The 144,179-nt window shown below is 39.8% G+C and overlaps 1 protein-coding gene across 1 annotated transcript; it reads left to right on the top strand.

The window, feature by feature from the left end:
* The first annotated feature begins 46,287 nt into the window (after positions 1-46,287).
* MARCHF11 (membrane associated ring-CH-type finger 11) lies at positions 46,288-143,963 on the top strand. Its single transcript, XM_074329058.2, has 4 exons — positions 46,288-47,105; positions 48,318-48,473; positions 120,136-120,328; positions 141,446-143,963. The coding sequence occupies exons 1-4, from the start codon at positions 46,575-46,577 to the stop codon at positions 141,766-141,768; spliced, it is 1,203 nt and encodes a 400-aa protein (XP_074185159.2). The 5' UTR covers positions 46,288-46,574; the 3' UTR covers positions 141,769-143,963.
* The last annotated feature ends 216 nt before the right edge of the window (positions 143,964-144,179 follow it).

Genomic DNA, 144,179 nt, shown 5'->3' with positions numbered 1-144,179 from the left:
CTTTTCATGGAGCTCTCCATTCCTTTGTGTAGAACTGAATTTCCATTTTCATTTAGTCTGAAAAACTTCTCTTAATATATCTTGTAGTGCTGTCTGTTGGTGACAAATTCTTCCAGCATTTGTTTGACTAAAATGTCTTTATTTTTCCTTCATTTTTGAAGGATAGTTTCACAAAATTTTAGATTTTTGTTTTTCCTTTTTTTTTTTTTTAAATTTTAGTTTTCCTTTCAGTACCGTGTTTCCCCGAAAATAAGACTTAGCCGGACCATCAGCTCTAATGTGTCTTTTGGAGCAAAAATTAATATAGGACCGGGCCTTATTTTAATATAAGACCAGGTCTTATAATATAATATAATATAATATAATATAATATAATATAACACTGGGTCTTATATTAATTCTCCAAAAAGCTATCATACTTTTAAAACATTTAAAGATTGAGATTTATCCCAATAAAAATTGCTGAAAATAAACTATTTACATTTTCTGTTGACTGACTTTTCTTCTGGGGCTGCATCATATTTTGCTGCTTTTTCAAAAAGCCTAGTAATTTTCTATCGTAGGCTGGATACTATAGATGCTATGTTGCTGAATAACTGGCTTTCACAGTCTTCCTTAATAGAATATTAAGTTTTGTTCCAGCAGATACAATAATTAATTTACTAAAGCTTGACTCATGTTTAAGCCGTTTAAGGGAAATTTTAGAGTAGGTTTTATTGTGGAACTAGATTAGCATGACTTTCTCTGGGTCTCTATTCAATGTCAGGGTTATTCAGTGAGATGTCTCTACTCTGTCTGGCCAGTACTCAAATGTCTCCCAGCCTCAGTGAGTCCTAGTAGCTGTTCAACTCAAATTTTTCCAGTAAGTTTCTTTTATTCAGTAGTTGTTTTTTTGTTTCATCATATGGATTTTGCCCCATGCATACACAGTTATGTATTGGACCAAAGACTAAGGCGAACTATATGCAGAATTCTGGGGTTTTGTTTTGTTCTTTTATGTTCTTTTTCTGCACAGCTCCCTTCTCTCTTTTCCTGCCTCACAATTTCCAGCCAGAGCTGTGGTATCTGCCTCTTCAGCCCAGTGAGTCCTTGGCATTTTGGGCTCCCTCCCCCTGCACTATTCTTTGCAGAACCTGCGGAAAGAAAGCTGGTGTAACCGTGATGCTCATCTTATGTCTCTGATTATCAGGAACCACAGATTTGTGTTGCCTGTTATCTTAAAATAATCAGTTTCTATATTTTGTCCAGTTTTATAGTTCTGTCTGGTGAGAAGTTTAATCTGGTACAAGTTACTTTGTGATGGCCACAAATAGAAGACCTCTAACGTATTTTGAAACACAACTTGTGAAGTTTTAGCTCAGCCATCTTGGCAAGTTTTAAAAATTCATTTGTCCTATGAATATTACATGAGGACAATCTTCTGGGTTTGTTTGTTTGTTTGTTTGTTTTGTATTTCAACAATATTGACTAGACTTTCCCAAGTCCTGGGAAATAAAATTTTCACAGTATAAACCTTGGATATCATCCCAAGAGCTGCCATTTCAAACCTAAAATGGCAAAAAGAAAGAAGTAGACAAAAACCTATAAGCAATTTTGTGCTCTGGACATTCCGGTGTGATCCTGATGATGTTTTAGAAAAGGCAGAGAGATTTATTTTTTAAGTTTGAAATGGTTGGCAAGTTTCAAAGAGCACTAGACTAAATATCAGAAGATATTGAGTTTCATCCTGGTTCTGTCACTTTCTAATCATGTCATCTTTGATAAAGGTGACAGTTTCCTCATCTGTGAAATTATATCTGGTTTATCTACCTTATGAGGTTAACATATAGTTTAGATAATTACATAGATCAGAAAGGACACCATACGCTGTAAAACACTTTATAAATATAAGGTGTGTTGCTCCTCACACACGATTTCTCTCTCTGTCTGCATACATACAAGGCAAATGAGAGGATACAGTGAGAAGGTGGCCATTTGCAAGTCAGGAAGAGAACCTTCACCAGGAACTGAATTGGTTGCCACCTTGCTCTGGGATTAATTAGCCTCCAGAACTGTAAAGAAAATTAATTTCTGTTATAAGCCACCCCTTCTTCTATAATGTCTTGTTATGGCAGCCCAAGCTGACTGATACAAGAACATATATGTTGTTGAGATAAAGAAGGAAAAGAAGAAAAAGGGAAAGAATGAAGAGAGGGACAGAGGGAAGGAAGAAGGGAAGAACGGAGGGAAAGAAGGCAGGTCCAATTAGGAGAGTGACACGGAAATCAGGGAAGATAGACTATTTCCAAAGTATGAAATGGTCTAAAATCTCTAAAGACCTACAAAGATCAAGTTCAATAAGACTAGAAATAATTTCAGAAGATCATTGGTGACCTTAGCAATTCAAATGGTGTGGCCAATATCCACATGATACTAGAATAAGGAATAAATAAGAATTGAGAAAATGAAAACAATATTGACAAGATTTTCGAGAAGGATGTTTGAAAAAGAAAGATAGGGTGGTATCTATAGAGCTGCAAGCAGAAGGAAAAGTTAATCTTTAGAATGGGAAAATTAAAAAAGTTTTATTGGCAGAGCATCAAGAGTCAGGAAAGTGGGAGGGTCTGAAGATACAGGAAAGAGGGAATTATTTATGGGGAAAGTCTCTGAGAAGGTGGGAAAGGGTAGGCTTAAGGAGAAAGATGACAATTTTGACTTGGAATAGCAAGGACACATCATTCTCAGACTCTGAAGAGATGAGGAGTGTGATAATACAAATAAGAAGAAAAATTGGGCAGCAGAAGCCAGAGAGCTGATGTTATGCTTTGCCCTAAAGTGGGAGAGAATTTCTTTGCAGAGAATGAAGGGGGTGGAGGTTGGCTTGGAAGCATGAGTGGCCACATTCTACGTCCTTGGACGTGCTCAAGCAGCTGCATCTTAGCGGACTGAAGAGTAGAATTAACCCAAGAATGTGACCCTGTTTAGTCATGCATCTCATTGCATCCAAGTGAATGATAGGCCATTGGAGTTGTTGCTATAATTAGGTTAAAGTACATGCCATGGGCCTTACCAAGGTTTCTATTGATCCCAGGAGATGTATGACTGCATCAGTAGAAAAAGTAAAAGATGAATTAATATGTTGAAAATAAGGAGGTTAAAATGAATTGTATCTCTAGGATTTCATATCTTGTGACTTGGTTCTATCAGCTCAGTACCTATGGAATGATAAGCAATTTTTTTAGATTAAAAATATGGATAATGATTTGAACATAATTTGTATTTGTCTAGGCAGCTGGTGCCTGTAGGCCATTTGCCTTGGAGAAAGCAGGATCCTGTCAATCTTGGTAGCACCCTTAGGAATGGCGGGCAATATGGTAGTCCTTAAGAGAGATCTTGGATAACTTGATCAACATATTAAAAAATGAACGTAAGAACTAGACATGATATTATTAACTATTGTTTTCTACTGGTTTATTAAATAGCAACAACCACCCACCTGGGCTTCTTTTTGCACCTGTTGTACTTATGTGGTTATTTATTACCATATAAGTAATCACACCAAAGCAACAAAAATCACTTTATTATTTTTTCTCGTTGTTGTGGGTGTTGACTGCACTTAGGTGGTGTTTGCTTGGGAGCTTTAATGATGTTTGGGGCTAGGGTCATCTTGTGGCTCACCTGCTCATGTGTCAAGAGGTTGATGCTGGCTATTGGCTGGGACCTCCTGGAGCTTTCGCCAGAAAGTAACCCCTGGCCTTTACATGGTCTTGCCACTTCCTCACAACATGGTGGCTGAGTTCCAGAACAAATGTCTCAAGAGGACCAGCTGGAATCTACACGGCCTTATATGTTTTAGCCGTGGGAAGTTCCATACCATCAATTCTGCTGTCATCACAGGCCTGCCAAGATTCAGGGGAAGGAACAAAGCTCCACTCCTCTGTGGGATGAATGTCAGCATCACATAGGAAGAAGAAATGTGGGATGGGACTCTTATTGTGGCCATCTTGGAAAATATAATCTGCATACTGCTTGAATGACAGTGTATCACTGCCTAGACTGACAGGCTTAAGGCAAACTTTTTGCATCCCTTCCAACCCTTCTGTCTCCTTTAGAGATTTTATCTTTGTGGGCCTACTAACGATGTCTGCTTGAGCCATAAATGGCACCTACATATGCCATCTGACAAGTGGAGGCTGGAATTATTTCTTGTCAGAGACTTCAAAAAAGTAGAATATAATTTTTAGAGCAGCTTTAGGTTCACAGCAAAATGAAGTGGAGGATGCAAAGATTTCTCATAAATCCCCGCTGCCCTCACACATGGATAGTCTCCCATCATTATCAACAATCCTGCACTAGAGTGGTACATTTGTTATAACTGATGAACCCGCATTGCTTTGACATGTCATTATCACACAAAGTTCATGGTTTACAGTAGGATTCACTCTTGGTGTTACAAATTCTATGGGTTTTGACAAATGTATGAGATGTATTCACCATTATAATATCATACAGAATAGTCTCACTGCATGAAAAATCTTGTACTCTGCTTATTTAGCCTTCTCTCCCCCCAACCCTTGGCAACCACTGACACTTTATTTTTTAATTAAAGTTTATTGGGGGACAATTGTTAGTAAAGTTACAGGGATTTCAGGTGTACAATTCTGTAATACATCATTTATATCTCATATTATGTGTTCACCACCCAGAGTCAGTTCTCCTTCTATCACCATATATTTGACCTCGTTTACCTTCTTCCAGAACCCCCACCCCCCTTACCCTCTGGCAACCACTAAACTATTGTCTATGTCTACGAGTTTTTGTTTCTTCATTTTTTTGTCTTGTTCTTTTGTTGTTTTCAGTTTTATATACCACCTATCAGTGAAATCATATGGTTCTCTACTTTTTCTGTCTGACTTATTTTGTTTAGCATTATAATCTCAAGATCCATCCATGTTGTCGCAAATGTTCCTATATCATCTTTTCTTACCGCCGAATAGTATTCCATTGTGTATATATACCACGACTTCTATATCCAATCATCTTTTGAAGGACATTTTGGTTGTTTCCATGTCTTGGCCACCGTAAATAAAGCTGCAATGAACATTGGAGCACACGTGTCTTTATGGATAAATGTTTTCAGATTTTTTGGGGGTAGATACCCAGGAGAGGGATTTCTGGGTCATATGGTAACTCTATTCTTAATTTTTTGAGGAACCTCCACACTGCCTTCCATAGTGGCTGCACCAATCTGCATTCCCACCAACAGTGTATGAAGGTTCCTTTTTCTCCACAGCCTCTCCAACACTTGTTACTATTTGTCTTGTTGATGATAGCCATTCTAACTGGTGTGAGGTGATATCTCATTGTGGTTTTTATTTGCATTTCTCTGATGATTAGTGATGTTGAGCATTTTTCATATGTCTATTGGCTATTTGTATGTCCTCTTTGGAGCAATGTCTATTCAGGTCCTCTGCCCATTTTCTAATTGGATTATTTGTTGTTTTTTTTGTTAAGTTGTATGAGTTCCTTATATATTTTGGATACTAGCCCTTTATTGGTGGCATTGTTTGCAAAAATCTTCTCCCATTCAGTCAGTTGCCTCTTTATTTTTTCCATTGTTTCTTTTGCTGTGCAGAAGGTTTTAAGTTTGATACAGTCCCATTGATTTATTTTAGCTTTTACTTCCCTTTTCTTTGGAGTCAAATTCATAAAATGCTCTTGGAACCCAAGGTCCATAAGTTTAGTACCTATGTTTTCTTTTATGCAGTTTATTGTTTCAGGTCTTATGTTTAGGTCTTTGATCAATTTTGAATTAATTTTGGTACATGGTGACAGATAGCAGTCTAGTTTCATTCTTTTGCACATGGCTTTTCAATTCTCCCAGCACCATTTATTGAAGAGTCTGTCTTTTCTCCATTGTATGTTTTTAGCTTCTTTGTAAAAAATTATCTGTCCATATTTATATGGGTTTATTTCTGGGTTCTCAATTCTATTCCATTGCTCTGTGTGTCTTTGTTTTTTTTTTTTTTTTTGGCCAATACCATACTGTTTTGATTATTGTTGCCCTGCGTTACAAGCTGAAGTCAGGGATGTGATACCTCCAGCATTGTTCTTTTTTTCTTAGGATTGCTTTGGCTATTTGGTGTCTTTTGTGGTTCCATACAAATCTGATGAGTTTTTTGTTCTATTTCTTTAAAAAATGCCTTTGGGATTTTTATGGGGATTGCATTGAATCTGTATATTGCTTTGGGTAATATGGCCATTTTAACTATGTTGATTCTTCCAATCCATGAACATGGAATGTCTTTCCATTTCCTTGTGTCTTCTTCAATTTCTTTTAAAAATGTCTTATGGTTTTCAATATATAGGTTTTTCACATCCTTGGTTAAGTTTATTCTTAGGTATATTATTCTTTGTGTTGCAATTGCAAAACAAATTTTTTCTTTTTAAATTTTTCTGAGATTTCATTGTTAGTGTATAGGAATGCAATGGACTTTTGTACTTTGATTTTGTAGCTGGCAACTTTACTGTATTTGTTTATTGTTTCTAATAGCTTTTTGGTGGAGTCTTTAGGGTTTTCTATATATAGCATCATGTTATCTGCAAAGAGTGACAATTTAATTTCTTCATTTCCAATTTTGATGCCTTTTATTTTTTTGTCTCACCTGATTGCTCTGGCAAGGACTTCCAACACTATGTTGAAAAGCAGAAGTGATAGGGGACAGCCCTGTCATGTTCCTGAACGTAGAGCAAAGGGCTTCAGTTTTTCACCATTAATTATGATATTAACTGAGTTTGTCATATATGGCCTTTATTAGGTTAAGATATATTTTCCTTCTACACCTATTTTGTTAAGTGTTTTAATCATAAACAGATGTTGTGTCTTGTCCAACGCTTTTTCTGCATCTATTGATATAATCATATGATTTTTGTCCTTTATTTTGTTTATGTGGTGTATCACATTGATGGATTTGTGTATGTTGAGCCACCATTCTTGTGCCTCTGGGATGCACCCCACTTGGTCGTGATGTATATAATCTTTTTAATGTATTGTTGTATTCGATTTGCTTGAATTTTGTTTATGATTTTTGCATCTGTATTCATCACAGATCTTGGTCTGTAATTTTCTTTTTTTATGCTATCCTTGCCAGGTTTTGGTATCAGGGTAATATTGGCCTCATAAAATGAGTTAGGGAGTATTGCACTGACACATTTTAACTAAAACACATTGGCTCTTCTTCCTGCCTCCAGTTTATATTATACATTATCATCAGAATTATAATTCCTTAAAAAATTCTATAAGGAGATTGACACAGGAACCCCTGAGATGGACTCATTACAGGCTGAGAGATTATCGAGGGGAAATGCATGAACTGTTTGGTATCAACTTCTGGGTTCTGGGTAGTGCTTTGGTAGTATGACACATGCTAGAAATCAACTATATGTTTATGCCCTGCACATAGTAGTGACAAAAGGGGTTACAGAAAGGTAAGTAAGGTGTTTCATCCTTTCACAGTTATATCTCCCATTTCATCCCATTACATTCTCTACGCATCCCTCACTACAGCCTTCTTCCTAGAATGGAACCTGAGAACGCAAGTTGCTGGGACTTTATACAAGTCCCTTCCTGGGTCTGTAATGTTCTCCCACCTTGTTGAAGTCCTCGAAGCTTCAACTGAATTGCCACCATTCCAGAAAGCTTTCCCAGATACCCCCATCCCTGCCACCCCCAGGGACTTGCAGCTTCCTTTGTACCATTTAGCACAACTCAGTTTGTACCAGATTACTAGACCGTGTCTATATCTCCCCCACCAGATATCAGTGACTGGAAGGCAGAAATACAGTGGTATGAGGTGATACTATGTCACTAAAGCAATGGGCTAAGTGAACATTATGTCTGGAGAAGGAGGCTATGGTGAAAGCTGCCCACCCTCTTCTAAACCAAGAGGAAACCAGATATTCCTTTTTTACTGACATCTACTCTGTGATTTTCCTCTTCAGTAGAGATTAAATCAGATGGAAGGCTGAGTCCAGGAAGCCTGAATGGGATATTTTTATCCCAACAAGTACATTTTCTGCTAAGAAGGAAGAGAGTACTGATTTTGTACTTGAAAAAAAAAAAGGATCCCGTTCAAATATAAATTAATTTCCTCTCCTCAGTGGTGGTTGCCATCATTCCTAAACTGATATGTCATCATTATAGTCATTTTGAGACTGGTGGGCCCAGGAGAAAGTGACTAAATTGACTATTTCAAAATGTGTGTATGTTTTTTTAAACATCATTTTAAACATGGACAAATAGTAGAAAGTTTAAATCCAAGACTATTTTTCTCAATAAGACTAATAGAAACTAAAATAAGGAGAATTATGTCACAAAATGTGTTTTTACTGACATGTATCGTCTTTGTTGCCATAAAGCTTATTTTTATTCCTATTTTAGTCTAATATCAAATGAGTCAATAAGGGCTAAAAATGATAGCACTCAGAACGACGACCATTCAGGGATAGTTGCAGTGAAATTAGTTCCAAGAGCAACAGCAAGTACATTTTAATTGTCCTTTTTTTCTGAAAAGTGAATAAATAGATTATATTTTAGAAAGGTTTGATATTTAATATAGCGTTTACTTATAGGTTTTGAGAGACTGTTTCTTTTATAAAATACGTTTTGTTCTTAGGAGTTTACTATTTCAACATTGTTTATTCTGCTCATTCAGTTAATCTTAGACTATGCTCTGTTATTAGTCTTGCAATGAATTGTAATGTTCATTTTGATATACAGAAAAAGAGCATGTTGTATGCAAACATTAATCCCTGAATAATCCTCTATTGAAAACCATCATGTTAGTGTATAAATCAGGGTTTTCGTGGCTTAGCTCAATGAAGGGAAAGCTCCGTGTCTGGGTCACAGCCAAATACACTTTAAGAGCCGTGAAGTACAAACACTGAATTTCCCTTTACTCAGATATAAACCTACTGCCTATTGTTAAGCAATCTTCATTGAATTGATGTTCTTCCTCTCAACTTATCTTACTTCATCATATTTATTAGGGAATCTTAGCACATCAAGAGCACATTTAGAAATAATTTCATGATTAACCTTAGGGCAAAAAAGTTAATGCAATATATATTGCCAAGTTTATGAACTACCTTTTTGATGGGCTTACAGCTATGTAGTGAAGACAATAGCCTTCAATTAAGTGAACAGTGATCTTGAGACCAGGATTTTCAGCGAGGAATAGTCAGCCAAATTATGGGCATTGAGAGGGAAACATGGATGAACATATTTCCAAGCATTTCTTAGTTCTATGCCTTATAGGGTAGTATTTGTGAAAAGCCTAAGCAAATTGGTCTGTTTGGAAAATCAAAACACATTTACAAGGTTTGGGAGAATTTTAACAAAAACTGATTTTTATTTTTACTTTTTAAAAATATTTCAAAATTTATTTTCAATTACAGTTGATATCCAATATGATTTATATTAGTTTCATGTGTACAGCATAGTGGTTAGACATTTATATAATTTACAAAGTGATTCTCCCCTGATTTGTCTAGTACCCACCTGACACTATACATAGTTTTTACAATATTATTGACTATATTCTTTATGCTGCAAGTTACATCCTCTTGACTACTTTGTAACTACCAATTTGTACTTCTTAATTCCTTCACCTTTTTCACCCTGCCCCCCAACTCCCCTTCCATCTGGCAACCAACCATCAGTTTGTTCTCTGTATCTATGAGTCTGTTTCTGTTTTGTTTATAACAAAAACTGATTTTTAGAATAGCATTTAACATACCATATAATTATATATTCATATTCAAAAGCTGATCTTTATTTAAGGTATAAACAGACGTACATAAGAAGTATAAATTATTAAACTTTCAACTGTCCTTACTCCTTTACATAAAGATGTCATTAAATAGAAATGCAATTTAAAAGAGACAGCTAAAACTCACATAATTGATATTTTTCGATGAAGTAGACAGACACTATTTTGGGGACAAGAGTTGACTAACATCTCAAACAAAGAAAGAAATGCTTGTGGTTCTTATGTTTAATTAAGGTATATTATAATACAATTAGTCTAGGATAGGGGGAGCCATCCTGAAAGGTAATGTGTCAAAGTACCTCTCTCTTTTCCTGGAGAGTTTGCAAAGGATCAGGAGGGTAGTTGTTCAGATGGGATACTTGCCAAGGGCATATTTCTGGAGCTCACGAATATTTGCACTAAGGCAGCATAATACTCTCCTGGTCACTGTGCTTAGAATAACCCAGGAGGTGGCCCATGGAAATCACTTAGCACAAGACCTGGCACAAAGCAAGTGCTCAAGACATTTAGCTATTATCATTATTATCCCGATAAAAATAATGGCATATGAGCTTTATCTTGTCAATCTCCTCCATAAGGTATGGATCCGTTAATGACGTTGATTTACTATAACTTTAGACTACTGTGAGCAAGAAAATAAAAGGTGTGACATGAATATTCTCCCTTGACTTTGCTCAGGGAAAATGAAATTCTGTTTAGCCATGTATTGAAATTAAAAACTTTCATTAAATCTGAGGTCATTTTATCCAGAAGAAATCCAAGGTGTCAAAACAAGAAATCCATTAGAGTCAGAATATTGACTTTATATCACACTTTCACTGATAAATTATCTCTATTGTTCTAGACAAAACGTTCTAAATGAATGTTCTAAAAATGCTACTCTCCCACAATAAAGACATTTGTGTCCATCAACCACTATTACTAAGAGCTGGATTTCAACATGGTAGAACTGAGCTAGGTGTTAATTTATTCACAAACAGTTATTGGGAACTTTCTTTTTTTCTAGATGATGAAGAGACTACAGAGTATAAGGAAGCCAGGTTCCTTTCTATCAGGCAGCTTACATTCCAGTGGGGAGTGGGAAGTTAAGGACACACAGTATACAAATAAATAATATACAATATATAATAAACAATGGCAAAACACAACTGAAAAAAATCCAAAAATCAAGTGAAGAAAGTAAACTCAGAGTGATGGTAGGGTTATGTGAGACTGGTGTGGAGTTGGTGACGGCCTTGGTGATGATGGTCAGTGATGACATTTGAGTCAAGACCTAAATGATGAGAAGGAGGTCAGTGACCATGTTAAGGTCTTTGGAAAGAACATTCCAGAGAGAAGGGTCAGTATGATAAACAATCTCCAAAGATCACTTCATTACTGCCTTCTCTTTTCATATGGTCATGCCACTCCTTTCACACTGGGGTGAAAGCACTTTTATTTACTTTTTTTCAGAAAGTGCGTAGAAAGTAAGAGCACTGTCTGACATGGCTTTCATGGGAGGGAAAGAGCAGGTTAACAGAGTACTTGTCAGACATTGGCAGAAGAATAAAGTTCTTTTCTGATTACACTCTCCCAGTTTAGCCCCTCAGTGACAAGTTCAAAAGCCCTAAGGGAGAAACAGGTTATGTTCGAGGATCTGAAAGAAGGTATCCGTGGCAGGAAAATGAGCAGAAAGCCAGGGGGAGACTGGCGTGACATGAGGTTGGAGAGAAGAAGTGGGCAAGAGGTTCCATCCTGTCTTACTCTATAGCCAGGGATGAAGTGTTTCAGAAAGTCAGACTTTTAGGCGGGAAAGCCACAGGATCTTATTTTTATTTTTTAAAACAACCTCTGGCTACTCTTTGGGAACTGGGTGGGACGGGGATAGGAGTGGAAGCGGGGAGACCCCTGAGGGAGACAGCCTGTTGGAGGAGACCAGGTGAGAGACCAGGTGAGAGACGGGAGATGTTGATGAGAACGCTGATGGACAGAGGGTCTCATCCTTTAAAGCTCTTTAATAACTGGGTGAGAGAAGTGACCGATATATTGAGTTTTGTTATTTGACAAATTAAAGACCATCTAGACAGTTAGGGATTAGGTCAGTGTCACCTCTCAGTGCTTTGGACTGACTGTATTAGGCTGGTGCAAAAGTGATTGCGGTTTTTGCAATTATTTTTAACCTTTTGAAACCGCAATTACTTTTGCACCAACCTAATATAGCAGTTCTCAGACCCCAATATGTGTTTGAATCACCTGGGAAGTGGTTCACGTGCCAATTCCCGAGTCTCTCCTTAGCTCTTCTGACTCAGCAGGAATGGGTGGGTCCGAGGGACCTGCACTGTTGAAAGCACCCACATTCTCATACAGGTGGTTCAGGGACTCTGAAAAACCATGACTCTTTACTCTGATACCTCAGGTCCCTGAGATTTCGGCGTTCTCAGATGTCTAGTTACTCTAAATTTCAGCACGTATTAAACATTGCTTTCTATTTCGTCATCTCATGTTTTTGTGTGTATGTGTGTGTGTGTGTTTTTTCTTTTAACCCTTGCGCTTTAAGCACTTTCAGGACTAGCTTTTTTCCCTCTGTTCTTCTTTCTCTCTTTTTGGTGTCCCTCCTTAAGGAACAGAACTTCAGATGCATATGTATTTTTTTAACTGTTTTGAAAGCAATACGGTGTTCCCAGCGTAAAAAGCATTTAAAAGACAGTGTATCAATTGCAAGCAGAACAATTCAGAGACACGGGCTTACTGATAGAAATAAGGGACTCGTTTTCTCTAGGAAGCAACAGAGACACAGTCTCTAACCTTTCCTTCCCATAACCAAAGACATTTTGGGAGAATGGACTTTCAAGGCAATAAATGGTAAATGAAAATATACAAATATCTTTATCGGGCATTTTCATCTAAAAAGTGAAAAACACCCCTCAGGTAGCAGACGTTTAATGCTGTGTTGGCGAACCTAATGTAGGCCGGCTTGCTTTTACCTACAACTAAATGGAATTTATTCCAGATGTCCGGATAACATTGATGTAGCAGGAAATGTATGATTCAATCATATGGGGCATAATAACTCAAATTGATACAGGCAAAGTTAGTAAATGTCCCAAACTGTCCCCGGCAAGATGAGGGAGACATTGTCTCCTTGCTACTGATGACGGCATGAAGTCATTCAAGTCCTCGATGGAGACAGAAGCAAAACCTAGGTGTTATGAGAAGCCTGTTATTCTCCCAAGTAAGCAGCTTCCTCCCCCATCAAAGGAAGTCCAAATGACACTCTAAAAACAAAATATTTCTCTAACAAAATTTGTATAGGAAAAACAAAAAATTAGTTCTATTTAATCAAAACAGTCAAAAGAGAGACATGGACCTCAGAAGTGAAACATGACTTTTTGTTCTTATGTAAGTTTAAAGAACCTGCTAGCCAATGTAGACACGTTATCAAAGAAAACTTATTTACCCCAAACAGAGGCCAGATCAACATAAAACAACTAACCAAAATATAGCATTCACTAGATCTGGAGAGCAGGTGGGATACCTGATGAAAACCATGTGAGCTAGCCAATCCATTGTTCTACACCACTGTACCTCAGACAGGGAGACGTGTGAACTACATGTCCCAAGCTGACAAGAATTCAATATTTAATATGCCTTGTGTAATTGCTTATTTGATTGTTACACACGGCATACAAGTGGGAAGCAAATTGGCATCCTGTCATTTGTTTCAATAAGCTGAGAAAACATTCATATCAAACAGAGCTGAAATAAGTTACCTTTCAGCTACAGGCCAAAAGCTGGATGGTTAATTGATACATGTCTGGAATATATTAGCAAGTTTTATGTAGGAAAAAATACTTCCCTAAATAATAAAGTAATCTTAATGTGACTGAATTCCATAATAGAACATGGCACTCTTTGATGTTGCATCTAAAGAGAGAGTACTAACTCCTCCCTTTCTTGAAGAAGACACTTCCTTTAGGCAAAAATGAATGTCTGTTAAAAAGTATTATAAATGTGAAAACATTGTTTTCTCTGGTGTTTTATGGACACATCAAAAAGTGAGACATCTGTTTTTTAAAAACCCAAAACTTCTTAAAAATTATTTATAAAAAAAATAGTTTGGTGCCACTATTTTTTAATAAATAATAAAAATAAAAATAGCCTAAAGTACAGTAAATTATTTCAGTGGCATGAAAATCCAAGATGACACAGAAAGGTTTGAGATAATTGATCTATTATCTCAAAGTAATGTCTCTACCAGAATCTACTTGATAGATTTTATGGAGTCCTAGAAAAATGTCCAATTTGGAAAAAGAAATTGACATGTCTGGACTACGTGTAGAAGTATTATGTCATTCACTTCTTTTCTCTGAAGAAAGTCCTTAGGACCCGAGTGGTTTCTATGGAAGTGTTATCAGATTGATCAAGCCATTGGAGCACAAGTTTTCAATTGAAAAAGGAATGTGTTCAGTCTTGTTAATTAATACAGGGGGCTCTAGATGACACAGGGGCAAGCCAGGCTCTGACCTCACAGAAGAGTCTTAAGAACACACTTCATTACCTTTGTATCTCTGGGAAGCCTGTAAATCAGCATGGAAGCTTCCAGGTGGAAACTCTAAACATGGTTATTTACATAATTTTCCTGAGGGGGTCATCACACTTGGTCCATACTTGTTTCCTTTAGTTTTCATGAGATTCCCATTAAATATTTACGTTTCTAAAAAGAATATCTCCATTTACCCTTTAGCTAAATGTCACAAAAAGGACTTGTGACAGGCAAAAGAAAGCAACTACCCGATGAGACTTTTTATTAGGTTGGTGCAAAAGTAATTGCGATTTTTGCAATTATTTTTAACCTTTGAACCGCAATTACTTTTGCATCAACCTAAAAAAAAGGTGCAACCGAGGTTTTGAAAAATAGTTGGTAACCACAAGATGGTCATGGGGGTTTGAAAATTAATTTGGGGAACGTACAGAGGGATAGTGGATGGGGGGAGGGGGGTTCACACAGTGTGAGGGATATAAATGATAAACGTCTAAGTTTTGCTTTGTCTTGTGCACCTGAAACTAATTAAAAATAAATAAATAAATTTAAAAAAAAAAAAAAAAAAAGGTGCAACCAAAATGCCCTCTTCTTGAGGTTCCAGGGTTTGAAGTGATATGTGCTACAGAATGATGCATGGAAATTTTTTGTCATCTAAAAAAGTTCAAGGAGATATCTGGCCAGGGACACCAATCTGTAAAAAGGAGAAACCACTCTTTAATTGTGTTTGTTTTTGTAGCTAAATAAGGTGATTGTCCTAGATATGTTCAAATTTACCATCTGGCTCTCATTCCATATTCTCTTGGTTTAAAAAATCACTAGATCCACGACTGCCTATTAAGGCTATTCTGATTAAGAAGAGATGGGAGGACAGATGGTAGAATTATGGAGTGGAGAAAGTGATAGGGGATAATGAACTACTTAAAATTAATACTATGCTAGCATAGAGGCTGATAAATTGTTGGGTGGGAGCTCTAAGTTGAATGTTACATCTAGAAAAATTCCTGTGCAAAAATCACCACTAACAGAGGATAAAAAAATTCTTGATAAAAATATTAAGTACATTAATGTGAAAAACCTAATTACATGTGGATCATTACTTTTATTATTGCTTGCTGGAGTTAGCACTTACTGAGAACTTATATATCAGGAATGTTAGTAATTTCTTACATACCCTCTGTCATTCACGCCTCAAACAACCCTAAGAATCAAATATTCCTACTACTTCATTTTTTCAGACCAAGAAACTGAGACTTTGAGAGTTCCGCAACTTGCCCAAGGTCAAGCAACTATTCAGTGGCTGAGGAAGAGACTCAAAGCCAGTCTGATGTTGAAGTTCTTACCCAAGCCACACCGCTTCCCGTAAGCTTGAATAATGGCTAATGAGCGCAGTTCGTATTTATCTGCTTTGCTCCTCCATTCACCTTCTTATTCCCAATGCCAGCCTTCTCCTTCCACTCTTCCCTTGATGCATGCCTTTAACTTGTCTGTGATTGAGGGAGTTTCTAAGTAATAATACATCCAATACGATATCTCATTGTAGGTGTCATCTCACCAATCCTTTACATTTTCTTTCCCTGCAGTACTTCCTCACTTGCTGTTCAAAACAGCACTGATCATTTTCTAGTCCGTCTCAGTTCTGCTAACATGCATGATTAACTTTGCCGTTCCCCTCAGGCTTTTCAGGACATTAATATTTGACTGACTTCACTCATCCATTGACAGTTCATGTTTTGAATTTATTTTTAGTTCTCAGATACAGTAGATTGTAATTTACCAAGTTAAATTTCAGTTACTCTGTAGTTTTCTCCTCAATTCAGTCCTCTGTCATTGTAGCAGCTTCCAATTTAGAATCAGATTTCATTACTGTGGCATTTTCACATTCTTCCAGATTGTCAATAAAGATGTTAAACCAGACCAGACCTTCAAAGCGACCCCTTTTGTATGCTCTTTCAGGAAACCCATCCAGGAATAGCTTAGAATGAATACAAACTGTGAAATCGGATTGCAAGAAGCTTCAAAACTTGTTATCAAGGGTCAAAATAGTGCCCCATGTGATAATCAAATGGAAAGTGGCTGGGGATTGCGGGACTAGAGCATGAAGTCAGAACTAGAAGACATAGAAAAGACGAAACAATTTTAGTTCTAGTTGCTAGAAATGGCATGAGGAACAAAATGTAGTGCACCTAGAATATTGTTACTAGGTTTAAAAAACAAATTATATTTTCCCTAATATTAAGAAATAGTTAATGTCATCTTACTTTCACAGCCGAGGTTTGTTTTTCATCCTTTAAAATCATGAGATCGGGAAGTGAACGTTATTCCCATTCAATGCGTAGCAGTGGTGAAGCACATGGAGACTGGACAAAGCCACGCTCTCTTGGGCATCAGACCAAGCTCCATTAATCTCCAAGGCCTAGCTTGACAGCTGTCTGAAATTTAGCAATGCAGCTAGTGACTTGTACATAACAAGCGCACAATAAGTATTTGGTTAGTAAAAGTCCTTTATAATGAAATCAGAAATGGTCATGAAAATTTAAGAGATGTGTTTCTATAACTAGACTATCCCACGAGCTTCTTCTCTCACCTCTCCTTTATGTCTGTGGGGCATTTGACTCCTATTTATTATGCCTGAACTGAAGACTTCCTGTCTTAATTTGCTTGGGCCGCCATAACAAAATACGACAGACTGTGTGGCTTAAACAATAGATATTTTCTCACGGTTATGGAGGCTGGAAGTCCAAAATCAAAGTGCTGTCAGGGTTGGTTTCTGGTGAGAGCTCTCTTCCTGGTTTGCTACCTTCTCTCCGTGTCCTCACAAGGCCTTTCCTTTGTACCTGTGTGGAGAGAGAGTTCTGGAGTCCCCTCCTCTTCTTATAAGGACACCAAGTCCTATCTGATTGGGCCCCATTCTTATGGCCTCATTTAACCTTAATTACCTCCGTAAAGGCCCTATTTCCAAATATAGTCACACTTTGGGGGCGGTGGGGAGGCGGGAGATGACACACAATTCAGACGCTGCCGGTGGCCTCCAGAGTTGAGAGATAATCCTGACATAGCTGTGTTCCATTTCTCCTTTACCTGCCTCTCACTATGCTCCAGTCACAATCCTACTCTTCAGGGCTAAGCCTCAGAGTATCTGTGTACTTACCGCTCTTTATTACCACATTGCAATGTCATTCTTTAGAAGACAATGAGTCAGTTCATAGTCTCCTGAACCTGGGGAGCCACCCCTTCCTGAGCTTGTGCTGCATGACACTGGTTACTTAAAAGACAGCCGTCCCTTGAGGAGAACTTTGCAGACCCCTTGGCTACAGTAGTGGCTTCTATAGTGTCCCCTTAAAATTCTTGTCCGTCCAGCAGAAATGGAGTTCTTGCAGATGTAATCAAGCTAAGATGAGGTCACACTGGATGAGGGAGGGCCCTAACCCCCGTGACTGGTGTCATTATAAAGAAAGGGAGACACATACACAGAGGGGAGAGAGCCTTGTGAAGACAGAGAGAGAAAGCAGAGTGATGCAGCTACAAGCCAAGGAATGCCAAGGATTGTGGCAGCCACCAGTGCAAAATTCATGATCGATTTCTTTCCTTCCATGGGTTCCTATCCAACTCAAAAGCAATATCCATGGAGGGCACTTCTGAGGTGTGTCATGAATCTGACCACTGCTTGCTGTTTCTATTCCTGTTGACCTCACCTAAGCCTTTGGCAGTTTTCATTGAAGCTATTGCGATAGTTTCTTCATTTGTCTCTCTGCTTTCACTCTTGACACCTTGTGATCCATTTTGAGCATAGTGACCCGTGCGATTTTTAAAAATTTAAATCTGATCTCATTGTTTCCCTTCTTAAAACCCTACAAAGACTTCTCATAGCAAGCAGGATAAAATCCAATCTCTTTTTCCTGTTCCATCTCCCACTTTCTATGATCTGGCCTCTGCCTACATTTCCAATTTCACTTTACGCTCTCCTTTTTCATCCACCACATTCCAGCCACATCTGCCTCCTTCTGTGCTTAGAACAGCTATTTCCTCTGCCTGTGATGTGATGTTCTTTCTCCCAGATCGTCACCAGTCTGCTTCTTACTGCCGTGTATACTTGATTAATTTAACTATTACCTTCTTGGAGAAACGGCCTCTGGCCACACAACTGAAAATGGTCTCCATCTATCACACCACTTCTCTACAGAGGATTGTCACCGTCTGATCTTTTTCTTGTGTATTGGTTTGCTTGTTTCCCCCCCTTTATTATAATGTAAGGCCCATGCGAGCAGGTACTATTTCTGCCTTGTTCACTACAGAAAACAAATGGTATAAACATGGCTTGACACAGAGTAGCTGCTCAGTACATATTTATTGAATGAATGAATAAATGTAGAGCTGAAGAAATCATCATCCTGATTGTATTCATAGAAATGTCCAAAAATCACCAAAGCCCAGGAAGCCTCCTTCCTTTCTTTTGCTGAGAAGTTCTCCTGTAGCTCTCAGCTTCCCCAATGGCCATGACATCATCCAATTTTGGAATATGCTTATTCTTTTATCACCCTGAATTTTTCAGTATCCAACCCTAATATAGGCAAGTTATCAGCATTGTCAAGTTATATTTTTTTGCCTGCCTCCAGAGCTACAAGATAATTAAAAATATGTAAATACACAATTAATAGTATGTGGTAGACTGTGCATTGGGCAAAAAACTTTCCTTGACTGCTCAATGATGCCTGAAATTCCTTTACCTAGGCAAAGCTTTTCATTCTAAGTCAGAGATAACGTTTAAAGATAAGAGACCTGAAAGGCTTGGTGAGCAAGCACGCATTTGGTCCCTGAGAGGGGGATGGGAAACCATCTATAAGGGCAAGAGTGGAAGGTCAATTTCCACCCATGGCTTCTTTCGCAATTTTTATTCTGGTGTAGAAGTGAAAATGTGGGTCGTGAGAGCTGTATAATTCTGAATTGTTGGCAAATAAACTTCAAATACCCCGTTATGCATCATAACTTCTTGCTAGTCACTTCCTTCCCTTGTTTTGGTCCAATTTCACTCTTTCCTTGCCCATAGATAGTCTTTTCTTCATTTTCTTCAGGTCTCGGTAGTCCCCTTCTCCACATAAATTTTCTTAGGCTGTTCCTTAGGGGTGAAAAATGTATTTCTCTTAGGCTTTCCTCAGCATAATCCCTCTCCTGCAAGTTTGTTTTCAAAATTATGTTTCATCAAATCTTTGAATCCAGTCCTCTAGTAAAATTCTCCCTGAGGGCCTGAGAGAGGGCTCAGGAGAAGAGAAATGAGACTGAAAGTCACGGATATCTCATCTGTGAAATCCACCTGCCTTCCAGCTCATGTTTCTGACTTGCCTATTTGGTCTGTTTTCTGTGGTGTCCTTCAAACAACAGTCCCTGTGGACAAAGGCTATCCTTTATGTTCTCAAAAGAACCTATAAATAACTAGAACACGAGTTTTGTGGTAATTTTCTAATATCATCTGAATTGCTTACCTTGCACATATTTTCGCAATGATAAATATCCACACTGTCCTAATTCAACATCTATTTTCAATGAGGGACACAGAGTTGATGTGAATTCAAGTGTTCAGAGCACAGAGCCAAAAGCCCAAGATACAGATCTAAGTGTAGTAGTTCCGCATTCTTACTCTCTACTTGAAATTGAAATTCAGGCCATATTTTATCTGAGAATCTCTACTTTATATGTAATAAAGGAAAAAAAGGCAAGGTGAGAGTTGTATTGGGACGCTAAAATAAAAATAGATGTTCGTAGAATAAAAGAAGATGAGGCACATAGATTCACTTTGTAAAAGACATTTGTACACAAATATAAAGTAATAATTATTTTACTGATAGTTGACTTTTTTCATCTTCAGACTAGATGATTGTTTTAATCTTTCAGAGAAAAATGATTTGAATTCCCTGATGAGTAGAAGAGCAGGGCAGGGAAGAGTAGCAAACGGTAACTTCGTTTTCTCTGCTCTATGATTGTGGTTGCAATTTGCTAAAGGAAATGGGTGAAAAATCTACTCATTTATTTTCTGAATATGTTCTGAAGATTATTTTATTATCTTTATTTCCTCAAGTTATAAATAAGCCAGTCAAGATTACATATGTCCAGTCTATGTCCTGTTCTCAGAAAAGTATTTACTCCTTAAACAATGTGTCAGTAATAACCCATGTTGTTAATTGAATGAACTGAAATTGTCTGATTTATATTGTCAAAAGTTACTGAATATTTGAATAGTTTAAAATCTTTGTTTTCTTTATCTTGGAAATTTATAACTAGGATCACAATCAGTACTTACATGTTACCAGCTTTCCTGGGGAGAGGGGAGGGAACCCCCGAAACCTGCTTGGTAGCATTTCCCAATTCTGGTGGTGTAAATAGTCCCACCACAGCTGACCTTGAGCTGTCAAATGTTAAGTCACTGAACATGAAGTTGAGAAGAGATGCACGTAACTGGTTCTTGCAGCTCAGCACCCTACTGCTTCATGGCCATTGACTAAAGCACCTTTAAGAATGCATTTCACTCTTCTAGGCTATTTTACATGAAATTACAGTACCCAAGAGCCAGTCTAAAAAAAAAGGAAGAACTCATAGGACAGATATGGTGTAGGCGGTACCTCATGGAACACAAACTAGGGCTGATTCCCTGGGCCTCGTCATGTGTGGGGACGATGGTAGCTCTGGGGGCCCCTGCAGTGGAGTTTGAGGGCCTTCCCTCTGAAGAGCTGCCACTTACTTGCTTTGGTAACAATGTCAAATTCTCTCATCTCAGTTCAAATTCCAAACTCCAAAGGGAGATCATCTGACGGGCCCAGCTGGAGTCCGTTGTCCAAAGCTAGGGCCATCCATGGTGTGACAATTAAGTTCACAAACTTGTTGCAACAATGTTGCTAACCTTTTTTGATATCAGAGGGATTAGTCATTATGAATTTGTACCAATTGGACAAACAGTTAACCAAGTTTACTGTTTGGAAGTGCTGAAAAGCCTGCATGAAAAAGTTAGACAAAAGTGACCTGAACTTTTTGCCAACTCATGGTCCAACTCTTTTTGCCAACTCTGGCATCACAACAATGCACCAGCTCACAGGGCACTGTCTATGATAGAGTTTTTAGCCAGTAAACAAATAACTGTATTGGAACACCCTCCCTACTCACCTGATCTGGCCCCCAATGACTTCTTTCTTTACCTGAAGATAAAGGAAATATTAAAAGGAAGACATTTTGTTGACATACAGGACACCAAGGGGAATAGGACGACAACTCTGATGGTCATTCTAGAAAAAGAGTTCCAAAACAGTTTTGAAGGGTGGACTAGGCACTGGCATTGGTGCATAGCTTTCCAAGGGGAGCACTTCAAAGGTGATTGTAGTGATATTCAGCAATGAGGTGTGTAGCACTTTTTCTAGGATGAGGTCGCGAACTTAATTGTCTGACCTCATATGTCCTTACTGGATGAAAACCCCTATTCCAAGTAACAATTTTGGCTTGAGCCTTTTTGGATCTCACAGGTAGTTTGACTTAGGACTTTACATCCTCGCAGGGACCACTGATAACGCCAAATTTCAGGGGTTTTTCCTATAATCAGCTCAAAGCCAAGGCTTGAGAGAGTGGATGGTCCTTATAATACCCCAAATTTGGAGGCGGATATTACTATCTTCTTTCCCCCCATATTAGGCTGTAACCCTTTGGAATCTCATCTTCATCTAGACAATTGCCCATGAGATTCTCACCTGAGGCCAACCTTGGACATTTTGTACTGTTCCCTGTATCAGAGCTGAGGCTGTGAAAACTAAAACTCCAGTGTGTGTGTTTTGGCAGAAAACTCCAGTGTAAAAGCTGGATCTAGTGCTTGTCTCACCTTAGTTCCTGGCCAGAGAATTCATTTCTTGTGTTTTATAGTTTATCCAAGAGTTCTAGTCATTTTCAGAAGCTGGAGTGGTCTAGCGATCCAACTTACAATATGGAAATCTTTTAAAGGAGTCAGTAGTTACAAATTTCCTAGTTTGATTAAGAAAAAAATGTTATAAAATATGCCTATATGATAAAGGAAAAAAAGAAATCCTGGGATCTGGGAGTAACACTAATACCTTGATATAATGAAAAGACAAGCATGGAAGCCAGACAGACTTGTATTTGAATCCCTGGTGTACCGACCACCAACTATCTGCATGGTTGGGCAAGTTACTAAATATCTTGAAAGCTAAGTTTCTTCTTCTGTAAATGGGGCAAAAATAACACTTATCCAGGTGGTTGAGAGGATAGAAGAGATAGTATATATTAGTCATTGTCCCTTCCTCTCTACTTCAGTTGTCAGGCTCCCTAAATCCTTTTACTCATGTTCTTTTTTTTTCTCTTTTTAATTCTTGACCTTCTTTTGTCTTTGCAATGGGCCTCTCAGTGACAGCTGGCCACACCTAGAAGCCAGATTAAATTTTAATTAAATTTATAAGTAAAAGCTCAGTCAGGGAGCAAGTCAAACCATATTCTCAGAAATAACTTAGAATCGCTTAAAAGAAGCCCTCCTTGCACATAAACAGACTACTTTCCATGTTCCGAGTACTCAACATATTCCCTCAGAGGTGTACGGTGGTGGCTACCATTAGTATTCTACAAACGGAACCATAGATAATGCCATCAGGACTCTCTTCTATGTTCTTTAAAACATGGAAGAAATAGACAAATCCAGTTTGCTCTTAGGTGACCACAGTAAGGCGAGTTCAAAACTTCAGAACAGAAATTAGATGTGTGATGATCAGAAATGGAAAACTGTTGGAATAGGGCGAGGAGACAGACAAGCTCTGGGTTTCAATTGGGTTTGTAATGAGCTATTGAGAACAATTTAAAAAACTTCCAGTGTGGACACAAAATGTGCATATTTAACTTCTATGACTTATGAGAGAGAGAGAGAGAGAGAGAGAGAGAGAATAGAATAGAACAGAACATGTGATGATTCTACCTCCCCTTCCACCAAAGAGCATATACTCCTAAGTGAGAATGAAATGGCAATGAATCTGATGTCGATCCCGGGGGCCTTTGCTTGAATGATCATCTCACATTACTAAACATATTTCTTGTTTTATTCATGCAAAGTGGCCCTTAAACGCAAGCCAGTAACTTAACTTGGTGTGGAACTGATGAAACTGCAGTCTGTGGTAATGTGAGAAGAGATCTGGTTGATTGGACTTGGGAGAGAAAGAATCTCTACTTTCCGTTGAGTGATGGTCAAGGGTAATTTTTTACACGTGATTTTTGCCAAATAGTCTGACTTTAGAATCTAACCCCAGTACAGTGCAACTCTACTATGATTAAAATTTGTAGTCTTCACACAATAGTCAATATGTTAACATTTAGATTAGTAAAAACGAACATGTTTTTATACACATCAGGAACTATAAAAGATTAAACATAATTTGGATGAAATTAACCAACAGCTGAAGCCATCTACCCTCAAAGTCATATGAAAACCCATTTTTCTTCCCAAATCCCAATCTAGGTGCAATAGTGTTTATCAAATATTGAGGAAATTAAGTTACAGCTACTATAAAATAAATGTTGATGCATCTAATTGTAGTAGCTCAGGGATAATATTCTAAAAGATATATAAAAAAGTGCAGAAAAAGAGATTCAGAATCAGAATGTTCCGAAAAAGAGAATCAGAAGTAAGCACTGTTCAGGGGGTAGAGCAGGAAATTTTATATTTCCTATCACCCAACGGATAAATATGCTTAGACTCGGTGAGCATGCAATGGCAGCAAAGAGAGCCGAATCATTCCACAGCTTATTTTATCCAGGTTGTGGGGGATTGGACACTCTGGCTACAGAAAATTATCCTCTTAGGAGGTCCTGATTGACAATAGTGGGGACCTTAGCACAAAAATCCTACAAAAATCAATGCAGATTATTGAGTATGGACTAAATGCCAAAGGTTCGACAGCAATTTGTTGTTTGGAAGATTATATTCCATAGAATTATAAAAGTTGCCGCTAACCATCTGTTTCAGTATCATGGCATCATGTTGTTGGTCAGCATTGTGAAAATGAACATCTTGTCTTTGATGAGCACCATTTAGGTTAATATGAACATATGAAACTCTAATGGTATTTTAATTCAACATTTGTTGTGGGTCCAGGATGTGAACAATGGTAGAAGATAGGGGGAGAAAGACTTGGAAACAAGAGTCCCATTTTCAGAGTGTTTACAGGTCAGCAAAGGAGACAAAGAACGCATGCAGATTGTTCCCATAGAAGGTGCAGTGGGCTTATTTATTTAAGACATTTATTGAACCCCTATTTTATGCCTGCCACTAGCCATAGAGCTGCAAATACAGGCATCAGGGCCAAAGTCGCGGCTTTCAAGGAGGTGATAAGATTGCAGGGGGCAGCGGGTAGAGACAGGACTGCAGAAAGTCACAACACACTGTTCTATAATAAGTGCTATCTATAATAGAGGGAAAATCCAGTGAATGCTGAGTCACAAGGAAGGAGGATCCCACTGTATCCTCCTTTGGGGGCATCAGGGAAGGCTACCCAAAAAGCTGACAACTGGGCTGAGTCTTTTAAGATTGAGCATAATTAGCCAACTAAGAAAGGGGTAATGTGATACAAGGATATAACAAAAAGGGAACAAAATAATAGAGCAAAATATCTCATTGAAAACAAATTAGAGACAGTATAGAGAATGATGTATGAGAAGGTCTGCAAACATATTTAATGTGCCAATGTACAGGGGACAACATAGCAAGATGTGAGATGCAAGGGTGAGCAGGGACCAGATCAGGAAGCCCTGTCTGCCAGATTGCGGAACTTGGACTTTATTCTCAAGGGGGACTTAATCATGTCACCACGATGAGCAAATGTTTATTATTAGAAAGATGAATTGGGCAGTGGAGTGGAGAATGGCTAGGAGAGAAGACAAGGTTGGAGATAGAGGTTAATTAGAAGGCTGCTGCAATAATCCAGGGGAGAAATGATGAAGGTGTGCCCATTAACTTTATGTATTGACTTGACTCGACTAAGGGATGCCCAGATAGCTGGCAAAACATTATTTCTGGGTGTGGGTATGAGAGTGTCTCTGGAAGAGATGAGCATTTGAATCAATGGACTGACTAAAGATTGCCCTCACCAGTGTGGGTGGGCATGTCATCCAGTAGCCTGAAGGCCCGACTAGAGCAAAAAGGCAGAGGAAGGACCGCTGCCTTCTCTTTTTGCTGGAACTGAGACATCCGTCTTCTTTTGCCCTCAGACATGAATGTTCCTGGTTTTGAGGCCTTCAGACTCAGACTGAATTACACCACTGGCTTTCCTGCTACTTCGGCTTGCAGATGGCAAATCATGGGACTTCTCAACTTTCATAACTTTGTGAGTCAATTCCTATAATAAATCTCATCTATCTATCTATCTATCTATCTATCTATCTATCTATCTATCTATCTATCTATCTATAACTATCATCTGTGTATCTAATCTTATTTATTCTGTTTGTTTTTTTTCTGGAGAACACTGACTAATAGAGAAGGTATGGCTAGGTTGTTTACATCAGAGATGCAGATGTGTTTGTGGATTGAGAAGCTGGAAGCTGACACAATTCAATGCTCACAGGTTCCATTTTCTCTATGAAGTAGGGGAAAGGCCAGATACTAAGTAAGGATGATAATGTAAAATATTAAGAGTAGGAGAGGAGAAGAAAAAAAGTGAAAGGCCAAAAACAAGATGAAAGTAATTCTGACTAATGGATAGGACAAGATTTTGTGAAGAAGGTTTCATTGGATTTGGTCCTAAATGTGGGCAAGATTTAGGAAAATGGAGAGAGAAGGGTAAGTTCCAGGAAGAGGACTGGAATGAACAGAAGCAAAAAACAGTGTGAAGAGTAAAGGTCATTTCAAGTTCCTAACTCACAACGCTGATGATGTTGGTTAGATAACAGGATACATGAAAGAAATGACACAGCTATGATTCAGAAATGTCCCATTTTTCTATGTGTCTCTGGAATCCAGCATGATTCCTGGCACAGCAATGAGTCCTCAATAAATACCGGGGGTGCCAAAAAATGCAGACACGTTTTAAGAGAGGTTATCTATGTATTACTTTTTGAAGTTGAATTAGGTAGCAATGTGTAGTATGACGTTCACGCAAAAGATGGCGTTCATCAAATGAATGCTAATGTCACCATGTGACAGGCAGGACAGTCAAAGAAAATGGAAGCACGGTTGTCATTCGAGGAGCGCAAGTCCATTTTGAAGTGGTATTTGAAATTCAAGAACGTTGTGGAAGCACAAGGACAATAGAGGCATGAGCATGCACAGAACCTCCAACACGCCTAACAATTGCACGCCTTCCTGATAAGTTTGAGGCACACGGTGCTGCGTGAAGAAATTGAAATGGCATGAGCAGCGACACAAGTGGACACTTTGGTCGATGTTGCTCAAGCAGTAGTTCACCATGATCAGAAGTGTCTGGACGCTGATGGTAACCACTTTGAGCACCTCTTGTCATTGCAGACGTCAAACGTGACTTGTGTTCATCGTCTGTTTTCAGTGTATATTATTACAATTTTAATACGGTTTTTTCTTTTCTTAAAATGTGCATACACTTTTTTTTGGCACCCTCTGTATGTGTTAGATGAGTGAGAGCAACTTCATTTGCTCTACAGCAAACACTGGGAAATACTGGATGTACAATCTTGATGGCAACAGTTGTTTGCCGCTGGGTGGCGTCTGCCTTGGGAGACACTTGGTGGTCAAAAACCTCTGTGGAATACTACAAGGAGAGTCCCCATTTTAGGGGTACCCATTGAGTGGGGGGAGTATTAAACTCCCTGAGAAGCCCTGAATAATGCTGAAAATAATGATAATGATAATAATTTTGTTTAATGCAGCATTTGCCAATGGGTAAGAAAACTTTCCCTTTAAAAAAACACCTGTATATACTTTGAAACTATGGAAGCAAAATGTAACTAGGCCCTCATGGTAGTCAGTGTTGCAGCCTTGCATGTAAATGCCTAAATCTGGGATCCTTGGTATATGATACATGGGGCTTTCTTTTTCCTTTTTTTTTTTTTTTCCAGAATGGCTATAACAATTTCCCTCTCAGTGACTTTGGCCTAGGCCTAGTGATTAGTTTGGCTAATAGGGCAACGGTAAATGTGACACACACATAGACTTCCAATTCCTGTGCATCAGGTCTTGCCTTCGACTTGCTGGGCTTAGAGTTCTGAGACCCCCATTTGAATAAGTGAGAGTTAGACAGCTGGAGAGGCCACATGGTGGAGAACTGAGGTGTCCCAGCCGAGGACCTGTTTTTAAGCATATGTGTAAGTATATCTGTAGGATAAAAGCCCTCAAGTGGAATTGATGAGGCCAGAGGTATACAGAATTAAAATTTTAAAAGATACTGACCACCTTCCTAGAGATTGTATCAAAATGATACCACCAGTAACAATATGGGATGTGCCTTTTTCTCCAAATTTTTGCCCACTCAGTGTGTCACATAATCTTGCCGGCGTGATAGGTCAGAAATGGTATCTTATTGTAATTTTAGTTCACAATTCTCTTAATTCGAGATACATTTCTTTTCATGAGAAGAAAATTATATTTCCTTTTCTGTAAATTACCTATTCATAACCTTTGCCCGTATGTATAAAATTAATGGTTTCCTCCTTATTGATAACTTATAATGAATCAATGACATTTATAGTAAGCATTATATATATTTATGAAATTAAGGACATTAAGCTTTTACATGAGTGTTGCCGATGTTTTTTTGCAGTGTGCTATCTGTCAGCTGCCTTTGAATTTTGTGGTAGAATTTTTTTAGTTGCTTAACCAATTTTATAAGCAATCTACCTAGACCAGAATCTACCTTTGAAGTTTCCTGTCTGGGATTTAGCATTATAAAGGATATATCATATTCTGGGAATTTAGATTTAATCTATATTTTAAAAATGTTTGCTAGGGGCCACGCATACCAACATGCTTTTTAGGCAAATCTGAAAATTCTAGCAGCAACCAGCTTGACAGTGAGTTGATCTTTAAAAAGATTCCTCACCTTAGATGACAGAGAACATTGCACCGATGGTATAGGAAGAGTCTACATTTAAAATTATTAATAGTATTTCCTATGAATAGTGTTTCCTATGGGGAAACATATGCTTTCATGTGCAATGAAATTTAAGAGTAGATGAATTCTGTGAGATAAAAGATCAATGAGGAAATGAAAATTTCAGTCTGATATGAATACACCTGAGAGGCAGGTAGAAATAATAACTGGATGAGATAGGAAAGATTGAAAACAGTGTAAAGATAAAATAAAATTACAGAAGTCAAATGTCATTGGAAGACGAATGGATACTGCAGAAAATGGAATTATTGAAATGAAACAGACCCACAGATATCTTAGCTACATAGGAAAGAGACAAAAATATAAAAACAAAAAGAAAAGAAAGGAAGAAAAGATGAGCCAAAGGAAACGGAGGAAGAAGGGCAGAAGAGAAGAGCTGCTGACCTTGAAGAAGGCACTAGAAGAAATGTAATTAACCAGATAATGAAGACGTTGTAGATTCAGAGCTCTTCATTGCAAGCTAACAAAAACAACTGTAGTTAATTGAACCAGAAGAGAAATTTACTTAAAAATAGTGGTTAGCTCACAATATCTCCAAGAAGGTCCCAGAGCTAGGCTTGGAGTCTAGGGAACCCATACTCACGCAGATGAGCAGGCAAACAGTGGGTATAGATGGCAGAAGTCCAAACAGCTGGGTCTGGAAAGCTCCTACTTCACCACTGTGCCTGGGACTCGGATGGACGTGCCCAGCTGCTGCCACCTTGCATTTTCCCATGACTTTTGTTTCAAAGTCAGCAGAAGTACATCTCAGTGCACATGCATGCATCTTTGTTTTTAATTTATTTATTTTTATTAAATTTATTGGGGTGACATTGGTTAGTAAAATCATATAGGTTTGAAGCATACAATTCTATAACACATCATCTGTATATTGATTGCATTGAGTGAAGCTCCTTCCATCACCATATATTTGACCCCCTTTTCCCTCTTCTACCTCCCCCGCCCCTTACCCTCTGGTAACCAGGAAACTATATCCTACATATGAGTGAAAGATAAGCATACATCTTATATGTACCTGTATCCCAGCCGTTAGGAAGGCAGTGAATGTGGTGCGTGGTTCCCATATTCTGGAGAGGCACACAGACTTTCCCAATTCCAACGGCAGATTCTTAAACATACAGAAAACCTAGTGACAGCTTCTAGCAAATAGAGTACAATAAAAGTGATGGGATATCACTTCCAAGATTAGGTTACAAAAGACCGACCCTCCTCTTGCTGAGCTCCCTCTGGCTCTTCTCAATTGCTCCTTTGATGAAGCTAGCTGCCAAGTTGAGCTGCCCACCTGTCAAGGAACTGAAGACACCTGAGGCCAACGGCCAGGGAGAAACTGAGGCCAACAGTTCAACATCCTGTGGAAGAACAGTGTCCTGCCAGCAACCACACGAGTGAGCTTAGAGGCAGATCCTTTCCCAGTTGAACCTTGAGATAGTTCAGTCCTGGCTGACACCTTGATTGCAGCCTCGGGCGGATGCTGAGGCAGAGCTCACCCAGGTGTGCCACATCCAGATTCCTGACCCAGAGAGATGGCGAGATGACATTTATTGGTGTTATAGCCCACTACATTTTAGAGAATTTCTTAAGCAACAATAGAAAACTGATTATAAAAAAAGCCAAAACCCAACATATCTCTTTATGTTTCTTAGGTCAAGAGTTAACCAAAAGTACAACTACTGATTATTTTGGGAAAAAGAGTAGCAATGAAAAAAAGTCACCTATCAAACATACAGATGAGCTTTTACTTCTGACCTCAAGGGTGTAGTCTGTAGACCAATGCCTGGGTGAGAACAACCAGAAAAGCTAGATACATTGAAACAAAGATTCTTTTGAAGGCTCCAAAAGCTGCTGAAGCAGCTTGGACTTGACTGGCCGAGCTCCTGGAGAGAAGTGAGCTTACTGGGTTAGATTTCTGCCAAGGCTGGGAATCGGGGGGCTAATAGCCCAGACAGAAAGAAGAAGGTGGAAGCTGGGAAATAAAGTACTTCCCGTCCTAGCCCTCCCCTTCCCCCTAAAGACCATTGGAAGGTGCAGTATACAGAGCTCCTCAGGGGCGGGCTCCAGGGAGGACCAAGGCCACTTGTCGGCTGCCTCAGGAGGGCGGTTCACGTGAGTCTCCCATCTCCCCTGGTCACGCTCCTGGTGCCTCACTCCTACTTCTGGGAATGGTAATTCCTAATGAAGTAATAGCTCATAAGCCCTCAGCCTGAGGCTTTGCTCAGTATTGAAACTAGATTCAAAATAAATAAATAGAAACTAAACTAAAACATTCTAAGACACCAGCAATAATTAATTAAGAAACATAATGGAAAAAAACACCCCATAAGTTTTATTAGGTTGTGTTTTCATTATCAGTTCAAAATAAATTTTAATTTCCATTGTGACTTCTCCTTTAGAACTATAGGTTAATATAATATATGTGAAGAGCTTAAAAGGTATATGGTAAACACTATATATATATGTGCTGGCTTTGACTATTGAAAAGCATAGAGATACATGTGTTCATATGAAGTTCTGATAATTAAGTTTGCAAACTTGTTGCAACGATGCTGCTAACCTTTTTTGATATCAGAGGGATTAGTCATTATGAATTTGTCCCAACTGGACAGTTAACCTAGTTTACTATTTGGAATTACTGAAAAGGCTGCGTGAAAAAGTTAGACAAAAATGACCTGAACTTTTCGCCAACAATTCATAGCTCCTGCATCAGGATAATGTACCAGCTCACACGGCACTGTCTGTGAGGGAGTTTTTAGCCAGTAAACAAATAACTGTATTGGAACACCCTCCCTACTCACCTGATCTGGCCCCCAATGACTTCTTTCTCTACACAAAGATAAAAGAAATATTGAAAAGAAGACATTTTGATGACATTCAGGACATCAAGGGTAATACAACGACAGCTCTGATGGCCATTCCAGAAAAAGAGTTCCAAAATTGCTTTGAAGGGTGGACTAGGGGCTGTCATCAGTGCATAGCTTTCCAAGGGGAGTACTTCGAAGGTGACCGTAGTGATATTCAGCAATGATGTATGTAGCATCTTTTCTAGGATGAGTTCTCAAACTTAATTGTCAGACCTCGCGTATCTATACACATTTAAACATACAGCATTGTAAGTAAAAGACAGCTTTTACAATATCTATCACAGACAAAATAATAACAGCTGGCATTGATGGAGTGTCCTATACGTGGTCTCTGTATGACAACACTATGTACTGTTATCCACATTTTGCATATGAGGAAACTACGGCACAGTGATGTGTCCAGGTCATACAGTTGGTAAGTGATGGAACCAAATTTTGAACATAGGCAAACTCTTACTGTATAAAGAGTTTTTGAATTCTGGTCCAGTTTTACGTAATGAGAGGCATAGTAATCACTTGCCCTTCTCAAACCCTTTTAATATAAAATCAGAAATATTTTAAGTAAATTTATGAGATATTAAAATGCCAGTGGGGGTGCCAAGTGCATAATAAAACAGAAAATTCTGGAACATATAAAGCAGTTGGTAATAGATTGATAGTAAATGCTAACAGAGATGAGAAACTATAATCTTACTACACTGTAACTTGAGCTCCACAAAAATTAGCAGGGCCGGGAAAGCACACTGGCCATGGTGGCTGGCCAGATACTGGAAAGGCAATAGCTGAGGAAGAGCTGTTTTGTCCCCAACTCCACCCCCAGGGAGAAGCTGCCTCTGGGATTGATTCCCACACCATTGGCGTAAAGTGGAAGTTCTGGGAATGGGCCCTGGGCTAGAGATGCAAGGTTCCTTAGGATCCAGGTTCCCAAGGCCAGCAGTGGGGATGGGGAGATCTCACATCCACAAACTTGGAAAGCCAGTCTAACTCTACCCATCTTTAGATAACTACATAGTTTGGGAGGAAGCCATGATCAAGAACCTATCTCAACAAGCACAGCTAGCAGCCACTGAGAAATTCAAAGTTCGAGGTGAAGCTATCTGAAAAACTCAAAAAAAAAAAAAAAAAAAAAAAATACAGACTCCTACTGCATTAGAGAAGAGTAGAGGGGAATTTAATGAAACAGATGTAGACATAAAGAACACAGAACTGGTCATGCCACAAGCAAATGTGTGGAGAGCAAAGGCCGTCAGAGCAGCAGTAGTAACATTGTAAATGCTATTATGGAATTAACAATGTAACCATCTGAAAATGAGGACTCTTTATTTTGGTGTTTCAAAAAAGTGACTGCAGTTTGGTTTTAAATTTGAAGTTTCTATCATTAATACAGTTATGGCTTCTGTTTCATACTGCTTGGCCCATCAATTCTACTTTAGAGATTTTTTTTCAAAGGAAATAATCAGTAAAACGTAAAGAAAAATTTCTGTATTGATTATTGATGTTTATACAAACATTGATAATAGCCATTGCCCTCCCCTTTGCCCATAAAAACAAAACAAAACAATATGCAAAACAAACAAAGAGCAAAGAAAATGGGCAATGACCTAAATGTCCTAAGAGAGCATGAACTAGTGGTCCATCCGTGTAATGCAAGCTGTCTCACCGTTAAAAGCATATTTCACAAGTATGTGAAAAAATGATCAAAATACTCTGTCAGGAGAGTAGCATCCCCTCAGTGGAGCTATAATGTTGGGAAGACTAAATGGCTTAGTTAATTAACGAAAGGCAATCTTACTAAATATGCACTCCTACAGCCTAGCTTGTGGAGAAGACTTCTTATTACGTTAATGGCATTTTTGGTCCTCAAGGCCCGTCCTCTTCCAGGCGTTGGTCAGTCTCTTCTCTGGCTTGCACTCCCATTGCCCCGGCTGAAACCCATCCTAAGGTTTCTTCCTGTTTGTCTTCTCCAGTGGCCAGGAGCTATAAAATTGGTACCTTCCTGTATACCCTCCAGGCATAGCAGGAGGGGTTGGGAACAGATTTCTACCCTTCTTGCCCCATCAGAGAGAAGTGAAAACAAAAAGGAAGTATTTGCACAACTAAGTTTCCCCTCCTAGCTGAGACACCTCTTTGACACCACCTCTGTGCAGTATTATTCCACCTCTGGCTCTTTTCCACCTCTCGCAACCCCCCTCCCACCAGGAGGACGTTACTGCCATGGAGAGAAAGCCCCTTTGCTACAAATGCACATTTGTTATTCCTGGGTGGTAAAATGAGGAATCACCATTTTCTTCTATTTTGTTTTCTGTATTTAACAAAATTTCAACAAATAGCAGGGGAGGAAGAAGAATTTCCCCTCTACACTTCTAAGTTCTCCAATGAGACCTCCTCTGTAATAAAAGAGACTAACAGGAGAAAAGCAGGCAGAAACTTAATAATGTGCACCTCCTGTATACGTGGGAGAGAACCAGGAAAACTAAGCCCTTGAAATGGCCCGCGATGTCACCTTAAATGCCATCTTCAGCTGAAGACAAAAGAAAGATGTTGGGGGTGGTGGGTGGTGGGGGGTGAAGGGTGGGGGGTGGGGTGGGAAGGCAAATAGGGAAAGGTGACCAGGGAAAAAAAGCACAGTGAACAAGGGTAAGGTTTTTATGCAGATTTAAATCCGTGCCTTCTCCATTGATAAGAATTTCTAGAGATTTTAGAGTTATTCTCCTCTTCCTTATAACAGAGAGGGAGACACCCTTTCAAATGGAGATTTCCCTTATAAATGTAAATATCCCTTTACAAAGAGTAACTTCTTAGTTTTCAGAGATTTTCCTGTATCTGCTGTTTGTGAAAAATAATCAGTTCAAGATAATCCTTATGCCAAAGAGGCATATTTTGAGGTAGTTTGTTGTGTTCTTCTTCATATACAAATGATAAAATTTGAAAATATACAATCAATGTCGTATTAAACATTTTCTTTCTGTCTAAGCGTTACTAACACGATCACTTTGACGACTGGGGATTTCTTCTACGTGTTTTTGGTGTTAAACCCACTTTATTAGGATAACATTTTGTTATACAAGTTGGATTTTTTCTTATCATCACTACCACCTCTCCTAGAAATACAGGTCTCACTCTCATTGCTATCATCAAAATATGTATTGTTGTTTAGCACATGGATTTCAGCATAAATGATATAAGCATGTCCCTTTATTTTAGAACTTAAGTTACTGGGAGTTTGTCATATTTCAAGTGTAATTTTTAGTTTCCATAAAGCTAATCTTAAAACCCAAATATCCTTTGAAATCAGGGGAACGTCTCTTCATTGAGTATTGAAAACTAAGCCGAAAGAAAGTAACTCTTACTATTTTGTTATGAGTTGCCCCTTGCTCATGCATTACTTTTAATCTGCTTTAAATTAGCGTTTCATTGTGAGCATATGTCCTTGTATTATGCATAGCTGGTCCAATTAGTCCTTGTGTCACTGTCCTTTTCTCCTAATTGTTTCTACTTCTTTCAAGATTAAAAAAAACAACAACTCTAATATTTAACTTCTCATTTTTTACTTCTGAAACTTTTTAAAAATAACATCCTTCTTTGTGTAGTTTATCATTTTCTTTCCAGGGTTGCTTTTAAAATTTTGACTCTCTCTGCTATACTCAGATCTTGGAAAGAGTTTTGCTGTTATTAGGGCAGGGCTTCTCTGTATTGGCACTACTGAAGTTTGGGGTAGATAAATTATTTTTTGTGGGGGGCTGCTCTGGGTATCATAGGATATTCAGCAGCATCCCTGGCCTCCTTCCAACTCCATGCCTGAAGCACCACCTCCAAAATGTTGTGACAATCACAAATGCCTCCAGACATGGACAAGTGTCTCCCAGAGATGGGGGTGTGGGGCGGGAGTGGGAAAAGTTGCGCCCTGTTGAGAACCACAGAGCTAGTGAAGTAGGAACATTTTTCTGTGAGTCCCCAAATGATGGCAATGATGTTGGATTTGTCAACAGTTTTTGGGCGTGGGTCGGGATCCTGTCTCGCGAAGCTGAAGGGTGGAAACCTGGACCAGAGAGTAGAGAGAGGCAAAACGTTGTAAAGGAAAATCGTTTATTAGAGGCAGGAAAAGAAGTTGCAGCTCCTGAGCGGGAGGGGGGACCCGAAACTGGGAAGCCCAGTGACTGAGGCAAAAGCTGTACTTTTATACCTTCCCTTCCCTGTTTGGGGAGGGGGCTGGAGCCTTCTAATAGAATTCATGTATCGGGTTTCTCCTATTTGCTCATCCTGAAGGGATTAACGAACCAATCCACTCCTATCTATCAGATCTGCTCCTTTGTTGGCCAGAAGGGATTTGAGATAATTTTTAACCTCAAGGTGCGGTCTCATATCTTTGTCCTGGAGTGAAGAAGACATTCCAGAACCTGGAGTTTCATGATACTGCTGCGTTTTGTTTATTTCACCAGGGGACCCCCCCCATCTTCCCACCCCCCACCCCCCTACCCCTCCGTCTACTTAACAACATGCTAACTAACGTGTCTCATGAGGGTGGGTTTTAGGCTTGTGTCACTGTTTTCAATCATGATTTATAAATGAATTACTCTCTAAAATATTAAAGTGAATAGGCTTTTTGCAGCAGGATATTTTTTTCAGACAGTACACAGATAAGAGACTAGAAGTGTCACACTTACTCCACTCAATGTCCCTTCTTCACTCTTGTTATTTTTCTCTCAGTCAGCGGCATCAAAAACAATTTTGAGAGTGTTGCTATGACACATCACGCTACCAATCTCAACAGGTCAGACATGTAACAGGGCAACCCTGCCACCCCCATCCTAACTCTCCCTGCTATTCAGGAGCAGAAATGTGAAAATGTAGATGAAACTCAAGTTTACCTCTGTTAAAAACAACAACAGGCCTCAAATGGAGTCATTATGCTAAGCCCCATGTCACCAAACTGAGACTTACAGTTCCTGCACTCCTAGAAATGGATTTTAACCCGTCAGTCAGGAATTGCCTGATCAGTACTAGTGAGGTCATCTGCCTGATAGGTCCCTGCCATCCCCTAAAGGAAAGTGACTTTGCAATAACCAACCCGCTTGTTTGCCTTGCATAACTTCCCTGGTCCTGCTTCCTCTGCCTGTAAAAGTCTTTCATTTCCTGCAGATCCTTGGAGCTCCTTCCACTCTGCTAGATTAGATGCTGCCCACTTTGAACCATTTTTTACACAAACTCTTAAAAAAAAAAAACTTAATATGGCTCAGTTTATCTTTCAACACTGCACTCCCACGTTCGTTGCAACGTTATTCATACTGGCCAAGATATGGAAACCACCTAAGTGTCCGTCAGAGGATGAATGGGTAAAGAAAATGTGGTCTATATATACACAATGAAATATTATTCAGCCTTAAAAAAGAAAGAAATCCTGCCATTTGCAACAACATGGATGAATCTTGAGCACACTACATATACTAAGTGAAAAAAGTCAGGGAGAGAAAGACAAATACTGTATGATCTCACTTACATATGGAATCTAAAAATGTTGAACTCAGAAGCAGAGGGTGGAAGATTAGTTTAAAAACTGAGATTTGTTTGTTTGAATTTGAACTGGTGAAGCTACACTGATGATCTTAGCCGCCTGTAGCAGCACAGGTTTCTTTTCTGGTCTCTGGAAAACAAAGAGGCAAACAAACACAGGAGGCATATAACTGAGTGATTTAGGGGAAAGGCGTGGGAGCTACACTATGTGGGTGCAAAGGCAGCCTCTGTCCCGTGCTAGTTGCCTGAACGGGCACAATTCATCTTCTCTGGCTTCACTTTCCTCATCAGTATAACCTGCTTCATAGCACTGTGGGGAGGATTAAATGAATTAACACTTTTGAAATGCTTGGAAGAAAGCCTGACGCAGTAAATGATCAATCGATTTTAGTTATCATTGGTTAAGTGCAAAAGAATGGTTCGTGTAGTTGAAGGCTCATCTATTTTTAACATAAATCTTTTTTAAAAGTGTTACAGCCACTTCATTTTTCTCTTGTTCGTTATATAAAACTTTTTGGAATGCCCATTATAGACTGACGCATGAGTATTAAGCACTGGGGACAAACTATAAATTTTACACGTATATAAATAATCTGGCCTCCAGGAACTTTGTGATCTGCTGGTGGAGAAAGACCAGAGATAAGAGGAGGGTGCTGGTGGCGCATGCTCACAAGGGCTCGGCGCAATAGACCAGGGGCAGCGCCTTGGTTTGCGGGTGGAGGGAGAGCAGAGGGCTGCCCAGAGGCCGGCGCGTGTGAATACTTTTTAAGTTGGTTATTGTTAAGTGGTAAATATTTGTAAATAACCATATTGAAAGGGAATCTTCTGAACACGTGTCTCATCATTCTTGAACTGTTCGTGGGACTCACGCCCTTCATTGTGAATGTCAGGGATGGCGCATGCGCTAGGCGAAAAGGCAAACATCCCCATCGGCTTGCTAAACTGCACAGAGAGCTGCTTGCTTTTGTTTTTTTGCTATCATTATTTGGGTTAGAAATTGTAACTTCCAGCCCAACTCTGCTTATCTACCACTTGCTCTCCAGTCTTAATTAGATAGCACATTTTGGGCCAGGTGTTCCATTAGGCCAGAATTTAAGAGAATTGTTCAATAAAATTTAAAGATCTGTCCTCCTCCCTGTGGGAACAGTGTATGCATGAGCTCAGGCAGCTGGCAGGAGGGGAAGCCTCTAGCGACCACCTCCTGCCCCACCGGAAACAAACAAACAAACAAAGATCTAACGTATTTCCAACATGAAGTAATTAAAATTTATTCAACTATTATTTTTCTGTAATTTTAAAATTCAAGAGTTACCACCTTAGTGCCTCTTCTTGATACGGCACGTTGTTTCAGGCAATGATCTGATCAGCTTCCTACGCGAACAAGATTGCTTTTATTTTGTTGTATTCCCTCCTTCCCTTTTCCCGTTTTTTTCTCCCTCTCTCCTTCCTTCTCTTCTTTCTTTATCCTTTTCTTTTTCTAGTCCTTTTCTTCTGTCCCTACTTCTCCCCTTCTTTTACCCAACAAGGAATTTGGGGTTTTCTATCCATCTTTCCCATTCCATTTAATATGTAAATAACATTATATTATAGAATAGATAAAAAAATGATGATCCAGATGAATTAAAGATTTATTTCCCCAGCAAACAATGCTTAATGATGTACGTTTATTAAGACATAACTAATCTGAGAAAACAATGCACAATAATTGATAATAATAGTAATAATAATAATAATAAAGAAAAGAAGAAGAAAGAAGGATGGGGAGGAGGAGGGAGGGGTGAAGAAGAAGGAGAGCGAGAGGGAGGAGGGGGAGGGAGGAGGGGGAGGGAGGAGGGGGAGGGAGGAAGGAGCAAGAGCTGTTTGCTCTTAAATGGACTCTCACTACTTAGATTTTTAAATTACTGGGTGGGCTTTCTTTGGGGGGAGGGCTAGACTATTAACTATTTCCTGAAGCTGCTTCTCTGCTTACATCTCCAAATGTATTACTTGTGATTTGCTGTGGAAAGGGAAATTACCAGGTAAGCATATGTATAAGGATTCTGTTTAACATCAAATAGAACAGAGCTAGTGGTCTGACCTGCCAGGAAGTGGAAACATTAGTAAATGGATGTTTATGCGAATGTGTTAGGTGGGCTGCAGTGGGCTATTGGAGGCTGATTTGCGTATTTCCTGGTTCTCAGGTAGTTTGGGGTTACATTTGATGGAATAGTGACTTCTTGGTAATTAAATGGTTTAAATTCTTCTTACAGTGGTATCTTTCCAACAGAAGATGTGTCCCGCTTGTGGTAGTTCAGTGTGTAGTAGGTTCACTTTTATCTTACTTACCACTGTCTTCATGTTTTATGAACGTGGATCATATCGTCTCTCACCCTTCCTTGTCGCTATATTCTTCATTCTTAAGTCTAATATCCACAGCAGTTTCTTTTATGTTCATGCTGTTGTTCGTAGCTGTCATGGAGTACTTCTGGCACACTTCTGTCTAGCCTTCAAAGCCCAGCTCAAATGACCCACTCTGAGAATTTTTTTTTAGAATGAATCATCTTTCTCATGCAGAATTGTTGGTATCTGTACTTCCTTTACACCTTTCGTCCGCATACTGTAACTCTTAACCTGTGTAACGTATTTATGTCTACATGCTCACCTTAGTTGGACTATGGCTTTTCTAAAGTCAGGTCCATCGATCTCTCAAAGTGCATTACCAAAAAATTGTCAGTTGATAATTGTTGATTGCACAAAAAGATGATGTTTTTATGGTTTGCACTCAATCCCTTTTTGATGATACTGATTGTGGGGTCCACCACCTACTCAGCCACTCACTCCCCCACAAATACACCAACTTCTTGGGCTCGTATTTATATCAAAGATTGTTTTCCTTTCAATGTATTAACTTATGTCCGCTTATTCCAAATGTCCTGCATTTGAAAAGCCTTGAACAGCTGCAACTTATAACTCTTGGTTTTGCATTTCAGTATCTTTTAGAGCGTAGTTTCATATTGTTGGCTCAGTTGAGAGGGGCTAAGTTGGGGAGTTCAGCTGGACAGAAGGAAGGAGCTGACAAGTACTGTAAATCATATGGGCTAGAAGTCAAATTCCAAGACGTGGGGAGCGTTGGCATTTATTTGCATCTGTCAAACAGTCATTCCTCTGGAAACGTTTCTCTTCCTTTGTGGTATTGCTCCTTACTCACCCAAACCATGTACTTTTGTTGACAGTACCTTCAGTGACTGGTCAGCAGCTCACAGTCCAGACTTTTCCTCCCATTTCTAAGGTCTGGAAAAGGGGTGGAATATGAAATTTGTGATCTGGTATAAACATGGAGCTGCCCCCTCTTGTTTGAACAGGTCTCTTCTAAGGCAGAGGGGAGCAGACCAGTGTTCCTAAGCTACACAGAAGCCCTTTGAAAGAAGTGGATACCCTCGGATTCTATGGGTAGAGCAACCAGGATTCAGGCCAGTAGCCTGCTGCAGCCACCCTCCAGCACAGCATACTTGTCTGTTTCTTGCTTTATATATCCATTCTTCTCAGAAGGGCGGTGAAACTGTCCAGGTGCCCAGGTGGGTGAGGTGAATATCCCGAGGGAGAGTGGGCAGGGAAAGGGAGAAGAGAAAGGAAACTTGGGCATTTCACTGTGCTTATTCATTTCTAACTGATCCTTAGGGGCTCTGATAAAGATGTCCATAGAAGAATTTGTCTCTGACTAGTGAGTTCTCTCTCTAGTAAACTAATTTTCTACTCTCCGTTCAAACATCATGAAAGCATAGCTATCTTGAGGTTGTTATTTACATGGCAGTTTATGAATAACCGTTTAAAAGTATGTATTAGTTCTTTTGAATGAAGATTTCAGTTAATGTTTACTTATTTAATCCACATTTACTGAGCTATGACTAATGTCAGCTATCATAGTATATGCTTCAGACAATAGGTTCATTAAACAGACTCAAACTCCAATCTAGCACAAGGGTTGAGGCGGGGGAGGGGGGGACCCAGATAAGTGCACAGCTAACCACAATGCAAAGCATAATATGATAAAGGTCAGAAAAATGGCATGTGAGTTTGGTAGAAAAATAGATGATTTTCAGCTGAAGGGAATCAGGGCTGGCTTTATTGGAGTTCCTTCTACAGCTTGGGTGGCCCTATCAGGTCATGCTGATTCAATGGCTTTCTAGATGGCAGTCAGGTCAAAGATATCGAATGGACACAGCAATTCAACATACTTGTATGTCTTCACCCTGTCAGGTAAAAAGCCGTTCAGCATTTGCAAGATTCAAGGCAAGAAAACTAAGGGAGAACATAATGCTTGGTTATTTTTGGTAATTTTTAAAAAATGCAATATGATCCTTTCCAAATCAAACATACTGTTAAGATATTTTATTGTTTTGAAGGTCCTCAAAGCATTTTGGGGGAGACTGAAGGAAGCACTTTTGGCAGAAATTAGGAAGCTAATTATCTCATAGTTTTGATGGTGTTTGTATGCAGTTTGGATACCCACGAGCTTTCGGAGGAGGTACCAATTCTTGGAGATATGTCAGGTCAAAGGAAGTTGGTGAGCATCAAGGAACCTAGTAAGGCTAGAGAGGGTTAGATTTGGAGGCCTCGAGTGCAAGAGCCAGCAGGGAGAGGGAACAATGGAGAGACACAAGAGGCAAAGAGAACGAATGAAGGAAAGAATGGTACCAAACTTACGGGTAGAATTCACAAACGCAGAATGCAGTGGAGTGTAAAATCAAAGCAGGAACGTGATGTATCATCAACGAGATTGGTCAGGTATGGAGACCATCCATCCCTACTGCATCACTTTCCCTTAAGACCAGTGGCATGAATTTTCAAATAGCTGATGTATTTGTGAGATTAAAGTCAACCAAGACTTTGACTTCACTTTTATATGGTAGCAAATGACTAATTAGGCAGCAATTACAAATTACTAAGAGAACAGAATACTTTTAATTTGGTTCAGCAATGACGAAAAATATTTTGCCTCACATGATGTGCATGAAAATGCTGTGACTGTCCTTCATTGTCTTGCAGACTGCATTCCCACCTGGGAACTATGGTTTAACCAGCTGCACAGCGCCTTAAACACAGAGGCTGGCTAATAATTACCAGCTTGATTGTCTGAATTATTCATGTATTTGTTCAATAAGTACTGGTTGAGTAACTAGTCTGACTTGCACTCTTCTACTGTGTTTCCCCAAAAATAAGACCTAGCCGGACAATCAGCTCTAATGTGTCTTTCGGAGCAAAATTAATATAAGACCCGGACTTATTTTACTGTAAGACCAGGTCTATAATATAATATATTATAATATAACATAATATAATACCGGGTGTAATATAATATAATACTGAGTATAATATAATATAATGTAATATAATATAATACCGGGTCTTATAATAATTTTTGCTCCAAAACACACATTAGAGCTGATTTTCTGGGGAAATACGGTAGGCACCGGGGACAGAGCAGTGAACAGTCTTTGATGGAGCCAGTGTTCCAGTGGAAGATGTTAGATGAGAAGCAGATAAAATATGCACAATATGTAAACATATGATGTTGATAGTAAAGCGATATGAAAAAGAGTAAAACTGGGCAAGGGTTAGAGTTACAATCAAAGTGGAAGATTCTATTTCAGACGGGAAGGTTAAGGAAAGTCTTTTGGTTGAGGTGTCCCTGGGCAGAGATCTGAAAGAAGTGAGGGAGTGAGCCATGATAACTGGAAGTGTGAAGAGGGAGTGCACTTGGAGAATTCTCATGGAGGTCAGCCTGGTAGGAATGAACAACAGGGAGGGGAGATAGGCTGGAGAGGAGGACATGGAGATGTCTTCACAGATGTATCCAGGAGCTAGACAGAAGACTTAAAGGGTGTGCTAAGATTTTTGATGTTGCATGAAGAGTGATGGGCAGCCATTGGTGGGTACAAAGCAGGAGGGTAACATGAGTGGACTTATATTTGAATAGGATCATTTCAGCTGTTGCAGGGGATGGATTCAAGAGTAAGAAGCACGGTCGCAGGAAGCTATTTTGATAGTCCTGGTACACCATGAGGGTGGTTTCAACTGGGATGCTAGGGGTGTAGGTGAAAAATAGTAATGAAATTTGATGTTTTGAAAGTACCTGAAAGAATTTTTTTGATACACAGCATATATAATATGAAAAATTAAAGTCAAGGATGACTCTAAGGATTTTAGTTTAAGCAACTGGATGAATGAACAACTGGTTTACTGGCATAATGAAGGCTGGGAAATGCGAGCAAGTTTGGGGGTCTGTTTGCCTTTGGACTGGGTTAGTTTGAAATAAGTCTTAGGTATCTAAGTATAGTAGTCAAGGAGATACTGTGTGATACATAAGTCTGGAGTTCAGTGGAGAGGTTAGAATAGGAGATATAATTTGTGGACTTGTCTGCATGTGGCATTGTGTTGTGTGGTGTTGACACCGCTTTAGTCCTGGTGTACAACAAAGCTACATACTGCATTGCGTACTCACAGTACAGATTGTTCTCCGCTGTTCTCTTTAAAAGTGCCCCTCCCACCCACACAACATAACCTGTTACTCTGTTACACAGAGTTCTTCATTTCTTTTCTCTCAGTTATTTGAGGACAACTAAGAATTCTGTGTATTGTACTCAGTGGCCACAAAGACAAATTAGTGCACTGTAAAGGTGTCAACTGAACAATTATGGAGCATCTGGAAGGGCTAAACTTAATAGAATTGGAAAGCAATTCTAAAGAGCTCCCTAGGCTAACTCTCCTTTTGTTTGGAGGACACATCAAGGTCACCATACCTAATCTAGCTTCAAGGTCATTCTGAAACCATTCTGACCTAGTGTACCCTAGATTGTTTTCTAGCTAACAACCCTGAGGTGACTGCAGGGGACACCTCCAGAATGTGGTCACTAGGAAAGACCAAGAATATCTATTAACATCATTAGAGAACTTTTGGGGACATACTTGCCTGAGCCCCTCCCACTTCTCACCTATCCTTGGACTCAACTCTAGAAAGTCCTGATGTTTAAGAGGTTTTGCACCTTCATAAAGAAAAGACCTCTTTTAGTGAAGGGTACATTTTACTGTGTGTGTATGTGGGGGGTGGGTCGGTAGGGGGGTAGACATGAGAATGGAGACTTTTCAAGCATTTGTTGTCATATTTTTCTCTCTCCTCATTTATACAGGTTGAAGTAGGTTGGATGTGCCTTTCAGCATTTGCTCAAATTGACAGAATTGCCTCTCATTCATTTTTTAGTTGGTGGAGGCACATCAGCTGTTGTATGGCTGTCAGTGGCTGTGGGCCCTGAGGTTCTTCCTCTGATGTCTGTATTTCTATCATTTCTTTCACTCGGGTGTCAGCAGCTGACTGTGGTTCATCTTTTCTGTGTCCCGCATTGTTCTCCATTTTTATGGCAGAGGATGAAGTCCAAGTTACAGAGGTGTTTTTCCTTCATCCATCGAAGACTCACTGAGTTAACTGAAGATCATGAACAAGTTCCCGGTTTTCAGGGAGAGATCAACGTTGGCGGTCACAGAAGTTGGGAAATAATGCTTTTATGGGGCTACTCACCATATCCAGGAAAGGTAATTTTTTTTTTTTTTATGCTGGAGCTATTTTTCAGAAACAATCAACTGAGAGGACACAGCTAGCATTGCGGCCATTTCCTCCTTTATCTATGTGACTTTGCTGTCTGAGTCATTCGGCATTGTTTATACAGAAGCCACAGCTTTCATGCTGTCCTTCAAATAATGTACTTTATCACACCTGGTAGAAACTTACTAGTTATAAATTGACTTAGGGGATTTAAAAAAAAAACAATTTAGACACCTTCTAATTCACGAACTTAGGACCAAGGTTTATGATTATCTTAAAACTGTAGCAATATAGAAATTGTGCAATGTCATTTTGACAGGTGAAGACTGTGAATGAAAGCCTATCTACAACCACATTTCTTCAATGTGATAAGTTCCTAGGACATTCAGGGATTATTATTTTAAAAATGTGCTTGCTGCCTGCCACTCTGCTACCAAAAATAAGCTAGTTTGAGGGGCCTAAGTGTTAAGAGGACATTCCTGGGAACCATTTCATCAGGGACCATTTGTGACAGCATACTTGCCTTTTCTTTTACTACTTTCTTTCTCTGCTTTTCTGTCAAAAGAGCTGGGGCATTTATTTTTTAACCAAATATCCTTCTTACTGCCAAAATGTATATTGGAAAAATTAATTTAAGCGGGTAGGTTATCTCAACTATTTCTGAATATCTATTAATGGGAGTCAGTGCCATCAAATATACTTTGTAGTGCAATACTGTTTTAGGAAGCATGAGAGAAGATTGGAAGAAAAAGTCATTCTGTGTTTGAGCTAGAAAATCTGGAGTCAGTGAGCTCCAAAGTTCTTTGTTAGTAGTCTTGTGACCTTGAACACGTTACTTTACCTGTCTTATTCTGGGTTTTCAGCTATGAAATTCAGCCAGACAAGACAGTCCAGTGTGAGTCTGTTGTGTCCTAAAAGGTGAAGTGCTACACTGGTGCAAATCACTACTGATTTGGACAGACACGTTGCAGTACAGCAACGCAATGCTGTCATTTTACACTGGGCTAATTTGGCATCCAGTGCGTGTGCACAGTCTTCTGTCTAGTTCCCTGACGGTAAGGTAGTTTATTTTCAGAAAAGGACTGCGGGGACTGTTGCCCTGGAAGATGAGTCCCAGACAGGTTTTGCAAAGTGGAGTTACGGAGAAACTGGCTCCACGGTGGGTATGACTGAGCTCGCAGGTTGCAGCCCCTTCTAAGGGAGAAGGAGAGGTGTCACTTGAGTCCTTTATACAGTTGGGATGAAAGTGACCACCCGCCACAGAACGTGGCACCAGGTTTCCCTAGGAGGAACCACTCCAGGAAATGATTCAAGGTATTTACAAATAAATCGGGATACTCACTGTAGGAGAGAGGGGCGCGAGTAGGCTAGATGGAGGACATAGGTTCCAGAGACTTCTGTTTTAGCGCTCTGGTGGCTCAGTGAGGGTGCTCTCGAGGGCAAGGGGTAGGAGCAATCGCTGGGCGGCGGCGGTTACCTTCCCCAGGATCCGCGCGCCCTTTCCCGCGCCCCCCGCTCTACCTGCTCCGGCGCGAACAGGGCACCAGCCTCACGCGCCCGCACTCCCACGAGGGTCTCGGGTACACCCATCTCCGCCCCACCCCGCGCAGCACCGCCTAACACCACTCGCCCACCCAGTAACGGTTCCTGGACCCGCAGCCTACGACCCCTCCCCCTGCCCGCTCACGGGAGCCGCAGTGCCGCGTGGTTTGCAAAGGGGTAATCCGCCCCGGAACCGACGTGAGACGCCCCGGGGCGGGGTCCGAGGAGGCGGTTGGGGGATCCCCCCGCCTCCGAATTCTGACCGGTGTTCTTCGCACCTCACGCGCGGTGCGCACCCGCACCCCCTACACCTCCCCTCCCCCAGAACACCCCCTTCGCTCTGCCGCTCCCCCTCCCCCCACCGCGCCGCTCTCACGCGCAGCCGAATTCCGCGCCGCCTCCGTCAGAGCCGAGCCGGCGACTCCGCGGAGCAGCAGCCTTTTCCGCCGCCGCTGCCGCCGGGCCCTCCGCGTCCCCTCCCCGTCCCGCCCCCAGCCCCTGGAGCCCCAGTGCTTCCCCCACCCTTTCCCTCCCTCCCACCCTCCTTCCCTCCCTGTCGCCTCCCTCCCTCCTCCCGCCCCCGCCGTTCTCCCTTCCGCGGCAGCCCCAGCCCGGCCGGACTGGCAGGAGGGCGGCGGCGGCACCACTATGAGCTTTGAGGGCGGCCACAGCGGCAGCCGGCGCCGCGGGGCGGAGAGCCGGGACGCCGAGCCGCCCCCGTCGCCTCCCCCGCCGCCGCTGCCGCCGCCGCCGCCGGGAGAGCCGACCTCGGTCCCCGGGACCCCGAGCTACCTGCCGCCGCCGCCCGCGTCCCCCGAGCGCCCCGCGGGGCCAGACGAGCTGCCGGTGGTCCCGCGGCGCAGGGGCGCGGACGAGCTGCCGCCGCCGCCCCTGCCGCCCGCCGACCAGGAGTTATCGGCGGCTGGTGACTCCCGGGAAGGTCCCAGGCGCCTTCCGGAGGCGGTGGTCGCCGAGGCAGCGGCTGGGAAGGGCGGCCCCGGGGTGCCTGAGGCCGGCGCGGGCGGGGAGGGTGAGCGGCGGGGCACCGGCGACCAGCCCGAGACGCGCTCGGTGTGCAGCAGCCGCAGTAGCAGCAGCAGCGGCGGCGACCAGCGCGCGGGGCACCAGCACCAGCACCACCAGCCCATCTGCAAGATCTGCTTCCAGGGCGCTGAGCAGGTACGGCCCGCAGGACGCAGGGCAGCTGGCAGTGGGCGCGGGTCCGAGACCGCCGGTTCGCGCGCGGCGGCCGACCTTTCAGCACCACGGACAGCGCGCGCCTCCTGCTTGCACCACCGTGTGGCTCGTCTGGTCCCGCCAAGTGAAAGGCGTCTGTCTGGTCTATGTTCGCCTTTCCCTTTCTGTGAAGGCAGATGAAAATGTCCCGCTGGCGAATACAGGCTTTAATTTGATCTGCACTTTTCCCCCTATGTGGTGTTGCAGCTACACATTCCTCAGGTGCTTTAATTATAATGCCACATATATAAATAGTATCTCTTTTATTTCCTAAATGGATTTTGGTTTCTACATAGAAACAGACCTATATCCTTTTTCTACACATGTATCCTGAGGCAGCTCATGTTAGAATACAAACTGGGGTGAGTCATGTCAAAACCAAAAGGGCAACATCTTCCCTTATTGCAAATTTGATCGCTTGATCTCAGTGATGTGAAATGCGTGTTACAGTTTTATGAGAGAAATAGGAATGTACTTTGGCCTTGTGAAAGAAAGGCTGTTTAGGCAACCATGTACTTTATATTTTGTAGAAACACAATTCTAAAATGTGAATTCCATTAGAGCTGCAAACAAACATATGTGAGTAGTCACGGAGACAGCAGGATAATATATCTCTCTATAAAATGTGTGGTCTGAGCAAACATTAGGTTTAATATTTTTAAAAGTAAGGAAATTGCATAAGAATATGCAGGCTTTCAAGAATGTAGTGCCCTTAGTCAATATTTATGATGCTACATTTAGAAAAAAATAAAAGCGTAATGCTATTGCAGGCTACTTTCTGGGATGCCATGCATTTCTTCTTTAGCAATGATTAAGAATAACTGCAGAGGAAATGCATCTGACCATCCACTTAAAAGGTATTAAAGAGATTTAATAGTACAGCTTTCCCCCAAGGGTATTGGGAGCTACATCTTGAAGACATTTTGTATGTTGGTAGAACATATATGTCATAACTCTAAGCAATGTCTTTGAAATAGTTTTAAAACTTTAGTTTCATTCCCATCAGAGGTATAAAAATTTAATTTCATTTTCTAGACTAGATTTTGATACTTGTATCCTTCTGGAAAATGGCTTTGAAAGAAAAGAAAGCAAGTGTTAGATTTTTAAAATAGAAACACAAACATAAATATTCATACTGAACTGTTTTCTTTTCAGGGGGAGCTGTTGAACCCCTGCCGATGTGATGGGTCAGTTCGGTATACACATCAACTCTGCCTGCTAAAGTGGATCAGTGAGAGGGGTTCCTGGACCTGCGAACTCTGCTGTTACAGATACCATGTCATAGCCATTAAAATGAAACAACCTTGCCAGGTAAACATTTGTGATTTTTTTTCCCTGAAATAATTTTACTAAACATAAGTGCACTTGAGTTTAGTTATTACTAGGGATATTTACATATGGTACTTAAAAATATTTCATGCAAATTATGGTAAAACCAAGATTTAGAATTTGTAAAGATGTGCTTTGAAAAATCTGTGACATTTTTATCTGAGAAACTCAAAAGACATTTATTCAAATGGTTTCCTGTATTAATTTGTTTGCTGGTGAAATTATACCCATCTTGTTTCTAAAAGGGCAAGTTGGTAAAATGTCTTATACTCCAGTTAAATCAACTTTATTAATTAGAAATGTTACATGATTTATTTTAGTAATATTTTGTTAATTTAAGCTTTGAAACCCTGGATGGGCTCTATTTATAGAAAACAGATGCAAGTAAGGCAAAACTTCACTAGGATGGAAACTTTGTTTGAACCTATTATTCAAAGAACAATTATGATAATCTAGTTCTAATCTGAACACTTTTTTCATTTAATCAGGCTTTCTTTTTCATAGGAGGATTTTTCAGTTAAATTTTGATTTCTTTCATTCTTTGCTATGGTCAGCTGTGTAGAGATGCAGAAGTATTCCTAACAATTACTCTCAATAATACTACTGAAATTGTATATATTCTTAAACTTATTGTGTATGATCACAGTACCTATAAACCTGCAAATGCCCTTGGAAAAATAGGCTGTTGGTTTTTTTGTCATGGTGCAACTAATTCAGTTCTTTGAAAAGATTAGTGTAATGTGAAATACTAAATACTAAGGAAGACATATTAAACTAAGGCAGAATAATGTGTAATTGACAAGATCTGGTAGTGACATGGGGCTAAAGTTAAGCAGACATAAAAAAGTAGGGATCAAAGCAGACAAAGGAGGTAATGGAAGGAAAAGGAAGAGGCAATTGAAGAGTTAGGAGGCAAGAAAGTCAAAAAATCTAGTGTTCCCTGTTTCCATTTAAATTACCAAAATTTGTTTGCATTGAGCAGTATAAAATAGGTGAAATTATGTTTTCAGAAGGAACCTGGAAACTGAATTGCTACTATGTCAATAATTTTTTTGTAGTTTTTAATTTGTACATCCTTCACATAATTTGCAATTAATTTGCATCTTTGATAGCCACCATTTAAGGCATGATTAATAGGCATGAAATGAAATTATGAATTTTCTCAAGCTGACCTAAGGCTTATAAATAATTTGGAAAGAATAATAACACTGTGAATGAGTGATGGTATCATGCTGAAGACAGGCATAAACCTGACACGCTTTCCCAGGACCTCTAATTGATTGAGCTACTTGGTTATCAACTTATGGATCCATCGTAGTTGTCTTGAAAAGCAGATGGAACCATGTCCAAAGACCAGGATATGAGGAATGCAGTTGAATCTGCAATAACTTTATGAATAGAAATACATGGCCGTGACAAATGGAGAGCTTTGAGGCTCCAGTGAAAAATCCCATGAGAAGTGCTATGGTCACGTGTTCAAGAGCTGAAAGAGAATGCTAAGTATTTCAAAAGCTTTAACTTATGAATACTATATATTAATTCATTTGGGATGATTACTTTTGAAACAAAATAGATGCAGATCCTTGATGTAATTTTAAAATAGAGAAGAGACAAAGGGCTGGGGAAAAATACAATTTACTATTTCTAATCCTATCACAAAATGAATGATTACCACTATGTTTTGCTTCGTTAAAAAAAAAAAAAAGTAATAATTATTTTAACAAAAGCTATTTCCCAAAGTATATATATATTATGACCAAAAAATCAAAACAACCAAAAACCATAAATTAACCCAGTATTAATAATACATTTAAAATTATTCCTTATGACATATGCAAATACCACCATGATCTGTAACCTGATCTATTTATTGCAATGAACTAGAAAATAATGTTTAGAAACAAAGTTGGGCCGGCCTGGTGGCTCAGGTGGTTGGAGCACCGAGCTCCTAACACCAAGATTGCCTGTTAGATTGGGCCAGTGAGCTGCGCCCTCTACAGCTAAGATTGTGAACAGCGGGTCTCCCTGGAGCTGGGCTGCAGTGAGGTGCTGTGAGCTACTGTCAGCGGCCGGCGACCCTTGTGAGTGGCCGGCAGCTGGCAGGAGCTGCTCTGAGCTGCCATGGGCAGCCGACTGAGGACTGGTGACTGACTGCCTCAGTCGGAGGGAGCGCAAGGCTCATAACACCAGCATGGGCCCAGGGAACTGCGTCCTACACAACTTAGACTGAGAAACAGCTTGAACCAGAGGGTGGGGGGAGGGGAGGAGGCAGAAGAAGGGGAAGGGGGGAAAAAAAAAGAAAGTTGATAGGAGTGTGATGATAGCCCAGATCACGCCAGAGAAAATAACTTACCAGGACTACATTATATGTATATAAAGCTCAGTTTTCTTTGTGTGTGTTTTCTTTATTTATTATTGTTTATTTCCCCCCACATATATATTTTTATTGAATTAAATTTATTGGGGTGACATTGGTTATTACATTATATAAGTTTCAAGCTCAGTACTTTCAATGAACAGAAATCAGTTATAAAGTTTCCAAAGTGTGGATTCTTATACCTAGGAGTAGTTTATTGTCAGATAAAGTTTGACTAATTGCCTGACATTTCTGTTCCAGATAACCCATAAACTGAGCTAGTTCCGATATTTGGTTTTATCGCTTGCTGGTTTGAGGCCAGTTAGATTTAGCATTTATCACATCCTTGCGTTATGGCATAGCAGAGATCCATGTCCTCATGGTGCAGGATCAACTCGGAAGCATATTATGGCTTCTCCTTCACTTGTCATATCCCTCTGTCTCAAGTATAGAGCCTGCCCATAGCGTTTAGCAGGTGGTTTCTTGGATGTAAAACAGAACAGAGAATAAATAATAACATTAAGGGAGAACATTTACTGAAGACTTACTCTGTGTCAGACACTGTTCTAAGTGTTTTACATATACTGATATTTAATCTTCATAACAAGCCTATGAGGTAGGGGATATTATCTCTGTTTTACACAAAGGGAAACTGAGGCACAGGAAAATTAAGTAACCTCTGCTGGGTACATATCTAGTAAAAGGCAAAGCCAGGACTCACACTTAGTCTGGCTCTGAGATCCATGGTCTTAGCCACTGTGCCCCATATTGGCAAGTGTTCTTCTCAGCTCCATCATAGCTGCCCTGACATTTTTAGGTCAAGGAGGAACTGGTTTCAGCCTGGGCTCTAAGATGGTCTAAAAAGGCTTTGACTATGTATCACTGTGACACAAACCATCTCCAATATGTAGTGGTTTAAACAATTATCATTTATTATCTCTTAAGGGCCTGGGTTGACTGAGGTTGACCAGGCGATTCTTCCCACGTGTGACCTCATATAGTCTGAAGCTATAATCATCCAGAGGTTTGACTGGATTGAATCATCCAACGTGGCTCACTCGTTTTACTTGTTCTTGGTGCTGGCTATTGGCTGGAAGTTCAGTTGGGGCTCTCAATTGGTGCCTCCGTTCTCTTTCTAGTGACTCGGACATCTCACAACACGATGGTTGCATTCCACGTAAGCGAAAGTTACACACAGATCTCTTTAAGGCCCAGCCTTGGAAGTGACATTTTCATGTCTGCTGCATTTGGTCCTCACCAAGTCCAAATTGGTCAGCAGGCCTTTACCATAATTTTTCTCCCGGGGCTCAGAAATCAAGAAGGTTAAAAAAATGTCTGGGAGGTCGACTGCGTCAGTGGTGCCTGATGCATACCCTCGAGTCCTTTCAGAAGTGATTGTCACTGTCATGTGCCTCCTGGTGCTCAGTGGGATATGGGGACAGAGAAGGGAAGGGCCAGTCAGCCAGGAAGCAAGTGTGTGTGTGTCTGAGGGAATTACAGGCAATGAGTCTGAAAACCTTAATTTTACTTGTTTTTCTCAATGTGATCAGAAATGTTTGAAAGTTTGGGTCTAAACTTCCCCATTTCGTTGTGACGCTCAACACCATGACCCAAAAGAAAACTGATGTATCCTCTCTAACGTCCTTAAACCTTAATTGCTGTATCATTAGCAGTAGGAGTTAATTAAGACATTTGAACTAATTTACACGCATTTTCCTCCTACCTACTTCTGGAATCTATTTTATTGATGAACATATTCAAGATGATGCATTAATGATATTTTAAGGGTAAAAGCCAGTTCTGTTTTGAATCTCATAGTATAGTATAAACCTTGTGAAATGTAAGAACATATACAATCAAATTTATTTTGAAGTGTTGGTGACATTATAAACCAATTAAGCTATATTCAGGTATGTGATTACTTTCAATATTTTGTGAAGAAATATAGATGCTTGAAGAGATAACATTTACTAGATAAAGTATTGTACTGGAAACTTCAAACTTGCTGTAAGAGACGGACTACTCTGCCTAAACATGGAAAAATATAATGTAAGTGGAGGGCAAGAGCTGTATTACCCTGGACAAGTTACTAAACTCTTTGTGCCTCAGGTAACTAATCTTTAAAAGATAATAATAGCACCTGCTTTATCCATTGTGTTGAGGATTAAATACATATATATATGTAAAGAGCTTAGAATAGTACCTGGCACATAGTAGGTGCCATTTTAGTGTTGGCTCTGATTATTATTACATATTCAAACAGATGGGGACCTTTAGTTGCTCAACGCAACAGAGCTCACCAGTCCCTGTTGTTTTCTTCAGTCTCTTGTGACCCAAGTAAAGTTAATGACGCCTCTTTTCATACCATTCTTTATCCCTGGATTTTTATTCCCTTTTTCTGGGAGATTCCCATCTCAGTTTCTGACCAAATTTGGTACCATAAATAATGAATGAGTCAGCATTTTAAAAGTCAGGTGTAATGAAAGTAGTGATCTCTGAACGTTACTCTCCAGATGCTCCTCCCCGTGGGTTGGAGATCACAACTGGAGTTAGGAGATGTTTTTGTAGGTGGCCACGTACAAGGCAGTGCTCTTCAGCTTCCTCAAGCTGCCATTGTTTGCTTGTCCTTTGTTTGGCAGGAGGTGGGGAAGCCCCAGAGATCCATGGGGGCAGTCACAAAGGGGCAGAGGCAGGTGGCCAAACATTGCTCATGAGCAGTGGCGTCCATCACGCTTCTCTCCTCCTCCTTCACTACTCAGAGCACCAGACGAAAGGACTGGAAAGGGACTTGCCTGGGATGGGATTGAGACTTGCATGTAGGCCATATACACTTTGCAGATATTAGGCCCTTGGCCAATTTTACAGCCTGTAACATTTTTATTAGGCTTCTTACTGCTTTTTCCTTTCAACACTTAGAATGTGCTGTCAGCAGCAGGTGCTCTCATAGCAGTAAGAATGACTGGAGAGTCTCTTAGGAAGGAGAATGGTTTGAGAGTATTTTTATTTTTATCCCTATTCTTAAAACCTTGGGTTTCATCATGACAGTTTTGAATTAGAGGGGAAGTTGGCACAAGGTAGGTTCATTTTGGCAAATGTTCTAAGGTGTATTTGTAAAGTCTTTATAGAACTTTAATTAACTTCTTGAGGACTCTGTAGTCATTATTTTCTTAAAAGGGGCTCTGCCACGAAAGGGGTATTTTCACCTTCAGAAGTGATGAAGTCATTCTCATCAGAACTGATGCACTAGGAGAAGCTGACAAATTATCATTGAAAATTGACTGATTTGAAAATGTATTAAGAGAACATCAGAGCATGTATGTTATCAGCATTGCATGCTGTCATCTGAAATACTTGAAGGCATTTGCATTTTATGGATTACATGTCTGCATTCATACAACCTGGTGACATGGTAAGCCACCAGTTTACTTTTTCTGTTGCTAACATTCTCTGTAGGTTTAATAGCAAATGACCAGCTGAAGGGAAGCTTTTCCTTACCTTGCCTGAATAACTGAGAAACAATGTTAGAATGTAGTATTTAAATACATATACTAGCATATTTTATAGATAATTAAAAATGTCAAAATAAAGAACACATACAAGGCAGTTTGCGCGCCTTTGAAATAATTTTTGTTTCATTTGCTTACTAATTCTCAAAACCCATGAATCTTCATTTTACTCACTAGAACAGACGAATGACTCTCTACTGAATAAAATATGTAAATTACACTCTACTACTCATAGCCATCTTATCTGATTTACTGTATGGGCCACGTGATTTTACAATTTATCTCAAAGAGAAATGGTTCTGAGATGGTTGTAAAAAGAGATGGAGGCCGTTTAGGGAATTGTGTGCTGGTGTTTGCTTTTACCCTTTCTGGAAAGAGGACTGGGGGCAAAGTTCCATGGATAATACCCTCCAGTACTTTCTTCTCCACATGTATCTGCTCTTCTACATTCTTCCAGCTCTTTTTAAGCGTACTTCCTTCTTGACACCTTTCTCTTTGCTCTTTTAAGTCTTCCCCACTCAGCTACCTGTAGAAGAAACAAAATCCCTTCCTGGGTGGATCTGGGCAGACCTATTGACCAAACAAATCAAGGGGGCAGATTGATTGACAGCCATTGAGTAGCGGAACCTTGTTATGGCTCCAAAATATATCTTCACTTGATAACATTTATCTTGTTACTTAAATTGGAGGTCAGCAAATCTTTTCTGTAGTTAGATAGTAAATACTGTAGGCTTTGAGGGTCCCATCCTGACTACTGTTCCGGCAGGAAAGCAGTCAGAGACACTGCACAGATAAATGGGTATGGTTGTAGTCCAGTAACACCTTACTGGTAGACCTGAAATTTAAATTAGACATAACCGTCATGTGTCAGGAAGTAGTATTCTTCTGTTGATTCCCTCCTCCCCTAACCATTTAAAATTTAAAAACTCATTGCTGACCCAAAAACAGGTGGTGAGCTGGATTTGGTGGTAGTTTACCAACCCCTGATTTAAAGAAATGGCATATTAACACGGACTTAGGTGTTTTCTGACCTGAGAAGATTAAATGGGTGAAGTGTTTTAAAATTTTTATGTTTCTTTGTAATTTTGAGTGAAATCATCATAAACTTTTATCATTTAGGAAATGGTGGTATTGTAGCTCCATAACAAAATACTGTTAACTTCTTAATATTAAATATTAAAACCATTGTTTCTTCTAAACAGTTTCTTGGTTGTATCAGACTGCAGTCCTAAATTTCCAGGAGTAGTTTTAGTTAAGGCAGAAGCAGAAGGCAGGGACATCTCAATAAGCCCTCGGTGTCCCTGGGACAGGCCACCATCTCTCATCTTAGTGAGTTTTGGAACACACTTAGATCCATCCTGAAAACAGGTTCTCCCAAGCTCTCTGCTGCCCTTCAGGTGTGCTTTCCCCTTTCCAGTGTATCGCAGTGATATTGTTTTAGTTTTCTTGGGGTTTCCGGGTTTGTCTTCTAGGAGGATAAGCATAGTAGTGGTGAGTGGGACAAATTTTAGAATAAATTATGTAACACAGATCAGTATAGCTTGAGATTCACTGTCATGGTCACTTTGTAGGCATCCAGGGAACATGTGTGGTATGAATGAATGAATGAATGAATGAATGAACGAACGAGTATTTTAGTACGGTAGACAGAATCATGGGGGTCATGTGCATATTTCTGCAGTGAGAAAATGACTTAAGGAAATCAGGCTGCGTTCATTGCTCATACATTAGCCATCTCCTGGCGGTCAACTTTCAACTTGCTCTTAAATTGATCTTCTAATAATCCTATTCTGATTCTGCCTGGGCCAATATATCCAATTCTTAGGCCATAGGAAAAAGCCTTAAGAGTGGGATCTATTTTTAAAAATCTAGAATAAAAAGTTTTCCAGTGAGAGATATCTACTCGTTTCAAAAAATAAAATGTCATGAAAAATGACTCTGCATGTGAAATTACCCATGTGTGACTCACTTGCTTTCTTGAGGTTGTCACTGGTTGAAGGATTTCATCTAGTGTTTGTTCAGAGTATTCAAATAATTCGTTGGACATTTTACTGTATGATCATAGGCATAGATGAGCTGCTAAGAATGTCTACTGGGTATAATGTTTTTTCTTTTTTTTTTGGTGTGAAATCTGCCACCTGGCTGAAAACAAGGTGACGTGGGTTTTTTTTTCTTTTTTGATGCGTGCTGTGTCCCGTTGTAACATAACTTCAATAATGATTTTCCACTTGTGAATACAATACTCAAGCACAGGGAGATGGAGCAAGAGAACAGACCATTTCCTCCTTGCTCCTTTCCTGCTCTGCCTGGTGTGTGGCTTTGCTGTGATGTGGCTGATGTTTGCTAAAGAGATTGCGACAAAGGAAACTCGGCTTCCTTCTATTTTCGGACCTTCTAAGGGTAGAGTGGGACGACTCTGAGAGCAAAGCGGGAGTGCTTCCGACCCTTCTGCGCGGCAGGGCGTGGACTGATGAGGAGATAATCGTCTGCAATTACAAGTAAATGGATGGCAGACAGTGAGGACTCAGCCAAGAAAAACTGCGTGTGGCCTGTGCTTTCCGTATCCTTGGATATTTGACAGAGTCTTCCCTGTGAGCATAACTCATCATTCAACAGCTGTTCTGGGTGATTTAGCCAAACGAAGCCCCACATACGTAGAGGTGGACAAGAAGCAGTCGCATGGGAAGGTGTGAGAAAACCTGGAAGCATTACTTTCTGGACAAAGTCAGAGAGAACTTACTGAGGAGATGTTTCTTATTCCATCCTTCCTTTAGGTGTGGTGCACTCTGAAAACGACCGCCTCACAACCTGATCTCGCCAGTTTTCATCTCTTTGAAATAGTTCATTTTGACTGCTGACACCTGGGCAGTGTGTCCTTATTGGAGCAATAGATTTCAATTCCTTAATAGGCCTTTTAGTTTTGTTTCTCATTTTGGTATGCTAATTATGTGCAACTGGTCAAGGCCTAATTTGGGCATAGGGGGCCCTCCCCATATGCATCTAACTCTTATTTCAGGAACCTCCTGGGCGCTCCTTTGTTATATATATGGATTTGCAGTTGTGCCATGACTCTGAGTTACAGAATAGTTCAAATAAACCAGGAACTATTTCAGGAAATTTACACGCCTTGGTTTGTTCAGCCTGTATTAAAAAAAAGTTGTTAAGAAGGTTAATATCTCTCACAAATATCAGGGGATTTCACTTATATTCTTGTGGAAAAATACTCCAGAAACCACAGGAAATGCTTTTGCTCTTTTCTCTCCCCTTCACTCCCTCCCCTGCATTAACTTCTTTTCTATGTTACATTTGTAGAATTTTAATATAAATATGTATGTAAGTGGCCAATGCATTAACTTAAAGGAAAAAAAAATAAAGAAAATAAAAAGCTTATGGTAGAGTAGAAAAGAGCACAGGATTTGCCAGGCATATATTGAGCATTTAGTAAATCTTTGTTTTATCCTCCTTTGTTCTCATTCTTCCTTTTCTTGACAACATCTCACCCTTACTGTTTTAGTGGGGGCAAGTAGATGGGAGCTTTCCAGGGGAACCTCCAGTCCTTTGGAGAAAGACACAATACATAGGAGTGACAGCCCTTGCCCACATTCTGTTCTCTAGGATCCAGCATGACCAAGCTCAAACCTGGAAGTTGGAAGAAAAACTTGAATGCAATACCACCTTTCAGTCCCTCCCAAACTGTCTTTATCTTTCATGGCAGACTCTCTGTCGTAGTGCCATGGCTTCTATTAAAGTCATTTGCAGATCTAGATAAGACTTTTCAGCAGTTTGAGAAGTAGTAGTAAGACGTGGAAAAATGCCAAGCCAACAAGTTTAGAACTAACTGTACCCAAATTTATTGGATAGTTTTGGGTGATGCATGGTTCTTAGACTCTGTGGGAAAGACACTGACATTGCTCAAACAGGGTGCTTGATAGGACACGTAAGGATAGGTGGTGAATCTCCTTACTTCCTGTCTGCCCCTTCTCTCTGGTCTGCACCCTACTAAGACTGAAGGTAATATCTGTTACAGAAAAGAAAATATGACATAGAAATATGTGACTTTCATTTTGGACACGATTAAGCTCTCCTACAGTAAACTTTAGGGAAAATAAATACCAACCATTCCTTGAATTGCCTGTGGGGAAAATTTCAATGCCAAGTAATGAGAACTGCATGGAGATGATTAATAGAACAGGGCATAGCGATAAATTAATGTGCTTATTTTTGGTCTAGAAGATGATTTTACTCATGGCAAGAGGTAGCCTCAAAATGTCTCATCTTTGTTTTTTCTGCTATGAATTATATAATCAATACTTTCTTACTGGTTATTTTTTTAAAAATTCATTCAACAAATTAACCACTATCCTGTAGCAGACACTGTTCCAGAGTTTGTTAGAATAGATAACACCTCTGCTTCTAAATTTTAATTTTTCATGGTGAGGGACAGATCACATGTAAGCAAATAAATTTAAAAAACAACAACCCGAGTAATTATAGATTATGTTAATAACTCTAGTGGAAAAACACTGGGTGATTAAAAAAGGACATGCTAGAATGAACCATGTGCTACTGGATTAGAGTTGGAAACAAGTATAAACTCATGTTTTGCTTACTATAGATACAAATGGTTACATATAGAAATGTTTATAGATATGTGCTTTGCATGGGTTAGTATACACAGAACCATTTCCTGGCCCTGTCTGTTGAGATGTCTTTATAGTGTCACCCCTGTAATACTAAGCTCACCTAGCACCAGATCTTGATTTCCAGTACTATTCCCCAATAAAAGGAACCAGTCCAAGACAAGATGCTATTCTTATACAAGATGAGACTGCAGTATCTTGTAGCTGGAAAGTAAAGAAGTGCTCAGAAAACACAAGGATGGAGGCATAGCATGGATGTTAGCAATATGCAGACCACGGTCCAAATTTCAGCTCAGCCATATACTAAGTAAGCTAGGTGGCCAACAGTGATGCCACATGTGTTAATTCCTTAATGTAGTTTGGAAGGTTAAATCAAGTAACATTTTCAAAGTTCTTGGCATGGGATTGTTTTGTGTGTTTTTTGTGGGTGTGTTTTTAAAATCATCCCAGTTTTTGTTTTTTGTTTTTTAAACTTTTATTTATTTAAGTGTGTGTTTCCAGGACTGATTAGCTCGAAGTCAAGTAGTTGTTTCAATCTAGTTGTGGAGGGTGCAGCTCACAGTGGCCCATGTGGGGATCGAACCGGCCACGTTGTTGTTCAGAGCACCGCGCTCTAACCAACTGAGCTAACCAGCCACCCTGATGGTGTTTAATTAATACCTGACTCCTAACCTTGTTAGAACAAGAGTTGTACCATATACAGTTCTGCCAGATTTTGCAATTGTTGTTTATTGATTTATTTATTCATCCATTTAATAATACAGAAAGTATTTATTAATTGCTCACTAGGTGCCAGACACTGTTCTAGAGACTGGGGATGAACACAACAGTGAACAAAAGAAATAAAATCCCAATAAATAAATATACTGGAAAAAAAAAAGAAATAAAATTCTTGCCCTCGGGGGGCATACATTCCAGAGAGAAAGGCTGACAATATACAAGTGACTATTTCAAGTATAGTAATCCCCCCTTCTCTGCATTTTCGCTTTTCACTGTTTCAGTTGACCTATGGTCAACCATGGTCTGAAAATATTAAATGGAAAATTCCAGAAATAAAAATTTCATGAGTTTAAATTCTGAGTAGGGTGATGAAATCTCCTCCAGCCGTCCAGCTCCATCCGCCCAGGACATGAATCATCCCTTCGTCCAGGGTCCCACGCTGCGTATGCAACCACTCAGTCACTTAGTGGCCATCTTGGTTATTAGATAGGCTATGAGAGAGAGCGAGCGGGACAGCACAGTCACATAATTTTTATTACAGTATATTGTTATAATTGTTATATTTTACTGTTAGTTGTAATCTCTTGCTGTGCCTAATTTATAAACTAAACTTTATCATAGGTATGTATGTATAGGAAAACACATTGTGTGTGTGTGTGTATATATATATGGTGTGGTACTATGCACATTTTAGTCACCCACTGTGGAGTCATGGAATGTATCCCCTGCAGATAAGGAGGGACTACTGTAAAAGAATTAGGAAATTAATTTGTGGTAAGTGCTAAGGAAAAAATATTGGGCAAAGGAGGAGGACAGGAAATGTTGAGAGGGGTGGTTAAATTTTTAGATAGGGTGGTTAGGAAAGGCTGCCAATCCATTATCTTTGACTTTGACAGAAATCTTCCGTAGATGGCTTTCTAGAAATAAGGCATGCTAGTGAATGTTTGCCATAATTAATTTTCCTACTGAGGTTTTGTTCATTCCATTCTGAGGTTTAGTTTTCCATGAGTGAACTGGAGAGGTCAGTATTTACAGCCTATAGTTTTATAACTTGCATCAATATATTAAAAACCTTTAGAGTGGACCAATTTCCTTGATCTATATGTATATGTATATCCTGGATATTATGGGGAATATTCAAGACATTGGTTTTAAGAGCAAGAAAAAAAGTACAATCAGACAGATATTAAGAGAAAAAGAATAGTGAAAAATGTATTTTAGATTCTAAGGATCACAGATGGTCAATTTGCTCTTTCTGAGTTACTTAAAATATTTATGATGCCACATTCACTGTTCAATCTACAGAGTTATCAAAGGGTTAGGATCTTAAATAAAAGCCATATATGAGAAATTTGGCCAATTTGGATTATAATTATATATTGATTCTATAAACACAGTGATACTAACACAAGTAAAAAACTAACATTGGGCTTGTTTTTTTCATGGATAAGTACATTTTTTTTTTTTTTCTGTTGAAAAACACGTTTTCTGAGATGGATTGTTTTGAAGCGAAGCTCTGTCATCTTATGGAATGTCATCTTGGCTTTTTGGAGAATGAATGTTTGAAGCTGTAATTTTCAAGGTAATATAATTGGGAGACATTGAAGTGGCTTGTACATGACGTGGCCACTATGAAAGTCTTATAATGACACAAAGAAGGGAAATGACTTTGTGTGTTGTTCATGGAGTTACAGAAATTGATATTTGGGCTTCCAAAATCCATTTGAAGTAAATGCCTTCCATGAATCAGTGCAACTGGATGCTGGGCAGCCCATCTTTTTTGAATCGCCATCATTGACAGAGAATATGAATATAAAATAGTTTTGAAGGGTGAAGACTCTTTCCTCCTCTTCAGGAAACTTTCAATAATACGGAGACATTTTGCTTGAGCTTATGGTACTTAGCCAATGAAAATGGGATAATCAGTTCTCAAAATTTGATGGGAAATTTCATCTGTAACTTAAAACCCTTAGCTTTCAAAGGCCATAAGCATACGTGGGTTATTAAGAATCTTTTCATTTAGGAGAAAAGTGATGGTCATGGGGAGTGAGATGTTATATTGATGAACACATGCCAGAAGGAAGGTAGATTATTCTTAGAGTAAGTGTCCTCCCTGCAGCCCTTGTGATGGGTTTCCTGTGTTTGCCTGATTGCCTCAGTAGCAGACTCAGTTAGATTAACTGTCAGAAGTTTAAAACCTTTCCAAAGTAGTAGCAGCAGCTCTTGAGCAAGCATCCCAGGGTTGGCATCTCTTTCCCCATTAGATGTCAGAAGAGCTTCGCTATGCAACTCTGCCCTCTAGTGTTTTCTGTTAACTAGAGTCCTGTTGAAATTTGACCAGTGGTATACAGAATTCCACTATTTTGAGATAGGTCTACATATTTTTTCCATTTTGTTTGAAAATAAATTTGGCCCAGGTTCCATTTACTTAAAAGGCTTTGACATCTGTTATTGTTCACCTAATTTGTTTCAAACAGGGTGCTTGTTTTTCTATCTGATTAATTTTTTGATTAAATCACACATTTTCTGTTTCTTTATTGCACTAAATAGTTTAAGAAAATAAAGCATGTGAATGCAAGTAGAATGTTAAATCCATTTAAAGTTATTTTAGGGAGTGCATTCAAATTTTGATTGCCCATTGACTATCTGGTCCAACAAGTTTTAAATAGAAGATAATTATAACATCGATTTCTGCTAAAATATTTCTGCCAAAATATTTATAATATATTGATGATCAAGTATTTTAGATGTTTTTGTCAAACAAAAAAAAATCCCTTATTTGAAGTCATGTACCTAAAACTGTACTATTGAGCAAATATTAGGACAGTTTTATTATTTGAAAGAGAAAGTGATTGCATTTTGGCTTCTTTTGTTTGGCTTTAGTTTTTTCAAAGAGGGCCCTTCATTTTGCTTAGGACACCATTTTTAAAGAGAATTGGATGGGAAGCAGTTTTCACAATGTCATACTTGTGAACTGTGTTTGAAAATGAGGTTTTTAATTACTACTGATTGTTTTACTAATGGCAAGCCATCCTGCTTGAGGGAGAAAATTGAAGTTCTTAGTTAACCACTAGAGGAACCTAAATTAAGTAGTTCCTAAATTAAGTATTGAGGCACCGGACATCTCATGGGTGTGTCGTTGGTGGGAGGAATTATGGAGAACAATCAGTCCAGCTGGTTGTGAATCCACAGGAAAAGCCTTGGAAAGAACTGGGAATAGCAAAGAAATAGAGGAAGCAGCAAGGAGAGGTAAATACAATTTTTCTAAATGGACAATGCAATTTTATTTCAGAGGGTCAAGGCATTTCAAGAACACTAATAGTAGGTGTTAAATTATTTGTCTGCAAGCACATGCATACCCTTTCCAGATCAATGAGGCCACCATTAGCTTGGTTTGATGCACAGAAAATACGACCCATTAGTGAAAATAAACATTGTGTAAGTAACTCAGAGAGCTTGGTTTCTCTCACTGTCCCTACTGTCTTGGCTGAGCAACTCATTTATTAAGAAGTACAGGATAGCATGACAAAAAGTACAAGGAATGGCGCTGTCTCAGGGAAAACCATGGCAACTTTATGGTTTTCAGGGCTCATAGGTGGGACTGCGGCCTATAGGAACACGGAGCTTTTCTTAAGTGATGACGTGGCTGTAACGTGCATTAAACATATTTGACATAGGGGTAAAGTGATGGAGTTTAGGTGAGTAGATAAATATATAAAACAAATACACTGCCTTTTACGTACAAATGTACACATAGTACTTTGGCCTTATCAAAAATTGAAATGTATTTCTAGGCCAACGTAGATTTCAGGGAATAGTATTTAAAAGCTAAACATAAATAGCATGGTTAATTTATAAGTTGAGTATCTTGGTAGTGTATGTTTTAGTTTGGGCAGCTAGAAAAATATTCTTCATCAGATATTGATGCAGTAAGAAAAGTGACCTATGTTACTTGGTAAGTTACTTTTTCTCTCAGCAGCAAACCATAGGGTACTAAATGATATAAACACATAGTAAAGTAAAATTATTTTACATGGAAATAACATGTTTTCAGCAGTTAAAGCTTTAGCAAAATGCAGAGCATATTTTTATGGCAATACTGCAGCAAAGGATTGATATAAAACTGGGACAGCACAACGTTTCATTGAGAGTAAGGAGAGAAATACTGACATTCATAGTGTATCTGCATTGCACGTTCTGTATTAAAATATATTCATTTAAGCATTTCCTGCAGCTCCACAGTGTCATAAGGTTAATATTCCCAGAAAGAGCTAAGAGAATGTTGGCTGTTGTTGAGGGCAGTTTCAGTTTATACTCTGAAGACAAGGCTCTTACCTCAAGTAAGGTGCTAACTATATGAGTATATGGTGACAAATGTATGATATGAAAAGTAATACAGGGTTCCTTAACAATTGTGAGTCTGAATGTGGCCAGCATTTTAGAAGTAAGAGAGTCATTTCTCATATGGAATAAGAGTCTGAAAATGCAATTTCTTCTAGTTGTCTGATCAAAACCAAGCAATGCCTGCAAAGTGACTTTACAGTGATTAAACTATACAATTATCTTTTAAGTAACTACTAAATCCATTCAGAACTCAGCAGAAAGAATATATTGCTTTATATACTTACAGATATTTGTGGGTTAAAAGTAACTTGATTGCATAGCAAATAGCAGTGGAAAGTGATGTATTAATAAATTAGATAAGCGCTTACTTTAAGCAAATTCCAACATGTCATTTCCAGGACTGAAAATATTAAGTATGGTCGAGAATGATCTGAAGTAGAAGAGTATGTTTGGGCATCTCCCACGTACACACTTTCTCAGGCTGACCATGGCTGAACCTTTGATGAGCTTGGTAAATCAGCACATTTGTCCTAAAGTTGGTGTCACACTGCAGTGACTACTTGTAGAGATTCTTACTGATGATAATAATACCTGCCACTTATTGAGCTCTTCTGTGCCAGGCATCTTGCAAAATGCTTGAGAGGCACTGCCTCATTTAAGTCTCAAAAATGCTGTGAGAATGAGCAGTCAAGAAAAATGTGTCTTATTTTGAGGTGCTTCAGTTTCAGTTGTACCAACATTTAACAGGATTCATCAAACTCTCTGGAATCCAGAAAAGTTTAAATCAGGTTGGGAAAATGGAAAAACAACTTCCAATTAGTTAGGGAGCCTGAATGCTAGTTTATGAGTCACCACACATCATTGTGGGTTTTTGGGTAAATCTGATAATTTACTAAACTTTTTAACTACACAAGTAATTCAGGAAAAACACACTGTTAAAATATGTTAAAATTTCAATGATTCCGATAATATAGAAACCAGTAGAGTAAAAATGGAAAATCCTTCCTTATATTTACCTCCCGGGCCCCACCTCAATCCATTACCCCAACCCAGGTCATCACTGTTAAATGACTGGTCCGTAGCCTTCTCAGACTTTCTGAAGATGCATTTACATGCATATATGTATGTGTCTGTGTATTTATAATATTCTTTCCTTCATTACCTACCTCGTTCTAAAGTTTCTTTTGCTCGACAGTATGTCAGTACATACGTCTCTCTATTATTCTTTTAACCCCGGTGCATTATACTCCTCAGAATGAATCCAACTATTTATAAACAGTTTTCCTGTTGAGAGACATTTAGGTAATTTACAGTTTTTCACTGTTAAACAAATTCTGCAGTGAACTGAATACATACGTTGGGTTGAGTCAGATGTGGAAATGTTGGGTTATAGAGTATGTGCCATTAAGCTTTTGATAACTTCCAAATATTCCGCTGTCAGCACTGTACTAGTCTGACAAATGTGTGCTAATATCAGCATGTAGAGCAGTGGCCATTTCCTCTGTTCTCACCAATACCGGAAAGCATCAGTTACTCATAGCAAAGTAAATTATTAATGGTTGATAAATACGACACCTCATTATTTTAATTTATATTTCCTTAATTACTAGTGATGTTGAACATTGCTTTCCATGTTTACTGACTACTGGCATTTGCACACATGTACACGTGTGTGAATTATATGGTTGTATCCTTTGCCTGTTTTTAATTTAAGAAATTTATACTCACATCGTTATAAACTTTTTTTTCTTACTTGTTGGCCAACTTAAGCTGTCATTTTCTGTTACATAGCTTACAATCTAATTGGGACATTGACACTAACAAATTATTATGCAATTATTTTTTAAACATATGAGGATTATCTTCGTGTTACTGATTTCTAGCATAATACCCTTGTGATTAGAAAACATACTTAGTATGAATTCATTCTTTCAATAATACCTGTCACTTGAATTTTGGCCAAATTTGTAGTTAATTTCTGTAAATGTGTGATGTGTACTTGAAAAGAATGTGTTTTCTCCAGTTGCTGAATGCAGTTTCTCAGGTTTCACTGGATTGTCCAGTATGGCAAACTCCACCCCTTACAGAATTTTTGAGTGATGCTCACAGATTTGCTGGACGTGTAGCCACATAAAGCGCTTTGCATGCTTTTCCCAACCATCGCAGATAGGATTTGGTTTAGATGCCAGGGGTGGATGTCCAAAATATCTAAAGCTCAGAAAAGATAGGAATTTCTTTCTTTCTTGCATAAGTGTCAGGTGAGGTGCTCACGGGCGGTGCAGGTTCCCCATGTGTCGGAGTCCAGGCTCCTCCTCTCTTACCATCCTGATATATGTGACCTCCAGCCCCAGTTCATCTTATGTCCCAAATGTCTGCTTTCATCGCAGACATTACATCCACATTCCAGGAGGAAGGAAAAGTAAGGGAAAGCACACCCCTCTCTAGATGTCTAGAAATTTCTGGAGGCTGTTTCCCAGAAATTGTGTATATAATACTTCAGACTACATTCCATGGGCTTCAACTTAGTCATAGGGTAACATCTAGCTGCAAGGCAAGCTAGGGAGTGTGTGGTATTTACACATACTCCCTAGCCAGTGACCAGCTGAGTTTGGGGAGTTTTTAATAAGAAAGGGATGAGTAGGTATCGAACAACAATTTGTAGTCTCTGCCATAACCAATTCTATCAATATATACGAGGTGTGATCAAACAATATGGTGAATGTTTAAATAAAAAAAATTTATTACAGTAAAAGACACATTGCCATTATTCCCCTCAGAAACCCACTCCCCCCATCCCCCCCTGCCCCCGCTTCAAACACACTTATCCCATCGTTCTTGCCACTTTCTGAAGCAGTTCTGGAAGTCCTGTTTCATGAGTGTCCTTAGTTGCGCTGTCGTGGCTGCCTCGATGTCCTGAATCAGTTTGACTTTGGGGAAGAGGCAGAAGTCGCACGGTGCAAGATCCAGTGAATAAGGTGGATGGGGACACACTGTAATGTTTTTATTTGACAGAAATTGCCATGTACCAGAAGCGATATGTGACACGGAGTGTTGTCATGATGGAGGATGATTTATGGCACACTTTGAAACACACATTCTTTCAACCATAGCTCACACCTGACTGACTGCACCGAACAAGTTGAAACGTCACACACTGTTACTAAAGTTTGACGTACTGCTTCTCGTATTGAAGATCCCTGCCTTTCCTTTGGATGGCACTCAGTAGCAGCATTCACCGTATTTATTGATCACAATGGAAAGGCTCTGTGACACACATCACTTCTGGTACGGCAATTTCTGTCAAATGAAAACATTACGGTGTGTCCTCATCCACCTTCTTCACCGGATCTGGCACCGTGCAATTCTGGCTCTTCCCCAAAGTCAAAATTATCACGATAGGTCAATATTTTGAATCAATTCAGGACATGGAGGCAGCCATGACAGTGCATTTAAAGACATTCATGAAAGAGGACGTCCAGAACTGCTTCAGAAAGTGGCAAGAATGTTGGGATAAGTGTGTTTGAAGTGAGGGGGAGTACTTTGAGGGGATTAATGGCAATGTGTCTGTTACTATAATATACATATTTTATTTAAACAGTTGCTGTATTTTCTGATCACACCTCATATCCATCAATTAATACTCAATTTATTGAATACAGGTGTTTTAAAGTGTAAAGAATACTGCACTTAACTTGGTGTGCAGTCTGTGCTAAACTACTTAGAATTACACCTTTTCTACATCCTAAAACACTGTGAGCGTGCTGTACACCCTTCTTAAGATTCTCTTAAGACTCCCAATTATCTACAGCATTGCATTCATTCTCCCAAGCACAGAACTCAAGGAAGGTCTTACGTGAGCCAGCCTCATTGGAGATTACCAAATGTGTGCCCACTACCTGTGCATTTTATATCCTGTTATCCTGCTGAAGAGTTAGTCATGTTTTCCCACTACAAACCATGAGTCAAGTCTTAGTTCCTGTGTCAGTAACACTCCTTTCTCATCTAGGAATTCCCTTTCTTTATAAGCAAGAGAAATCTCTTGCTTTCCAAGTCGAATCCAAAAGCCACGTGTCCACTAAGACATCTGATCACTCCAACCTGTGCATAATCTTCTCCCTCGGGGAACTGCCATGCATTTTATCTTTTCTGTGCTTCTGCAATTGTGCACACATTTTTGTCCCTCCATTACACCGTGAGGGACTCAAGGGCGGGACTGGTGCCTGAGTTATTTTTCCATCTGCAGTGCTTGGCCATGTGTATAACATTGGACAATACATCAGTAAAGGAAGTTTAATAAAATGAATGATTGTAAAATGTGTGCATTTAGTGCCATCATTTATTTTATACAAATCTAAATGATCAGACTACCTTAACGTAGTTTATTCTCTATGTGGTCCAAATGACATTGTTGGTGCGTGATCATAGTAATAAGCCGAAAGATGCATGTAGCTCTCAGATAGCATTAACTAGCTGCAGGTGGTGAGAGAAAACATGATACCACTTACTGGCATATCTTAATATTTTAACAGACTTATTCTTAGCCAACAAGAAGAAGCAGAATTTAGACACAATGCCAGTTCCTACAATTGGATTCATCAGGGGGCACTTTATTTCATAAACTTTGGGAAGGAGTGATGAAATATCTTGGACTCCATTTGTGTCTCTGACTGAGGGTAAGAAATGAATGTCAGATTTTGCTGTGAAAGCTTTGTGTAGGTAATGTTATTCCTTGGTCTTATTCCTGTCTTGTCTCGCTCAGGATTTCTTTGCACAATACTGGATCCTGCCAAAATTGGGCTTAGTTTCTCTAAGATGAATTAATAAACAGGGCTTAATAGAGCTGTGAGGCAGATCTTGATAACACTGTTATTACTCTTCTGCCATACATATACTCAGAACACATGTTTTAACTGTATTTTTGCATGTTGGTCCAGAAACTTGGAACAAATCTCATGTTTGGACAGAAACTGAAGTTCTTTGTTAGACAGCTGGGTAGACAGGTAGAAACTGGTGTATATCACACCCATTGTAAGTATACCAATCACTGTGTATTCATCTTGGTAGACGCACAAAAATGCATTTGGTAGACGTCATTTAATCATAATAGAACTGTGAGTGAAATATAGAGAAAAATGTAAAGCTCAACTAAAAACTTTCATGATTAATGACGGAGATACTAGAAATACAACTATGAATGTCAGGATCAACATGAGTGCCTGCTATTACTATATAACTTGGAAATTGTTCTGGAAGTGCTAGCTAATGCATTTAGGAAAGAGAACAAAAAAATAAGCATATGTACCATTTCCCTATGCTGGCATCAACAGAGAATATTACTCTTTGCGTTCACCCCAAATGACAACAAGAAAAAAGGCAAAACCAAAAAAGTCACTTTTATTTTATTCACATTTCTTTGGTTAGTGATGAGATTGGGTATTTTTTTATATGTTTATTGGCAATGTTAAGAGTGCAATATGAAATGTTTATTTGTGGCAGTAACTAGTGGCATGGAAGGAAGAATTCTGATTGACATCACCTTTCAGTAGCTCCCATCACACACACATAACCTTAGGGCAAAGATGCAAGACTACAAGCTGCCAGGTTTTTGTCCTTCTAGAAGACAAAATAATGAATCAGTCTCAAAAAGTTGGATGTGGCAGGGGAGTGATTATGGAAAAAGTACTTGGGGTCTATAAACCGATACTGCGTTTTGGAGTGTGGATCTAGGGCTGTGTATCTGAATGTAGAATCTTCGACTCCTTGACTTGGCAATCACACCTCAAGAGGTTTGCTCTAAGGATATAATTATACAAGTCTGAAATGATATATGTACGTGGATATTGATTTCAGCCTTGTTTGTGATCGAGGAATATTGGAAAAGACCTAAATGCTCATCCATAAGGGCTGGTGAATGGTTATGTAAATTATGTCACCTCAGTCCAGGGGAGTATTATGAAGCCAGTGACATGTATTGATTTGGAAAGATTTTCGCAACCTATAGTTGAGGACCAAAAACAGGTTACAGAACACATGTGTGTTCTAATTCCACTTAGTAGTTAAATAGACAGATAGATTCATATCTATATATCTAAACATCTATAAATATAGAGAGATAGCTAGAGAAAAGCATTTGCTAAAATATTGACATTAATAATTCAAATCTACTGGGCAAATAGATACATGCAAACACAAAGCCATTGGGAGTAATGGAAGATATTTACAATGAACTCTTAGGGTCACAGGGTTTCAGAGAGGGGGAAGGTCAGTCAGCGGAGCAAGAGAGATCAGAGAGGGTCTCATGCAGTGGGAAGCACTTAGGTTGATTCGTTTACCTGAGTTTGAATGGTGGAGAGGCAGGAACCGCTTTCCAGGTAGGGATAAAGCATTCATCCACAATATTTGTATGAAGCAATGAGGCAGGCACCGAAAATCATATATAAATTATAGCCTTCAGACTCAAGGAGCTTATGGTCCACTGGAGAATAAAAACATAAATTGCAACCCACTGTGGAAAATATATCTATAAAGAAGGTCCTGGGGCACTGTGAGAGTACTGAAAATGGGTTCCCTCCTAAGCCTTGGGTGTGTGAACAGGGGTAGAGGACAGCGGGCTGCATGGGGGAGGTTTCTAGGAGAGGTAAGTGGGAATTGAAACTCAGAGGATGAGTTAGCTACATGGAGGGTAAATAACACTAGAAACAAACATGAATGTTTACCTCAGACTTGACCGTTACACTGATACAAAAGGCCATCTCCAAATCACTGACAGGTAACGTGTTAAACCTGTTTGGAAATAGCAATAGATTTTTACTTACAGAGACAATGTGGGCTCCTCAGGCTTGCCCATGGAGGCCATTTAGCCAGGATGCCCTGTAGCACCACATACTGCGTTTCTTGAGTGAATTAATTTCTGGATCTGGGGAGGGGGCAAACCCGTTTGTCCTCATCTTCACTCTCTCCAGCTTTGCGACTGGCTTCCAGGGCCTGGGAAATCGGAACTGTCCCAGTCTGTACTGGTTCTGAGCAGTGCAGCCTTCTTCTGTCAGTAAACTGCAGCCAGAATTGTTTCTTACCGCTTCCTATTGACCCTGAAGCAGACACGTGACCTTCCTAAAGTCTAAGAATGATATAATTTATTTCTAATAGTGTACCTTTTTATCGAGGAATGCCTCTTAGGGAATGAAGTACATAAATCTCAGGTGTATGGCTTGATGAATTTTTACACGCATCTATCTGTATAACCACTGTTCAGACCATCCCCAGCAGGGTCCCCATGGATGAACCAATCAAAACTTGTCCTGTCGTGGCTGTGTCCTACTTTAACAGCAGTCAGCTCAAATGTGGCATCTACCATGATAGCAAATGAAAGGGAGTTCTTTAAAAAGTTCCTTTCTTTGAGAAAATGGATCTGAGAACTATTGAGATACTTTCCAGTATTTCCAGTCTGGTAAACGTGAAAGCAGTTAGCTCAGCATCTTCTCTGTGTCTGTTTCTGTCTGTCAATCTCTGTTTCTGTCTTTGTAACATTTTTTTAGCACAGGATAACAGCTAAGCTAGAATTTCCGGTTTTCCCCTTGATAACTACCATCCTACAAAGTACTAGAAAAGAAGGCAAGAGTTGTACTGCTTAAGAAATGTGGCTGCTACATACAGCCTGCATTTCTGCTTCTGCGCTAGCTGGACTGCTTTCTAATTACGTTATAGGAGAAAGCTAACAAGAGATTATTGATTATTCTCTAGTTTAGCTATTGTGCCACACACTTAAAAACTTGCAAACGACCTACTCCAGTTTCCTGCTTCTTTTAACTTGTTAAACCAGAACTTTGAATTAGTTTCAGGTCTTTAGTTGTTAGGCCCACAGATACCTTAGATATCATATATATACTCCAGGCCTCGAGGTCACAGAGCTGGTGGACTGAGCCTGACGTCCTGGTCCCTGAGTCCAGGGGTCTTTTACTATTCTCCAAGTGAAGGTGAACTGGAGAGAGTTTTGCAGTTTTGAGTGGAGGTCTTCCTCTCTCAGCATGAATATTTTTAAAACTATTTCAGCCTTCTGAAGAGGAAAAATAAAGAATGCTTTTAGAAAATTAAAGCTTTGCTTAACTGTACTTGTTTTGCCTCTTTGTGATTTTAACTGAGTAGCAGACATCAACTTCCACCAATTCGGATATTTGGTATAATATACAGAAGTCTCCTGAGAGAGGTTATAGGGACCCTGCCTGCCCCTTTAATAAAATAAAAACAAATTGGGTCTTGACATTGAGACAAGGAGGTTATCAAGATCACCGGCTCGTGGCTGAAGCTGTTGACCTTATGTCCCAATTCTTTTGATTATTTACAAAATCAAGCAGTGTTTTGCTGTTCTTGAAAATTACGAGTTTTGTATTCAAATGTCTACTAACTGAATGCAATTGGATGAGACACCCTGTTTATGAAATTTGGGAGAATATTAATTGAATTAGACATAAGGGATTTGAAATACTTCCACACAAAACCCTGCAGTGCATAAAAAGGGTAAAATTTTGTCAAATTAATATACTTAGACAAACATGGACAAAACTTATCCAGAAATGAAAGGAAATTTACTCCCAGGGCACCCATCTGAGGGTCATGTATTACATGAATATTGATATATGGAGATAGTGATTCTGTAAAAAAAGTACCACCCATGACATTCATGAGGAAGAAAAACATCTTTATGCATTTCGTTGGATAAAAGCATTTACTGCAATGAGGAAAAAAAGACATGGTTTATATCTTTTCCAAAATACAGTTATTAGGAACAACAAACTGACCTGTTCATCACATATATCATTTTATATGGAGCAAAATATGTTTGGTCCCGTATTCCAAAACCACTTTTTTCTTCCATAGAGAACTGTATTAGTCAGCTCGGACTGCTATAACAAAATAACATAGACTGGGTGGCTTCACCAGCAGAAATTTATTTCTCACAGTTCTGAAGGCTGGGAAGTGCAAGTTTAAGCGCTGGTTGTTTCGGTTCCTGGTGTGGCTCTCTCTGGCTTGTAGAGTGCTGCCTTCTTTCTGTGTCCTCCCCTTTTGGACTCTCTCCTTATCAGACCACAGTTCTATCAGATCAGGGCCCCACCGTTACGACTTCATTTAACCTGAATTACCTTCTAAGTATACTATTTCCAGATACAGTCACATTGGGGATTAGGGCTTGAACATACGGATTTTGTAAGGGATGCAATTCAGTCCGTAGCAAAAACTTACTTCTGGAGGTAAGTGGATAACTACAACATGAGAGCATTTTGGGTATTGATTTTATTTCAAGTCTGTGAAGGACACTGAGATTTAGTTTACAAATTCCGTCCAACTGTCTTGGTGAAGCGTGGGCCCTTCCACATTGCCTCGACATGACGGAAAAGTCTAGAAAAGCTTGTGTTGCCCCCAAATGTATAGGCCTTTCCCCATTAAATTTACTTCTTTGTCTTTAAATATTTTTCCAGAGGGCCTGTAGATGATTTAAGAGCTGTTGGTAACATTAACAGGAATGAATGGATCAGTTCATCCTAGAGAAAAGTGAGTGGAGGTCATAGTAGGGGTCAGGAAGGGGAGTGAGTTTTAAGGCTCAGTGAAGGGAGCTGGCAGAGAGGGAGGCCTGTCCTTAGGGTCTGGTGGCAGACACCTAGCACCAGGGTACATGGGGACAAGACAGAGGCCCTATTTGGAATTCGAGGGTCTAGAAACAACAAAACATAACTGCCTCTTACTTATTCTAGCCCTACAAAATGCTCGCAATAAAAGTAATTAATTTGTTTAGTTTTTCCAGTTAGTGGTCTTTGACATTTTGATAAACTTATTTTAGAATAGTTTTATATGAGAAGATTTTGCCTAGTGGTTGTCCCACGAGCTCCGGGTACTGTCTCTGTTTCTCATTTCTGTCAGCTGTCACTCTTCATTTTGCCTTTTTTTCTGTTGTGTGCACACGGCGTTAAAATCAAGATTAAGATCGAAAAAAATTCAGTCGGCTACCCCCATGTTTCCACTTCATTTAAATGTTTGCCTAATAGCCTAAAAATGCAAGATAACGAACTGAAAATCATTTTGTAATCACAGTGTTTGGCGCTGCTAAGTGATGTGCTTACACGGGCACCATGAATTCCTCACTCTGCTATTAAATTATAATTTCATTGGATGTGAAGCTACGTGACTCGTATCTGAGCGTTCCGCTGTGGGCTTGATAAACAGATTGCAATTTGTTGCTTGGATTAAGAATCAGAATGCACACTTTAAAAGCCAACCCCCCCCAAATCAAACGGGCTGATGGAAAAACAAGAGGTAAGATTAGGGGATAAAGTGGAGAGGCGGTCACTGAGCACACGTTGAATATTTAGTGCTGGAGAACGGAGGACATAGAGAATAAGAGTGTGTAGAGCAGTGCTTTAGAAAGTGGTCTGTGATGGAGAGGGCAGTGAGGACCTGCTGATTATCGTACATCGAGGTGAGTAACACACTGGGAGCGTACGTATGACATGTTCTGGGCATTGTGGAGCAATTTGATAAATCCCATTGTGAAGGGCGTTAAGTCACCGTAATAAACATTTAGAGAGTATTTAAGAACATGTCCTCTACTTTTTTATTTATTAAACTCATTTTACAGTGTTTATTCTGACTTCCTCTGAGAAAGAATAAACATATTCTTCTTGTTTTTCCATGCACAAAGTGCTTTCATATGCATTAGTCAATAATCCCTGAAGAAAATTCTGATGTTAGTTTTATCATTAGTCCCATTTTACAGATGGGTACACTGAGACTTAGGGAGGCTAAGCAGATCACTCTGGATCGCTTGGTCAGAGATAAAGAACCAGAAGTTTCTGTTTGTTTCCATTCAAGTCAGTTGGTTTCAGTTAACGTGGAGGGAATCCACTGCTAACTGGGGGGAATCCTGCACGTGGATCTCCAGACTGCAGTTCTTATGCTTGAATCCACTGCAGTCCATTTAAGTAAAACTACTTCTGAAGGCCTGCCAGTATTTTGAGGAGATGTCATGCGGGGCAGCCTGCGGGGTCTCAGCTCCTGCTCCCCACACAAGAACGCAGGATATGGTGAGGCCAAAAAGGAACACCCATGGAGCCATAGGTAGGGGAGTCATACCACTATAGTCTAACTGGAGGCTGGATTCACATGACTTGCGACCTGCTGTCCGCTTTTCTGCCAACCGACCGACCCCCTTGCTAACTGCAATCCGCGCTTGCTAGCTCAGCCACCATCTTCTTGCTAGCTCCCACTTGCTGCTAGCGTAGCCACGGCAGTTATATTAGTGGCCAATGGCTCACTGGTTACAGCTGACGGCCAACTAGCCACAGTTGATGGCCATTTACTGCCTGAGCCAGCACCTTTCTATGTGAGGCCGAGAGCCTGGAAACTGCTCTCTGGGGCTCTGTCCCCACAAGAGATTTCATGTCTAAGCTAAGTTTCTTTTTGGGGGGCTCACCAAACTTAGGTCTGAGGATCATGACTGCACCTCCCACTCCACACCCATACTCCCCTAGATCTAGACAAAATTCTCTCCAATACTTGCCTCCCTCGCTTTGACCTTGCTCTGTTTTGCAATTAGTCTCTCTGGTTTAGGCAAAAAGACTGAATCATAGTTGAGGGAAAATGCCTGTGTTCCATGGAACACTAATTATGTAGGGCTTGCCTTTTGCTTAGGACAGTTAGTTCTCTTCCACGGACACTTGTTGAACAGCCTATCAGATTAGCTGCTTGAGAGATCACTGGAACTCTGCAGACACAGGGCTAGGCAAGTTCATCTTGGCTGGGGACTTTTACCATTCGGTGGCATGGTGAGCCAGCTCCTGGGAGAAGGGAGGAGCCACAGGCCCAATGGGGTGGACCAGGGCAGTCAAATGGCCTTGGCCCAGGGGGCCAGACACACAGTGTTAGAGGGACAGGGAGTGACTGGGAAATAGGAGCAGAGACATATCTCCCATCAGCTGTCCTCTCCCACCCCAGTGGACCTCCCCGGCTCCAACACATTCATGGTGGCCTCTTACCCTCCACCTCCCTGTGCTATTTTAGGAGTCAGAATAGAGACAGAACACAGTAGCTAAGTGATCAGCTGGAAGAGCTTCCCATAGAATGAAGAGCCAAGGACAGGCAAGGAAATGAAGGAACAGAGAAAGGAGGAGGCAGGAGGTACGAGCTCAGGGTATTTTGCCCCTTGTAATGTCTGATACGATGTGCTTTTATACCTTAAAAGGTAAAATGCACTAGTGCAAACAGGGCTGCCCCCTCGAGTGGAGCTAAGAGAAGAGAGGAAGGCAATGGAAGTGAGTGATAGTGGCCCTGAGTGGCCAGAATGCGCACACACTGGGCTCCATGGAAGTGCGAGTAGCCACAACTTGTAGGCAGTTTGCATGAGTGCTCAGGGCAAAACCAGGCTGCCTTGCAGTCCTCTGGAATATATATACTCTGTTACCTGATTGCCTTATGAGCCATCTACTTGGCTTAAGACACTGTTGGGCTTGGAAGAGGGGTTTGAAATCTGTGCCTATGGTCCTGGAGTGGAATTACTTTCAATGTTATTTTAACAAGGAGAGTGAGCTTGAGTGGAGAAGACAGTGACATAGGCACCAGAAAGTCATGTTATGATTGTAAGTTCTTGGATGCTTTTGCCTCTTAAAATCTCACCTTAGACATGGTTTTTCTTTGGAAAACAGAGTACAGTTTAATAGTTTTCACCCAATTTTAACTACTTGATAACTGTTTTGGTTTTAGAAACCAACTGCTCCAGTGAGGTTTTAGTTGTTTTGGCCTGAGTTGATACTGTGTGACTAAGATAGAATCTGCTGTTTTTCCGTTTAGAAATGATCACAAGCCTGCCTTCTAGATTTTTGGCAGTGAGTTATGTGGAATCATGGGGTGGCTCTGTTTTGACTTTTGAAATCTTTGTATTAAAGTGATTTGCCAGGAAAACGGGAAAGAAATCCCTAAAAATCAAGCAACATCCTGATTGACGGCTGAAGGCCTTGAGGGGGTCCTTGTGCCATGAGGTAATGAACGTGGAATACTTGGATAATGGAAAGTAATTTTCACGGTATAGATATTTTTGGAGGCAACGCCGCTCTTTTTGCTCAAGGTCAGAATATATTGTTCTCTCGTTTCTTGGCTCCTGAGTTTCAGTTCACATTTTCAAGTTGAACGGAAAGTAGATTTTATTGGTTTTTAAAAATGTCAGTTTTCTTCAATTTAATGTTTCGAAACATCAAAGTGAACGTGCTGTGTAGACGGGGGTGTCCGAAGCTGGTTAGCTTCTTGTGGATGTTTCACATTTTTGTTTGATGACTTTCCAAGGACTCCCTTCTTTTATTTTGCCGATAGCAATAGAAAATGACCGAGGTAGTCACAGGTCGTCAGTTTCCAGGTGGCCTGCACGTCCTTGCGACGCTGTGGGCTCCTTAGGAAAGGACCACACTTTTGTGTTTAGTTGACTCAGCGCCTGAGATTTGGCGAATCTTTAACACCAAGAAAGAAGATTTGCACTGCTAAGTTCTTCCTGCTTTTAGATTTAGGACCAGAAAGTGAGCCAGATAAGGATGGTTTGTCTCTACTGGCATATCTCTAACACCTAAGACAGTATCTGATACCCAGTAGATAGCCAGTAAATATTAGCACCCTGGAAAGGATGTGCCTGCCATCTGACGTGTTATAAATCAGCTTTTAGATAAAGGAGAGTACTCCATACACAGTCTCTAAGGTGCCCTGTCGAGAAGGTCGAAAGACCTCTGGGAGGGAGAATTTAGATGTTTCTTCTTTTGTTGGTTTGGTAAAGAGATGAGTCCTCCATCTTTTAAAACAAATCAAGAGTCTTTTAGTGCTGGCTACCCACCACCCCACCCACCCGGCCTCTGCACTGCCATTGCTTTCACCATTACTTTAGGAAAAGAGACAAGGACAATTCTGAATAGGTACCCAGCCACTTAAAACCACGCCAGGCCAATAACAAGCACGATGTAAATGTTAGTCATTATTGTAGTATTAGTGATGTTTCCATATTTTTATTAAGAGGATTGAGAAATTAAAAATGGATACATTTAAAATTTTACTAAATTTTGTTCAATTCCTTCTGAGCATTAATGGAGAACATAAGATTTCTCTCTTTTTGTACCTAGCATAGGAAGAATTATATTGATATATTTTTCTAACGTTAAACAGTCCTTGCACACCTGTTAGGAGCCCCATTGTTTTGCACAGTTAGGCTTGCACGTATTTACTTTGAGATTTTTACATTGAGAATGTAAGTGGAATTTGTCTGTGGTTTCTTCCTGTGTGGATGCGCTGTCTTTGGCAGGTGTTAGTGTGGAGGTTATGCTGGTTTCCTAGGACGATCCAAGAGCTTCCTTCCTCTTCTATGTGCATTGTAGATAACATTGAAGTTATGTGTTTCTTTTAACGATCTGTAGGATTCACAAGTCTGGTGCATTTTGGTAGGGGTTATTTGTTGAAAATGTGCTGCAGTTTCATTGTTGTAATTGGCAGTGTATAAAATAATTTATTTTGGTTTTTACATTTATTATGATATTTTTGAGCCAAGTCTTTTTTTATGATTCACATATTTCATGAATAATTTGTGGTTATTCCTGTATTTTCACTTCTATTTCTTTCTTCTTTATTTTGGTTAGTTAAGGCGTTATCTTATTTATTGCCCTTAGATTTCCTGACTTCAAAAAACCCTTTCTTTCTTATTTATTAATATAAGTAGTTGAGGCTGTGAATTTTCCTCTGAGTACATCGCAGGTGTATCCCAGAGATTCCCATAGAGAACATTCCATTTTTTTGCTATTTTTGCATATTCTGTATTCTTGGTTTTGATTTCATTTTTGACACAAAGTTTATTTTGGAGAATTAAACATTTTCAGAGGGTTGGGTCCCCTGATTTTCTGGTTTTGTTATAGGTTTTTACTTTTATTGCATTATGACCAAAAATTATTTTTTATTTCATTTCTACTTTTGTAATCGATTGAGGCTTTATTTATTTATTTTTTTATTGGGGAATATTGGGGGACAGTGTATTTCTACAGGGCCCATCAGCTCCAAGTTGTTGTCCTTCAATCTAGTTGTGGAGGGCGCAGCTCAGCTCCAAGTCCAGTCACTGTTTTCAATCTTTGGTTGCAGGGGGCGCAGCCCACCATCCCATGCGGGAATTGAACTGGCAACCTTGTTGTTAAGAGTTCACGTTCTAACCAACTGAGCCATCCGGCTGCCCTGAGGCTTTATTTTTGACCTGACCAATGGTCAAAATATTCCATGGAGATTTTTGAAGAAGTCAAATTCTTTATTTTAAGATATAGAATCCCATTTATATGTCAATCAGAACAGCTTCGTGATTTTATTCTTATTTCTCGTTCAAGTGATTGTTCTTTGGCAGAAAGAGATGCATTCTAATGATTCCGTATTTCTTATACTTTTGTATTTAATATAGGTTTTTCTATATAAATGATGATGCCATATTTATAATTGTTAGATGTCCATTGTGGATTGCACTTGCTACAATTTTAAAGTAGCTTTTTCTTGTTGGAGACTAATTGCTTTGAATTCAGTGTGTCTGAAATTAAATAACAGTTCTTGGGCTTTTTTTGGTACTCACCTGGCATGCCTTTTTATCCAACCTTTTATTTTCAACTTTTCTGAGTCACTTTAAATGTTTCTTACTTATAGCGAGCGTACCATTTGTTTTTTTCTTTGGGAACCAGTCTGGGGGTCGTTTTGGTTTGATTTCTTAATATAACACAGATATATTTATTTATATAATAGATGTATTTAGTCTTAAATCTGTAATCATATTTTATATTTTTGTTTTATTTCTTAAGTTTTTATTATATGGTCTTGGTTTAATTCTATGTTTTTTCTTGTTTGTATAAGTTCTTGCCTTTTGTATTGTAACGTCTTTAGTGATAACCTTTATAACTGTAGCTTCATAGTTATATTTGGTCGATTACATTTCTTTAGACAGTATCTGTTTGTGACCCCTGAAACCTGTGAAGAAATAAGTATAATTCCACTTATTTCTACTTTCTATTACTTCCTTCTACCACATAACTTTAGTTGATTTCACTGTATATTTTTAGCTATTCTGTATTTACTCTTATATTTTAGTACACTTAAGCTGCTTTGCCTTTTCCTCTACCAGATCTAAATTTGATATGTTTACCCTCACTATAAAAGATAAGGTGATCGGTGCGTTTTACCACCTCTCTGCTTCTCTTCCTGTGTACTCCCAAGTATAGTTACCCTGTTTCTACCTTGTCATGGTATAAGTACTATTTCTATTCCCTTCTATAGCCATAGTTTTCACAATGGCTTTAATATGCATTCCTTGTTTAAATGCATTGAATGATCACTACTTGTCATCTTGCTAAGGTTTTTTATTAGTCTCTTGACTTTCTTCGGAGCCTTCTGCCATGTTTTAATATTAAATGTTGCTGGGGAGAAGCCCAAGGTTAGCCGATGTCTTTCCCTACAAGATAAATTTATTTCTTTATCCTAGCTGGAGGCCCAAAGGATTTTTCTTTATCGTTGAAGTCCATTAACTTCATGTTTATTGTTATATATCAAATTTATTTCTGGTAGCCAATGTGCACTTTCAATCTGTTTCTTTTATTTCCCAAACATTTTCTTGTATTACATCTCTCCACCCCCCCTCCCCACCCCGGGGCCTATTTGCTCTGTTCTCTTGTTTTGGGCAACCATTTATGCAAATACACTACCTCTTCATCTAACTGCTACCACTTTCTCCATGAATTATAGCAGCATATTTCATTTATCATCCTCCTTAGTTTATAGATAAGGAACCGAGGTACAGTAAGCGACAGGGCTGGCTAGGAATCAGAATGGGCCGTCTTCCCTCTCTTTTCTCAGGTGAGCCCCTCTTTTCCTATTGAAGAGCCTTCCAAGTTTGCCTGCCCTCCCTCCCTTTTTCCTTTTCTCTTTTTCTCTCTCTCCCTCATTCCCTCTATCTCTCCCTCAGCCCTTACCTCTCCTTCTTTGTTTTTTTTCTCCCTCCCTTCCTTCGTTCTTATTGTCTTTAATATCTTTCCCATGTCTTTGCATGGGGGACATGTTCCGTATGAAAACGTGGCCAGTAGGGGCCAGGAGGTGGTGAGAGGGAGGGAGATGCTACAATTATCTATCATACGACTTACTCATAATTTGGGTACATTTTTTTCAGTTGACCACCTGGCCATTGCCAGCTACGTAATAACTACTTTTCATTCCAGGATTTAAATCTTTTCAATGGTGTTCTTTCTCTGGGCTACATGATCTCATTTCTAAAGCGATACTATTATAATATTTTTGTTTGAACCTCTGTTCTTAAATTGTGGATCCAAAAACTGTAGATGATATACATAAAATACCATACATGGCCAGTAGAGTGGGGAGGAACTGATCTCATGTTTCATTTCTCAATTTAAGTTTCAATAATGTGCTTGATTTTACACTCAGCTTTCTGATTCACGTTCAGTTTCTGGTCCACTAACTCCTCGATCTATTGCAGACACACTTGCCCTCACTCTCTACATCATACTGTGTAATTAGCTTGTCCTCCATAAATGACTCAGCAAAGTTCCCTTTTGAATCCCATCCTGTTTATTATCTCTGATAACCTCAGCATTTAACAATGTCATTTTGAATTCATAAAGTCTCCCGGTTTGGTTAACGACCCAAAGCTATTAAGCTTATATACTGTGCCAATGTGTAGTCACGGATGAAAAGATTATAAAATGTATAGAGCTAGGAAATTCACCCAAAGCTATAACCAATAGTTAAAAAAGTGAATTTATTGGCTGTAGTTTTAAAATGTATGCTTACTGTAGGCAATTTGAAAACTGTGCGTGTGTGTGTGTGTGTCTGATACTTGTTTGTACCTGTGGGATACAAAGATCACTTAGTATGATTTTGTTTCCTTCTAGTCTTCAATATACACACAGATACAATTTTGTTGAATTATAATCATGTTTTAGATACCTAAAATTTAGTATCAAGTTTTTCTTTTTGTATGATTGTTATCTCATTTTGGTAAATATTCTTTACATACGGTTTTTGTAATGGTTACCTAATTTTTAATTAAAAGGCTATATCAGAATGTATATAGCCACTGCCTTATTTTTTAAATTCTGTGTTATCAAATTTGGTCCATATTTATAACTATTTAATCAAGATGTGATCTGAGTAAAATTAATAGGTGACAGAGCATCAGGATTTTTGGGTGACAATTTTTCGGTTTATATTTGTTTTTATGAAATACTACATGTATGGAAATATAACATAAGCATGAGTGTTTTTCAGACTCAGGATGTGAGAATTGACTGCCTTTTACATTCTCACCAGGAGTGTGTGTAAGTGGTTGCCTTCCCATGTCAGCCTCAGCATTTGTTAAATTTCATCGTCAATTTAATACGGAAAAAATGGCATTTCTTTCCTTATATCTATTTATCAATGAAGTTGAGTAAGTTGTGATGTTTATTAGCCATTTGTATTTTTTTCTGTGAATTGTCTAAAGAGATTCTTTGCCCATTTGGCTGTTGGAATATTCAAATTTTATTTCCTTTAAGGGTATTTTAAATATTTCAAAATTTTTCATATTTTCGCAAATATGGGTTTGTGTGTGCCCAAGCATGTTACAGTTTTTTTATTCCTATTTAGGTAAATTAGATAGCTAATGCTGTGTAACAAAACCCTCAAACTCAGTGGCTTACAACAATACTTCGTTCTTATTGTTTGTTTGTCTTTGGGTAGTCTCTGTGGTCTGTGGTCTAGGCTGGATTCGCTCATGCCTCTGTGGATCTTAGCTGAGATCCCTTACATTTTGGGTATTGGTAGGCTGGCTGAAATCTGATGGTCTGGATTGGGGCAACTGGGCTCTCTCTCCTCGAGCCTAGGTTGGCTTGTTCAAATGGCAGAGTTCCAAGAAAGGCTTGGAACTGGTTCAAAGCTATTTCTGACATATTTACTGGCAAAAAGAAGTCACAGAACCAGACTAGATTCAAGGGATGGAGAAATAGACCCTACCTCTTGATGGGAAGAACTGTAAAATACATTGCAAAAGGCGTGAGTACTGGGAGGAGTGGATGATTGTGGCCATTTTTTCAATTTTCCACAACAGGTGACTAGCTTTTTTTTTTTTTTTTTAATGGATTCTTTTCGGATATTTCTTCATCCTTTTGTTTCAATAATTTTTCTAGGCATCTAAGAGACATAAAAAATGAACTTACTCATTTTTTTGAGGTTTTATTCAGCACATCTTTGATTATTGCATCTATTCCTATTGTATGTGTTAATGTCAATTGCTTACTCCAGTGTGAATTTTGATTTTCCTGTTATGTTTTATTTTTTTGCAATTATTTATCTTTATCGCACCCAGTTGTCTTTCTGTTCCTACTGACTTTTCATCTGAGGTTATTCTTGCCTGTTATTTTCTACTTCTAGTACTTATCAGGTGTACCTTCTTTTATATTTCTGAGGCTTCTAAGAAGTCTTTTAAAATGTTCTTTGGGTTCTGATAATAAAACATCAGCTGTCTTGCTCTTGGTCCCCAGGCTAATACTCCACACTATCTTGTTCTCTGACACTCTGAATATAAATCATCCATATCCAAATACAACTCTTACTTGCCTGTTGCTCAAACTTTTCCCATATCTTAGTCCTTTGCTTGTAAAAAAGCCTCTTCATATCCAAGGCGATTTCCATATACAAACGTTCTAGCACTGACCATCATTGGTTCTGGCAATGTAGACACTGTAGGAAGACCACGAGGGCCGCTATCAGGAGGAGGAAGCCAAACGTGGATGTGAAGTGGGAGCCCTTAGACCAGCACGGAATGGAGCCCAGAAACAGGTACTCAGTTGGGTGGGCGGGGCGCACATGACTGGCCTGGAGATTGGTAAGACTAGACCAAAAGGAATACATTCAGATGGCTGTTCTTCACACTTGGTCCCTTCTCCTCCTCAGCTATATAGTCATCTCCTTTCATTATCTCTGATCTTACACCATTTAAACACCTTGAGAATAACTCATTTTATACTTGGTTCCGAACATGGACACCAACCTGCTTCATGGAGAAGAGGAAGAGCTGCCCGTGCCGAATTCTCCTGCATCTCCTGGGCAGCCTCCCCAGCCACAGTCAGGGGAGCTTTGAGCTCTTGCCTGGGGCTCTGGATCAGGGATGAGAGGAATCCTCTAGCTGCTACAGTGGAGGGCTGCAAGCAGTGGCTTCCACTCAACTTTTATTTTCTGTTTTGTTTCTAGTTAGGTGAATTTTACCTTACCTCAGAGCATCTGTGACTTAATTATTGTGTCTCTCTTAAGTGGTGTCACCTCACCACTATTTAATATCTCACATGAAAAGTTGGCAGAAGTTAGAACTGAATAGGTATTTAGAAAAAAAAAAGACATATATTCCATTTCCTAAACACAAAGTAAAATGATCTTTCTATTCGAGCTCTCCTTTGTGAAATGGCAGTGTTCCCAGAATATTTGAGCTGGAAAGGATCTGAGAGATCGTGAAGTTCGACAGGAGGAAATTGAGCCTCCGAGGGGTTGGACTGACTCATTCATGTTTCCAGGGTGGGCAATTGGAAGGTAGGATTCATATCCAGATCCCCTCACTCTGCTGACTTCTTATTCTTTATTTCCCCCCAGTTCTTTATAGTGCTTTGCTGACAACATGACATTTTGTTTTCAATTGTAGTTTTTCTCCCCTTTGTAGTACCAGAGTCCTTTTTTCACCCTTGTCCTAGTATAGTTACACATTTGTGTATTTGTTATATTTGAAAATTGTAAATAGTTCCAGACACTAAATAACAAACTGAAATTTATTATCTTCTGCTTCCATTTCTCCATAGCAGGTAATTCTCATGGGGTTATGTTACTGCGTACTGAACCAAACTGCATTACTGCAGGCTGTTTCTTTCATGGTGATTGTTTGCTTTGGTCCTTACAAGTTAATTAGGAGTTACCATAATTAAGATTAGAATTTTGATTTTTTTTTAAAAAGAATTACTTTCCACTCTTGTAGCAATTGCCTTAATATTATGTGTAGATTCATGTTAATTTACCCTTCCCTTCTATCTACTTCTTCCGGTTTTCCTCTGTTAAATGGAATAATCAAGGTACTGAAATGTGTACTTAAAGGCATGTGTAAATATTCAACATTGTTTCATCTGTTTAAAAGGAGGGATCCATTAGATCGTATTTGCCCGGTAAATTAACATGAGCCTTCAGGCATATGGATTAAAGTAAATTTTGTCAGATAGAAAAAGATTTAGGAAGTGAGTTTCAATGAGAATGGACAGTGTAGTGCCTACAATAGAAGCGTATCTGGTGGTAGACTGTCAGCTTATGGTTCGATCTCTGGCAGTGACACTCGGTTGGTTTGTGGTTACGCAGATTGTCTTCTGCTCCAATAATTATAAGTTAGAAGTGTATCTTAAGCATTTCTGACTTCCTTTAATAATGCTTTCTTCGTTGTTTTCATCTATGAAATTGTTGCTGTCTTTGCCCTTTTATGTTTCCTCCTTTCATGTATCTCATCATCATCGTTATTTTTTATTTTCCAAAGAGTGATTTGTCTTCTATTCAGTAGCACCCTGCACTGATTTTTATCTATAACAGCCCACTGCTCTACAGAAGTCTACCAAACAACAAAACCATATTTGTAATGCCCAAATATCATCAGCACATTTTGTGTCATGACGTCCTAATTTGTGAATGTATTTAGCATAGAAGTATTCAAGTTTAAGAGCTGTGCACACTCAGTCTTACAGAAGTGCTCAGGATCTTTGTTGGTTAGAAACGTGGATCAACGGTTAATAAATTGTTGATAAAAATGTGAACATACCTATTGTGTGTGTGTGTGTGTGTGTGTGTGTGTGTCTGTGTGTCTGTGTGTCTGTGTATGTCACCTAGAGTTTATGGTACTTCCACCTACACAGCAATTAATATGAATTGTTAGCTGAGAGGTGGACCTGATTACTCAAATTAAATCTGGATATAATTATTGAATTTGTTAAAATGAGATTTTACCTGTATTTATGTAGTACAGTTAGACAAAGTCTTAGAGGCAATAAATAGCTCTCATTTTTTTTTTCTGTAACTGATGAAATATTTTGTCTCTGTTAATTTCTTAGGAAATGTATCTTGAAATTCCATAAAAGGAAGACATGGACATTTTAATTTTACCCATTTTGAGTTTCATAGCAGACAATTAGCTGTATATTCCTCTTATCATTTTGATTTTTGTTTTGTTTTGTTTTGTATTGTTTTCTTGGTGCTTGTCTCACTGGTAGGCAGGCATTCGTTACTCTGGTAACAACGTATCCCCAGTCCTGTGTAAAGGTGGGAGAGGTGTCATAAAATGACCTCAAACAAAAGAATTATGTAACTCATTGGAATGAATATCAACTGGAAATTACTGTTTCTCTATCGAAACACCTGAAAACAAACTCCAGAAGGGTATTAAAAGTGCCTTACTCAGTTCTACAATTAACTTTTAAAAGTCTTTTCTGGAATTGCTGAAATACTGTAGAAACAAATTATTGCTCAGCCAGCAAAGTTGTTTGAAAAATAATTTGGTTAAGGCATAATGGGAATGTAAAATAACTCTAAAATGAGTATTTTAAATATCTTTATTTGAACATCTTTATATTAACTAAAATTAAATTTGGCATAGCTACTTCAGTATAAAACACCTAACTTAAAAAAATAAGGAATTTAAAAATTTATTCTAATACATTGCTCTATAGGAAAAAAGTGAAGGGCACAAACTGTATCTTAGAAAAAGCTTTCCAGAGCAATGCAAAATAAAAATGACAATAACCAAAGAAACTGATAATAGTATGTATTCCACAACTGTAGATACCTATAAATGTCTTTGGATGGTCTGATGTTTACTGTTACAGCTGTAAGACATCTGACTCTTCAGAAATGAGAAAAAATGTTGTGTCAAGGTAAGTTGCCGAGTTGCAGCTTATGTCAATTACATGCCAATTGCATTAAGTGTGGTGAACAGTTTATAAGTTTTGAGTTGCCCCCTAAAGGACTGAGTGATGGTGTTAAAATTAGAGATATTCAGCAGGAATCTAATTTTCTAATCAACACTTGCCAATCAAGGGTTAATGGGACTTCTTTGTGTCAAAATATAAATGTGAAAAGGGGAGGTCTTGTGTACAAAACAAAAGCAACAATTTTGAAAATGAGAAGAACTAGGCACAAAAGGGCAGAACAAGTGAATATCTAGTTTAAATATTGAACTAGAATTGATGTTTTATGAATTACTTGTGTGAATGGATGGCCAAACTTGCTCACATAATTTTAACCTAAATTTTTGAATATCAGATCTGTTTTCCTACGGACTTTGAAATATGCATTTGAAATGGTGTTCTCTCTCTCTCTCTCTCTCTCTCTCTCTCTCTCCCTCCCTCCCTCCCTCCCTCCCTCCCTCCCTCCCTCCCTCCCTCCCTCCCTCTCTCTCTCTCTCTCTCTCTCTCTCTCTCTCTCTCTCTCTTCGGTATATGACTCTTAAAATTCATCCTAAGGAGGTTATTTCTTTGGCTGGGCACATTTTCCCACACTACTTTCTCTAAGAAAGATTATATCCCCAGACCGTGCCAACTCAGAATTATTAGGTGGTGACATCCAGAGCATTCAATTCTGTTTCTTTGGCTCTTGTCCCTGCTTCCTATAGTGAGACCCTGAATGGCTTCAAACCCTTTCCTATCCATTTCTGGGTATCCTCCGTGGTTATGTCAGTGGGTATGAATGAGCATGCCTTGTCAGTTAATAGCTGTTCAGCAATTTGCAAAGCTGTGCAAAAAGACCGGGCCACTGCCTCTTGTGCCCACATTTGAGCTCCCTGCAGACAGGGGCTGTCCCTGTGGGTCCCTTTACCTCTCAGAGATGTGCTTACTGCCAAGTCACTCACTAGAGCTCTGCAAATAGCCAACCTGCATGGTGCCTTGAGTCACAGTAGGGGGACACCTCACTGTCTCTGTGTGGTCCTGCTTTACCTGATAGTGGTGCCTGGTGTGTGTCTTGGTGTCTTACTTACAGACGTTTCAATAAAGATAGTTTTAGTCTCATTAATTACATGCAACCTGCATCAGCTCTGCTAGGAAACTGATGGATCACTCAACAGGTTTTGTAGGTGGTATGAGCAGTATGAAGAGAGGTAACAAGAGGTGCTGGACCCCTCTGCTGTCAAGGAGCAGGTGGAGAGTTCCTGGACACCGTCTGTTCAGAGCTGTACCTGTGCAAAAGGCGATGAACTAGGGTGTCGAGGAATGTAGCTGCTGCCATGTTCATGGTCAGGAAGGCAGAGTGCAGGGAGAGCAGCTTGCCCCCACTTTACTCCCTCCATCTGACCTCCTGCCGGCCCCTCCCGTTGGCCCCATTCAGCATCCAACCGGAAGTCAGAAGACAAGGAAGCTAATGGGATGGTTTCATTAGAACAAACAAGCAAAACAACAAAACAGGGCAGGAAAAGACAGAAATCAGAGTGGGAGGACCAAATGAAGAGTATTTGGCACACACATAGCCTTTCACGTCCTCTCCCCTTTCCCATGCCACACTAGACGTGGGTCCCAGGAGCTGGGTCACGTAGAAATCTGCAAAGCGAATGCCTTGCCACACTCAGAATAATTCCTGTCCTGTGTGGAACAATGACAGATTGTAATGGTGGCACAGCATCCTTGTCCAGAAGGCTAACAGACTTGTGCTATGCTGACCCAGGCACTTCACGTACTGCTCAGACACACTTGTATGAATCAAAGGAGGGTAGTTAGGCTGTGCTGTGGGTGCAGACCTCCAAGTCTCAGTGCTTTAACCCGGCAGACAGTACTGCTTGCTCACGGTCCGGTCCCATGTGGCTCAAGTGCTTTCCTCCATCTTGGAGACACACCGTCTGCAATACAGAGTCTGCAGGATCCAGAGGAGGAGATGCAGGAGACAGCATCCCATAACATGATTTATGGCCTGGCCTGGTGTGGCTGACATCTGGTCACTCATATCCATCAATGGACATAACAGAGTGAGCTGTACTCCTTAGCACATGTTTGTTGACTACTCAGCCCCCATGTTTGCACATATCTATTCATTCCTGTTGTCCTAGGAATTCCCTCCATTCCCTGTGAAACTTCAATGTTTGATCAGTTACTCTAGATATGCTACTTTTGTTATCTAATTATTTAATTATATGCGACTTTAATTATCTCCACCATTCGCTTTTTGAAAGACCCACTAGAGATGCTTTTTATTTTATAATTTTATTTTTTGACTGAATTGAGATGATGTAAGTAGGTAGGTCTACATTGTTATTAAAGACTTATGGTCCTTCAAAAAGATTCCCCCAATTTTTAATGCTTCAGTCTAGTTATTCATTTGAGTTCTTATAAAAGGTCGATGCCTGTTAAAAGTAGGTGTTAGCCAAAGCAGGACTCTTAAAAATGCCATATCTTAAGGTTACAACAATGAATTGTGTTATGGTGAACAGTTAAAATGGTGAGTTTATTTAATGTCAATTCTTATTATAATAGAATCTTAACTCTGCAATTAGAATCATAACTCTGCATGTCCCATTACATGAGACATTTTGAAATATTTGAAACAAAACATTTAGGACCAAAGAGTGGTCCAGAAGAAGAATATATCGTTTAACTTTTTTTGGCCTAAAAAATACAAGACCGTCATAGAATGCTAACTTTTTAATTCTATTTATAAAGCACTTAGTTCTTATTTATAAAATGTCTATACAGGGCATTAAGAAAAAATAGCTACCATAATAATAAGAACAATGTCAAATAGGGGATTTGCAATGAAGAACTTGATTCCATCTGCAAAGTATTATTTGAAATAACGTACAAAATAACTCATGTGTTAAAAATTAGTCTACCTGCCAACATTTTCTTGTAAATGATTTAGTTGTTAATTAGTGGCATTTATGTGGTACATTCTTGGCATGTGGCTTCATGGAGTTGGTGAGCACGGTGCAAATGAGGAGATGATTTATCTTAACTCTTGGTTTAACATTTAATTTTTGTTATAGTTGACACACAATATTATGTTAGTTTCATTTGTACAGCATAGTGATTGGACATTTATATATACCTTAACAATGTGATCACACTATGTATTAATCATCTGTCATCATAAAAAGTTGCTATGGTATTATTGACTATTTTCCCTGTGCTGTACATTGTATCCCCGTGATTGATTGATTTTATAACTGGAAGTTTGTACCTCTTATTCCCCTTCCACTTTTTCTCCATCCTCCCACCCCCACAGTTAATCTTCATTTTTGCTTTTCTTTCTTTCGCTGTCTGGTGATCCCTGTGTGCTGCCCCCCACTTGAAACCATCCAAGGTTTACATTACAGTGATGGGTCCTTTATTCCTTAATTAACGATTTCTCCTTGACTGCACCAGGTTGCAATGCTTAATGTTGACAATAACTGTTAGCTGCAGTGATGTTATTTAAGAAACCCACACTAACAACTGTAACAGTGAAGGGATTCATCTGAATCCTTCACATCGAACACTTGTCCTGATGACTTTCTAAAATGGGTAAGCAAGAATTTATGTTCGCAAGTCAGAATGAGGAGATTCTCATCACACTGACTTATTATATGCAGATTATGGGGTACCACATCTTTACTGTGTCTTACTTATAAAGTGAAAATGTCGGTTACCTGCTGTTTATCAACTGAACCTGAAAACAATTTAAATTTCTCCTGACTTACTTGTGTAGCTTTTCTCTCCCTCACAGAGCAAATGTCGTTAGACTTCCTCCTAGTCAGGCTGCATATTCTGGGTTTCTTGACGAATCACTTTGATGTTGTAATGAAGCAGTGTACGTACAGGCAGTGAGGGTTCACCCGCTGAGGACGTGTCCATGGATGAATCAGTCAAGGTCTCAGATGCTTTTACAAGTTCCAGATCCATTCCTGGATGCCAGGCTTGGGACTAGATTCTTCATGGCAGCCCAAGCATTTCTGGGAAGTTATTCTATGCTTTAAAAGCCATGTGGCAGGGGGCCATTTTGGGGACTCTACAGAACTGAGGGCTCTAGGGTAATGATAGGATTTATTGAGTTGAACCATGTGCCGTTACAGTTCTAGGATAGTCATATATCCTATCCTCAATCCACACAACAGAAGCTATACCAGTTTTTAATGCACAGATTGGCTTCTGTGCCCAGTGCTCTGTTCTAATCCCAGATGATCGTGAATATGCTGTCAGTGGGGTTCCAAAGAAGCAGCGGTTGACAGGGTCACTCTCATTCATGTAGCATTTCAACTTAATGTGACATTTCACAGTTATCAGGGCCTGTGGAATTGATAGTGCAGATTACAGTACTTGGTTAAAACTCCATTTTTACCATCACACAACTAACAAGAGGCTGAAAAATATTCCTACAAGGAAACCTCAGATTGAAGTCAATTATAATAATCAAACCTAATCAAACAATTAGAACATGGCCAACCTGGCATTTCTTGTACGAGTGCAGCTGTTTCTAGAAAAAAGACAATGAAAAATATAATCAGATCTGTCAAAAAGCCAAAACTTAGAAATGATGAAGATATTATTAGAAATGTGGATTTTTATCTCTTATTGTTAATTATGAAATTTGCCCCTAAGTGTATTGTTGTGTCTGTGATGTAAAGTAATGATTGTATAAATCCCTGGCTCGCAAATTTATGCCCTGAAACTTCCCCGGGCCACTATTGGATATTGTAAAATTTCAAGAAAAGTACAACGCCCTCTGTCCGTCGGAAAGGGTGAATCACTAGTTCAAGGTAGCCTAGGGTTTCAGGTTTCAACGTCAGATCTCACACCTTCCTTTTGATATCATACTTTTGTGAAGCCAGATTTTAGTGACTGCTCTGATAAAATGAAAGTGACCCCCTGAAATCGAGGAGGAACAGGGAATGGAGGTGGTAGTGTCTTATACGAGCCCAAAATTTGACAAGCTGTGCAGTGCCTGACGGGGTTACAAGTTCTGTTACAAGTAATTATGGTCATTTAATAATGACATTTCTCTATATTATTTTTTTCAAATGGTTACTAAGTTGTTGGGAAATAAGTAACTTATTGGATCCAACGACTTAATAAACAGAACTGTAAGCTCTTTCTTTTGGCCTAGGAGCGATGTGAGAAAATTTACTGTGACACTAAGGGCTCCGTGAACTGAGAAAATTTGGGAGTCTAGGGTGTAAACCCATAAATACCTTTTCAAAACAATATGCAAAACAGGGAGACAAATCTCTTGCATCGTTTCCATAAAGATAGTTCCAAATTATGTTTGAATAGGGCAGACCATTTTTTTATTGATGTCCCTTGAATGTTTTTGAAGGTCTTATAAAAGACCTTTTCTGGGAGTTCTTATCATGTCTACAAACTTGCATTAGGCTTACAGTTCTTATCTTGAGATATCAATTTTCCTGAATTGGTTACTGAATTTGCAAAACTCATGGCTACCTTGGATTTTAATTTATTAAACTGAGATGAAACAGGCTGAGGACACACCCCAAACACCAAGCTCCCTGTAGCTGTCACTCTTTAAAGAACTGAGGGCTGTGAAGTCTGTGTGATAGCCTCTTTTACCTTTCCCTATGGGAAGCAGGAAACTTTATTGATAGAGCGTAAGAGAAACAGGCTGTGCCTCCAATTTTGACTTTAGTTCCAGAATAATTTTGTATTCCCTGCATGTCTACTTTGCTTAAATAACAGAAATTTAGTGTCTCAGAGTTCTGGATGCTGGAAGTTCAAGATCAAGGTGTGGGTATGGCTGGTTCCTTCTGGTCCTCTCTGCTCCAGGCCTCTGTCCGTGGCCTTTGGATGGCCATCCTCTGCATCTTCACATGGTCTCCCTTCTTTATGTGTCTGTATCTCCAAATTCCCTCTTCTTAGAAGAACACCTGTCATACTGGATTAGGGCCCACCTTAATGACCTTATATTACCTCAATTACTTGATATTACGGACTGGATGTTTATGCACCCCCCAACTCTTACCCCTAATTCGTATGTTCAAATGTAATCACCAATGTGATGGTATTTGGAGGTGGGGCCTTTGGGAGGTGATTAGGTCATAAGGATGGCACCCAAATGATGGAATTAGTACCCCTATAAGAAGAGGGAGGCCAGAGATAGCTACCCCTTTTTCTGCCACTTGAGGGTATAATGAGAAAACTGCCTACAACCTCAAGGAGGAAGGTTCTCACCAGAATCTGACCATTCCGGCACCCTGACCTCAGACTTCCAGCCTCTAGGACTGTGAGACATAATTTCTGTTGTTTGTAAGCCAGTCTATGGTTCTTTCCCTTAGCGGCCTGAATGGACTAAGATACCTGGTAATACCTGTAAACACCCGATCTCTGATACAGTCACATACATTCTAAGGCACTGGTGGTTAGGAAATCAACACATGAATTTTGGGGTGGGGATGGGGAGACACAATTTAGCCCATAACATGTGGGAAATAAGTGGAACAAATAAGAAGTGATGCCTTTGGAAGAGGCAAAGACTTGCGTTGGAGCAGATGAACCCTGAGCTACCTCGACAGGGAAAGACAAGGCAAGTTCATGAGGAAATGCGACTGCATTTACTGTTCATAGCATCAGCATGGTGGAATGACTCATCATAGATGTAAATGCCAAACCAAGATGACACAAACTAGCCTTTCTGGCTTCACGAAGTGTGACGTGTTAGGTGTCCTTTTCTTCAAGGAACATGGACATGAGCGTGGGGTCAGTTTTTTCAGACATCTCTGTGGCGCTCTCCTTTGTGATGTGCCCTCTCTTCTGAAATGGGCAAACAAAACTCCATCTCTCCAGACTCCTTGCCTTTCTACAAAGACGGTTTGATCTGCAATAAGGAAGAAATAACCATGATGGCCGAGGCAGAGGGAAGCCAGGGCCACTGTGTCACGAGTGGTGTCATGAGAAAATGAATGCCAGAGAGGGAGGAAGAGAAAACCATGGAGCTTCCCTGCGGATCCAGACGACTGGAATTGACGGAGCAGATGGTCCTGGCCACCGTTTTGAGACAAAAAAGCAAGGCGATCACTGGGCACAGAGAAAAGAAAGCCATTTTGTGAGCTTTTAGCATTTATGTAATTCTCCTTGTTTTTACAATATTGTCCTTAAATATTACTTATTTTTGCTAGGCTTTTGAAAGGCAGTAAATACAAATGCACTGGTATTTCAGATTGCTGACCGAGAGATGGTCCTGGAACTTGGTCAGATGGTGGGTGGCCCGACGAGACTGGCTATCATTGTGAAAGTGGAGACACTGATTGCAGTTCTCTCCTAGGAAGCTTTCCTTGTCTCCAGCACTGTGCCCTGTGCATGCTTCCATGTGTAGGGGAACAAAACGCCATCCATTCCCAGGCTTCTCAGGGAAACCACAACGCCTCATGGCCAGTACCCGGAAGTTTCCTTGTGTCAAAGTTCAGGGCAAAGCAGGAGGATTGATGTGAGGCAGTGAATCATGGATGAGAAAGGGTGTAGGTGTCAGAGGCAATTTGCCTGTGTTTAAACCCAGCCTGACTATTTTTTAGCCTTTTTAGCCTTTGGACAAAGTACCTAAATGCTGTCTCCTAGTTTCTATCTGTAGGAAAAGGATAATAAGGTACCAATGCATTGAAACCCATAGTGTGCCGAGAACAATACCTGACACAGTGAAGTGCTCAGAATAGTTCATGTTGTGATTATTGGCAGCTGTGATGGTGTAGCTGTAACAATATTGGTGGCATAAATGATGGGAGTGGTCAGGATAAGTCTGCCTGCTTATGGTAAGGTGATTTTACTGGGCATGGAAGCTTTGGTCCTGCTTTTAGAATCTGAATGGAGACTGTTCCTGTGCTGAAGTAGCAGCGTCAATTGTAGTTGGAAACAGTGACACTGCTGGTGTGATACTTACATGCAACATGGACCTTTCATATTTAGAAGAACTTGAATTTATTCAGGTGTACATTCAAATGTCACCTCCTCAGTAATGCCTTGTCTCACCACCGACTCTGAAGTGGACACCCGCTCACTTACTACTTCATCCCCCTATTTTAAATCTTTTTATAGTCATTATTTGTATCTTATATTTCCTTCTTTGTTTCACTCATTCATCTACTTATTTAATCAATATGTAGTGCATTCCTACCATGTACCAGGCACTGTGTTAGTGCTGGAGACACAGGGATGACAAAATAAGAGAAAATCCTCATTCTCATGGGGCTTATATTTTAATGGGCAAGGCAGATTGAAAATAAATAAATAAACAGGTAAATATACAGTAAATATAGCATGTCAGATGGTTACAAACTCTTTGCAGAGAAACAGATGATTGTTGGGCTAGAGTGGCACGTGGATTTGCAATTCTATATAGTGTGTGCAGGAAAGGCCTTACTAATGGGTCACAGTTGGGCAGAGATCTTAAGGGAGTGATATATGTGGTTATCTGGGTGAGGCGCGTTCTTATTTATTGGGAGTAGCAAGTACAAAAGCCCCGAGTACATGAATACTTGCTGTATTCATGTAACAGTAACGAAGTGGGCAAGGCCAGAACAAGATGGATAAGGGGCAATGTATCAGTTAGCTTTTGCTGCATAACAAACCACCTCAGAGCTTAGTGGTTGAAGACAACCAACATTTATTTAACTCAGTAACCTCTTTGTCAGCAATTTGGCTGAGCTCAGCTGGGCAGTTGTTCTGTTGGTCTTGACTGAGCTCACCCCTGTGTCTCTGGCAGCTGCCAGGAAGTCGAGTGCTGATTAATCTTATAAACTTCAGGCAAGATGGCTTGTCTCTGGTCCACATTGATCTCTCATCTTCCAACAGGTTATCCCATGTTTGCTCACATGGCAAGGCACTTTTGCCACATTCCATTGGTCAAAGCGAATCTCATGGCCAATCCAGGATTCAGTGGGTGGGGAACTGTCTCCACCTCTTGATAGAAAGAACTGAAAAGCATATTGTGGCCATTTTTGCAACCTACCCTAAAGAGAGTGTCAGGACATGAGGCCAGGGAGTAGCGCAGCTTTGTAAGTTGTAAATGCAATTAGATTTCATTTATAATGTAGGTAGCTTGGAAAGCCATCTGAGGGTTTGGAGCAGAGCTTACACATGATCTCACTTAATTCAAAAGTATCTCACTGGCTGCTCTATGGAGAAGAGACTATAGGGTGGTAGAGTAGACGCCTAACAACCAGTTTGGAGGTTATTGTAATCATCTTCAGTGAGACTTGATGGTGACTTGGACTGGAGTGGTGGCACTGAAGGTAGTGAGAAGTAGTCACATTCTAGATATAAGTGCTAGAATGCCTTTCTGTGCTTATATTCTCTCTCTCTCTCTCTCTCTCTCTCTCTCTCTCTCTCTCTCTCTCTGTCACCTTGACAGAAAGCTCCTTGTGAGCAAGGAGTCTTTTATTTTCCACAGTGTTCTCAGCACTGGACTATATCTGTTGAATGAATGAATGAATGAGTGAATGAATCTGTTGGACTTTAGATTTCCAAGGTGAATTCACTTGCAGAAACAAATAGAGCCCCAGTCTCATAAACTCCTTAGGGGACCCCACTAGCTCCAGGCTGCTCATGGCAGGCTGTGCTGCTGTAGGCCTCCGCTTATAAGATCTATGAATGAAACTTGTCCTTGGACTGTCCGCTGGATGGGGGTGTGCTTGAGTTAAGCACTTAGCAGCATATGTACGGACAGAAAGCCTAGGGCGCTGCATTTGTGAAGGGTTACTTAGAAATGCATTTTCAGCTAGCTCATTTTACTTCATTGCATTCTGCATGTTTATTTGAATCTATGGGTTGAGTTTCTATTACTATAAATAGAAATTAAAAAAACACAGAGCCTTGGGTTTTTTGCCTTAGAGGAATAATTGGGGGAATAAACTCAAAACTTGAGGGTTCCTAAATGGTACTGTCAGCAAGTGAAAGATCTTAGTTGTTTTGTTGGCTGATGGGACTTCAAAACCTCAAACATAGAATGTCATGAATAAGCATCGTTTAACATTTTAAATTTGCCAGGCTTCCAAGCTTCATAGCTCTGGGAATTTGGAAAAATTAAAATCACTTTCTTTTTCAAGTCCTATGTGGGATGTCAGGGTGGTGCTTCCTGCGTAATTTCTGTCTGTCTGGTACAGCGCTCAGCAGTTCAAGGTTTTTGTTCCCTGGTGGTTTCTTCTTTTTCCTGACTCTTCAGTGTCTCTGCTCTGTTGGATTATTCCCAAGAGTAGTTGTATAGAATTCCATATTCTTTGCTTCCTCATCTAAGAAAAAGCAAAAACCTAACAAACCTTCCCTTGACCCACCCAGCCACTGCTTTTTTTCAAAATCTCAGCCATAGACCTTAAAAGTACAGTTGACCCTTGAACAACACGGGTTTGAACTACACTGGTGCTCTTCTATGCAGGTTTTTATCATAAATATTGTAAAAGTATGTTCCCTTCCTTATGATTTGCTTAGTAACATTTTCTTTTCTCTAGCTTGCTTTATTGTAAGAATATAATACATAATACATGTAACGTACAAAATATGTGTTAATCAACCATTTACCATATGTTATCGGTAAGCCTGCTGGCCAACAGTGGGCTACTAGTAGTTAAGCTTTGGGGAAGTCCAAGGTTATACGAGGATTTTCACCAGCCTCTTGTTGTTCAAGGGGCAGCTGTGTCGCCTCCACTTAACTGTTTCCAGCTCTTCAATCCCTGTCATTTTCAACCCACTCTAAGCTAGCTTCTGCCTCTTACTTTGCTGAAACTGTTCTTGCTACAGCCAGCCATGGCCTGGAAGAAGGGTCTTCAGACATGTCAGACTGGACACAGTGAGCAAGGCCATCCCCCTTTCTTCTCTGGCTTTCGATTCCTCTCTCCAGGGTTTCCCTGAACTCTGACTGCTCTGTTCTGTTTCGGTTTTTAATCCTGTTTCTTCCTTCTCGATTGCAAATGGTAATTCTTTCATGGTGATAAATGCAACTACCTACCAGGCATCTTCAGTTGAATGTTTAATGGGAATTTCAAACTAACAATCTATTACAACTCTTGGCCTTTCCCCTCAGACCTCCTCCTCCTCTAGTCTCCCCACCTCAATGTGTCACACCTCCATTCACTGGCCTTCTTGAGCCACCCTCTGGCCGAAGTCATGGCCCCCTCTTATTTGGACAGTCGAATGACCTTCTAAACAGATTTTCTGCTTCTCCCCTGCACAGATCCGTTCTCTGTACAGCAGTGAAGGGACCGTCACCTTCAGCTTTAAAACTCTTTAGTGGTTGGTTCCCCAGTGAGCTTGGGGAGAAAACCTCAATTCTTAAAAGGACTCACAGGCTCTGCCCAACCCCGGCCATGCCTGCGCCTTGGAGCTCATTTCATGTTGCTCATTCTTTCACCTGCCACATTCCATCGGCAGTCCCACATGTCTCTCAGCATTGTCACAGGTACTGCAGTGCTCCACCCTTTGCCCTGCACACCTGTCCCCTGCTCTTCTCCTGATGCTTACCCATCCCTCAGGCTCAGGATAAAAGTGCCTTTCGCTCCTACGTGAGTTCTTCCCGTTTTCCTCCTTCGGAGCGGCTAGGGCTCTCTCATAGCACTTGTCACGGTTGATAGTTGTATGCCAACTCCCTCCGTGCTGTTTTTTTTTGGTCTAGTTTCCATGTTTCCTGCTAGTCTGTAAACTCCTTGTGAGCAGGGACTTACCTGTTTCTTCAGCCAGGTGCAGAATGAGCATGAAGTTACAGGACGGACGAGTGAAGTTTGTTTTCCTAGTTTATTTTGGAAGGCAGTGGAGACTAACAAAAGCAGTCACCAGTTTCTGTGAGCCTTTGGCTTTCCTGAGGGACCAAGCCCAAATGCGGGTGTGCCTGTCCTCTGCTGCTTTTTGAGGAGCACTTTCTGCATGGACTGTTTTTTCCAGACGTGTAAATGAAAGTTAGCCCAGGGATGCAAGAAAGAAACTAGTGCTGAAGCAGTCTATCCAAATGAACCAATTTAAGAAAAATTTGCACCATTTTATCAGTGGCTTTCAAAGGTTGGTGAATAAATATGCCGAGTAGGTACATACTCAAGAATAAATAATTCACAGCATCCCAAATGAGCCATAGTATATAGCACAGCTAAATTAGTCATATTTTATTTATCATCGTATTGAAGAAAATCAATTTGAGAAAATTTCCAGAGCAATCCTGGTGCTGAGTGACACTCCCTCCTTTGTGTGTTAAGTTGGGTGTTTCTTTTCTGATGGAACAGCCACAAAACTCATCCTTTCTCTTCCCTTTTTCCTCCTCTGGTAAGTTCCTCACTGCTGTTATTACTGCAGTGTTTACACATTTGCCCTTCTCAGTGTATTTCTGGCTTGGAATTTAAATAATCGCTCTGAGGTTCTAAGAGTGAGTGACACTATGTTAGAGTTTAGTTCTCTCCCATTATTTGCGTCCTCAAATGTGCTGGCTGGGCAAGGTCAAGTCTTCTCCTTGAGCTTTTATCCCTGTGCCTGGAAACAGTCTTAGCGCCTCCCACTGTCTGACCTCGCACGAGGTGGAGGAACTGTCTGAGAAAGCAGTTTCTCTGGGAATTGTACCCAAATCCAATTTCTTAAAACATTTATCCATAGGTTCAGGTATTTTGTGCAACTGTTCATTATTGCATGAGGTCATACCTTTGAATTCTTTCCAAATATTCCAAAATGTGATGTCATCATGCATGGGTGGATAGTGACTTTTATTAATTATTCCAGTGGCCCAAGCATAGCAGCTTTTACTGATTGTTCCAAGTAGTAGCTTTTACTCATGATTCTAGTAGCTAAAGATTCAGTTTTCTCAAGTCGCTACAGTCTCCTACTCTGTCCAAGTAGACAAAGGGCAATAAATACCTCTAGAAGTTCATATAGTAGCAGAAGCTATATTCTAAATCACCTGCAATAACAGTTTTCTGCAGTTTGGAGGGGTGGGGGTTACACTGAACGAAGCCATTTGAGCTCAGAGTTGTTTGGTGGAGTCTTAAGCATGGAAAAGCAAGCAGTCTCAACCCACTGTTAGCTGGGGCTGGTGTGTGAAGGCAGCGTAGTGGGTGCAGTGTGTGCCCTGGTGGGAGAGAATCCCAGGCACGGATTCTGGAATGTGGTCAGTTTCATGTCAGAGAGATACATTCAACTTCACGGTTACAGACGGACAGACAGATATTAAGCTTCATGCGACTGAAATGCTTTGTTTGTGAACACTAATTTCAAGAGTACTAGCTATGGACTTGATAAATGTGATTGTCGCCTGCTGTGCCTTCTGACGGTCATTCATAACCACGTGCGTGTGCCAAAGGCTGGCATCATGCCACCAAACATACTATCTCTCTCCAGTGATTTTCAGCCTCAAAACGTGGATCAACCTATGCTCAGGAGCGGATTTTGTCCCTACGCAGGCATGTGCAAAACTGTCTCAACAAAATGGCTTATATTGAAATTTTCCCTCAAAAAGGTAAGAATTTTGTGGGAAAATGTCCCACAAAGCTCCAAGTTTCAATTTAACTGGTACAAAATTTTGCATAAATCTTTTTCAGTCCTTCCCTCTTACCCAACATGTTCAAAATACCGGGTGACCACTAACATACATTCTTTCTGAAAGTACTTCTGTAAGAAACACTATTCTCCTTTCGTGCCATTACTTCTATCCTCTCTTCTACTTTCAGGGCTCTTGATTCAGATTTACTGCTGACTTCATTCTTTTCTCGTACACTGATGAGGCTGTGGCATCAAGCTGTACGTGACAGTCTCCTCAGCTGAGGAGAAAGCACAAAAATGGAGTTCAGAAAGCATATGGAGGAACTAAGTGCATATCAAATGCAAGTGTTAGGATGGAAGTCGATGAATGAAGGAACTAGAGGGCACTTATTACAAAATAATGGTTTAAATTAGACTCACAGATTTTATCTTAATAAATAGATTAACTAAATATTTCATTTTAAGTTATGCTTTTTGCAAAATGCCCTTTGCAAAGACGCACCTCAGCCTCCATTAAAAATGTTACTGCAGGGTCATAATCTTATTCATGAACCTCACTGGTGACAGGAATTTAGTCCCTGCCAAAGGATGAAATAATTGCAGCAGTGTGAGCCATGGTGTGTAGTTAAATGCTGTCGATAAATATCGTCAACTGAAAAGGCTTAGATAAATGTTTTTTGATTCCACCACACAGGTTTTTTAATTCTTAAAACAACATCCAAAATAATCAAAGTAAATTTAATCAAGGGAAAATGAGAGAAACCACGTTGTATTTCATTATCATGTTAATAATTAAGGCAGCCATTTCTTCTTGATTATAAAAGAAAGACTTCTAAGAAGGTCAACCCTTGTACACATGGAACAAGGTCCTCCAAATCTACTCTTTGGGAAATGTGGCAATTCTGGACAAAAATGGGAGATTACCACTTTACCAAGAGTAATGATGCTTTCTGGTTGATAAATGAGCTGGAAGTAAGGAAAAACGGGCATGTGGGCAATTGGCCCACAAACATAATCTTTGCAGAAATGAAGCGCAAGAAGTTTTTTTCAGATTTTAGATTCTTTCTGTGTTATTTTTTCCCTTTAGTTATCTCAGTTTTCATCTTAAAACCAAGTTTCTGTTACTTGTACTTCTGGCATTATAAACCAGCTCTGAAAAAGTAAGATAATAGCCTTCTTTTGAAAATAACAATACTCCCTTGATATAAAATATTGAAATTAGGAGGGTGGATGGTATTGTTAACAATTTTTCAAGACAGCTTGGTGTTGAGATTCTGATGTCATTCCTCAATTATGCCCTCTTTATCCTCATTCAAAACATATATTACTTTACTTAACTGGAGAAGATAGCCTCTTATCTAAAAAGACTCTAAAACTCTGTCTTTTGAAAATTTAAGCACTGGTAACATACTGAGTTTCTTCAGCATGCTTAGGAATATTCTTTTACATTTTAGTCATACTTTTCATTTGATCACTAGTCAACATTAATTATGGTTGTTGTATTAAAATGGTTAACTATATGTTAGATATAGGTTACCTCCTTTGGCATGGAAATCTCCATTCTCCACCATCACCAAAAAAAAAAAAAAAAAAAAAATCATAAGATACCTTGAATATTGCCATTCCAACATGTAAAGAGCTTTCTATAGATCATGTTAGACTACTAATAATTTTAAGGAAACACAATATGTCTATTAGAGCCGATTTAAAATATATCATGTATTGTCTAGATATTAGTATACTAGTGGTTTGGGCAATGGGGCAATTTTCTGTCATGGAGACCATAAAAAATCATGCTTTCTGTTTGTATCATTCTTTAATTTGTCAACTTTTGATATTAAAGATTATTTTCTTGTCAGGCCTCAAGGAGTACAGTAACTATTACTTCATAGGCTGGGGATTAGAAATATAAATTCACACCATTTCTGAGTCTGCTATTACTAATTGTAAGGTAAAGATCTGTAACTTTTGTTATGTTGGCCATTAACTAGCTGTGTGACCTTGGGTAAGTCACCTTACCTCTGTCCTCAGCTTCTATAAAATGGGAGTTTGGACCAAAATGTTTCTAAGTGTTTGTTTTTTTAAAACCTCTAATATTTTCAAGTTCAAATAAATGTCCACTTTATGTGATATGATATTAATCATTTGTACTATGATTGTGTACTTCCTACATGAAATGCTGTCCTTCACCCACTGCTCGTAGTCCATATTTGAGTACAATAGTGGAAACATGCACAAGTAGATGGGTGGACAGCCTTCTTTGTTACATCCGGTCTCCTTTGAGTCCAGTGACATGATTCAATGATTCATTTGTAACAAATAATCTTACAAATACAGAAACTGAATTATGTGATCCTGGTCTCAGGCAGTATCCTAACCAAGAATTCTTTGCATTGTCATTTTTGTCTTTTAAAGGGAACCTTCAGAATTGCACATATTTAAAAATTTTCTAAGTTAGCAAAGAACATATAAATATAATTTGCCCAGTTTTTCGAGACAACTGGGAAGAAAATGTGTTCCTCAAAGGGGACTTCAGTGACATATTAGTTCAATGGTCCTGGGGAAAAACAAAACAAAACAACAGTGGCATTTGCTGTCCTTGCCCACGTGAGAACACATCCCCGGGCCTACGTTCTCTCAGGGCTCTGATGGTGAATTTCTGGGCACTCCATGCTCTTAACAGCTAGATACTGCTCTTTAAGTGCTTATGTTCTAGGGATGCTACTAAACATTTCATGAAAATTTTCTGCTGTGATGCTCACAGTAGCCCTCTGAGGTGAGTAGTACTATCCTGTTTTGCAAATGAGGACACTGAGACTCTGAAAGGTTAAGCAAATTTCCAAGGATATATAGGGAATGGCAGAAGTGGGCCTCTGACCGAGGTCCAACCACATTGAGGTTTGTGATGTAAATTGACCATCACCAGGCGGAGGGCACAGGCACGTAGTCAGAAACATAGACGCATGCACACGGACACCAGCATGCACACACTCGTTACGCACATGCCATCTCCGTGAAGGAGAAGCACAGCCTGGAACACACCCTAACGTGCCTCAGCTGCCTGGAAGGACAGGCGCCTCGTTTTGTGCTGCCGCCTCTCCCGCTGCCCTGGTCTTGTAATGCCAGTGAGAGCAGCTTCCAAAGATCCCCTGGGCCACCTCCCCTGGCCTGGCCTCCCAACTGCGTGCTCTCTGAGCCTCTGGCTTTGCAGTCCTCTCTTCACCGTCCCTCCTCTGTCCCAAGCCGGCTGAGGCTTCCAGAAGTGACCCTCTGTGCTCCTTTCCCCCACATGGAGCTTGTCCTGTCCTAGGAACAGTTCTGCCACTAGCAGGTCCCCTTCCTCTTTGCAGGACTTTCCAAGTTCTGAACCACCACGGCTACCCCGTGCCTGTCCTCCTTCTTTGTCTCTTAGACCTAGAATGTCAGATACAGGCTTTATTTATTTTAGTGAGGGAGCACATTTAATGTTGTTGTAGTTATTTAGTAATTTATTATTTATTTGGGCGTACAAGTTTCCTTATTTTACCATTTGCAAAGTATGCTTAGCTCCAGTCGGGCACGCCTCCTCCCGGCCCCCCCAGTTTTGTTTGTTCGTTTACTTTGTTCTTTAGATTCCACAAATAAGTGAGAGCACATGGTATTTGTCTTTCTCTGTATGATTTATTTCACTTAGCATAGTACCCTCTAGGTCCATCCGTGTTGTCACAAATGGTAAGATTCCATTCTTTTTTATGACTAAATAATGTTGTTTGATTACAAAACTTTTGTCAGATTTGTTGAAGAGTCAATTATCCTTTAATAGGAACATAACCTCCAAAAAAGCAATAATACAGGATCTGATTTCCAGAAAAAATCAATAGTACTTCCCCTCAGGTCCTTCACTTTTCTCCAAGCCACTTAGTTTATTTTTTCACTCTCAGGCATTTCTTGGGGGAGGTAAAACTCTAGAAAATGCCTTTATATCTTCTATCAGATAAATCTTGTTCATAAGTAAAGTTACTTAAAAGCTAGTTCAGCTGTCATGTGGCTGAATTCATATTCATCCCTTCTGTAATGTTTATTATTTTGGAATGTTTTTCAGGATAGACTGAAATTTCCTAAGAACTACAGGAGCAGCTTTGTTAATACCTTGCCTGCAGCCAGGGCCCTGGCTGTCGTCTGGCATCACAGGCCCTCCCCCAGTCACCTCTGATGTTTTGGGCCCTGGGGCAGGAGGTTTCTGCCACTGTCATAAGTGAAGGGCCAGCTCCCTTGGATAGGCAAACAATTCAGAGTGCATAGTACACTCTTACATCTTGTGAATAGTTCATTCACGAGAGTGAATAGCCCATCGTATTGAGACAACAACCCAAGTTGAGAAAGGGAGGAGTTGCAGGGTATTTTCAGAGTAGCTGGAACCCTGGACCGATTTCAGTGGTCATGCTCACATCCCACCGGGCAGCTCGGCGGCCTTGCCACAGCAGTTCACTTCTCTGCATGGACTACTCTTTTCCTTAAGATGAAAGGCCTTTGAGGAGCTTTCTGTCTTCTTCTAAGTGTGTTTTTTTTGAGGACGGGTTCTAAATTGTGTAGATTCAGATGCGGGATAGGCTGAATTCAGTCTTTGGTGGACACATTTTTCATTCATGCCCACTGTTTCTCTCAGTACCAGATTTCTTCTGCTTTTCTCTCCTATCCAAAGAGCCATCCCTTCTCCGAAACAATACAATCATTTAGTCTGTAGGGCAGTTTCCCCCCCTGAGGCCTAAAGGTGGCCTGATCCAGGAGCTGCTTGGCACCAGAATGTTAGCATCATTCTAACCTTTCTAGATAGCTTTCTTCCAATTCCCAACCCCAAACAGAAAAGGCCAACTGTTTCTCTTATTTTGCGTGATTATAGTGTGTGCAGACGTAATGCAGGATGGCCACACAGTTATTATGAATGTTATAGTGACCTTAGCCTTGGATGAGGGTAGCTCAGCCTGTTCATACGTCTATCCATCCATCCATCCATCCATCCATCCATCCATCCATCCATCCGTCCATCTGTCCATCCCTATTCATCCATCTGTTTGTCCATGTGGCTGTCTGTCTATCATCTATCAATCATCCATCCTCCCTTCCTCCCTCCTTCCCCTCTCTTCGTCCCTCCCTCCCTTCCATTCACCCATCTATCTCTATCTTATAAAGAACTGTTATAAAGAACTCTTTATAAAGAAATCTTTCCATAATGAATATGCTTTTTCCTTATCAATGCTTCATGCATTCATTTAAAAAATTAGCATGCTGTGCTAATATATACATGCAGGTTATTACACGCAGAATCACAGCGTTTGAACTTGTTTTTAACTAGGCGTCTTGAACATATCAGCACATGTGTCACCACCTGACATTGTCCTCTCTGTACCACCCATTTCTCGTGCATTTTCTGGCCACAGTCACCACATAATGAATGCAGTTTGCTGGCATAGCTCATGGCAGTATCCCCTTCTGCTCTACTGCCTGGCCTGGAAAATGGTGGGTTCTCAGTTCAAATGTGAGCAAATGACCTAAAGTTTAAGCAAAGGGAAGATCTTGTTAGTAAGAAAAAGCTTGTTCTTTATTATTCTTATAAAACCCTTATCAATGGGAAAACTGCTAGACAGTAAGGAATTCCAAGAACTAGTGGGAAGGCATTTGTTTACTTATTTTATTAAAATATTGCTCAAAGTAAAGATAAAATATAAGAAGATATCATAGCTTTTCCTCCTCCCATCCCTTCCCTTTAAGAGATTTGTCCGAGGTCAGACAATTAAGTTTGCGAACTCATCCTAGAAAAAGTGCTACATACCTCATTGCTGAATGTCACTACAGTCACCTTCAAAATATTCCCTTTAGGAAGCTGTGCACCAATGCCAGTGCTTAATCCACCCTTCAAAGCAGCTTTGGAACTCTTTTTCTGAAATGGCCATCAGAGCTGTTCTCGTATTACCCATGAGGTCCTGAATGTCATCAAAATGTCTTCCTTTCAATATTTCCTTCATCTTCGAGTAAAGAAAGAAGTCATTGGGGCCCAGATCAGGTGAGTAGCGAGGGTGTTCCAATACAGTGATTTGCTTACTGGCTAAAAACTCCCTCACAGACAGTGCCCTGTGAGCTGGTGCATTGTCGTGATACAAGAGCCATGAATTGTTGGCAGAAGTTCAGGTGGTCTAACTTTTTCACGCAGCCTATTCAGCACTTCCAATTAGTAAACTTGGTTAACTGTTTGTCCAGTTGGTACAAATTCATAATCCCTCTGATATCAGAAAATGTTAGCAACATCGTTGCAACAAGTTCGTGAACTTAATTGTCAGACCTTCATAGTTTCTTACGTCAGTGGAAAAGGATTTCTTTGCACTCAAGCAAAGTGTTATGCTAACCATGGCAGCATGGCAGGAGTTGGGACGTGGCTAGAATGTAACTGGGAGCTGAGTGTCAAGACACACTGGTGATCACTCTTCCATCAGACTTCATCTAGAAGCAGAGAAGTTCTCAACTACTGCTCTTGAAATAATGATGATAAATTATGAATGAGCACCAGCTATGTATGTGCCCAGGCACTGTGGTGTATGTGTGTGTGTGTGTGTGTGTGTGTGTGTGTTCTCATTTAATTCTCACCACAACCTTATAAATAGTTACTGTTACACCATTTTAAAGACGAGGACAATAAGGTCCTTCTTGCCCAAAGTCATATAGCAAAGAGGTGGGAATGTCAGACCCTGTCCAAGGTGGAAATGTCTGGCACTTCCACACTCTGTATCTGGTGTGCAACTTTCTAGGAAGAAAAAAGCTGAGCAGACTTAATTTAGGCGAATGGTCTTTTTAGAAGTTCCTTTTCTCTTGGGTTGCGCTAAGAGTTATATTTAATTTTAAAAATTAAGTACATTTCAAGTATTTTAGGATAGAAGATAACACACATGAACTAAGCAGATAATTGCCAGAATAATTTCACTCATTTTGCAATTTTATAGATTTTTTGAGGGTTTAAAAAGTAGTTTCTTTGAGGTATAATTTGCATAAAATTTACCCCTTTTGGTTGCGTGCAATTCAATGATTTTTAGTAAATTTATAGACATGTGCAACCATCACCACATTCAAGTTTTAGAACATTTCTGTCACCCGCCCCCCCCCCCCATGAAAAAAAAAAATCCCTCATGTTTTTAAGGACATTGTGTTAGAGAATTCCTAGGAGATTATAGGAGAAGGAGGTGGAGAGGGGCAAGAGGAAATGTGGGAAGGAAAAGGGAAGGTTACGTAATAAAAAGAAGTGAGTGTTTGGGGGGTTGTAGAGCAAAAAGAGGTCTTAGGGGTGATGTAATTGAAATCTTCATTTTAAAAATGAGAAGAGAAGGGTGGAGAAGTTGGGCAGCCTGCCTGCATTGGTGATACACCAAGAGTCTGGTTTACTGAATCTCAGCCTATTGTTCCTGGAGTTACCACAATGCAAAGAATGATCAGTGATTGGAGGACTTCCTCAAAACTATCCTAATTATTCGTGATTCAAACAACTCTTTGTTTGTTTGTTTGTGTTTTGCTCATGATTTGTGGTTGGAAAGGGTTCAGCTGCATGATTTGTCTGTGATCGCTGTGACGTGTCCTGAGGGGCTGGGGCTGGAGGATCCACTTCCAGGCTAACGCCCTCACTCACATGGCTTGTGCCTCGGTGCTCTTTGGTCTCCTTTGGTCCACATGGCGGTTCATCTCCCAGGGCCTGTCCGCGTGGTTTGAGGTGCTCCTGGCATGGTGGTCTCCAGGTAGTCATACTTAGATGACGTGGCTTTCAAAAGGGAGGAAGAAGACGCTGTCAGGACAGTTAACATAAGTGCTTGGATTTGATATGTAAAGTTACGTCTGCCATAAACTCTTGGTGAGAGCCTCCCGTACACGAGGTGGAGGGCTCCATGCGCTTCTTGGTGGGGCCAGGCCTGCTCACAGGGCAGAAGAGCACATGGGATACGATATGTTGTTGTGCTGACCTTTGGAAAACACAGGCAGCAAGAACAGGACTGGGCAGGTCGACCTCCGAGACGTCCTGTCACGTTCAGACCTGGTTCTGTCTTGGGAAGATCTAGTAGCCATGGCCTTTTAGGAGAAAGTTGAAGCTCCATAGCTAATCCTGGAAGCCCCTCACGAGCCGGCTCCCACCACTTACCAACGTGCATTCTACTCTCCAGTAACAGTAAAAATCTCACTGTCTCCCAAGTGTACCAGCTCCTGTGTACTGCTTCGCCCTGTCTGCCCTTCCCATCTCTTCCCAAGGCTTCAGCACACTCTCTCTACCGAGCACTCTTCTTAGCTGTCCTTTCAGTCTCAGCTCACATGTCACATGGAAGCCTTTTGTGTGTCTTTTTCTGTTTGTGGGGTGATCTTGTGAGAAGAGGATGTTTTTTCTCAGTCTAATGACTTCTTTAGGGTCTGGCACATTCTAGGCATCCAATAAGTATATGTTGAATGACTACATTCATACATGTCACAGATTAAAGGGGGCAGCCTTCTGTGTGCATCTGTACATTGGTGGTGTCACAGTGAGACTTCTCTAAGCAAGAATCGTGGCGGAGCCCAGTTCCACGGAGTAGACACTGACTCCTTAGGTGTCACTGCTCAGTTTGACGGGCTGTGTCTTCCCTGTTACTGACTCAGCCACTTGATAGTGTTACAGCCACTGGTTCAGTCCCCAGGACCCAATTATGGAAAGAGAGTAAGGCATGGAAGCATCAGTACACAATTATTCTGAGACCACTATGTCAAATGTCATTTTATAGAGAAGAACACTGAGGTCCTTATGAGAAAAATAACTCACTTGGTACTAGAGCCAATTCACAGCTCTCTGTCCCAGCACATCATATTGCTTCCCGTAGCCAAAAAAAAGCCGCTTTGTAAAGACCCTGCCGAAATCTGACAGAAGTGGTGATCTGCCTCATGCTGTGGGTCCTGGTCACCAACAGTGCCGTTCTGACCACTAGGAGAATGCACAGTGTTTGGTCTATGTGAATAGAGGTATGTAAATGGGAAGGTAATTGCTTTCCATGAAAATTCTGCTCCCAAAGCAAGGTTGAAAACCATAGCAGCCCATTGAGAGTTTCAATAAATTCCTAGAGCAAAGATAGTTTTCAACTCCTTCTGGAGAGAACAAGTAAATACAATTATGACCACCTCCTAATTACTTAGATAGAGATCCCCTGGGGTGCCTGTGTTTAAACATAATTAATACTGAATATTGAGAAGAGTAATGAAGCAAAAATGCATTATATGCAGACACAGTTTTAATTCATATGGGGCAAAACCTAGTTACTAAGACTAACTATATTGGACAGTCGACACTTGGGGCAAATTTCCCTGATTTGTAATAATGGATATCACCTGCTTTTGTTACAAAAAAGGAATTAGCACAGAGAGGGAGGCAACGGAACACTGAAGAGCTAAAATGTCTTTTTATTTTAACTTTTGGGCTGTTAAATCTGGACTGACAAGCCGTTGACAAGTGTAATTATATTGAGAGATGAGCTATGGGTGGTTCTGGAATTAGAAGAAAGCAGTGGAGGAATAAATATGCTGTTTTCTCAAGTGAGATCCAGAATCTTTGGTACTTCTATGTGGACTCCATACCCTGCAGTTGCTAAATTAACCTGACTTGCTAGTGAGTTTGAAAGTTGTTTTTCCTGTCAGTGATCATTTGAGAGATTTTTCTCAGTCAGGTGAAACCTTCCAATTAAGGATACGCCTCATCCCTTACAAGAAAACTTCGTACCTTCTGCTCTTTGACCTACCACTTCCTGCGAATCTGGAGATGGCCAGATAGGGTAGTCTGCAGGACTGTCTTCAAAGACTTGGCATCTGGATAAGTGACAACTTTTGTTCGGAGGGTTTTTCTGGACAGACGTTTTATTGGAAGGCTCATGGCACTTGTGTAATCAGTGTCCCGCTGCTGGCCATTCACAGATGCTTCTCCTGTTCTGCGTCCCTCCGACTGTGTGTCTCTGGGCCCCCTAGTCTGGCTTCTCACTGAGTAACTAAACCTTCACTTTGGATTCATTTCCTCCCCTCTTAGAATGGAACTTTCAAACTTCCCCGGCTTCCCTCATCTCTCTGGCCCAGCTCTCGATTCTCTGTCCTTGTGGTCCTTCTGCAGGCGGCCTCAGGCCAGTTTCACCTTTGTTTCGGTTCATTCAGGACTTTATTCTCCTGGCTCTGGAGTCAAAGGACACCCTTGCCTGTTTGCGCGTCCACCACCGTTGAGCCCAGTTGTTGTGGGGAAAGCTGGGAAGACTCTCAGTACGAGAATGAGTCTTGTTAGACGTCTTCTCCTCCCAGGGGCTTCCTTTCTGGGAGAAGACAGTTTCCTCCTGCTTTAGTCCTAGGACCGCAACCCACAGCCCTGGACACTCAGCCCAGGAACCTCTAAGGTGACCCTCTCCTCGAGGGGCTCAGCTTCTCTCTGAGCTGCAAACCATACTGAGCCTATCTCCACAGGCCTGGGACCTGGCTTGCCAAACCTCTTGGGATGTCCAGGTTTCTAGGAAAACAAAATGTATTGATGTTGTGAGTTCTGTGCAATAGCATGAACCACTCAAAACATTTCCTAGTACGGGGGGGGGCTACCTACCCATCCACCTCTCTGCATTTCTGTTGGTCACATGATGTAGTTCCAGGTATTTTAATTAAACAAAGCAATAATGTGTTGCCAAGACGCTGTCCCTGGAAGGATATGCATTACCAACAGCCCAGGGAGCAGTAGCAAAGGTGGTTCCCCCAAGAAAGTGGTTCAGAGGGTTTTCTCCTGCCTAGTTCTTGTGGAAATTGCAACCAGTGATGGGAGATACGTTTTTCTTCTTTAATCACTGTGAGTTAAAATTAGATTGATCACTGATCGATGATCATTCTGCGTGGTTTCTTTTCCAAAAAGGTGAAAATGACAAGCAGCCTTTGTTTTTTTGATACTATTTTTCTTGTATTTTAAGTTTAGATGTTAAATTTGGGAAGAATGGTTTTCTGAACAATAGTCTTCTAATACATAAGTGCTATTTATTGAGATCTTCTTTAGTTTAATTTAATCTTTTAGCAATGATTTGTAGATTATCTTTCAAAAATTTTAGTGCTGTGTAATTTTTAATTTGTGGTGCTTTTTAAGAAGTATTGTTTTTGTAATTTTATTTTCCAACTTTTTGCTGCTGGTATTTCAATACAACTGATTTTTTTTTTTTTTTTCACCTGGTATTTTGAGGCGTTGCTAAGTTAACCCCCTAATTTTATTAGGTTTTCTTGTCAATTCCTTTAGATTTTCTACATAGATTAATTATGTCTTCTACAAATAGAGACAATTTTATACTTCTTCCTTTACACTCCTTTTTTTTTTTTTCCTGGAATTTCCATATTGTGGCCGTCATCCTTTATTTACCTCCAGAATGTCTCCTTTACACTCTTTGTACCTGTCTTTTTTTTTCTTTTTTCTTTTTTTTCTTGCCTATTCCACTGAGTAGGGCGTCCAGTTCAATATTGAATAGAAGTAATAAGGGTAGTATCTTTGCCTAGTTCCTGATCATGGGTGGGGTGGAGGAGCGTTTTTTTTCCAACATAAGTATTACTTTAGCTTTAAGTGTTTTGTAGATGCTATTTTCAGGTTAAGAAGTTTACTTTCTGTTACTAGTTTTCATCATGAATAGGTGTTTGTCATAATTTACCACATCTATTGAGAGAATCTTTATCTTTTTTACTTTGTTGATAAGGTCAATTACATTGATGGATATTTGAATGTTATATCAACCTTGTGTTCTTAAGGTAAACTCCACTCACCCCTTTATAAATAGCTGGATTTTACTTGCTCATATTTTATAGAGGATTTTTTAAAAATTTGTGCTCGTAGAATATTGGTCTGGAATTTTTCTTTTCTCGTAATGTTTTTGTCAGGTTTTGGTATTGGGTTTATGCTGGCCTCATAAAATGAGTTGGGAAATGTTCTGTCCACCTATGTTTTCTGAAAGAGCATATGTACGCATGTGTAAGATTAATATTATATTTTCTAAATGTTTGATGACATTCTCCAGTGAAACCATCTAGTCCTGGAGGTGTTTGTTCATGTGTTTGTAGAAGTCTTTTGAATAAGCATTCCATTTATTTTATATACAGTTATTCATACATTTTATTTCTTCTTGAGTCAGTTTTGATAAGTTACGTTTTTCAAAGAATTTGTTTCATTGATGTTATTGAATTAATTGGCATAAAGTTGTTTATGATAACCCCTTAGTATACTTTTTATCTGTAGGATCAGTCATTATACCTCCTCTTTCATTTCTTGGTTAGTCTTGCTCAAGCTTTATCAATTTTATTAATATTTTAAAGAAGCAGTTTTATTTTCCTAATTATTTTCTCTAAGTTGTTTAGATTTCATCTTTTTCAGAAGCAAATTTCTTATGTCTGATATTTATCTCAGCTATGATTAGTTTATGAAGATGCTTTTCTATCAGAGAAGACCCATACCAAACCACGAAGTCACTTTTAACATGCAGCCTATAAATACAACTCTACGAAGAATAGGCGTATAATAACTGAATGTTGCATCCACATGTCAAATTGATTACACACTGAGATGTGTTCTGCCAGCATTTCCAATCCCAACTTTAGTGGTTCAATTTAAAAACCATCTGAAGATGATTGAAAATATGTTTTAGCTAAATTCATTCTACAGAAGAGGACACTTCTTAAGAGCAGGTATTCTGTCCTGTGACACTGGTGAGTAATCCCACTTGTCACCTACGTACTATAAATCATGATACTACAAATCTATTAGCTTATGATTCATATCTGGCCTGCCTTGTAAAAACAAAGATAAAACATTACTTTAGACTGAATGATTCAATGCACACTGAATGAATACACTTTCTCTGAGTTCAGCCTTATTCTCTCTGAGCACTTGTTATTTTCAGGGAGAAAATTGAGTTCTAAATTGAGAAGGTGCATTAACTCTTTCAGATAATGGAATGACAGCTACATCTTCCTAAACAGCTTCCTGGAGGCCTAATGAAATGTATGCCTTTCTTCAGTTCTTATCTTTCTGATTGGAAGTAATTTATACCGTGTTTCCCTGAAAATAAGACCTAACCGGACCATCAGCTCTAATGTGTCTTTTAGAGCAAAAATTACTATAAGACCCAGTATTATATTATATTATATTATACCTAGTCTTATATTATATTAAAATAAGACTGGGTCTTATATTAATTTTTGCTCCAAAAGATGCATTAGAGCTGATGGTCCAGCCAGGTCTTATATTCGGGGAAACACAGTACAAGGGGGAGACTCTTGTCTTGGTCTTACCTTGGCTTGGTCTCCCATCATTTCTTTAAAGTACATTCCTAGCTTTTCCTTCCACCCTTTTTTCTCTGAAGGCAGTAACAAACCTATGTTGATTAATAAGATTTCATTAACAAGGACAACAATTTTTGCCATGTTTCACAGCTATGTGTGGTAGTTATTGGGGTACTTATTTAATTTTCCATGAAGAGTGCCACAATAACATGGACCCTCACACAAAATGATACTCAGTTCTGGGCCACGTACATTGTACCTTTTTACAAGTGGTGGACCTTACTTGGTGCATCTATGAACAGTCGTGTATAAAGAGAATATTAAATAATCTCCAATGTGAGTTTATTTAATTTTTTGTAACGTTCATTAAAATTAAAAAGATATACTTCCTTGAGATTGTCTTCTTAATGTAAATACTTATTTAACAAACTGCAATTTTCAGACTCAAGAAATATTTGAGGATGCCATTTAGGAAGCTGTAGGTCAGATTTAGTCGGTGCTCTACTGAGCTGCTTTTTGCATAGGTTGACTTTTCCCCATCCTTATAACTACCTTTTAGATAGGTGTAAGCATGTCCTTTTTGTTTTTGCTTTCAGATGTAGGATGTGTCAGTGCAAGAAGGCAGAAAGAAAGAATGAGAACAGATAGAGAGAAAGGCATTCTAGATAGAACTTAGTTAGGGTTTGAAAACGAATCTGAGTTTAAATTCTCCCCTTTGTACTTACTGGTGGTTTGGTCAGAGATGGAGCTTTATCCCATAGGCAAAGACAGAATGGCCGTGAAGAGAATGTTCATCTGGCAGCCAGGTAGATGATGGAAACTAAAGTAAGGACACCGTATATTTATAGCATTTATTGGCTATTGGCCGTGAGGGGGAGAATTTCCCCTCTCTACCCCTCTTGAGTTCTTATGGGTGAACTAATAATAAAATTCAAAAAGGCCAGAATAATAGGAGAAAAAATAATTTAATATTTGCACACAGGAGACCATAAATGATACTCTCAGAATGATGAACTAGCAGCTTTCTGTACTTTTTAGGCAAAGAAACAATAAATTTGATGAATTGACAGGACAAAGATACTTGAGTTTGGGTGCTCCCCAGTGAGGAATCTAAACTGAGTTTGGGCTTGGGTAGCAAGGTTTGTTTATGGAAGCTTTTTGGCCCTGGATTCCTTAACTCTAGTGATAAGGTTATCTCTCTTAGGAACCTCAACCCCCCACCAGAACAAGTAGGGCACCTTTCATAGGGGAGATTTATATCCCGCCTTCAAAGCAAGGGAGAGCCAACATGCCCTTCTAGCACTGGCTGCTTGTCAGGTAACTTTAATTCAGAGTAATCAGTATGCCATTTTGGTATATTTTATGGTACCCGGCTCTGGGTCCCAGCAGTGTGTTCAGCTGTTTAGTGAACATAAGGGGAGATGAGACTCAGCTTCTGCTGTTATGAAAACTGTAGTCCATGAAAAAAAGGGAGATAAACATCTATCTGTGATCCAAGTGAGTGAAATCTGCACTAAACAGAAGTATAAGCAGTGGATTGTGGGGTCCAGAACGAGGGATTCTGCTTAGAAGAAGAGTGGCAGGAGGGGGTTAGGTTTAGATGGCATTAGAGTCAGTCGTAGATGGATGAGTGATTTCGTGAGGTGAAAAAGGGGAGAAGGGCATTTCGTGCTGAGAAAGGAAAATGTTCAAGGCAGAGAAGGGGCCGAAGTGAAAAGTACATGGCATTTGGGAGAATACCAAGAAGTCAGATGAAGCAAAATTGAGGAGTGTACCTCTCAACCTCTCTCCTTCCTCTCTCTCTCCTTTCTCCCTACCTCCTTCCCTCCTTCTTTTCCTTCCTCCCTCTCTCCCTCCCTCTATCACTCAATTCCTTCTTTCCATCCAACTTGTAACTTCCTTCCCTCTCTGCCTTGTAATAGTCCTCCATCCTTTCTTTCATCTTCCTGCAACTATCCTGTGCCGGGCACTGGGAATATGCGCTGAACCAAGCATTTAGCCCCCCTCGGTGGAGCTTAGAGTCCAGCCTGGCAGGGGCAGCTCTCCTTTCATTAGGAATGTAGGCTTGGGAGTTACACAGAGAATCAGGGAATGATTCACAACTAGAATGATTCACAACTAGCTGGGAAGCTATTTCAGTAGACCCAGAGAAGACAGACTCAAAGCTTTTATCAGTAAAATCTCATGGCCCTGTGAAGATGGGGTATATGCAATTGATTGTTATCAGAGCTCAGTGGAATTATTGCACAGTATAGTGTAAAGGTTCAGAGCATGAACCCAGCAGCCAGACTACCCGGGTTTGTGTCTCAGTTCCAGTCCTTACTAGGTGTTTAACCTTGGACAAATTGTTTCATTTCTCGGACTCAGTTACTTATTTACAAAATGGGGATTATAATAGTAATACCTCCCTAATAGAGTTGTCATGGGGATTAAATCAGTTCATAGGTGTAACTGCTTAGAAAAGTGCCTGGCACATGTTAGCCCTATATAAATATAGGCTATAATTATTTAATTATTTCCAGTTTGCTAAATAAGAATGAACTTCTAAAAGAGGAGCTAATCGGTCCCTCTTTTGCTAGAAACAATACGTCCTGTAGTTTGTGTAGAAGTGACTAGCTTTTCAGGATTATAAAAGTATTAACACATATCCCAATGTTACGGGGAAAAATAAAATAGTAGCAATTATTCAGAGCCAATCTAGTTATTGTTCTATTACTTCCCTTTCCAATCTTGGGAATAAATTTAAGTGAAAAAAAGTAAACATACATACACACACACACATATAGATACAGATATAGATATAGATATAGATATAGATATAGATATAGATAGATATATAGATACAGATACAGATACAGATAGATACAGATGCAGATGCAGATGCAGATGCAGATGTAGATGCAGATACAGATGTAGATGTAGATGTAGATAGATATAGATATAGATATAGATGTAGATAGATATAGATATAGATACAGATGTAGATGTAGATGTAGATGTAGATACAGATACAGATACAGATACAGATATAGATATAGATATAGATGTAGATAGATATAGATATAGATACAGATACAGATACAGATAGATACAGATATAGATATAGATACAGATACAGATACAGATACAGATACAGATACAGATATAGATATAGATATAGATAGATATAGATCAAGTTTTAGAGGAGAAAAGTATGTTCAGTGGTTTACTAATTTTGCTTAAGATTCAGAAATGTCTTACAAACTGAAATCCAGGCCTTGGGTACCATTGGGGTAGAGAGAGAAGCCCCAAGAGACTCATCTTCTATTTTTATTGTCTAAGCTAATGGTCCATTAGCACAGCTCCTTGAGGCTGAGCCTGTAGATAATGTGTACCGTCCAGGGCAAAGATGCTAGGTGGATGTTTCCTAGTGGTGGAAAGCAGCATTATTTTTCCTAGAGGAAGAATGTGAACATTCCCACTTTTTGCACATAATGGTAAAAATAAGAAAGATCAGTAGATAGTGGGCAAAGAAATTCCCAAGATAATATCAGTGTTCAAAGGAAAATGCCTATGTTCATAATTAGTTTAATAATTTTGGTTTCAATAATGGTTTGTTCTTATTAGCTATTCAGTTAAATGGTGTTAATTTTAAGGTCCATCAGTTGAAGAAGAACATCTATGCACTTTCAGGCAGGTTTGTATTATTAGCGAAGTGATATAAAATGAAAAATTTCAGTAAGCTCATTACAAATTTGAACTGTTTATCTTTTAAAAATAAGCTTCAAAAATCTTAAATTCTTATATCCACAACAAAAAAATAATATCTAATGTGATAAGGATCAATAATTAAGCTTCCCAGTGTATAGTAATCAAGAGTTGTTCTTTTTTCCCTAGGTTCTGACATAACTTTAAACATAGTAATTTCAAATTGCCAGGTATTTACATCTTTAATCATTTTAAATTTGGTATCACCAAGCAAGCGTGAAGCATCAGTGTTTCTTATTTCTAGTAAGTCTGTCCTTTAATCACTCAGCTTTTCTACAAAGGAACAGCTAAGCCTCATGTGTCGGAAGCCTGCCATCTGAGCACGGCCTCGCACTCCTTGCAGTCAGGTTGACTCTGAGACGAGAGCCACCATAATTTCCGTGTTTCCCAGGAGTAGCACCACCACATAAAACCAACCCCACCAGTTCACCCAAATCCGTAGTAGGGCCTATGACCACCATGCTGTTACTGAATTGACCTGCAGGCAGTCTTGGATCAATTAATTAGTAAGCCTAATTGAAGTGAAATATAATTAACCATACAATATTAAGCTGTCCAAATTTAACTCCACTGAAATTATGTAATGAATCTGGAACATAAAGGATTACTAGCAAAAAGAAAACAGGTATCAGTAAAGATCACGCTTGGTGATCCTCCTCACTCACCTTTGACTGACTACCCGTGACTCTTGTGACTTAGGCAGTATGTATTTTGAAACATGTGGCCCACCATGTGAAAATCAAACACGCACAGACACACGTGCATGCACAAGTTGGACGCCTTTGCCTCATGGATTTAATAAATCTGTCTGATGTGATTAATAAATCGATAAAAGGTAACCCAGTACATATAGACACGGTAGCACCCATCTAGGATAGATACTAGTTGGAAGTAGTTTTCTATGTGGCTTACCATGTGGTTGTATTTGTAGAAAATCTTAGTGAACATCAGAACTCAACGAGACATTGACACTTCATCCTTGTTTGATGACACCAAATTTAAAATGGTTTAACAGTCAAATGCCTGGCAGTTTGAAATTAATGTGTTTAAAATTATATCATGAAGTTAGTGAAAAGACAAATCCAAAAACATGCTTGAAATACAACATTGATTGATTTGTAATGGTAAAAAACCATATTGATTAGTTTAATTATTCATCCAGAATTATAAAAGCAGGCACCATTTTTCCACAAATGAATCTTCATATTGAAACAATTAGAAATATCTTTCTTGTAGAATCCTACCAAACTGTCATTCGATTCTGTTTTTTAAAATAAAAATAAATGATTTTAGACAACAAAATATTTCAAATGCATTTTGATATTTAATCTTTAATAAGTGTAGAATTTAAAAGTGTATGCATGAATATGCATGGTCAAAGGCATACTTAAATAATATATGTAAATTATTTATGACGAGAGAGACACAGAGACAGTAAGGGGGAGAGGGAAGTTATGGGCAGAGATAGACGACTTGCCATTTGGCGATGTATATATTCAGACTGAAGGTAAGTAAAGAATTTAAGAAAATACCAGATTCACCTAATGGACGCTGATTGTTTAAGCTCATTTGTTTTTAAAGGTTATTTAAACTGTTTAGGAATTATTTTTGACAAGCCATATGTTGCAACAGCCAGAGCTCTTTCACACAGAAGATTGCGCAGGTTGTTTTGAGTTTCATTGTTTACTGGCAAACCGTAATAGCAATTTTAGTTTTGTTTCTGTCTCAATTATGTGAAAGTGAGAACATGACTAATTAATTCTCTCAAGTTGATAACACCCTTGAAAATTTTTGAACATTTATACTGTAAATCCTCTCAAATTACTTTCCCCACTGAATAGTGTGTGCTGCATACAGTTTGTGAGTTTCAAAGATTCTCCATTTGGGTACAAATTCTAAATCTTGACAAAAATGGCTTCATGGATTACTCTATAGATAATTAAATGTCAGTGATAGCTGAGTAAATATACCAATAACTGATAATGTACCATTTTATAGTTCCCGTATAATTATTCTAGTGTTTTACCTTAAGCAACTTTTTCACTGATGTTCTTATATCATTTACTTATTTATTTTTCACATTTTCTCACAAAAAACAAGAAATTCCCTTTTTTGCAGTAGCCACATATGTTTAAAGCAAAATAAATTTCCAAATAGAGGAGTCCTCATCATGTTTCTTCAGGTTGTTTTTAATTTCATGCATGTGTGAAAGAAGAGAATGTAATTCCCAGGTACTAAATGTCCCTCAGCCGTTCACGTTCAGTACTGCTATCTGGAATAAAACGAGATTGAATTTGCAGAATGGCGAATTACTGAAAATAATGACACTAAGGCGATTCATTAATCTTTATCTGCTTGTCTATTTGTTATAGCCTGGATGAAATGGAAACATTCATTTGGGGGGCCAATCAGATGGAAAAGGGTCTTACTATTATGAAGAGAAACATGGGGCTGAAAATGTTTTTTTTTTTCCTTTTAAAATTATACACAGCGCCTTTTTCTTACATGCCTCTGTTTTTCTTTTAGTGGCAAAGCATTTCTATAACACTGGTTGAGAAAGTTCAGATGATTGCTGTAATCCTAGGATCCCTGTTCTTAATAGCCAGTGTGACCTGGCTCCTCTGGTCGGCCTTCAGCCCCTATGCAGTGTGGCAGAGAAAGGACGTCCTTTTTCAAATCTGCTATGGAATGTATGGTTTTATGGATCTAGTGTGCATAGGTAAGACCATGCTATTGAACGTTAACAAACTGTCAGTAATCCGTTTCTTGCAGCTATCGTATTGTCACCAGTTGGATGTAATAGAGAATGTTGGGGTTCGCACGGTCTTCATTCGTGCGAACGAATTAACTATCTGGGGCATCACAATCTGGCCACTTTTCTCACAAAGCAGAGCATCTGTATTCCCAAGTACTCTGAAAAAATTAACAGGATAATGCCCATGTAAAGTGATATATTTTGCAATGCGAAGGAAGGAGGAGTGGAAGAAATTATTGGGAGTGGGCGATATAAGGACAGACATTGATTTCTAAGGAATCAGAGCAAATCAGTCTCCGTTCACAAAGCTGGGATAGTATTGACTGGTGACGATGGTGATCATTGTGTTTGGGGACAGGACCCACACCTGGAGGTCTTAACATCATGGATGGCATGGTGACTCAGATTCTGCAAGGGCGCAAAGGGCTCCTTGGAAGGGTTTAGGCTTGGGGACAGTTTTCCTTGCTGCCCTGTGTCTCTTTGTTTCACATTATATTCAGTGGCTTAGAAGAGAAAAAGGATCAAACATTTTAGCTTAAACAGATCCTACGATTAAAGGTTACTTACATGTTTCACCTGATCTGTTGTTTCCCTAATGCCATGAGGAAATGGAAACCGATTCATGCCCTGGTCCTGCAGTGCATACGGTGACCAGTTGGCAATAGGGGGTAGGGATAGAGAGGGACAACACTGTACCGAGGAGCCATTCCCTGTTGTGATGGGGTTTAGAGTTTAGTGGGATGTACAAAGAGCTGAGGGCGGCAGCCATGGTTTAAAGCAGTGATTCTCCAAGAGTGGTCTGAGGACCACCGGCAGCAGCAGCCTGTGGCCCCTTTTTAGAAATGTGCATTCTCAGGCCCCACCCCAGACCTGTCGCATCAGAACCTTTGGCCCCAGCCACCTGTGTTTCACAAGCCCCCCCCAAGGCTCTGATGCACGTAAAGTTGACAACTGCTGACTTCAGGGGATGGTACTCCACTGGGGTCAAATGACTTAGCCTATAATCCTGGCCTCCACTTGAACACATCAGTTCCGTCTGTCCATATTCCTGTTTTCTCCCCTGTAAAAATGGGAATAACCAGTCCCAGCTCACAGGCCTAAAGAAAGGAAATAGTGATTATAAAATAATGTTATTAATTACAGGTTGTAGATTAAGTGTATTTGAGTAAGTCACAAACATTGAAATAGTTTGACTCACTTAATGCCTCTGCTCACTAGAGCCTTAATGAGGCTAGCAGTTTCAATATTCACAGTCATTTTTTTCTAAGAGAACTCTATAAATTTTAAAGTTTGATCAGCTTGAATTTCCCCTCCTTCTTTTCTCTTTGTCACTAGTGCAAGACTAATAAGAAACAAAATGATCAAATTTCAGGCCAGAAAGGCAAAAAGAAGGAAGGGAAATGCCATGAATAATATGTGAACTGAGCAGATGTTGCCTGGATAATTGGACTAATCATGTATATGAACAATTTGCATTCAATGTGATAATGCATATGTAAGCAATTGGAAATTCTAAATCTCGGTACAAGTATAATCTCTAGGGTGATGCTCTAAATAAAGAAGAATCGCAAATTGTTCTATAAATCCCTCAGCAAATTCAGAGATAGTGGTTATTTTGTTTTTCAACATTTTCAAATGTTATAAGATGTGGTATTCCGTTGATACTAAAAGGGGAGGTGAAAAACAAAAGAACCATTGGATTCCCAATCCAACCTGGAGGGAAAAACAATTCCAGTTGGCTTTCTTGATGTTATTATAGCACTAAAAAGGGCCATCTAGTTCCTGGCCAGGAAATCATTTTCCTGAATTTCACAGCTTGCATTTGAGTTATTGTATCTCAAATTTTGATTGTTAATGCCATACTTTTAATCAAGGTTATAGAATTCTGCTTTTGAAAGCACTATATATATGAACTAATGATCTTTCAACAATATATGACATATTTGGGATTTTCTTTTGAAATCTGGGTGTTTACGCAGTTTATAAAGTCAAGTTTCTTAGGAACAAAAACCAATTGACATTTTCCTGGAGACACTTTGGAGAGTGAATCTTTATCTAAATTTTAAATATTGACAATACTCTCCATTGTCTTTTGGCTCAAACCTAAATGTCATTACTCAATGATTTATTTGTATATTTTGAAAGATATTAAAGAATTCAGACTGAACAATATTGTTGATTTCCCTTAGCAATCTCATTAATTAGTCTGTTTGGGCCAAGAGAAAAATCTTATTTTTCCCCCCAAGAAATTAGGCAACTACCATAGCCAAGAAAGCAAATACAGGTAGGCTTCCAATCGCCAAATGGATCATAGGCTGTAATAGAGCCGATGCTTTCCTGCCCCCAAGGAGCTTCCACCCACATGGGGAGGATGGACATGTAAGTAGGTAACTGGAATGCAGTGGGATTTCACAGTTATGGAACTATGCACAGGAGATGATAGTTAGACAAAGTAGGGAGAGATTAATGCTGGGGTGTTGTGTGCAGTGAGGGGACAGTTTCAGGCAGATTTCATGGGCCAGTGAGAGCCAAGCAGGCTGATAAATGAATAGATGCTTTGCAAATGGGAGATGGCTTCCTTGTCACCATTGGAGGATGAAATATTGGCTTGCCATTAAGAGGGCTTTAAATAGTTGGAAACAGTCCTACATTCCTGTTCGGCTAAGCTTTTCAAACGTGTTTATACCTAAATGCTCTTTTTAAAGAATAATTCTTAAAATCTATAGAAGATTATTCTAGAATCAAAAAATGTTGTAATCCAGCCAGGTGTATATAATACTTAGTAGGAGATTATTATTGGATTGTTAAATAGCAATGTAAAGATTTGTAGAAAATTTATTTACTTGGGGAAATTTATTTACTTGTAACCAGACACAGTGTATTGGTTTGTTGCTTTCATTCATTATTAATTAGTGCATTTTCTGATTTCCCAAGATCTTTCTTGGGAAACTTTCCCAAGTTTCTTCTTGCTGTTAAAATTTTGAAGTCTCCCAAGGGTCTAGGTACTATTGTAGTTGAAATACCTAAATCAAGGCCGCCCCCCCAGTAGAGCTTTCTGCAGTGATGAAAATGTTGCATATCTGTGTTTTCCAGGATTATAGACACTGCCTACCTTCGGCTATTGAGCACTTGAAATGTAATTAGTGAGAATGAGAAACTGAATTTTAAACTTAATTTTATTTAAATTAATTTAAATTTAACTTAAACATGTGGCTAGTTGGCTTCCATATTGGACAGCTTTTGAGATGACGGAATTATAAATGCATGAGAGTTTTATTAACAAGTTTCACCTTGTCTGTATAAATAGGTGGTGTTTCCTTAATGACAAAGAAACTGTTCCACAAGAGATGAATAAAGTGAGAATGAGTTTAATAGGATTAAGAGAAGGAAGGGTATTAAAGGTGAGGGTGGTGCTCAAGAGGTATACAGAGCCATAAGAGGGAGACGTGCCTTAAGCAAATGAAAGTACAAAAAGATAAAACTTTATATTTGGGGAGCTCTTTATATATTTAAATAGACAGCATTCCAACTATAGTTGCACACCAGGAAAAATAATATAATGGCTTTAAGTCACTGAGATACTGTAGCCCAGGGGCAGTCATTGAGGGAGAAGTAATAACCCAAGGAGGCTCCCATTGGCTCCCTCCTAAGATTTACGCTGTGAGCACAGGAAGATTAGCAAACTCAGGACTGAAGAGCAAATGCTGGCAGAAGGCACTGGGGGCCGGATATGCTTTCTACCTCCGTACTTGGCACATTGAGAAAATGGAAGGCTCTCGCTTCCATTGGTCATGTGATTCAAAGGAAGTTTGGGCCATGAGAGGAATGTGCTTATTAGTGACTAAAAGATTGAGGGACTAAGCGATGGCCGCGAGGACAGGGAGTCATTTGATTAACTTGCATCTAAAAAGTGAGAGTAGTTACCAAGTCCTTTTGGTATCTGGTAGAACAGAGGTGGGCTCAGTTTATTGTAGAAGCAACAAGCTAGAACTAAAACCCTATTATGAGACTGGGATTCCAGAAACAGAGATAGCAGTGCTTATACTTAATCTCATTAACACATAAAGTAGTGCCAAATCCATGTCTGGAAAATGTTTTCATCTTCTCTGAGATACTAAGGGAAGGAACTGTTTATGGTTACAAAGTTGAAAAACCTTGAATTACTTTTGTTCTTTTAGAAATTTTTCTTAATTGTCCACATAAATATATACATACTCAAATAAAAAACACCTTTTGTACTTATAATTGTGAAATATATAAAGTTTTAAAAAGACCATTTTACTGGGCTTTCTGTTGCGTTTCTCCATTTACAGAAATGTCCCCTCTCAACGTTTTGATGCATAGCCTCTAGATCTGGGCACCGAGACATTTACGTATTGAATAGGCTTCTTCATTCAACAGTCTGATCTAGAGCTCTTTCCTTATTAGATGTATACTGTTTACTTAAACTTTCTTCTGCTGGTGGATATTTAGGTTTTCTCAATTTTTGCCATTAGGGACAATGTTGCAAAGGACATCCTGTTATGTATTTTTGTAGGCAGGATTCCGAGAAGTGGAAAGTCTGGTTTGGATAATAAGTGCATGTTACATTTGGCACCCTGAAAAACCTTTACCAGTTTATACCCTCCCCCTAATATATGGGATTTCCAGTTTCCCCACACCTTGACAAATGTGGATGTCACTTTTTGACATTGTAATTGGTAGTTTGAACTATATTGTGTAGTTTGAACTATACTTAACAGCACCAGAGTGGTTTTCTTAAAATCCATTCTACAACTATTTAGGTCTGTGGGGTAGTTTTATCTAAGAAAATGAGAGTGGCCACACTGGGCCATGTGTATACGCAGCTCATCCCGCCTGATGTCTTCGGGGATGCCGGAGACGTGATGTGCGGGGACATACTGATGATCTTTGCTGTAAGCACCCAGGTATTCTTTCTGAAAAATGCAATCCAGCAGGGTGACCGGGGTCGGAGACCACTGCCCCTCAACCCTGCCTTCTCCAGCACATTAAGACGCTCTGGGGCCAGCGTCTTCTGTTACACTGTTAACACAGAGGGGATTTCACTCCTCAGTCTGTCTCTCTTTTTGTGTGTAGAAAGTGCTTCCTGAAATTGCTTTAAGAAAAATTGCTTCTCTCTGTCACGTGGCTCTGTGGCTAAAGTACTGATTCTGTTATTGCTTGTTCTCCGTATTATTTTATTTCTCAAATTAAAGCACAAGCATGCAGACTGGAGGATAGACACACACACACACACACACACACACACACACACACACCCATCAGGAGCCAAAACTATTTCTCAGGGCTCTTTTGAAATAATTAAATATAGTATAATATGATTGTTTATCCTGTCTTGCTTTTGAGAGCTGCAGAGATTAGGGAATTTTGAAAAATAACCTGAGATATAGTAGAATGAAGATCAGACCAAAATGTCTTCTCCTCACTGTACCAATTATAGTCAATACTGAAAAAAATGCTCCTTCTGCAGAAATGTCGTCCTCTCCAACAAACTTTCATTTTCTTAGATTTCCAAACTAAATAATATTTTAAAAACTCATGTAAATTTTATTACTGTTAGTATAGCCCTTTAGAAAAATCTGTTTTTCATAGTTGGTAATATATCTAGCTAAAGCAACTTTGGTCATACACAAGAAAACTATTTAGAGTTCCCAGTTGGTAACTTTGATTCACATTTCATTATAGAACTTCAGAACAATAAATAAATACAACATATTCTTATGGTCTTAGGCTGATGATATTAGACATATGTTTACATTTCTAAAAGCTAAGGTAATATTTCTGTCTTACTTTTTATATTGCTTCACTTTGCTGTTTTTTTCTTCAGGCAAAGTAGCTAAAAGGAACGCATGGTTTAACACTTTATTGACATGAAATTTAAAATGTACATTTTCTAATACTTTGATATTATATGAGGAAAAGTGAAGAAGTTTGACAATTATTTTGGGGATAATCAAAGTCTCGGTTACCACACATGAGCTTTTGCCATCAAGGATGACCTGTCCTCTATACAATACCAACGTTGTTTCCTTCTAAAATGGTGCTTTCAGGTCACCTTCTTTCCTGTGGCTTGCTTTCAAGTATAAAGAAATTAGCACAAACAAAGCATAATTAAGGAAGTAAATCAACTAAGGAAAAAATTTCTAATGCATTCCAAGCAAATATAAATGACTTTTAGACTCTCTCCTGTTTAAAATTTTCCATGCTCTCTGGCTCTTCGCAGCATGATTCAGAACTTGAATATTTCTTAAACTATTTTAGGTGAAAAACATATTTACTGAAAGAGTTAGGAATTAGTATTGGAATGGAAATATGCTGTAATTTAGAGCGGAAAAAAATGAGTTTGCTGGAGGGCACAGGAAAGCGTCCAGTTCTTTCGTAGCCGCCCAGGGTCATCGACCACATAGATGAATATGCTTGGAAGAGCAACGGTGGCCAGGTTTGCAAAATGTGCAGCCCTTGGGTAATTGTATAGAGGTAGCATTTTTTAAGCTGTAAAATGTTTATAGATAAAAATAAAATTATCAAATAGTTCCAAGTGAAAATGTAAAATTACCAAGGGAACACACGTGTTCACCAGTTCACCGAACTCTTTCCGGCCTGCGCAGGTGTTTGCGGATGTCTGATAGAGTGAGCTTTTTCCTAGCCCTCCCTAAGGAGAGCCAGGACCAGTGTGACCTGACGTGGGCCATTTCCACATTGAAGATACTTTGTCTGTGGGGAGTGAAGATGATAGCTGTCAGCCACCAACACCCCCACACCTGCCCCGCCCCATTTGAAATTGTCAACAAGTTTAATCCTAAAACTTCAGATCTCTGTAGATTATTTTTTCCATCACAAAACATTAGGAGCCCAGATCCAACCTTCCACCACACTCCACCCCCTCCTACCCCAGTCAGCACCCCCACCACCAGCACTAAGTCTGGGATCTGAGCTACTGGGATCTCTCAGGAAAGCAGAGCTCTGAATGTCAATAGGTCAGCATTCAGCCACAGAGTTGGGGTGCAGAAGGCTGTCTAAGTGCCCAGGTTGGCGCTGTGTTACAGTGGAAGGCGGATTCTAGGAGGTGTTGTTGCTGTTGTCTTATTCTGAGTTTCATAGGAAGCACTAATGTGGATAAGCCTGTATGAATCATAGACTTGTGAAAAAAGAAGCTCAACTTCAACACTGTTTGGCAAAATAACAAGAGAAGTTGATTCACCCAGTATTTATTTCCTTGTTGAATCTTCATATCACAGTTTTTCCTCCGACAGAAGAAGACTATTGGCCACCTCCCATTTCCTGATCTATAATTTGACTGGGACCTACATCCCTCAAGTGCCACGATTTGGCTACTTAGGAGACTGACCGTGGCCCACCTGCTAGTGTAGGGAGGGCAGAAACCTTCTACTCTGGCCCAGAGCCCCTCTGGGTTTCCCTTCAAAGTTCCTGCCAGTCTTAGGGCTGTGTTGTGACATTGGCCGTGCTGGCAGCTTCTGTCATCCCTGAAGCCATGACTGTTACCAGATTCGCATGATCTGCTAGCTTGTTTGGAGTTATTTGTTAGAGTAGAATTCCTTTACAAGCACAGATCATTATTTCCTGATTTCAGAATATCTTAGCATGCTTCGTACCCCAGGAAATGCCACAACTTCATTTAGAAAGAAGCTGATGCAGTATCGTCAGCCTGAAATGCAAGCGGGACTCTATCCTCCAACACCAGCCCCAGCCTCGAGTCCTTTACGGTACTAATTTCTGAGCACATTCTCCTCAGGTTGCCTTGGAGGGAGAGGCGGAGTAGACCTTTGCCATTCAAAATTCATAGAGGAAAACCAAATTTTTATCCTTTGTATGTTTGAGAAGGCCGTTATTATCTCTTTACTCTGGAGATACAAATTATAAGTTTTTCTATGCCTTAATTCTACTGATGTTTACCAATTTCTCTAAAGATTATTATCATCGTTAGTTATTAGTGATATCGCTGCCTTTAAAACCCCAGGAAATTAAATAGAAGGGAACTTGTTTTTGCTACTTGCCTTTCATGCTGTGCCTGAAATGGTCTCTCAAAAAGCTAATTAACTCTTTAGGCCTCCTTGGGGGAGAAAACCCAACCCAACACCTTCCTTTCATTTGACCTTGTAAAGTTCAAGTTCTTTCAGAGAAATACTGGCATAATTAGCAAAGCAGCAGACCAAATATATTGTTATTGTTGACTTCCATTTCTTTCATAGGGAACAGTGAGAGTCTCTCAGCCATTTCTCTCAATTGGAGGCAGTTTAGCCAAAGAGGTGTCAGTCATCTATTGGGCCAACGGTCATTGAGTATTTACTGTGTCCAAAGCCTGGGGTGCCAGGTGGAGATGTGAAAGGCACAGTGATATTCTTGGACAGCCCATGATGCAAGAATGGTGTTTCCATTTTGAAATGGTTGGAAAACATCAAAAGAGGAGTATTATTTTGCAACATATGAAAATTACAACAAATATAAATTTTAGCGCCCGTAAGTCAAATTTTATTGGAATACAGACATATCCATTCATGTGTTGTCAATAAGTAGTTACAACCTTTGAGAGACCATAGCGTCACATAGCCTAAAATATTGACTATCTGCAGAAAAGGTTTGCCTCGCTGCTGGTGACAGACAGGGAAATATGCAATTAAATTACAACATGGAAAGTTCCAAGAGGGAAATATATGGGAGAGCAGATGGGTAAAGGTTAATCATACTTAGGGTCAGTAAAGTCTATGGGAGGAAGAAATCTTGAGCTCACTTTTAAAAAAGAGCAGGAGTGGGGCCTGACTTGTCAACACATGAAAGCATGTAATATTTTTAGGAGTCATATGTAACTTGGTGTGGCAAGAGCAAAAAAGATACTTGTTGGAAACAGGGCCTTATCATCTAGAGGGCTGCTATGGTGGAACCTGGCAGTGGGACCAAACTGAAAGCTTGGGGAGCCCCTACAGTGGTCTGCACCTGATTGTTTAGCTTGCTATTGAAGTCAGGGCCTAGATAGCCAGGGGATGTTGAAGGGGAGGGAGTAGGAGGGCCATGCAGGAGAAGGTAAGAAAGACGTTCCAATAATCCAGGCATGTGATTAGGCCTACATTAAGGCTGGAGGGGCAGCTGTTAGAATATTAGAATATTAAAAGTGGTTAATCATAAGATGGTGATCGATTCAATGGAGGTAGGGCGGAGGCGGGGCGACTAACAGAGAGGGGCCAACAGAGGCTGATTGACAGGCAAGTGAGAAGATGGTAAGTTCCTTTTGAACATTTTCTTTTTGCAGAGTTTCTGGGGGATCTAAGCGGATATGGCCAGTAAGCAACTGGATTTGGGAGTCTGGAGTTCAGGATAGAAATTTGAGCTGGAGATTTATATCTGGTAGTTGAAACCAGTGTCTGCAAGAAAAGTGATTCGGGTGAGATGAGCGGCAGTTTAAGGAACACAGAGAAACTTGAAGAGAAGGCAGAAAGGAGCATGAGCGGTGAAAGAAAGAGGGGTCAGGTGAGGAAGAACTTCAGGGAGGAGGAGCAAGTGGCGAACAGTGCCAGATGCCAAGTCAAGAGTAGATGAGAAAAAGCTGAAGTGTACTCCCTGGATTTGGCAACATAGGGGTTGGATGGATAGACACGATTGCAGTCGGCTAAGAATGGCTGGGATAGGCAGAAGCGGACTCAGAATGTAAGTTCACAAATCTTGGCTGAAAAAGGACACAGTTAAATGAGGGCAGAATCTAGAAGGGCAGTGTGTGGAATTGAAAAAGGTTCCTGTTTGTTTTAATGGCAGAGGTAGGCATGGGCAAGTGCTGAGCAGAAAGACTCAGAAGAAGTGAGAAGATTGAAGACCAGGTGGGAAAGGACAGCCTGATGCCCCTGAGAATGCAGAAATAGAACCGAGCACACAGGGGAAGGGTTTGCTTTGCACAGGGGGACCTGGTGTCCCTGAGATGGGCAGGTGGGAGGAGAGGGTGGCATATGTGAGATGGCTGCATATGCCACTCTGGGAGAATAACCTGAAAGGCCCCCTTGCAAAAGACCTCCTGTTTCTCAGACAGGTAGGTAGTGTGGTCATCTGCTGAGACAAAGAAGGCGCAGTGTGGGGAAAGGAGTCTGAGGACAGCGTTCAAAATGGCGCTCAGCTGCTGAGCGCTTTGGGAGAGGAAGCCGACCCCAGAGACACTGGGTATGACCAAGTGCCCTCCTGAGGTGGGAGCAGGGATGGCCCCAGTCCCCACGGTTTTGTGACTGCAATTTTACCCAACAGGGCTGAGGAGGAAGTGCAGAGCAGTGACATGGTGAGACTGGACTAAGATGGGGTTTTGTGTGCAGAGTTGCTGGAAGGCACCAGCAAGCCCAGCCTTGCCTTTCACCTCCAGCGGCGGGAGGAGGATTACAGGACGGGCTGTGCTTTCTCCGGGAAGGACCCACAGCCAGAAAGATGCTGGTGGATTGGGGAAAGATTGTGCTGTCCAAGGGCTCCAAGTCTTGAGGAGGTGGGACAGGATGCACTGAGATTAAGAAAGTGGGTGAGTGAGAAGCAGGGCATGTGTGATTGTCAGCAGTAGCGTTTCAGAGCTTGCTGCTGGAACCGTGTCTGGAAGGGAAAGGCCCAGGCTGGAGTGAAAGACGGACATGGAGGGCAAGGCTTATGCATGTCAGGTCCTGGCTGAGTCGTCCATCTGGGTCTGGGGGCCTGAGGAGTTCCGGGGTGCACATAATCTGTGGTGGTGGAGAGCGGCTGAGAAGTCAGGAGGGGACGTGCCTTGTGGCTTCACTCTGTAGACAAGTGTTCACATGTGTGTGTTCGTGCAATTTTACTCTTTCTGTGACTTGACCCTTTTCCAGAAGAGTAGTGGTGGGAATTCTAAACAATGAGACTTGGGAACAATTGCAACGTTAGAGAAATCTGAGTGTATCCATAGAGCACCAGAAATGAGGTTATTAAAGAGGCCGCCTTGATTTGGGACTGGGAGGGTTTCCTTGGAAGAGAGGGCAAAGTAGATTGTGTGATAATGGGAACCGTGACAAGAAGAGGCAGCGTCCTTAACCTACCAACCCAGAGAACTGGCACCTGCCTCCTTGGGCACCTATCTCCTGGCCTCGTTCTATTTTGCAGCAAAGAACATTTTTTTTATCGAAGAGCATATGTGAATATGATTATTCTCTTAAATGATGCTTTTCTGTGCAATACAGAGAATGAGGGCCTGGGTGTGCTGACAGGGAGCAGGTGACAGACTCGTGGGTCATGAGGAACCACAGAAATGAGGCCCGTGTATGTTTTAAACTGCTTCCAAATACATGGAAATACAGTTTTAAAGACCGTATCTCCACTGATAGCTAAGATCATGTCTTCTGTGATCCGGGCAACACCTAAGCCCTTCACCTCCGTTTTCATACATAACAGTCCTGTCCTGTGTACATACGTTTATCATTCTTATCTCAGAGATGAGAAAGCTACAGCACCACTAAGCGGTTTCCCCGAGGTCATACAGATTGGAAGAGGTACCCAAGATTGGAATCTGGACCCTGGCCCTCCAGAGCCTGTGTGTTTATGTGAGTCAGTTAATTCTATTATTTGGTAAAAATCCCTCCTTCTATGCTGAGCTCGAATGGCTAATTTACAAAAATGCTATTGTCTATTCAAAAAAGCAAAACTACTTCTTTAGTTGCTGTCTCAAACACCTGACATCATGAATAAATACTTTTTTTAAAGTACGAAGGAGATGATTTTAGGTTAGAAATGGAGAATTTTTTTCCCCCCTAAAAACTCAAGGTAATGTAGCTCTTTTGTGAAGTCTTTACTCATTTATTCTAAATTAATAGAACCAAAAACATACAGAAACATTAGTAATGAGAGTGGAAAATATTTTATACACCACTCCAAAGCCATCTCTCTCTCTCCATTGGTCTGAGTGAAACAATTTCTTAAAAATTATTTATATAAAGAATCACATCTCAACCTTGAATTTTGTTGCTAGATCACAGACTAGAATATTAAGGACACCAGAGGCCTGAGTGTTTTAATATTCAGGTTAAAAATTCCATTAACATTTTTAATTAAATGAATCTGATTGATGTGTGAATGAAGTCGAAGAGTTAGAAATTTTATTTATTCTTAGGTGGTAGCTTCTGTTTAGAATTTTTGCCCACTGCCTGTATGATTTAAGAGAAATGAAAAACAAGGCCAAGAAAAATGAAATAGCCTATCACAGGTCACAATGATAAACAGGATTTAATTAGATATTTCAGTTTAGATTTTTAAAAATATGATTCTTACCCTGAAAAAGAAAACAATCAGCACCTTTGTGGTTTACCCTGCAGATTAATAGAATCATGTTCTGTGAGTTTGCAGAAGACAATTTATCCATTGGAGGAAAAGGGGGAAATTAGTGGTGTTTATTTCTACTTCCCAGGAGGAAAAATCCACTAATAGTCAGTCTTCTAAGAACTGGCTTTAGTCCATATAGTAGAGCTTGGAAAACGAATGGAAATGTGTCCAAGTAGATTCCTGATCCTAAAAGCTTTAATTAACACAGAAGATGGAGGTTGATAGGTTTTTTTTTTAACCAAATACTGTTGCCTCGAGATTTGCAGAGTGATCTGCTTTTAGAAATTGTGAGGATCACCGGAATCCTCCCATCTCCATGTCCACATGCTGCCGTGTACCCTGGAGGATAAAGGCCGGAGGACACTTTAGCAGCCCAGCCTCTGATGTCAGGAAAGGAGGCTTTGATTCTATCTGTTTCATAGTCGGTGTAATATCTCTTGGCCCAGAGACACCATGAGGACTGGCTTTGCCCAGGGCTGGCTCCTGTGGTCTGAGTTCTTGCAGTGAGGACGCTGGACCAGGTGTGAAGGGTCTGGCTGTGATTCTGGACCTGGACTCCAGCTAAGAACCCTTTGCCAAGCCGTGTCACTTCTCTGGGCCTCAGGGTCCCCATGCCCCTGAATGAAGGGATTGGATTAAATTAGACCCAATATTTTCTAATTTTGAAATTCAGTGACTGTGCTTGTCCACTTCTGATCTGTGGGGTACATGACATTAAACTGTTGCTACAAGGTGTTTCGCCTGCCCAGGAATTGAAGGGCAGAAGTGAAGTTGCATTCAACTGAAATTAAACTGATTCTAATCCACGCTTTCAGTTTTACGAGCATTCCAAGATATCTTTGTTATCTATAAGAGTGTTGGGCTCATTCCATTATTTCTTTTATTGAAATAATCATAGCCATAGTTTTGTTTTTTTCTTCTCAAGTACTTTTGGGTAGAAACTTGGATGATGTAACAGTTCTCTCCAGTGAATTCTTTTAATCCTCTTATAAAAACTTAATGTATCACATATTTTATAATTGTGTAACAAAGTTTTCAACTTTTGAGGAATATTCTGTGAATATACTAATGATAGATTTGTGCTGCAGGTTTAGTAATTGGAAGATCAGGAGATTCTCCTAAGGAATAAAGAAATCATTAAAATGATTGATTGAGGATGGATTGGCTTCTTAGAAAAGCAAGTGGTCAGATGAATGGCAGCACCTTTTTTATCCTCTCTGTTTTGCTTGGAATCCATATCTGCCTCTTAAGCTGTAGGCCTGGGTACAGTCATTTTGTAACTCTCTGGGTTCATGAGTGTTTGATTCAGGCAAACATTTGATGACCAGGCCAACAAGCCAGTGGGGGAGGCTGCTACAATTTATTGGGGCTGAAAACAAATCCTTGTAAATAATTTTGGCTCTTCTGCTCCTGTAAGACATGCACACACAATCACACACACACACACACACACACACACACACACACACACAATCCCCACCCCCACCCAGGTCCAAAGTCCACTGTCATGAAATATGGGTCCTGATCCCTGAAACCCTTTTCATCTCTAGTCTTGGAATTCATGTCTCAGTTTGTCTTTGGTTTCTTAAGATATTACTCTAAAAAAAAAATTAAAAAAATAAATAAATAAAAACAGATATTACTCTCACATTTCAAAGAGCAATACTTGAGACCTTTTTCTGTTTTGATAACACTCACAACTAGATGAAGATGAAGTCCATCCTAGTCATCCTTTAGGGTCCAGTGATGGCTGTTGTCTTCTTTCTGGCTCCCTCTCATTTAGCAAAGATTTACTGAATTCCTACTGTGTGGCAGGCATTGAAGTAGGAATAGGGCACCTATCGTCAGGGAGTACACCGCTGACCAGGGTCACGGGCATATAAACAAACTGTTCCGAAACAAGTACAACAGTGCAGGTATTTCTTGGGTGGAATGGTGGTAGAAGGTAGGAGAGAGTGATTAAATTTGAGTGGTTCAGAGAAAAAATGAGTGTCTGGATTTTGAAGCATGTTTAATAGTTCATCATGCAAATGTAGGAGAGTGCTGCTTCCGGGGAATTCTCTGGTTTACGCTTTTATGTCAGATTTGCTAAGCAGTCAGAATTAGCAGAATTTAGTGCAAGAGGATAGAGAGGAGTCTACGTGATTCCCAGGTTTCAGCTTAATTGACTCAGGGGACGGTCCTTAACTGAAATAAGGATGGCAGGTGAAGAAGCAAATTCAGCCTATGTGAGGACCTTCTGCTTCAGTCACCGCAAGTTAGGAAAAGGTTGTAATCCTTGTTAGAATTTGGCTTTGCCATCTTGATCTATTCCCAGGCAGTGATGTCATCAGCATTGAAGATGCAGCCCAGTGTGTCTTTGCCTCCAGGCTGACGACTGCTGATTTCATTCAGCAGAGAGGAAGACACGGAGAGTGGTGGTTACAGGACACACACCGTGCATTTTCTTTTCTGAGCTCTCAGAGAAACAATCATTTAGGGTCTTCACTATTTAGTAATCATTTCTTCATGTGCAATGTGATCTGCTTTGGAGGTGGGGTGGGTTAGATTGTCCGTATTTGGAAATTAGCCAGCCTGTGGTGTCAAAGGATTTCATGGCTTCGGAAGTTCCTGAATACCTCGTTGTCCTTATGTTTCTTGCACAGATTTTGTTACCATCGATTTGAGTGTTGAGCCCCTAAACTTTAAGCTGTCATGACCAGTCTGCCATTCTTAACTTGGTTCTGTGTCTATATATATAAAATTTATACTCAATAGTAGAAAAATCAAGCCATCTTTTATAGATATAAGTGCATTTTGTGCGGGATCTTTCTTTACATTATTTGTTCTGATATGGGAAACATTGGAAATACATATTCACAAAAGTCTCCATGTATAATCAGGATATCATGGTTCCCAGAGACCTGGCTTTTAAGATAGCAGTTTGCTGCAGCTTTGTTTCGTGAGCTTAGGGCCCTCTGTGATAACATATGTACTGCTTTCAGCCTTCATCTCGCTGAGTTTGATATTTTTCATTGCTGTTTTTTTTTTTTCTTTTCTTTAAGCTCCATACATTGTTCCGCCCCCAAAGCGTTCAGCACACACAGCAATAATGACTATGGTTATTTCTTCAAGATTCATCTTAATAAGATTCAACAATGGAGGAGTGACTTTTCAAGTGATCGCTGCTACACTCACATCCAAGTTTCCATGACTGCTGGGCATTTAAATTTGGGGTAAATTGGGAAGATGTGCCAGGAGGATTCATGCATTTTATTACATTCTAGCAAGGATTATCGCAACAAAGGGTATCTTGGGCCAAAGTCTCATTTGATTGACCCTCTTTGATCTAACCATGCTCTAGTGTTCACCAAGTAGCGGTGAAAATTAAGACGTTACAAAGGGGCCACTTTAGGAGATTGACGCTAAACTGTTCTTGAACGGGACCAAATGGGACCCAAAGCCCCCATTCTTCTGGTGCACGCTGACTTCTCAGAATGACACAAGGTTATCTAGAGAGTTTGGTTATGTGTGGATTTCAGAGAGAGGGAGAGAGGGAAGAAGCTAGGCTAGGGAGGATGGTGAGATTGAACCTGGACATCTTGGACATTTTCACAATCAGGAGCCTTTTTTGGCCACATATCCATGGTGAGTCGTGAGTTCTTTAGGTTTCTTTCCCATGAGTCATTTTGATTGAACAGCACACAGGGTTTTAGCCTGTGTTTCTTTGTGGTTTCACCAGGATCTTGCACTTGTTTGAAGGCTCAGTGTGTGTGCATCTTACCAGATGAAGCTCTCTGTACTTATAGCGTTGCCTTCAAATTAGGCTCCCCAACCCTTTTCCCTCCTGTGGGTGGGGAGGTGAGAAGAGCTGTTTCATTGACAATTCTAGAGATATAACAGGTGTAGTGACACCCAAGGATAGTACAAAGGGCAACTGATTGTATAACTTTGCCCAAACCACAGCCTCCAGGACTTAATTTGCTCGTATTTTAAATGAGGGTGATGTAATTTATCTACAAGGTCTGCCTTCGTCTGTTCGAGCTATTGTAATAAAATACCACAGACTGGGGACTTAAACGACAAACATTTATTTCTTACAGTTCTAATGACTGGAAAGTCCAAGGTCAAGGTACTGGCATATTCAGTGTCTGGTGAGGGCTCTCATCTTGGTTTCCCGATGACCGTCTGCTCACTGTGTCCTTCCGTGGCCTTTCCTTGGTGTATGCACAACAGAGGACAACAGAGAAAACTCATATCTCTTCCACTTTTTATAAGGGCATTAGTCACATCATGAGGTCCCTACCCTGATGACTTAATATAACTCTCCCAGAGGTCCCACCTCCAAATACTGCCTCATTAGGGATTAGGGCTTCGATATAGGAATTTTGGGGCGATAGATACATTCCATTCAAAGCAAGGTCTCTTAGTCGGTCATCATTCTATGACTAGGAGAGACTGCCTTCCATTAGAAATTTAGCACAAGTAGGAATGTGATACTCCAGGTTTGCTAATAGACAAATTTGAGCTCCAATCTCATCTCTGATTCCTAGAGCGTCACGATGTTAAACAAGTTGTTAAATCTCTCTAGGTCTCAATTTCCTCAACTGTGAAATTGTTCAGTAATGGTATCTACTTCTAGAGTTGCCATCCAGATTAAATGAAAATGGTGCATGTAAAGCATGCAGCACAGTGCTTGGCTATCAAAATAGATCGTTGATAAAAACTGGGCTTTTAAATTATTAAAAACAACCAAATTGATTAGGACAAAAGCTGAGGCTAGTAACACTAAAAATGAAATGGTTTTACTAGTGGCTTTCATCATTAATACCAAAATTTGTTGGTATTTGACCATAAATTTTGGAAGTCTCTGTTAATTATACCATACCACATGTCTATATTGAAACGAACATAGACACGTGTGTGTGTGTGTGTGCACATGTGTGTGAACACATATACCTGACGGTCTTCACCATCATTTCTTTGGGTAATGAGCTTATTTTCTACTACCATATAAGAATTTCAACTAACATCTAAATTTGGGGTATATTTTACCTACGTAAACACTGTGCTTTTACTTCAATGAAGGCAGAAACTATTTAACCGTGCTTTGTTTTTAAAGATTATTCCCTGACAAAAATGTTCCTTTGTATATCAATAAGGGGGTGCGCCAATTAGATGTTACTGGCAAGGAAATGATGAAAACCACACACACTCACACACACACACACACACACACACTATATACCACACACACACACACACACACACACCTCAACTCTTAAAAGCCCAAATTCCCATGAATCACACCTTGCTGACATGCCTGCCATTAATAATGTAAGCAAGTACCCTAAAATATTTAATACTTTAGACTTCATAGAAATTATAGATTGTCCCTTCAGGTTTAGTGACATAGACAAAAAAGTAAATCTAAGCCTGTTCTCATGACCTGAAATGTCAAGGTGACAAATTTTTTTTAAGGCTTAACTGGTATTACTCAGAGGGTAACAGCTACTAGGAGAAGTGAGCTTCTCAGTAATGAAACAAGAGACCAAACAACATCAGTAAGAAAGGCTGGCTGTACGATTTTTAATAGCTGGCTTTGCAACACATGAACTAGAATCGAATGAATTCTTACCCCTGGATGGCAAGGATCAGAATAGTCATATCTTCTCATAACCACTAATACAAAAGGCATTGGCTGTAACTCCAGAACATTTAAAGAAGGAAGGGGAAAATGTACATTACAGAGGACAGTTTCGGGGAGGGGATGGGCTGCCTCCTATTTCAGTAAAATTTAAGCTTCCAGGGCAAAGGAGTCATTCTGAATGCTCATGGGGACTACAACACAATCGCAGCATCGTTTATAACTTGAAATGCAATTAAGAAACAGCACATGGAGCTGGAAATTCAAGAGCACTGTGTCTTCATGAAAACCTCAAGTAGTTCTCTCTCTTTAAATTAGGTTCAAAATGTGCTATAAAGATCTGTGGGATTTATTTCTGCACACTGGGTGGATTTCTGTATTTAGAAAAGGACTACCAGGAATATATGCCCAGAAAGTGACTTTAAGCTCTAGCAAATGATCTGATTTCTGGCCTTCCAAAGGAAATCAATAATAAAAAAAAAAGAATAGGATTCTATAAAATGAGTGGTTTTCCCCGGTAAAGCTGTCCCCCGCATTGCTGCACTTATCTAGAATGAGCCTGTCACAAGCTGTAATAGTTATGTGATTAGTGTGAATGGATGTTCCTCACCACGTAGATTCACTATTGATTTTTTAATTAATAATAATATCTTGTATTTATATAATTGCCATCTTCGAGGAACTCGGAGTGCTTTATAGTTGGTGAATTATAATTTATCTTCATACTATGCTGCTGAGTGTATGGATTAGGTATTCCAATTGCATTTTAAGGAAGAAAAATAGACCCAGAAAGTTAAATCATTGGCTACGGGGATTTCAGAAAGCTAATAATGTAATCATCCATTAAAATCTCATAGTAGACTTCTAATTGTGGCTGTCTCCCAAAATCATCTGATCAGTTGGGTCAACTCTGATTTTTCCTTAGGAAAAAGAAGTTGATCCTAGCAATTATTTGAAATTGCTGTGATTACAGATGTTTACATTTCTCCTTATTAATTGGGCTTAAGACATTTTTATTTATTAGGCCATAGCATTTTTAGGGGCCTGTGACAATATCTTGAATGCTGTTAAGTCACTCGTATCTGAAGTTGATCTCCTGGTAAGGGAGTGATATAATACTTAAATTCTGCTCTTAGGGAGGTGTGATTTTCCAAGGGCTGGATAGCTCCATTGCCTAGCTGATATTGCTTTAGCTGACAAAAAGATGAAATAATCTCCACAAAAGCATGTTCAAAACTCATTGTTCTTACCATGCTTTTAATCGCCTATTCCTTCAGCCTTAAAAGTTTTTTGTATTATAATTTCTGTCAATTTTTCCTCTGGCTAGTTTATTACTTTGTCGCTCTGTACTGCTGCCACTCTACCCCTCACATGTTATGGGGTAACCTCCTTATTTGTCTCTCCTACTTCAGTTGTCTATTCCTCAATCTGTCTTAGATCAATTTTTCTAATAAACTCTGTAATTTTTGAAATTATGAATTATTCAGGAATAATTTAAAAAGTATACAGAATAATATGTTGACCACCCTTACCCTCACCATCCAGCTGAAAAAAATGCGACATTAGAGATATAGTTGGAAGCCTTCTTTGAAGTCTCTCCCTAATCTCTTTTCATTTTTTCCCTCCCCACTACTGTGAATTTAATAATTATTCTCAGGCATGTCTTTTTATACTTTTACCATATATATCTATAGCCATGAAAATGGATATTATATTTTCACTCCAATCATTTATTTCTGAAGATTCCATTTTTTTTTTTCATTGTGGCTTTGAGATTTTCACTACTGTTATTTCCTGTGACTGTTTCATCGCTATAGTCCTTTGATTCCACACACTACACACTATCTGTTCTCCTAAGGATGGATATTAGGATTGTGGTGATTTTTTATCCTCAAAACCAAACAAATAAGTAAATAAACATTTTGAACATGCTTCCTTGTCACATTTATGAGAGGTTCTTGAGGGCGTATGCCCAAGGTTCTGAATGCCCGGGAAGTAGGAGCTGGTCATCTTCCAATTTATTGTTAAAAAGTGGTGGTGTCATCTGATGCATTCTACTTACGTGCCATGTTCCTTCTAAAAAAAGACTTCACTGGCCTCTCCACTGACTTTCAATGGAATTTCAAGGTCCTGAAAAAGGGAGCGCCTCCTCACATTTCTGTCTGAAGAAACCTCCCCCCAGGGACTCCTTTTTATGAGGGGGTCACAAATTCAAAAGCTCTCAGACTCCATGCTAAAATATAAATGTGTGCAAAATACAGGGTGTGGTGGGATCTGGGTGGAGGCCATGTGTCAGGACATCGTATCCGACTTACTGACTGCCAGTTTATAGTCCCTAAGCTTCTTGTAGGACCCAGTTTATTTCCTTGAGACTGTCTCAGAAATGTGTGAGCATCCAGTTCATGGTGCCGCAGCAAAGACGAAGGACCCAGAACCAGCCTGCTGGGTTTGAATTCCCGTCCTGCCGCCACTAGTCTGCTCTTGAACAAGTTCCAGAACATCCCTGTGGCTTGGTTTTTTTGCGTGTAAAATGGGGGGCGTGCTCGTATTTATGTCATGAGGCTGTGGTGGGAACCAAATGAGATAATACACATAAAGCCTTTAAGGAGGTGCTTGATAACTTTTTGTTGAATTGTTGAGGAGAGTGAGAATAACAAAAAAAGTTGTATCATACTTCCTGGCATTGTTTTAGGACCTGGGGAGATGGTATTGACCTTAATATTAGTCTCTTTCCCCAATTAAGTTGCCAGCTGGGACCAAGCCCCTAACACATTGTTTGGTTCACGGTGGGCACTCGAGAAATATATGTCGAATGAATCAATGAACCTAATGATTCGCCTAAGGCAATGACAGCAAAGGTATGTTCTGAGCCATAATGGAGCAAGTAGATTACATCCGAGATACCTTTGCTCTCTGCATGGCAGTGGATTCTTATTCCTTGAATATTGACTATTCCTGTGTCATATGGGTAGTGCCTTGTCATTAGTCAAAATACCATACTTTTTACAAAAAGAATGGGTAACAGAGATTTGACTATTTCATTACTTCCTTAATTGTATATAAAATAACATTCCCGACTTTTGATTATGACCAGTTATTTATTTATTTATTTTCTCCTGGAACTTTAGGTCTCATTGTTCATGAGGGAGCTGCAGTTTACAGAGTATTTAAGCGCTGGCGAGCCGTTAACTTACACTGGGATGTATTAAATTACGACAAAGCCACAGACATCGAAGAAAGTAGCCGGGGACAGTCTTCCACAAGCAGGACTTTGTGGCTGCCGCTGACGGCGCTGCGGAACAGGAATTTGGTCCACCCGACGCAGCTGACCTCCCCCAGGTTTCAGTGTGGCTATGTGTTACTACATCTGTTCAATCGGATGCGGCCCCATGAAGACCTGTCAGAAGAGAACAGCTCGGGGGAGGTTGTGATGAGAGTGACTTCCGTGTGAGAGAAGCAGCTGACGGTGCAGCGCGGACCCTCCTGCCTACTCTGGAATGTAATTGCAATGAATGGCAACACCCTAACACGTCAACACACACACGTCTCTGAACTTTTTAAAATTTATGCTTTTTATATGAACATTTGAATTGCAAATACATTTTTCTGAAAAAAATAAAAGCGTCCTCTTGTTCTTTGCTTTCTGATTTATCACGTATTTTATAAGTTGGTACTTGAAATCATTATACATATAATTTAATTCTACTTGGTGAAAAAAATGATGAAAGTTATCCTTAAGGCCAAAACTATTTTTTCTTGCTTGTTCCAAATATATTTTTATCAAACTTTGTGCTCCATGTGTAATTTTTCAGACGTGCCACGAATGGGGATGAGTGTATTTAGAATGTCATGGGCAGGTTCCAAAGTGCCTGGCACGGGTGCAGCCTAGGGGTGCTTCCCACTGCTCTGCCCCGAACTCCTCATGCCTCATGCTGCTTGGCAAACTTGACCATGACTTTTGCTGAGATGAAATAACCTGTCATCAGGAATGCAAATTCTAGGAATTTGGCTCGTTTTCTAACTTCAGAAACAGTACCAAGGGCTTATAAAAAGATAAGGATGAATGGAATAGAATAGTTTTACTCCAGTACATGTTACACAGGCAGGGCATCCTGCATACTTACAACCCTAAAAGGTCACCAAAATGTTGCCTCATTGCGTGTGTAATAGTAATACGGCCGCACCTTTGCATAACCTTCTTGTAGACCTATCACAATTTTGGTTAATCATTAGTATCTTGATTTTTATGAGTACCATCTTAGTTAGATTTTCTTTTTGCAAAAGCGTATATACCTACTTAATCATTTAAGCACTGATCCTATTACTTGGTTGAATGAAATCAAGGGGAAATGTATTCACCAGCAGTGAGAAGTGTTTCTCTTTCATTAGATAACTATTTTTTAAATGAAAAGAGGAAAAGAAAAATGAGGCTATTGACTCCCCAGGAAAAGGTTGCTAACTAGTGGTACCTGGAGATTTTCCACCTCTGGATTCTTCTAATGGAGGTAAATGGCACATTTTAATTGGGAATGACAGACTAGATGAGGAGGTGGGGGTCCTGCTTTCCCTAGAAACTCGAGTTGAACATACAGGCCATTTGAAGTAATTGATCACATGAAATAACATTCTTTATATTCTACTTTCTAAAAATAACCTTTGAATGATTAATAATAGAATAGTGAATAGTTTACAGGTAGCATTGTGATTACTAAATAGCAAACTCTACCGAAATTTGAACTAATATTTTCCCCTTTGAAAAACTGTGTCACAAATGAGTTAAGGATGTGACAATTTGCAGAAATGTGAATGAATCAGCAAATCATGAAACAAGGGCAGTTCAGCCACCACTTAGGGACAGATTTAGGAAGTGAGAGAGTTAAACATTCTCACTCCAATTGTTCTTTGTTTTAATCTGACATGGCAGGAGCACGACCCTGGGTGTGGTACTGAGATGTCCAGGTCAGTCCTGTAAAGCTGGTTTCAGTCTCTCAGCATCCTGTCACCTGGGACAGGAGGCAGATTATTTAACAAAGACACCAGGGATGCAAATCTGCTGTCAAAGCAACTGTCTATTATTTGTACCCTGAAGGTGTTAATATTTGTCTTGGACAGTTTAATCACTAATGGCACCACATTTCATAGAGAATAATTGTGGGTACTGTAGTTTAGAGCATTGTATTAAAAATGATAGAGATTTTAGATGCAGATTAGACTGTCACTACTCCAGTGTACTTAGCAAGCGCGCCTTTCTAATTAGTGTACAGTTTGTATTCAGATCAACTCATTGGAAAACAAAAAGGAGCAGTGGGTGAGCACCTCTCTGTAACATCTGTGTGGAGTACATGAGGTAGAGATGTCTGCAGATGAGAGTGCAGAGTAGAAATGTCAACCTGCAGGGAACACGCACCCCTAGACACCTCCCTTTCCAGCACCTTGCCCTTTGGATGGACCTTTTGTCTACACCCATTATTTCCTGTCACCGTCTTTACCGCCACCCCCTCCTAACACACTCATGCCTACACTTGACCCGAATCAATGTTTTAGTAAGGATCTGGCAGAATTTCCACTCAACAAAACATACCCCCCTTAAAATGATTGCATAAAGTCTCATACACTCTGAAGGTGTGTGTGTTGGGGGTGGGGCGGTATGTATTTAGAGAATTAAATGCACAGCTTAACATAATTAAAAATTTAATATGCAGTATGAGTTATGACATAAACAACTTTGAATTGTCAATGCTGTAATTCCAACTTGGGCTGCCTTAAATTTTAAAAACATGGCTGGTAAGGAAATGTTGGAAATATTTTAAATTAATTATCTTAAAGATCTTTTTCCACATTATAAAAACAGAGCTGCGTGCA

This window comes from Rhinolophus sinicus, chromosome 3 (genome assembly GCF_057876585.1).
Source record: "Rhinolophus sinicus isolate RSI-liver-muscle chromosome 3, RSI-T2T, whole genome shotgun sequence".
Lineage (NCBI taxonomy): Eukaryota > Metazoa > Chordata > Mammalia > Chiroptera > Rhinolophidae > Rhinolophus > Rhinolophus sinicus.
The sequence above is the reverse complement of the archived record's forward strand: the minus strand, read 5'-3'. Positions and strand labels throughout refer to the sequence as shown.

Bases quoted from the DNA above. Each gene is read 5' to 3' on its own strand.
- MARCHF11 (XM_074329058.2), top strand. From the start codon at position 46,575: ATGAGCTTTGAGGGCGGCCACAGCGGCAGCCGGCGCCGCGGGGCGGAG. The intron at 47,106-48,317 runs GTACGGCCCGCA...TTTTCTTTTCAG, and splicing joins GCTTCCAGGGCGCTGAGCAG to GGGGAGCTGTTGAACCCCTG. The intron at 120,329-141,445 runs GTAAGACCATGC...CTGGAACTTTAG, and splicing joins TATGGATCTAGTGTGCATAG to GTCTCATTGTTCATGAGGGA.